The sequence below is a fragment of the Myotis nattereri genome (assembly GCF_964212035.1).
Source record: "Myotis nattereri genome assembly, chromosome: 8".
Classification (NCBI taxonomy): domain Eukaryota; kingdom Metazoa; phylum Chordata; class Mammalia; order Chiroptera; family Vespertilionidae; genus Myotis; species Myotis nattereri.
In genome coordinates this window covers 44,417,748-44,561,926 of record NC_138083.1, presented here as the reverse complement: position 1 = coordinate 44,561,926, position 144,179 = coordinate 44,417,748, and the positions used below count along the sequence as shown (strand labels likewise).

The 144,179-nt window shown below is 41.6% G+C and overlaps 1 protein-coding gene and 1 pseudogene across 3 annotated transcripts; one reads left to right on the top strand and one right to left on the bottom strand.

Moving 5' to 3' along the window:
* The first annotated feature begins 7,400 nt into the window (after positions 1 to 7,400).
* LOC308522930 (zona pellucida sperm-binding protein 3-like) lies at positions 7,401 to 8,122 on the top strand (annotated as a pseudogene). The gene has a single exon. The product of its transcript is annotated as a zona pellucida sperm-binding protein 3-like (transcript).
* A 39,856-nt stretch (positions 8,123 to 47,978) lies between these two features.
* On the bottom strand, positions 47,979 to 121,193 carry CDH20 (cadherin 20). 2 transcript variants are annotated; one of them, XM_081096650.1, is made up of 13 exons: positions 120,258 to 121,193; positions 105,302 to 105,351; positions 104,948 to 105,176; positions 91,656 to 91,950; positions 90,994 to 91,113; positions 87,232 to 87,399; positions 85,245 to 85,432; positions 76,141 to 76,394; positions 69,577 to 69,713; positions 64,506 to 64,627; positions 59,112 to 59,229; positions 54,784 to 55,035; positions 47,979 to 49,510 (listed from the first exon to the last, which is right to left on the bottom strand). In XM_081096650.1, the coding sequence occupies exons 3-13, from the start codon at positions 105,173 to 105,175 to the stop codon at positions 49,005 to 49,007; spliced, it is 2,388 nt and encodes a 795-aa protein (XP_080952776.1). In that variant the 5' UTR covers position 105,176; positions 105,302 to 105,351; positions 120,258 to 121,193; the 3' UTR covers positions 47,979 to 49,004. The 2 variants fall into 2 exon arrangements, with proteins under 2 accessions (XP_080952776.1, XP_080952777.1); XM_081096651.1 differs by lacking the exon at positions 120,258 to 121,193 and adding an exon at positions 107,074 to 107,566.
* Between the last annotated feature and the right edge of the window lie 22,986 nt (positions 121,194 to 144,179).

Genomic DNA, 144,179 nt, shown 5'->3' with positions numbered 1-144,179 from the left:
GCTTGATCTCTAGTAGGGGGTGTGCAGGAGGCAGCCAATCAATGATGTTCCTTTCTCATTGATATTTCTATTTCTCTATCCTTCTCCCTTCCTCTCTCTCTCTAAAAATCAATAAAAACATTTTTTTAAAAAAAGGAGAAGATTCCACCTGGGCAAGAGTGAGAACACCAGAAATTTGGGGCATTTATCGGAAATCAGCATGGCTGAGTGATCGCATGGAAGGAGAGCCTGAGCTGCATGTAGGAGGCCTTTGGGGGCCTCCGAGTACAAGGTTGATTTGTGTATTTTTTTATTGCTACTGGGAAAAGTTACTGCAAAATAGTGGCTTAAAACAACACACATTTAATGGAAAAAATAATAAAGGGAAAAAATAAATGAGACTTGGTGGGAATGTGGCATGCTAAGCATTCAGAGCTCAAGGAATTATCTAAGTGAATTCTAGATTAAGTTAGCGCTAGCAGAGGCAAGGCAATGAGGTGCAGGCTTTGAGCAGATGGTAACAGGTCTGCATGGCTCTTCATTGTCTTTATTTGTCTAACTGTAGGGACTACTGATGGAACATTGTGTCAGCATGTTTTAAAATGCCATTTTCCTAAAAATTGCATTTAGCACTTACAGATGGATCCATTTTCTGAACAAGCAGAGTGGAATAACAGAATATCAAAGATAGGAGTCTGCAGGCTGGCTGTGAATTTGAAAACTTAACACCCATTGAGGTCAGTTGCCGTGGTCATTATGACATGGAGGTTGGGGACTTTTAGAAGGATATTTTATTTCATTATCAAACATTCTCATTCTTGAATTTTAATTTTTAAAATGAAAATGAATGGAGAAAAGAAAAGTGGTTCTGATTCAAAACATAAGAGAAGAACAATATTGTGAATATCTAATAGTTTCTCCATGTGTATAACAATCACGGAAGATAGTGCCATGAAAAACAGAACAAAACACACATTTATTCCTTTACACTTCTTGAGGGCAGGAGTCTGAGCTGAATGGTATGGAACTAAAAGCAATGTGTTGGCGGGGCAGCTTCCTAGAGGCTCCAGGAGAGGCCTCGCTCCTTGCCTCTAGATGCTGCAGTCACTCCAGTCTCTGCTGTCATCTTAATCTCACCTTCTTCCTCATCTGTGGTCAAAGCTCCCTCTGCCTCCCACTTTTAAGGACACATTATATTCAGTGCCCATGTGGATAATCTAGATAATCTCCCCATCTCAAGATCCTAAACTTACTGGTAATCTCATCTGTGAAGACTTTTGCCATACAAGGCCACATTTACAGGGTCTAGGGATTAGGACCTGAACACGTTTGGGGGGTCATGATTCAGCCTGGCATTGTTTGGTGAACTCAGACATCTGATGAATCATCAAGTATAGTTGCTTTAAGATTGGAGGGTGGCCTTGGAGAATAATGTAGTAATATGCCCTTTCCCTTGAGGGGAAATATGATCAATGCTAGGATCGGCTCCTGAGCTTTTTCCTAGATTGATTGAACTCTATCTCTGGGGTTACCTGGGCCCACGGCAACCTTCTTTGATTATGGTCTGAAATGCAAATATGTTTCCAAAGTACTGTTGTGGAAGAAAAACTTTTCCTCTGCCTTCTTAGGTTTAGTGCTCAAGGGCCCGCAAATTAATCTGACAAAAGTGGTGGGGGTTGGGGGGGGGAAGGAATGGGGGGGGTTAATTACATATGTATGCATGGGAGTTCACAGAGTAATGTGACTCAAGGAAACTGTTAAAATTTGGAACTTCTATACCATCTTAGTAGGGAATGGGGAAAGGCAGGGGGCACTTTGGGAAGAACAAATGACTTCTTGGGTTGGGGCAGGGGAATAAAGAGCATGCATGGAAAAACAAATGACTAATTACAAAGATAAATGAGCCCTTAAGAGAATATATAGGAGATTGGATAGGTTTGGGACAATGTCTTTTTGGGTGTGGTGCCAACTTCTTCCTGAGAAGATTAAAATTGCTCTGGGGAGAGAATTTATAACAATTGTTTTCTTTTGGGAGACTCTGCTTTTAGGCAGGTAAGGACTTCAGGATCTCAAATGCCTTCAGCTCAAAATAATTTTTATGCCACAATGGCTCCTTTTTGAGCCCTTCAGTACCTAGAGATCTGCAGGGTTTTTTCCAGCTCATAACTCTTCACTTTTGAGTCTTCTGCATATACCATATATGTGTTCCTTGTTAAAGGACACATTTATGTTGCATGGAGAGAATAAACACATACTTTGGGGCCAATGTATCAGTAGGGCTGTTCTTTTAGAATAAGAAAGATGTATAACAAATTAGGTCACAGAGGAGGCAAACCAGGACAGAGGACAGACTTTCCAGGCACTGAATCTATAATCCACCTTCTGTACCATGCCCATGGGCACTGGCCCTGGCTTCCTTGCCTGGATTTGATTGCTGTCTAAATACTCAGGCTTGAGTGAGTCTGCAAGTGTGGCTTGCTTTACTTCTCTCTGGTCTGGGGCCTGGGTCACCTCCTAAGCCTCCCTGCTTGTTCGTACACATCTGATCAGCTCTTCCTGTATACTCTATAGGAATCTGGGGCTTAAATTGCTCTATTGTTTTAAAAAGTACATACCCTTAGTTGCATAGTTCTCATGTGTAAACCTTAATGATGCAATTTAATACTCTTAGGAAAACCATCTAAACTTCATTGGGAACACCAGAGCGATGAGTCACCAGAAAGCCTTTCAGGAAAAGGGAGGTGACTGGGTCCCTGGGCTCATCATTCACTGGCATATCCGTTATCTCTCCTCTGCAGATGAGCCATTGTCCTTCAGACAGGAAATAGGATGTTGGTGGGTGGCCCCCAAGAGTACACAGATTTTGAAGCAGGAAAATGACAGAGCAATGTGGGAGGGATCCAGGTAAGGGATCCTGTGGTCAGGGCCACAGTGGCATCATCCCGCCAGCCTATCCCACACCTTCACCAGCCACATTCTGAATGGCAGGCTATTCTTACTGCCTTTTACTTTCTGCTCACCTCTTTTAAAAATATATATATTTTTATTGTTTTCAGAGAAGAAAGGAGAGGGAGATAGAAATATTGGTGATGAGAGAGAATCACTGATCGGCTGCCTCCTGCATGCCCCACACTGGGGATGGAGCTGGGGATGAAGCCTGCAACCCGTGCACGTGCCCTGACCCGGAATTGAACAGTGACCTCCTAGTTCATAGGTCAATGCTCAACCACTGAGCCATGCTGGCCAGGCTCTGTTCACCTCTTGAAAGCTGACTTTCATCACCATCTACATTTATTAAAATTTTCACTCATTAGCTCTTAAAAACCACCCTCTTTCCGTCACAGCTTCCTCAAAAACATATAATAACAATCACTTTCTCCTCCTTGGAGATTGCTAATTGTTATGGGTTGAACTGTGTCCTCCCAAAAGGTAAGTGAGGTACTAACCCCCAATATCTGTGAATCTGACCTTATTTAGAAATCATGTCATTGTAGAAGTAATCAAATTAAGATGATACATTAATTTGGTTCTTAATCCAATATGACTGGTGTCCTTGTAAGAAAAGAGAGGGAAAAGGGGAATGGGGGCGGGGGATGTAGAAGAAGGTAAACTGAGAATAAATGGTGATGGAAAGAGACTTGACTTGGGGTGGTGAACACACAATGTAATATACAGATGATTTATTATAGAATTGTACACCTGAAACCTATACATTTTATTACCCAATATAACCCTAATAAATTTGATAAATTAAAAAAAGAGAGAGACACACACACACAAAGAAAGAAGATGGCCATGTGACAATGGGGGCAGGGTTGGTGTGATGTAGCTACAAGTCACATAGCTGGCAACCACCAGACAAGGAAGGATTCTCTCTTACAGGCCTCAGAGGAAGCATGGCCCTGCCAACACCTTGAGTTTGGACTTATAGTCCCTAGAATTTTGAAACAGTAAGTCTCTGTTGTTTCAGGTCATTTAATTTATGGCATTTTGTCATGGCAGCCCTAGGAAATTAATATACTAATCTTAAACATATTGTGATCTTGCAGGGCCTGGTTCTCTATCCTCCTCTCTAACAAGTTCTCTCTGACTCCTTTTCTGACTCCTCTTCCTCCTCCTGGTCTCCCGTGCTAAGCATTGACCAGGGTTTTGTACTTCAGTTTCAGGTCTCTATTTATAGAGTTGGTCCTCTTACTCATTTCAACACAAATGGAATGAATTTGAAATAACTTCTCCTGAGCGTGTCTAACATTTTTATTTATTTATTTATTTTTCTTTCTTTATTATTATTTTTTAACATTTTTATTTTCTGTAGAATATATTCAACCTGGATGTCCTACCAGTGTCTTGAATTAACTTTGTCTAAAACTAAACTAATCTGTGATGACCTCTTCCCTAGCCCCCTTCTCATTCACCTGACTTCCTCATCTGCCCACAGCTGTGACCCTGCTGGTCTAGTCATCCAGATAGGAAATCTTGTATAGTCTCATTTTTATTTTTTATTTTTCTTTCTTTCTCCTCATCCTTAACTGGTTGCCAGGTTCTATTGGTTCTACTTCTTGTCTCACATCCCTTCTAATTTCTGTCACCATTCTGAACACTCATGTGCCCACAGTTCATATTTTTCTGTCCTGTCTTGTTACTCACTACTCTTTCTTGTGCTGGGCTGCAGCAAATGCTGTAACCTTGTCTTAAGAGCACCTACAGGACAGGGGACTTTCCAGTCTCTTGGTCAGGGAGCCACCTTCAGTGACCAGGGACAAGATAGAGGCTTCAGCCTGCAAAGCTGCATGAGGTCTCAAGGGGTGAAAATAAAAGCCAAGGATGGAAGGGTACAGCTGGCTCTGGTTACTATTTCCAACTAGGTCTGAGCCCTTGGATTTGGTCTGATCCATGGACTCTGACCGCATTTCATCCTTTGCTTCCATGGTATCCCTACCATCCCCTATGTGTTTTTTCTTTTTAAAAAAATTGTGAGAGAGAGAGAGAGAGAGAGAGAGAGAGAGAGAGAGAGAGAGAGAGATTCATTGTTTGATTCTTGTATGAGCCCTGACTGGGGATGGAACCCACAACCTTGGTGTATTGGAACGATGCTCTAACTAGGTATCTGGCCAGGGCTCCACCCTCTATCTTGACCTGCAACTCCTATCCAGAGCATTGGGAACATTTCTAAAAACTAGTCAATAAAAAGACCCCTTTATACCAATATAGGATACAGACAGAACACGATTTATTTTTGAGTATGGGTATCAGATTGCATGCAGGCAAGCAATCTGTGAGAGATGACTAAATATGCACAGAATTTCACACAAATTTATATAGTAAAGTAGAAGAAGAAACATGTGAAACTTCTTCTATCTCCTCCAGAGACAAATGAATGGGCCTTGTCTTAGTCTCTTGTACTCCTCCAGAGAGACTCCTCAGGTCATTTCAGAGGGATGTGTTTGCAGTTCCAAGAGTCAGAAGGCTTGTGACCTTGCAGTGTAAAATCGAAAGGTCAGGCCTATTATTGGAACTATTATGTCTTCAAGGAGACACCTCAAGGAGAGGGCTGGGGAGCAACTGCCTACTCCATTTTACTAACCAAAGAAAATTTCATTTACCCTTGCAGCATGAATTCCTGTCTCTTCAGTACACGCTATGCAACAGAGCTGCAACATTTAACAGCAGACCTACTGCTTGACTCAGCCCATGTAAGGGAGAATGCTTAAAGCTCAGTGAGGGTGCCCTATCCTGTCCTAGGGTGACCCTGATGCCAGAGTTGCCCTAGAGCTGGCTGTGTATTAGACCATCTTGGGAGTTAAAAAAAAAAAAGAAAAAAGACTGGGCCCCTCTCCCAGATACTCACGTTAGTTTGTCTTGGTTGGGTTGAACACATTTTTTTTTAAGTTCCTCAGAGGATCCTAATTTGCTGTCAGGTGGAGATCCGGGCTCTACCCAAAGGATTGGCACCACCAGAACCTGAGAAGTGCTTCCTGGTCTCCCTGTTGAGTAAATCTCTTTCTTTGGTTCAAATAAAAATGCTTCCTCTAGCTAAGTCCACCAGAGGACTCTGTTAAATTCAGACCTGTGGCCAATTTGAGGGTCACTCCGTGGAATCCAAGCTGGTAGTCTCTGGCCAATTCTTAAAGCCTTTTCAGGGCTGTTAACAGGCAGTTACAATCATGAACTAAGAGTGTTTGATGCCCTGAATCCATTTCAGGGGGAATTTCCCCCCTAAAGATAGTAGGAAGTCTGGGGCTGCAGAATCACGGCTCAGAAATTTATTTTATTTGCTTTGGTTCCATAGAGGAAGGAAAATTTTTATTTTCCTTTTATCTGATGAAATAAATTTCTAGACCTAAGATGAAGCCACGCCTGCTTGGAGTGCCACATCAGCAAAGTGAAACTTAGATAAATTCTCTGCTGGAACAGAAATGCAGTGTATTTACTCAGCCTGTTTAACTGGACTTCCTGTTCGTCTGACTCAGCTATCCTGACCCAAATAAGAAGACCACTAAGCAACCAATCAGCTGAAAAAAAAAACCACACACACAAATAACTTCCACGTTTACTCCATAAAAACCCTTAGTCTGCTAGCAACTTGGAGCTCATTGCTCCTGTAACCCTGTAAATTAAACATATTTAATTTAATTTCACCCCTTGAGACTTCATGCAGCTTTGCAGGCTGATGGGGTTGACCCCCTAGCCACTGATCTTCGATCCCCAGGAAACCTTGAGTTTCCTGGCTTGCAAGTTGAAAATCTTGCAATAAACTTATATTTCTGTTTTGTTTTACTCAGTGTGCAGTTATTTTTCTTTTTTAAAAAATTTAAATTTGAATTCATTGGGGTAACATTGGTTAATAAAATCATATAGGTTTCAAGTGTACAATTCTATAATAGATCATTGTATATTGTATGGTATGTTCACCACCCAAGGTCAAGTTTCCTTCAGTCACCATTCATCTTCCCTTTGCCTTCTCCTACCTGCCCCCAACCCCTTTCCCTCTGGTACTCATCATACTATTGTCTGTGTCTATTAGTTTGTGTGTGTGTGTGTGTGTGTGTGTGTCTTAATCTTTTCACCTTTTACCCAATCCCCCAATTTCCCTTCCTCAGATAGGTCAGTTTGGGTTTTGACATACCCTTGTAGGTTCTCAACTGAGGCTTTGTAACAAAAGAGAAGATTAACAAGATAAAAACAAGCAGAAATTTATCAACATGAACATTATACAAGTAACACATGGGACTCCACAGATGAGTGACTCTAAGGGTGGTTAGAACTTGTGTTTGTCAACGCAAGAATGTCCAAAGTTGTAGAAAATTTTTATGAGTTTATTTGAACCAAACAATGGATACACCTAGAAACAAAGATCTCAACAGACTGAGAAAACTGCCTTTCAGAATGACAGTTTGCTTTTATGCATTTAGAAATAACTGGTTTTGTCCCTGTACCTGATGGAGAACTGGAGCTCTAAGAAGAGGTCCCCCACCTTCCAGCTGGGAGATACAGCCCACCTCCAGGCTGAAGTTCACACTGGCAGCCATGTGCCCCTGCGACTGTTCATGGACCACTGTGTGGCTATACCAATGCCAAACCGGAATGCCTCCCCTTATCACACCAATGTGGACTTCCATGGTTGTCTCGTGGATGGCCTCTCCGATGCTTCATCCACTTTCAAAGCACCCAGACCGGGGCCAGAGACTCTCCAGTTCACAGTGGATGTGTTCCACTTCGCTAATGACTCCAGAAACATGATATATATCACCTGCCATCTGAAGGTCACTTCAGCTGACCAAGTCCCAGACCAACTAAACAAAGCCTGTTCCTTCAGCAAGTCCTCCAACAGCTGGTCCCCAGTAGAAGGCACTGCTGTAACAAGGGCAGCTGTGGCATTCCAACTCGTTCCAGGAGACTGGTGGGACAGGGGCAAGAGTCTGCTTCCCGCAGGTGCAGTCACGTGACAGAAGAGGCAGATGTCATGGTGGGGCCACTGATCTGCTTGGGAAAGACTGGTAACCCTGACGTGGAGGAGTCGACCTCTTCGCTCACCTCTTTGATGCTGGGGTTAGTCCTAGCAATGGTGGCATCCCTGACTCTGGCCAACATTGTTCTGGGTCTTGCCAAGTGGCGTCGGGCTGCTTTCCACCCTGGGAAGTGACCTGTGTATGCTCCCCAATAAAAGAAGTGTGAACAAAAAAACAAACAAAAAAAAAGAAATAAGGATGGAACATAAGGAAGATTAAATAAAAGTTGGAGAAAGCAAGGTGGGGATTGGATTACCAGATAGTTAATAATGTTATGTGCTCTTTTGAGGGTGGTTACACCTCAGAGGGGTCTGAAAAAGAGGATTACTCTGACGTTTCAAAGATGTGTTAACATAGATGCACAAGAACAGTGGACATGGCTTGCTTAAGGCAAAGATAAACCTCTTATTAAAAAGTTATATGCCATGACTAACCACCATGACCTGCCCAGTTAGGAATTTATGATCAGATCACTTTTGACATTGTTTTCCCTCACTTGACTTGTCAGTTTTATTACAGAACTCCCCCCACCCCTGCCTTTTGTTTTTTGTCCAAAGGTTAAAGAAAGTACCAGGAAAAGAAAAAGTGTTTGGAGGCTTCCAGGAGGAGAAGACAAGTTATGGAATATGACCAGGAAAGGGTGGTAAGTTTTGTTATACAGATTTAAAGTAGTGCCTTATCCATTGATGAGTCTTTTGTGATTTAAGAGTCATCCTTCTCTTCCTGACAAAAAGACAGAGACACAGTCTTACAAATGAATATTTTTAATTGAGTTTTTAAAAAATAAATGTAAATTTCTTTTGCAAAATGGAAACTTATGTTCTGTCTTTAGAACTTCTCTTGTGACTACTAAGTTTTAAATAATTGACTCAAAAGAATTCTTCATCCAGAGAGGCATATTTTGGAACGCAATGTCCTATAGTTAGTTCTTTTGTGCATGGGAACTGATTGACTGGTTCCACCAGACATCACCATGTTTTTGGTATTCAGATTAGAAGGACATCGACAGGCCTTTAAACCAAAGGGAATTCAATCTTTGAAATGAGCTTGAGTAACATTTGGGGGGAAATTTGCTACAATTTTCTCGTTTCCCTCTCTTTTGTGTAGGCTTAGGAGTGTCTGCTCATAATGTTTGGGGACTTTTCCGCCCTTAATCCACCAGGGTACCTCCACCACTTCTTTTTTTTTTAGCTTTTATAATTGAGAAATGTGGGGGAGGAAGAAACTTTTCTCCCTCAAGTTCTGTCAGCTGGTCTAATAATCAAATATACAGATTAACAAGAGAGCAATCACCAAATTGAATGACATACATACATATGGGAACTCCACATACATGAGATATTCAGAGACCCCACATATATGAGAGGTTCAAAGACAGAAAAGGAAAATGAGGTATATATGACATTCTGAGCTAAGGATGAGGTAAGATGCCTTGGGAGCTTCAAAGGGTCTTTATAGGATGATAAGAAGAGCAGATGTTTAGTAATTTAGATGTTTGTCCTGCCCTATATATAGGTCAAAATAGATTATCTGTGATAATCTCTTATTATGAGCAAAGCTCCTAATTCAAATTCTTCTTGGTAGTTAAGGGAGGGTTAGAAGTTTCTCTTGAGCCTTCGGCTAAAGTTGCCTTTAGCTCAAAACTACATATTATAGAGACACATACTATAGCACATACTACAGAGACACATACTACAGAGGCAAATCTTGATAACTTGTTCTGAACCCTTACTGATACATACTTTATTTTTTGGAAACTAATTGCTAACTGTCCAGTCCTTCAGGCTTTAAAACATTTCTTTTCTTCCTCGAATATTTGTTTTCAGGCAAAACAAATTAACAGATACCAGAATATGCCATTCCAAAATATCTCCTTGGCAAATACACTATTTTGAATGAAAGGCCATTAAGAACCATAGTTGCAGGGAAAGCTCTAAAAACAGGGCATACATTATCCTTTTGTAAAGGCAATTTACATTTATGAAGACATTTCATTTGTAAAAATGTCTCCCCTTCTGGTACAGGAGGATTCTGAACAACTCTCAGAGAAGGAACCCATTTAAATCTGCATAACAAACTTGACTAAACAGCCCTTGTTTCCCACATTTTTACTTGTCACCTTCTCATACCTTGCCTTCCCCACCTAGGAGCCTCCAACCCCCCTTTCCTTTGTTTAGCCCATGATGGCATATAAAGTACAATCATCTGGATGCCTTCTTAAGTCTCCTTTCTTTGTGAAACTCCTATGGATACACATCTAATTAAATTTGTTTTTTTTCCCTCTCTTGTTAAGATATATTTTATCATTTGATTCTGTTACCATTATAATTAACTAGTTATTAATATTAATAATAGAAAGAGAGCAAAGAGGAGGCCAGACAGTATAAGCATGGTTATCTGGGCAGCTTCGCACTCTAGGGAACCACCAGTCTACTCCCTGCGGATCACTGGGGGGAAGGGCTCAAACAAACGGGGAGATGGGCTTGATACGGATTTTTGGACTTGAACACACTGTGTTCCTCTGGGCAGGATGGCTTCCCTGGATTCTTTGTCCATCGGAGTTGAAGAATGAAACCATGGACGGAAGATGATATAGCAAAGGTGGAAATTTATTGAAGAACAAGTACAGACTCCCATGTGGGGAGGGGGAAAGAGTCCCACCAAGTTCCTTTTTCCCTGGTTTATAAAGGCTGCAGTTTTTGTGCCTCGATATCCCTTTGATTTGGTCACTATAGCAACTCCTGAGCTCAAAGGTCAAACCTCACATGGGACATGTGAGGCCCTCCTTTATTTTGTAAATATAGACCTTTGGCTACTCCCAGATCCCTTATCTTATGGAAATGTAACTTTTGTAGCTCTGTAGCGCTGTGTTTCTTCCATGGACCTCTTTAATTTAAAAAATTCCCTAAACCTGCCTATTTCACCCCTAAAAGTTCCCATTTCAGTCTCAGGGGCAGTGAAGTTGGGGTAATGTAGGGAAGGTGCTAGCCTGTCAGTCTAGACTGGGAAAAAGATCAGTGGCTAGGGGGTCAACCCCATCAGAAGCACTCTAAATCTTGAAGAGTTCATTGGTTAAAGAAACTCCTGGTTAAAATCCCTAGACAAAGCGTTCCCTCTTGTGTGCTTGTTCGCACTTCTTCTCTTGCTTGCTCTGTGACCTCCGCTTGCCCATGAGTTCGCCTGTTCTCTCTCCATAGCCACGTGGCCTTAAGCAGCCACATGGGCCATGGACTGCAGCTGGGAACACAAGCTACACTAGCCAGGTGCTGGACTGGACTGGACTTTAATCTGAAGCAGAACTATGGGCAGTGGCCTTTATTCTGGCCCTGCTGAAGACAAGATTGGACTTCTTCCATGGTGAGATGAACAAAGATGGGAACTTGGAGGGGAACCCCCTTAATTTTACATCATCAATAAAGATCTCCATGAAGCTCCATCTTCCCATGGGGGTCTCTGCTGGGGTTCTTGTCCCAGCATCAAGAAGTGTTCAGGAATCTGGAGAAGGCTGTGCGTAGATTTTAAATAAGAGTTCAGAGATGAAATATAATTTTGAAAGGCATTTGGGGGTCAGAGGAGCTTAGCTAAAGGAGCTAAGTTCTAAGATCTCAGGTCTTAGGTTCTCCTCGTCCCCAAGACCCCATGCTTTTTATTAACACAATTTGTCCTGAGGCAAGGCAGAGATATACACTTCAAAGGGTCAGGGTTTGGTACAGACTCCATTGTCAGAATGGGGGAATTAGCCTACAGCTGTTCAGGTGTTTGGCCAGTAGGAGGCAATAACATGTAGATTAAGATGCCCTGAGCTCTCTGGCATCCAAGCAATCATTCCTTTTCAGGTTTGGGGAAATGCCTTCAGCCATTCCCAACAGGTGACTATTGAGTCCCCAAGTCTCATCAACATTTTGATGAAACTCCAGAAATTATGACATGCTGGAATCGGTCTCTGGCAGGTCTCAGGAATTTTTTTTTTCCTCGTGGCACCCCAAGAACTCCACTTCCACTGATAATTCAAGAGCCCCAGCCAATTATGAAGCTAAGATAGGTAGAGGGGTGGGAAAAATCACTCTTTTGTCTCCCGGCATAGCCTCCAAAAGCCTCTTGGTTCCCCAATCTCTCCATCTCTCCCCTCTGTTTTGCACACCAGACTGCCAGCAAATGAACTGGAAGGTGAAGAGCAGCTGTGATTTTCCAGTTAAAAAGTTGCTCAGCGTGAGAAGGGGATATGAGAAGGCAGGGAGGAAATCGCTCCCCTCAGGAGGCACGGAGCTCTCTCACCCGGACTTCCTGGGAAATGAAGGAGAAATAATAGGCAGCTCACATTTGCAGCCCACCGGCCTAGGTGGTATTCCTTGAAGGGAAGCGCTCATAAACCCCTCCTGGGGCCGGAGCAGGTCTGACAAGCTGGAGGAACTGGGTGGCCTGTCTGCTCTTTGGGGGCAACCTGGGGAAGCTGAAGAAAACAAATCAAGGCCTCAGGCGCTTTGCAGAGTTGCTTGTTCATGACTTTGGGAGTATACACTCAGTTGCTGATTTAAAAATCTGATTATATGTGACATTAAAAATCCACTAACCTGTTTGGCTCAGTGGCTAGAGCGTCAGCCTGCCAACTGAAAGGTCCCAGGTTCAATTCCGGTCAAGGGCATGTACCTTGGTTGTGGGCACATCCCCAGTGGGGGGTGTGCAGGAGGCAGCTGATCGATGTTTCTCTCTCATCGATGTTTCTAGCTCTCTATCCCACTCCCTTCCTCTCTGTAAAAAAAATCAATAAAATATATATTTTTAAAAAATGTCACAATTATCTTCCTTTCATAGTGACTTCACTTGGGGTGACTCATATCAGCCTGTGACAGAGTTGACAGGAAGGCTCATTACCCTTGTTTTTGAAATAAAAATGGGTATAATCTAAGTGAACCACCTGCTCATTTCTTAGGGCAGTCTAATGGATTATTATTTTTTTAATGTAAAATGGATATGTTGGTAATAAGAACCACCCACTTAGCTATGTTCTTTGCTAAGGTAATTAAATGCCGTATTGCCATTGCTTTCTTTGTTTTTGTCGGAATGTTTCAGATTTGGAGTTCTCACCTGAGGGGAAGAGGGATGTGTGCACAGGTACATTTGGCAAAATTGTTTTGCAAATTTAGATGGAGTGTCTCTGCACACAGTAAGGTTTGCTATGTTTTAATTTTGCTATGGACTAGGATGACTATGTTTTCTAGCCTGGGAATAACCCCCACTTTGCAGCAAAAACAAAAATAGGCAAACAAACACTTTTATTAAAAAGGTTAAAAATAGCCCTTACCGGTTTGACTCAGTGGATAGAGCTTTTGTCTGCAGACTGAAGGGTCCCAGGTTTGATTCTTGTCAAGGGCATGTACCTTGGTTGCAGGCACATCCCCAGTGGGGGGGCATGCAGGAGGCAGCTGATCAATATTTCTCTCTCATCGATGTTTCTAACTCTCTATCCCTCTCCCTTCCTCTCTGTAAAAAAAATCAATAAAATGTTTTGTTTTTTTTAAAAAAAAAAATAGGTTAAAAATAGTAGGAAGGCCAGAAGCAATCTAATTTCAGTAATATTTTAAATAAATTAATGACCTGTGTTTGTGGCAGCAGACGCTTGGAAAAGATAGAACTAACAGATGGCCACAAATAAAGCAACAGGAAAACTGGGAAGGATGATAAATATTACCTGCAGGCCGTTTTTATGCCCCTTGTTAATTAGTCACCCTGCTCTTCATACAGCAGATAGGCTTATTTTTCCTTTTTACTCTGAAGTTCTTTCATGTCATATTGTTTTCTTCCAGACTTTCTCATAGACCCCCCCCCCTGTGTTTTTTCTATCCCAAATCAGCTTCGATTTTCCATCCCACGTTCTCTCCTGCTTTTCCTGCAGTGACGCTTTTGTAGGGGAGAAAGCAAGGACATTTCCTTTACCTCTTGTCAGCTTCCTAACAATTTTCTTGCTATTAATGACTAACAACCTTCTTGCCCCAGGGAATACAAATTCCTTTCCTTTCCTATAAATGGTTGTGTCTGCTCCCGCTGCCCATCACTAAAAATATAACATGGCATTATTGATCGTCCCCTGCCCCCTTCTTTTTTCTCCCCCTTAGAAGAGTTTTTACAAATGAATTGGTTGTGTCCTGTATCTTTTAATGATTTATATTTTCTGATGTCCAGTTTGGCAGCCTGGCAGGGTCATTTAGTTGAAAGAACATGGGTTTTGGAAATAGCCAGTCCTTGGTTCATATTCTGGTTTTGTCTTTTATAAACTAAATGACCTTGGGTAAATTTTTTAATCCTCTGAGCCAGTGCCAATCAATCCAAGAATGATTCCTGCCATCCTAGTTTGCTAATGGGTCTCAGGGAAATGTGGTACATACATCATCCGCACCTCCTTTCACCTCTGATAGCAGAATGCCAGAAGGATATGGCCAGGTAAGGTGGCTTTGGGTCAATCATGACTTTACCTTCTGCAGAGTTTACTACCTTCTTTTTCTGCCACAGAGAAAGCATAGTCGCTGAATCAAATGAAACCTTCCTGTTTTCAACAAGCTTAAACTGGGGCCCACAAAAAAGCTCTTGTCTGGCCAGAGGAGACTGGGTTTGTGATCACATGGTTCATCAGGCATATAGTATACCTCCCCTGGTATTCTTTTTTTACTTAAAATTTTTTTCTATTTATTGATTTTAGAGAGAGGAAAGGAGAGAAATATTGAGAGAGAGAGAGAGAGAGAGAGAGAGAGAGAGAGAGAGAGAGAGAAATATATACAGAGATATTTATTGTTTCACTTATTTATACAATCATTGGTTGATTCTTATATGTGCCCTGAGCAGGGATCAAACCTGTAACCTTGATGTATTGGGATGACACTCTAACCAACTGAGTGATCCAGCAAGGGCTTCCCTGGTGTTTTCTCTCTCTCCTTTTACTTACAGTTCTCAGGGGGTTTTGGAAAAGGCAAGAAGCAAAACAGGGGATGATGCTGAAATTCCGGGTTTTTTTTGTTTGTTTTTTTGTGTTTTTTTTTTTTTTGTGCAGCAGCCCAGGAGTGGTGGAAGGTCAAAGAGCTATAATGAAACTTACTGAGTATTTGTCTAATTTTACTAATTCCAATCTCAGCCCTTTATCAGAGAAATCTTCCCCAACCATATGATCAAAAGTAATTCCTCCAGTCACTCCCTAATCATTGAAGGGGGAATGAGCCTCCTCAAAATGTGCCACTTGTGCATGAAGACTATTTTGACTTGAAGGCAACTAAAACCTGGCAGACTAATCAATCAGTCAATCAATCAAACAAACAAACAAAAAACACACCCAAAACTTTTACCCCTCCTTGAATTACCTAAAGAAGTTAGATAGGTGGCCTGACCCAGAAAGAGAGATAATTTTTTTACTTGAATGACTATCTGTATAGAAGGACAAATATCTAACTACTAGACATCTGATCTTCTTCTAGTTCTATGAATCACCCTCCTCCCCCTTTGAAGACCCAGGCCCTTATCCTATTCCTTGGCTCAGAATAGCATAGAAGCCTCAACTTGCCCTTGAATCTCTCTGTCTTTATGGAATCTCTACACATAAATAATTAAGTCGGGTTTTCTCCTGTTCATTTGTCTTATGTTAACTTAATTATTAGACCAGTCAGAAGAACCTAGAAGAGTGCAGGAAAATTTTTTACTCCCCAACATCATCCTTCTGCTATATCATCACAACACTATCTGAAACTTACTAATTTATGATGACTCATTTATGTTTTCTGTTATGTTTCTACCACTGAACTAGAAACTCTATGACAGCTGGAAACTTGTTTTATTTTCTGTTATAGCTTCATTGCTTAGAGCAGTGTAAAACAAAACTAGGTCCTCAATAAATGCTTGCTACATAAATAATTAGGCTTCAGACCTTGCTAATGTTGGAAGTTACCCTGGCATCTATCAGTGAGTGAATGCAACAAAGTACCTAGCTTAGGCTGGGCTCAGATAACCTTGACTAGTTCATTAATGTGTCTGCAGGTAAAGTGGGCATGGCAGGTCAGGTTTCTTTATTAGATTCCAGCTGCGTCCCAGTTTAGCACAGTAATGTAACCAACAGTGACATGACTCCTCAAGAAGGACCAGGCAGCCGGTACAAACAGTTTTAGTTAGTTGATGGAGCAGTAATTGACACAACTGTTTGCTCATGACTTTTAAAACACTTTTTAGCCTGTCTTCTAGAATATTATTCTCTCTTAACTCTTCACCTACCAGCACTCCATTTCAGTATTCACCATTCCAATCTCTTTCTACCTTCATTTTCTAGGTGATTCATCTAGTCGCATAGCCTCAAAAACTTATCTATCATGACAAACCTCAAGTTTATATCTTCAGCCCAGACCTCTGAATTTCATACATGCCTTTCCAATGGCCCATGTGATATTTCCACTTGGACTTTTACATTTTGTCTCCCTGGAGAGGCAAAGTCCATTCGTCCTGCCACCACTGCTGAATCTGAGCTTAGCCATCTCACCTGCTTACCAATAGGATGAGGCAGAATTCATAGTGTGCAAGTTCCAAGCCTACTTCTCAAGGATGTGTGTTTGTTTCCACTTACTGTCTCATGGTTTTGTCACTTCTTGAGAAGTACAAGGCCAGGCTAGCCCTCTGGTCTCAGGAGGAGGATAAGAGACTTAGACCAGTTTTTCTGGTAAGGGGCCTCAGGAAAGCCAGACTAGAGCAGATTATCTGTAAACTAGACCAGTTTACCTGTAGACATGTGATGAGTTGAGTGCAGCCTACAGCAGCTGATCCTCATTAACCCCCAGCACTATAATAAATAATTATTGCTGTAAGCCATTGAGATTTTTAAAAAAATACATTTTTATTGATTTCAGAGAGGAAGGAAGAGGGAGAGAGAGACAGAAACATCAATGATGAGAGAGAATCATTGATTGGCTGCCTTCTGCACGCCCCCACTGGGGATCGAGCCTGCAACCCAGGCATGTGCCCTTGGTCAGAATTGAACCTGAGACCCTTCAGTCCGCAGGCCGACACTCCATCCACTGAGCCAAACTGGCTAGGGCAGCCATTGAGATTTTATTTAAAATTTTTAATAGTTAATTTGTGTAGTATATGTTTCATATTTAAAGAGTATAATTTAACTGTGTATACACTGGAGATCTAAAAACACTTGGCAATGTCAATCTTGTTAATTTTAGCTATTCTGAGAGGTAGGTGGGGGTATCTCATTGTGCTTTTAATTTCATTTCCCTGATGACTAATGATGTTGGATATCTTTTCATGTGCTTTTTGGCCATTTGTGTATCTTCTTTTGTGACTATTAAGTTATTTGCCCTGTTCAAAATTGTGTAATTTGTCTTCATATCTTTGAGTTGTAAGAGTTCCTTGTATATTCTAGATATGTTATTTGTTAGATACATGTGTTGTAAATATTTTTCTCCTATGGCACATTTTGGTTTCTAAACAGCAAAATTTTTTAATTTTCATAAAGTTCAATTTATCAGGTTTTAAAAAATGGGTTGTGCTTTTTGTGTCCTACAAGCTATTGAATTTTGAGGTGTGTTGTGTGACTCAGCACTACCCACTACAATTGAAGCCTAAGAGGTATCTCAAAACGAATGTGTGTCCAAAACTGGACTCCTGATCCTTACCCTCTCACCTCCTCTCAAACCTGCTCCTCAAACAATTGTCTTCATCTCGAAAAATGCAATCCTTTATTCCAGTTTTCAGACACACACACAAATTTTTTTACTCTCCCACTCTATATACCACCATCAGCAAATCCTATTGGAATTCTCTTCAACATATATTCAGAATATAACCATTTCTTGCCATCTCTACCTTTACCACACTGGTCCAAGCTGCCATGATTTCTGCCCTGGATTTTTTGTGATATCTTTTAATTGGCATCTCTGCTCCTGCCTTGTCTCATTATGATCTATTCTCAACACAGAAGCCAGAGGGATATTTTTAAAAATTTAAGTCCTAATTTTGTCTGTCATCTGCTCAAAATCTTTACAAGGCTTCCCTAACATTCAGAGTAAATCTCAAAATCATTATTACTCAAAACATCCTATACAATCTTATCCCCCACCTCTACATTCTCTCCGATATTATCCATTACACTCTCTCTAGCTGTAATATTGCTCCTGCAATTTCTGGCCTTCCTGTTATTCTTTCAATATTTTATGCAACCACCTGCCTCAGGGTCTTTGCATCTGCTATTCTCTATATCTGTAATACTTTCCTTCAGTATATTTGTGCCCACAAATTCCTTCATTTTCCTCAGGTCTCTACTCAAATGTCTTTTTGGCACCTGGCATTATGTGCCTTACTATTATTTTTTGCATAGCACTTCTCACCACTTGATTTTTATACATTTGCTGCATATTTATTCTTCTTCATTTTTCCCCCCCTCTACTCTGCCAAACCTTTAAAATGTATGTTTCATAAAGGCAGGGATGTCATTTTGTTACTGTTGGACCTTTAGGGTCTGAAAATTGTAGGCAATTCAAGAATATAGTGATACTATTCACCCAAACTAATATAATATTGTATGTCAACTGTAATTGCGAACAATTAAAAATATAAAAGAGTATAGTGATAAAATATTAACCAACTACTTAATTTTAAAATTAATATTATTTTTTTATAAATAAAATCATTTTAAATGTTCTCTATACTTGGAGAATAATATCTTTTTAATATATTTTATTGATTTTTTACAGAAAGGAAGGCAGAGGGATAGAGAGTTAGAAACATTGATGGGAGAGAAACATTGATCAGCTGCCTCCTGCACACTCCCTACTGGGGATGTGCTTGCAACCAAGGCACATGCACTTGACCGGAATCCAACCTGGGACCCTTCAGTCTGCAGGCCAACGCTCTATCCACTGAGCCAAACCAGTTGGGGCGAGAATATCTTTTTAAAAATATGTTTTTATTGATTTTAGAGAGAGAGGAAAGGAGAGGGAGAGAAAGATAGAATCATCAATGAGAGAGAAAAACTGATTGGCTACCTCCTGCAGCCCCCCACTGGGGATTGAGCATGCAACCCCTGACTGAGAATTGAACCAGGGATCTCTTGGTGCATGGGGCAACACTCAACCAACTGAGCCACATGGGCTGGGCAAGAATAATGTCTTTATATGTTGATTTTCTGGAACAGTCTAAATGTTCAGCATTAGAGGACAACAGCTAACACTGGGTTAGAAAGTAGCCATTCTAACTGCTTTTTACAATGATATGGTATAATGATATGAAAATGCTCCAGGATAAGTGTTTTAAAAGTAGAATAAAAAATGATATATGTCATATTAGTAATGAAAAAATAAAGGCACAGGTAAGAGAAGGAGGAAAAAAGTACATCATAATTTTAGAAAGCTGATTTCTTAGTAATGGAAAAATGAATTATTTGCCTTTTTCTCCATGCTCTTTAGAATTTTTAACACATCCTATACATTTATTTTAAAATCAGCTAGTACCTTTCCAGTTCTAGTGCAAACTCCATCTTTGTTCTTCCATTTAAGAAAGAATTTAATCTTTATTTCCCCAAACTACAGGAGTCTCCTAATACCTACCTAGATAGGTATTCATCCCACTATTGAGAATGGCTGTCATTAGTTCATTTGAATTTACAACCACCCAAGGAGAGGAGCCTGGTGGAGGTTAGCAGCATCTCTCACAGATACTAAAGCTTGGGCTCAGAGGGAGGGACAAAACCCCCTCAGTTGGACAGTAGTGACCAAGGCAGGACTAGAACACTGACCAGTTTCTCCACCTAAATCCATGCCCTTCTCAGAGTGTGGGAGGACAAAGGTGCTGGGGTGAACGTGGATTTTTAAAAAATCTTTATTGTTGAAAGTATTACATATGTCCCCTTTTTTTCTCCCATTGACCCTTACAGCCCACCCTTTCCCACCCAGGCCTTCACCACCCTATTATCTGTGTCCATGGGGTGAACTTTTATATGCTTACAAGTTCTTTGGTTGATCTCTTCCCACCCACCTTCCCTCCCACCTCTTCCCTCTCAGATTCAACAGTCTGTGAATGTGGATTTTGAGTCATTTTTATTTTCTGGAGAATGTGAGCCCTGCAATTCCTCCCTGATAGACATGATATGAGAGAAAATCTCCTTCCTAGATGATAGTGGGTCTCTTCCATCTTCTGAATTTGTCTGTCCATTGGCCACCATAGCTTTAGTCTGTACACATAAAAATGTCAATATAAAAATACCAACAAAATTTATCTATCTATCTATCTATCTATCTATCTATCTATCTATCTATCTATCTATCTATCAGCCTAAGCAACCATTATAACCGGTCAACCAAATGACTATTCAACCTGTCGCTATGACGTGCACTGAGCACCAGGGGGGCAGACGTTCAATGCAGGAGCTGTCCTCTGGTGGTCAGTGCACTCCCACAGCCAACCTCCTGCTGCTGGACAATCTCCTGTGGTCCCTCCCCGCATCCAGCCAGTTTCTCCCTTATCTGGACTGGGAGAGAAGGCCCCGGTCAGCCCTGATTGCCGGCCAGGCTGAGGGACCCCCACCCATGCAAGAATTCGTGCACTGGGCTTCTAGTTCAAAGATAAAAATGTTAATCACACCAAAATGTAATCCCACCAAAATTTTTAACAGATTGTAAAAAATCACATAATTTCAAAATGGCTGGGCAGAATGAGTATTGCAAACGTTGTTTATACTTTTATACTATGACTTGTCATTAAGCTGGGAAAAGAAATACCACCTGGCTTTGCGTGATCCTCTAAACCATACTATTGTTTATGTGCAGGAAACTCTTAAAAATACATCTTTAAAAAACGGTTGTACTATTATTTTAGCATTCACTGTTATTATGTAAAATATTTTTACAACCCAGTAACAATGTTATTCGAGTACAGTAGTCCTTCCTTATCCATGGTTTCACTTTTTTTGTCACATGGTTGCAGTTTCAGTTATCCACAGTCAACCAAGGTCTGAAAATATTAAATGGAAAATTCAAAAATTAACAACTTATAAGTTTTATTTTTAAAATATTTTTATTGATTTTTAGAGAGTGAGGAAAGGAAAGGGAGAGAGAAAGAGAAACATTGATGTGAGAGTGGGACATCCATCAGTTGCCCCCTGCACGTCCCTACCTGGGATCGGGCCTGCAACCCAGGCATGTGTCCTGATTGAGAATGGAACAAACAGCCTTTTGGTGCACAGGACAATGCCCACCCAACTTATGAGTTTCAAATTGTGTGCCATTCTGCGTAACATGATGAAATCTCACGCTGTCATGCTCTATCCTGCCCAGGGCATAAACCAACCCTGTGTCCAGCATCTCCATGTGGTTGAGACTCCTGCCTATAAGTCACTTAGTAGCCATCTGGGTTATCAGATTGACTGTCAGGGATCGCAACGCTTGTATTCAAGTCACCCTTATTTTACTTAATAATGGCAAGTGTAGCCATGCTGGAAATTTGGAAATGACAAAGAGAAGCCTTAAAATGTATGAGTTGTAAAGAAAACGTTTGGTACTACCTGTGGCTGCAGGCAACCACTGGGGGTCTTAGAACATAAAGCCCCACAGATAGGGAGGGGACTACTGTATTCATAAAATAGCAATGCTTATCCTGAACAAATGTGCCCCCAAGTCAATAGCTTTTGACAGGAAGTTATATGTGATAAGATGCCAAGGAGGGCACACAACTGTGATGAGACACGGAGCCGTTAACATGGGAGTCGACACTTTGTGAAATATTAGATGTAATGCCAGGGACAGGAAAAGTGCCTTTAAAGCAAAAATGTATTACAATTTATAAGTGTGCTCTAAGAATACACCTGTCTTATTGTATATTTATTCCCTGGAGATAATCATTCTTGATATATGCAAGTTCTACTTACACAAGGTCTTGTGAGATACAGCCTTTGTATGAAATAAGATCTCCCCACATTTTTATCACCAAAAATGATCCAACTTTTAAAAAAAGAAGTCAGTGCTGCTTGGCACTTAACTAAACAAGTTCCAGGTTGTCTTGTTAATAGGAAAACTGCATTTTTAGATTATAACCCATCAGTTTGAATTGCTTGAAAGTGCTTAGCAAAGCCCTGTGTGCAAATAGGTGTAAAGAAAATGTTTTTTTTGGTGTGTTTTTTTGTGTGATAAGAATCCAGTAATCAATGTTTCTGAAGCAGTTTGCTCAGACATGTGAAGAGCTAAATTAATTTCCGTGAGATGTGTAGGAGAATGCACAGTTATTAATCTAATTCAGCTTCTTATTAGTGAAAAACTCACTGGAATGTTACAGTGGAATGGTCAGCTGTCGAGATGATTTATACCATTTATTATTTTTAAAAGGAGGGATGTTTTGCATTTTTTTTATTTCCATGTGATAACCTCAGCAGAATGAAATCCCATTTCTAGTGCAATAAAAACAGGTTTGGCTTTTCAAGTTCAGCCGTGTGATTTGTGTGTGTAGTTTCAATTTGTGATGTGTCAAGCAATGAACAGCTGATTTAATAACAGTTAAGAACCTCTGCTACACAGCAATGACTGAGGTGATATTTCTGCAGATCAACAGTATTGCCTGCTTTTACCAAGGCTATAAATTATTTTGTCACATGGTTGCCAAAATGTGAGGGGGTTTTTGGATCAATGACACAAACCTATATTGTCTTTGGAGAGAATGACTATTTGATCTTAGTCCATCAATCAAATCAGTCTTCATTAAATCTAATTTAATGGACTACTGCCTAATAAAAAGAACACTTAAAAGAAAGTCACAGTGCCCTGGCCAGTGTGGCTCAGTTGGTTGAGCTTTGTCCTGTGCACCTAAAGGTTTCGGGTTTGATTCCTGGTCAGAGCACATGCCCGGGTTGCAGGCTCAATCCCCAAAAGGGGCGTGCAAAAGGCAGCCGATTGATGTTTCCCTCTCACATCTATGTTTCTCTCTCTCTCTCCTTCTCCCTTCCTCTCGCTCTTAAATCAATAAAAATATTTTTTTAAGGGGAAAGTCATAGTTGAAGTGCATAGAGCCCTTTTCCCACCAGTGGCTGACCCACTGAAAAGGAGACATCTGGGTGGAGCTCCCTGCAGCTGGATTTTTGAGCGTAGCTTCCTTTCTGATCTTCAAGCTCAGTTCTTCCCTTTTTAATGTAAAAAAAAAAAAAAGAAAGAAAGCTGCAGGCTATAGTCAGGAACCCAATTGATGTTTAATTAGATTTTCCATGTTTAAAAATAGAGATCATTAAGAAACTTCTTTCCTATACCCTTTCATACAACTACATATATATTTTTAAGATGTGGTAAAATATATCAAGAACGTATAAAACTTGCCATTGTAGACATTTTAAAGTATACAATATAATGGCATTAATTGCATTCAGAGTTCATGCAACCATGAACACTAGCTATTTTCAAAACTTTTCATCATCCCAAACAGAAACTCTGTGCCCATTAAATAATAACTCCTTATTCTCTCTTCCCTCAGGCCCTGGTAACCTCGAATTCACTTTCTGTCTCTATGAATTTGCCTATTCTAGATATTTCATGTAAGTGAAATCATGGATTACAGGGGTGGACAAAAGGAAGCTTATAGTTGTAATACAAATCAATAATATAATAATTAATAAATAATAACACAAAATAAACCCTGTTTTGTGTACTCACAACTGTAAACCTACTTTTGCCTTCCCCTTTTGCCAGCCCCTGTAACTGTCCTCTGTGTCTGGCTAATTTCACTCAGCATAATCTTTTCAGGGTTCATCTCTTTAGTAGCATAAGTCATGATTTCCTTCCTTTTTTGGCTCAATAATATTCCATCATATGTATAGACCACACTTTGTTTATCCATTCATCTGCTGATGGACACTTGGGCTCTTTGCAGCTTTTGGCTGTTCACACAGTCATATCTGACAGTTATTTCCCCTTGGTCTGGAATGCACATCCTTCCCCTGTCATCTGTGCATCCTTGGCTTTAATGCTGCCACTTAGAAGAAGCCTTGTACCACTCCAGGGAAAGTTAGGCCCTGCCTTTCTATGTCTTTGCAGGCCCTTTTTACACCTCCATTTCGGCGTGTGTTACACTGCCTTATAATTGTGTTTAAAAGTTCATCTTCCCCATTGGAGGAAGAGCTCATCAAAGCACTGGGTGTCCTTTCCGTTGCGGTCTCACTACCAGCTCTACAGAGTGGACTCACAATCAGGGCGTGTGAATCAAGCTCATCTGGAGCTCTGTGTCTCTTCTGAGGGACCCTCTCTCCCTGCCCCAATGACTGACTGATATAGACCAGTGGCCTTTTCTGCTCCTTATCCTCATCATCTCCAGGGCTGGTCACACTATGAGGCCTTTAGGGGACTCACTGTGACAGATTCCTGGGTTTTCCAGAACTCAGAAGTACAATTTATAAGTGTAATTTGCAGAAAGGGAAGAAGAAGGGAAGACATTGATAACATCCTCAAATATGGTGGTGAGAGGGTGAATCCTTAAGATTCAAAGATCCTAGAAGGACTAGTGTCAGAACAGGACATGCCCACGGGCTGAGCAGGGTTGGGTAGGTGGAGTGGGGAAGTTGGGGGACTAGAACAGGCTAAAGCTGCTGGTGACAGTCTGGTCAGGTATAAAAGGAATGTGGCAGAGGCAGCCAGCTGTCCAGCAAAGAGTGCTGTTCCTCCATAGAGTCGAATTGGTGGGAGTTGGCTGCCCAGCCAGAGTCTGTGTTGCCCAGCTGTCCTTGTTTCCAGGTGGGACCATAAGGCTAGTTCTCACAAATGGAATATGAGTGGAAGTGATGTGTTTCTTCACCACCCACTCTCTTTCCCTGTTTACTTGCTCAAAATAAGAACTTTAAGGTCTAGAGCAGCGGTTCTCAACCTTCTGGCCCTTTACATACAGTTCCTCATGTTGTGACCCAACCATAAAATTATTTTCGTTGCTACTTCATAACTGTAATGTTGCTACTGTTATGAATCGTAATGTAAATATCTGATATGCAGGATGGTCTTAGGCGACCCCTGTGAAAGGGTTGTTTGACCTCCAAAGGGGTCGTGACCCACAGGTTGAGAACCACTGGTCTAGAGGATGGCAGGTCCATAAAATTGAAGAGCCTTTGTTTCTGAGTGATTATATGTGGAAGATTTGGGAAGCATGGGGTCAAAGGGCTCAGTCCACTTTTGGAATCTGGAAAGATGAAGGGCTTGGTCAAGTTCAAGTGTGGTGCAGGGGGAGAGTGATGAGAAGACTGGAGGGCCAGTTCAGACTGGAAAGGTCCTGTACCTGGTCCTAATGATGAGTATCTACTTATTCAAGTTTCCCTAAGACTATTACTTAGCTAGAGTTGCTGTAAAAAAGTAACATAGATGAGGTGGCTTAAACAATAAAATTTATATTTTTACAATTCTGGAGGCAAGAAGTCTAAGATTAAGGTGTGGGCAGTATTCATTTCTTCTGAGGCCTCTCTCCTTGGTTTGTAGATGGGCGTCTTCTCCCTGTGTTTTCACATGGTCTTTCCTCTCTGGGTGCCTGTGTCCTCATTTCTTCTTCTTATAAGGACACCAGTCATATTGGATTAAGGACCATCCAAATAAGCTTATTTTTATTTAATTTCCACTTTAAAGATTATCTCCAAACATAGTCACTTAGGTACTGGGAGTTAGTTCTTTAATATATGAATTGTGGGGTACATAATTCAGCCCACAACACCAGGAGGTAGACCTTTAGATTGTTGCAATCATGAGAATGCAAAGCATGCTGTTCTTTGATAAATTTGATATATACTAGTATTTCAGGACAATTTATATGCTCAACTGACAATATATTATCAACTCACGCCTAAGGTTGAGCAGAGCATCAAACTGGTAGAGAGCTGTCAGGAGGTTAGCATTAGGGGGCAGCATAATGGGTAAGTGATGCTGGGAAAAGGCCAATTATGAAACCCTCCATTTCCACCAGCTTTGGTGTCAGCTATTAACCCAGGTGAGTAGTGAGCATCAGGTCTGTTCTCCACCCATCTTCTCTTTCCCAACACACTCGGTAGAGCCTTCCCCTATATTCCTCAGTAGAAATGCCCATCACAGCCCCCAAACATTGATAGAACATGTTTCTTTTAGAAAATGCGAACTTTGGAAAACATCCAAAGAAGTGTGTAATTTTGTAAAGTTACAGGTTCAAGGGAAACCCAGCCCACAAACGTACACATTTTATTATGACAATGAAAACAAGTTTTATACAAAAATATAACAAATGGCCAGGCCTCTGTTTTTGCTCTGACTGTGTCTCTGGAAATTAGGCTATAAAGCAGATTATTGCAGAAGGCAGGACCAATCTTAAGTGATTTGCAGGTGACAATCTTGTTTCAGAGGAATTATGGACAGGACTAAGAATATGCAATTCATATGAAATCACTACATCTACAAAACCTTTATAATCGTATAAATGGTAAAATTATGTCCAAGGTCATAAAATACACTTGATTTTAGCCAAAAGGGCGAGAAGCGATAAGGTCATAAAATTGACATAAACGTACTGTGCGTGTTGACTATAAAATAGGCACTAATGTATTACAGAATATGACTATCTTACATTAAAATATAGCATTACCATATCACAAATTTGACTAATTTCTAATATGCTAGCTGTACTAAACGTGTACTTAGCATTACAGTTGTTTGACTTATAATTCTGAGGTGCCTTTGTGGTGTGCTTTGGATAACCCACTTCTCAAAATCTCCCAATAACACTGTAAAGGCCAGGCGGAACTGACATGTTTGGGTTTTCCATGGAGGTATCTCATGTAGTTAGCCAAGGAGATATTATTCCTCATGGTTTCTCTGAAAGTTAGAGTCGTTGTTTTCATCACAGCAGCTGTACATATTTAAAGACAGGTGCTGTATGAATTGTGTGGATGCTGAGATGAGCTGTCTGTTGAGTTTGTTCCTTTGTTTTCTGTCTGTCTCACTTCCAACATCAACTGTAATGCAACTGTCATTTTTGCCTGCCCCAACCACACTCACTTCCTGTTTCCAGAGCCTCCTCCCCACACTGCACCTTGTGGATGCTGGGGCTGAGAGGCAGGTCCTCCTCCCGCCACAAACCTGACGGCCAGCCTGCGGGACAGGACTCAGCCTCTGCCAGGCTGACCCTCCAAGCCTGGGACTGAGTCTCCAGGGGGTTATGCAAAGATGCAGGGTCAGCTGATAAGCAATGTCCCTGGTGTTCACCATCTGCATCCCCTTGGCCTGGAGTGTCCGTGCCAGCAGCCCTGTCCTGGAGCCATTCTTCCTGCTGCCCATCCTTCCTGGGTTTCAACCATCGTCCAAGCCCGGTTGCTCAGACATCCTGTGGAGCTTGTGTGCTGCCTGGCATCCTTTTGCTTAGGTTAGCCGAGCCGGTTTCAGTGGCTCGCAGCTGTCTGTTGAGCATTAGATGGCGAAGCCTGGTACGGTAGCAACATACATTTGCATGGGGAGTGGAGCAGTTGAATGATGCTGAGATGCTGACATGATTCTCAAGTGTTTCCTGTTCACACAGGGCTGCCATTCTTCCAGCAGTAACTTTGGGCTTTTTTTTTTTTTTTTTTTTTTTTTTTTTATGGGAGCATCCTCATGTTCAGCTTTGTCAGGGGACCTGAGATCCAAGGTTATTAGTGATGAGCTCTTTCAGGCCAATCTCTCCCTCCTCTCTCTGCCCCTCTCTCCCTCCCTCTCCCCGCCCTGCCACTGACTCCTCATTACTGTGATGCTCTGTCTGCTGGTTCAATATGTGTATTGGCACCATCAGACATGTGGACCCTGCCTTTGCATTGGAACTATTAGGCCTGGATGTTTGGATCCAGGCTATGTCTCTAGAATGGTCTCCTTCCCTTCATTTGTTGAACTTCTCATCCTGAACCCGTTTTTCCTGCCCTCGGGCATCTGACCTCAGCTGAGAACCCTGAATACAAAACACCAGTTGGAACCTTAACCAGAAGGGGTGGAGGTCTCCATTCTTTCCTCCCAAGAGCCCTGTGCTCCTTGGGCAAACCTTCCACCCTCAGCCTAACTAAAGAGGGGGTAACAGATTTACACTTAAGTCACTAAAGGGCCACTGTAGGGACTTCTTTAGAGTAAAGACGTCAGCCCCTAAGCTCCCGAAGCGAAGCTCCACCAATGACGCCAAGTAGCAGTTTCTGTGAGACAAGGAAAGGAATCTAACTGAGGACCTTGAACATGAGCATTAACTCAGTCTTGGGGCTTTGGTCTCACCGGCTTCACTGTGCGTTGTGGGTGGCCTCCTGTGGAAAATGGCAGGTCCTATTCATCCTTAGAAGTCCTAACCCTAGCACAGAGCATCTGCTTACCCACATCTTTGGGGGCAATGAAAGGATTTTCTTTCCATGGTCTATTACCAGGAAATGAATTCCCCTAGTTATCAAATCTAGAAAGGTGTAGAATATTGAGGTGTAACCAGGGGGTTCAAAGATATGAATTCCAGCAACATGTCCATCTGTTCATGGGGTTATTTCAGATTTGGGTCTTGGTTCTGTCACACTTGCAAAATTCATCAGAGTTGGAATTCTATAAAACAGAATATATGTATTAATGTATAATGTGTCATTACCTGGTGCGCTGTCTGCAATCTTTCTGGGCATTTCCCAGGTAGCAAAATGCAGCTGAGAACACATGGGCCAATATGTAATTAGACTCCAAAGACAGCTGTATGTCCCTAAGGGGCATTGCTAACAAGCTCTGGAAGCTTAACAGAAATTCCTTCCTTCCTTCCTTCCTTCCTTCCTTCCTTCCTTCCTTCCTTCCTTCCTTCCTTCCTTCCTTCTTCCTGCGTTAGAAGACAGCCAGAAAAGGCACTTTAGGGTTGGAATGCATGGAGAAGCCGAATGCCTATCAAACTCCTCTTTTAAATGTTATAGGTAAATTTGATTTCCTCTCTTTAATTCAAGATGCTTTTTTTCTACTGCCCTTATTTAGACAGAAAGGGAAATGAGAACAAATGTACCAAATCATTGTTTTATATCAGATCATTAATTATAATTTATCCCAAACATAAGGACTTTAATTTAGCTTCAAAATTACAGTCATTGTAGCAAATCAGGAAATGTATTTATAATAATTACTCCCCCCTGAGTTTATTAATTTTTAAATAACTGCTATAGATTCATATGTTAAATATATATATATATATATATATATATATATATATATGTATCCAGTGAAAAGTAAACCTCTCCAGCCTTGTGTTCTAGTTCCTGTTTCAATCCCTAGAAATAAGCACAGTATAACCAGGTTTCGTGTGTAGTCTCCTAGTTCATTTCCATATAAATGTATATTTAATGATTCTTTTTAAAAATTATAAATGGTAGCACATAATACTCATTATTCTTCATCTTGCTCTCAGCCCAGTCTTACAGATGAGAACACTGTTCCATTTATGCTGATTCAGATTAATCCGTAGTGTTAGATTGTGGGGAGGAGACTGGGGGTTTTCTTTCATATCTGCAGTCCATGGCCCAGCAAGTGTGCCGAACAATAGAACCCAGATGCAGCAAATAAAAGGAAAAATTAGGCTTAGAAATTTTTAATGATGGGCTATATCTGAGCCAGCATCTGGCTGATAAACTGATGATGATGATGATGATGAAGATGATAATGATAATGCATTCATTTGACAGAGCCTATGAATATATACAGTACATTGTGGGTGTGAAGCTGGACAAATACTATAGAGCAAGTTATGGGATCTTAGCTCAAGAATCTCTCAGATAATTTAAGATCTATTTTGGGTGTTAGTGTGTAATTATTAGACTGTTTAAAAAATCTTTCTCATCATCTGAGATTCCTTTTCCTTTATGAGAAGGGGATAATTTTAGCTTACTGTAATTTTGGTTTCTACATGCTGTGATAGTTCTTGTTCATCTCAAAGTTTAAGAAGGCTCTTTTTACCCAAAAAGATGCTTCAATCCAGGGGGTAACCCCAAACCATGGACTTAATTACTCACAGGAGGCAAAAACAAACAGGCAAACCAACAAGATAGTCTTCCATTAATTCTGAGGGGGACTTTTGAGGGCAAGTGTCCTGATTGGCTGTCAGTGTTTCATCCCGCCTTATCATAAAACCTTCTTTCTAATTCATTGGGGGCAAATGATACAAGGTGATGGTGGGTGGATATGCTCACACAAGGGTGTGGAGAGAACAAAGGGACTTTGGGGAAACAGCCCAGTTAGTACAATTTAGGAATTCTTGTCTGGTGCAGAGCCAGCCAGAAGAGTTTATTTCCTTCAGGTATTTTAACAAGTAATTGTTAAAACAAAAATAGATAAAAGGCGACTGCTTTTCTTCTCTGTCGTGTCTCAGATCTGGAAGTCCCTTTCTTCCCCCTTATTGGGCTCCCTTAGCACCACACTGCTGTCCCTGAGAAGGGGCAGTGTCCTGCTATGTCAATTGGTTACCACTCTACTTTAAACCTGGGACCCGGGAGACCTCCCAGCCAGGGCCAGAGAACCGATTTCCACCTCCTAATGAATCTGAGCTGCTTTTTCTTTGATAGCCACTCTTCCAATAGTTCCCTGGGAATTTTGTATGCGTTATTGTCCTTGTGGTGTACCTGTTGATGGGAGAGTAATTGTTTTGGAACATCTACCCTGGCTCGTTTAACAAAGATAAAACGTGGGGAGCTGGGCGTGCCTGTGATCACGTCTTGCAGGTGTTCCAGCTGCCAGGGCATTGCTTCCAGGATGCGGGTGTTGGAGGCACACCGCCCCGCAGCCAGATGCAGCTGGAGGCGGGGCGGCACTGGCTGCAGCGGAGGAGGACAGGCGCCCTCCTGCGGCCGAAAGTAAGATTGCCGCAGAGAGAAACGCGCTGGGGTGCGCAGAGGAACTGTTTTTGCCGCAAATATCCTTGCTCACAGAGGTAAACAAAGCCAACCCAACCTCCAGCCCTCTGCTGCTCTATCACCTTGACTTCACTTTGCTCAGAGGGGAGAATGGTGGACTCTGGGAAGGAAAGGAAGAGCTGAGGATTTTCCTGTTTCAGCTTTTATCCACTGTCCCCCGGTGCCCATTTGCCTCCCCTCTCTCCCTCTCCCCCTAGCCCACTGGCTAACCCAAACCTCCTTTGGATGCTCCTCCCCCAACCCCTTTTCTATTATTAGTCTGATTTCACTATGCCTCTCAGTGAAATACATGGTTCATTTGTCTACCTTATCCACCAGGCTGTATTTCCTAGAGGACACGGGTCACATCCTAGTTATGTCTGCATCCTGCGTGCGTAGCATATTCCATACAGTGTATGCTGAAAATAGGCTCATAGCACACTGAATAGCAGAAAGGAACTTCATGGGCATCTGGGAAGAGTCCTGTATAATTGATTGTAGTTTAGGATTGTCGTGTGAGCCAAGAGCAGCAGGCTGATTTTTAATGTAGGTTCTACCATCTCCCTCCGTTGACTTAGACTTTATGAAATGTGCGAGTTCACCTGGTTTCATTGGAAACATCCCTTTTGTCTTTGAATCAGCCCATTCCTTTTTTAAAAAATGTCAAAACACGTACATATTAATGACAGGTGCTTTGGAGATTGAGCTCAGACTCATTCATTCATTCAGCACACTTCTGCTTTCTGGGTATTCCTCAGCAGTTCTGGAGGCTGGAAGTCCAAGATCAAGGTCCCAGCAGATTCAGTGTCTGTGAGGACTCTCTTCCAGGTTTATAAACGGCATTTCCTTGCTATGACCTCACATGGTGGGAACGTAGATACTATTATTCTTATTTTTTTAAATCAGGAATGTGTGCAGAAATTACAAGTGACTTGCCTAAGGTGCCTGGACAGGGAGTCACTGTTCTCAGTCTGTTCTTCTTGCCTCTTTGCTCAGAGCTCTGACATCCTCCCATGAAGTCACCTTTCAGGGCTCATGCCATCTGGGTAAGTAAATGACCTCCACATACTTGCCCAGGGTCTCCTGTGAGTGAGATAGCTATTTTCACCCATCAATTTTGGTCCCATCCCCAGCTGGCTGGTGACTCACTGAGCAAATGACATTGAGCAAGTCATTAACCTGTACCTCCACCTCAGTTCCTTCATCCTGAAAATGAAGATGACAATAGATGCTGGCTGCCTCGAAAGGTGTTGTGAAGATTAATGAGATGGTGTAAGGAATTGCCCTGAGCTCCTGCGATGAAAGACCTGGCAGAAGCACAAAGTCTAATTATAATTTCTTAACAGTTTCAAAGAAGCCTCTGGGAAGGCTGGCTCCTGCTTCTAAATTTAGAGAGGATGCCTGTGCGGGATGGAGGCTTTTCTCTCTACAGGCAGTCCCAGCTGTCTCCTGCTTATGCTGGTCTTGATGGCTCTGCTCTGACCCAGCAGCGCTTGGTCTACCCTCAGATCTCATCAACAATACAAGTAGAACCCTCCACAGGCACAGCCCCATCTTCCACCCTCATAGGAAGGAGCAGGGGTAACCCATTTTGGACCGGCATCAGCTGGGGATCTATTATTTTAGGGAATGTGGGCATAGTCCCTAGTTTAAGGGCAGGAATGTGCTATAGATCAGCAGGAATGTAAGAAGTCTGCCGGGACCTTCCAGGGAAGGTTTTTCCTCCCCGGTAAGAGGGAGGTCCAGAAGAGAACCCATCCTGGCCATGTCCCCGGCTTCCTGCCTTTGAGCGCAGTGCGAGAGCTGCTCCCTGGAGGCGAAGTTGCCATCTCATAACCTGAGAATTGCAACAACGTTGGCTTGACACCATCGAGTCACTTGAGGCAACACAGGAGAACTCTTGTTTGTGAGAAAAACAAATCTTTGCATAGGCCACTGTGAGTACCCTTTTGTATAACCCAGACAGATACTCCTAACTGATATGTGGACAAGTCCACCACGGTGTGGGTCAGGTGCAGGCAGCAGTCGGGATCTCTGGCCTGGAAGTACACTACTATAGAGGTTTTGGAACCCTGGACTTTATGCAGAAAACCTGTGGCTTTGCTCACTTTCTGCCCTGCTTTTGAATTCCTTCTTGTCACTTCCCCAGCTACTCGCCAATCACTCTTTCCAGCAATAAAATCAGCGCCAGCTCCAACTCCCAACTGTGAGGTGAGCCTGGTCTCTCTGTTTCTCATTTCGCAGGTTCCTCATGTCCCTCCATGTCCCTGACTCTCTCCCCTGCCTCTCACCCCGCTCCATGCCTCCTGGGCCAGGCATGCTTCCCTCATGCAAACCCCTCCCTTTCATCTCCTACTTCTTCAGAACCCTGATAGGTGGTGGCTTCATGTGGTGTCTTCACAGGTGGCTCTGGCATTTCCAGTTAGTGGAGACAATGCTAAGCACAACTGTGAAGGAGCTGGCTACATTACTGGCATCCTCCCACTGACATTTCTTTTCTCTTCTGTCCTCTACTCATACACATTTTCAGCCTTCTGGCTGTTTAACAAGATACCATTCTTGATTCTAAAGGACTCAGCTGTCTTCTTTCTCAAAGCCTTTTTCATCCTGGCTCTACAAAAATTGCCCCGATCAACGCTGCAATGGATAAAAGTGTCTCAATGAAGATAATTTACCTCCTTTTGGCTATTTGCATTTTCAGAGTTGATCTGTGGGGGAAATGCTGAGAAATATAAGACCCTTTCTGGGACCCAAGGTGGACAGTTGGTTACTCTGCTTTTGTGACCAGTCCATTCCTGAAATGAGCACAGAAACATTCGTGGTCTAGTTTTTAGCTGACTTTCTTTTGTTTCATGTTTACTATGAGTATGGAATTCAGCATTACCAGGGCCTTCAAATTTAACAGTTAGTGGTGGAAAGGGCATAAGAAGATGAACTGCTTGTCTCAGAAAGCCACAGAACTTTGAAGCATATGTAGATTTCCTAGCCACCCCTGGGAAGGGTGCCTTCTTCCTGACACCTGTAGAAAGCCAGCAGATACTTTGAGATACTTAAAGGCATGATCAAGCAGCTGAGCTAATTAAAACATGCAAATATTAATGGTGAAAGCGATGTTTCAATGACCATTTGTTTGCCTTTAAAGGATATGATTTCAAATGATAAAGTGGACTGTAGAACCTTGTAGGCATTAAAAAGTTTGAGAGAAGACCTTAAATTGGCTTTTTCTGCATGTGAGACTGAAAACTGTGTGTTGGATGCATTTCAATTCAGAGAATTAATCCTCACAAGATTGAAATGTGCTGGTCCTCAGCTCATTAGGACTCCTTCCCAGCCACAATGAGAAATTGGCTTTGCCTTACGCTTGGAAAGAAAGTCAAGTGTATATGGAAGCCAACAGATAGCGTATCTGTGAGACAACTCATTAAGACAAATAACAAATGAATAAACATAAGTTCTGTTGAGGGATGTGGTACATGTACACAATCATGGATGACATGGCTATTTGCACACGGTGTCTCACTTTTTCAGATTAACTTTTAAGACTTAAGCCTCTTAAGTCTAAGGTTTCTTGGTGTGCCCTCAATGATTGATGATGTTCTGTTAGTTCAAACACTCCAAGCCTGGCTCTGGTGATTGGCTGTTCCTTTGCTTGCCCTGATGTAATCATGGATGGAAATGGCATTAATAGACCATGAAATAGCTGGCACCCATCTATGGGATGGACTGATTTAGATTGGCTGCCAGAGGAACCCAGTTTATCATTTGGTAATTGGCCATGAAAGGAGCCAACACCAACAGACTTACTAATTCTGTTGTCCCAAATCACTGTTTAGTATGAGATGAGAGGTACAGAAAGAAAAAGAATAATAGCCACTGTTTGTTCTATAGTTTTCTTAGCAAATATTTTAGAGGCCTCCCTGTGAGCCAGGCGTTGTGCTAGTTCTGAGAACGAGGGAGTAAAAGACAAACAAGACATTGCTTTTGATCTTCATGAGGTTTATTTGCTGAAAGAAGAGGTTAGGCCAGCCGTGGGCAAACTATGGCCCACGGGCCGGATCCGGCCCGTTTGAAATGAATAAAACTAAAAAATGAAAAGACCGTACCCTTTTATGTAATGATGTTTACTTTGAATTTATATTAGTTCACACAAACACTCCATCCATGCTTTTGTTCCGGCCCTCCGGTCCAGTTTAAGAACCCATTGTGGCCCTCGAGTCAAAAAGTTTGCCCACCCCTAGGTTAGGCCCATACCTTAGTTTACTAAACTCAGAAAGAGGCCTGGAAATCTTTAAGGTTTGAAGTGCAGGGATGTGCAGGACCAACAGGTCAAGACTTATTGTGTAAGACTCATTGCAAAAATGCCAAGCAGGCAGAGGAGTGGGAGAAAATGGAGTTAAAAGTCACTGTATTCATTTCCTAGTGCTGCTATAACAAAGTGCCCAACACTGAGTGGGAAAAAATTCAAGAATTTATTCTTATAGAGTTCTGGAGGCCAGAAGTCCAAAATCAAAGTGTCAGTAGGATTGGTTCCACATTGGGGGCTCGGAGGGAGTATCTGTTCGTGCTTCTCTCCCAGCTTCTGGTGGTTGCCAGTTTCCTTGGTGCTCCTTGACTTGCAGCTGCATGACTCCAAAATTGTCACATGGCCATATTTTCTGTGTGCCTGTCTATCTCTGGGTCCAGTGTCACTTTATGTCTCTAATCTTGGAATTGCATGCTGTTAATTTTGAGGAGAAATGGAAGAAAGTGAATTGAAATGGTCGATGAAATCCGTTCTTGCTCATGGAAAAACAACTGGGGAACATACGTTTTTGATGAGGCATCAGTAGTCATCATTTCATTCATATCAGTTGGTTAGTTTCTTTTCTTAAGAGAAGTTAATTTTTGTTGTTGAATTAATCAGACTAAATTATACTGCAGTATTAAGCAACTGAAATCTCATTGGCTATCTACACTAATAAAAGAGAAAAATGGTAATTGGCGTACGACGATACCCTTTTCATTGGCTAATCAGGGCTATATGCAAATTAACTGCCAACTATGATTGACAGTTAACTGCCAACTAAGATTGGCAGTTAACTGCCAACTAAGATTGGCAGTTAACTGCCAACAAGATGGTGGCTAATTTGCATATGTAGGCACAATGCAGGGAGGCGAAAGGGAAAGCAGGAAGAAGCCCCCTGCCACTGACAGTGATCGGAAACTCAGGGGGGAGCTAAGAGCCGCCTTTGCCCTGCCCCCCAGCCATGATCGGAGAATCAGGCACCTTTGCCACCCTGGCCAGTGATAGCAGGAAGTAGGGGTGGAGCCAGCGATGGGAGCTGGGCAAGGTCGAAGCTGGCAGTCCCAGGAACTAGGGGTCCCTTGCCAGGGCCTAAAGCGAAGCCCACGATCACGGGGCCGCTGCAGCTGCTGGTCCCCGCTGCCCGGGCTGGACGCCTAGGCCAGAGGCGTTAGGCCTGGGCAGGGGTGGAGCCTGCAACCGCGGGGAGCTGGGGGTCCCCTGCCCAGGCCTGACACCTCTGCCGGAGGCCTCAGGCCTGGTCAAGGGGTCGATCCGGTGATTGGTGATTGGAGGGTGATGAGGGTCAACTCCTCTGGCCGAGGCATCAGGCCTGGGTGGGGGGCAGAGCCGGGGATTGGGGGGATATGATGGTCCCCTTGCCCAGGCCTGAAGCCTGGGTCAGAGGCGTCAGGCTTGGGCAGGGGGTGGAGCAAGTGATCAGAGGGAGATGGGGTCCCCTGCCCAGGCATGATTCCTGGGCCAGAGGCCTCAGGCCTGGGCAGGGGCCAGAGCCAGTGATCGGGGGGAGATGGGGGTCCCCTGTCCAAGCCTGACACCTCTGGCGGAGGCGTCAGGCCTTGGCAAGGGGCCGATCAGGCGATCGGAGGGTGATGGGGGTCTACGCCTCTGGCTGAGGCATCAGGCCTGGGTAAGGGGCAGAGCCAGCAATCGGAGGGGTCTGGGGGTCCCCTGCCCAGGCCTGACGCCTGGGCCAGAGACATCAGGCCTGGGCTGGGGGCAGAACCAGTGATGGGGGGAAATGAGGGTCCCCTGCCCAGGCCTGACATCTCTGGCGGAGGCGTCAGGCCTGGGCAAGGGGCCGATCCTGCGATTGGAGGGTGATGGGGGTCAACGCCTGAGGGCTCCCAGTATGTGAGAGGGGGCAGGCTGGGCTGAGGGACACTCCCCCCGCACACACACCCAGTGCACGAATTTCATGCACTGGGCCCCTAGTATATATATAATTTTATTGATTTTTACAGAGAGGAAGGGAGAGGGATATAGAGTTAGAAACATCAGCTGCCTCCTGCACACCCCCTACTGGTGATGTGCCCGCAACCAAGGTACATGCCCTTGACTGGAATTGAACCTGGGACCTTTTAGTTTGCAGGCGAGACTCTATCCATTGAGCCAAACCGGCTAAGGCTAAAATCTCATTGGCTTTAATGCTACCAAGATTGGTGTCTCTATTGTGTGTTAGTTCTCCTCTCTATCTCAGGCTGCAAACCAGCAGGAATTGCCTACGTAATAGTCACTCTGAGACCTAAGAGGACAGGGGCTCCATCCTGGCACCGACATCAAAGATCCCAGCAACAGGGGGCAGGGGATGTGGCAAATTCTGCATTGGCTGTAAAGGCCCCTGCTCATGTTTTATTGGCTCCAGGCAGTCACATGGCCAAGTCTCACTATAGCAGGGTGGAGAAGAGCAGTCCTACTGTGTACCTGTCCTACTATGCACCTGGGAGGGGGAGAATTGGCACATTGGTGAACAGCCCTAATGTTTACCACATTGATGTGGATTTTTTCAGCTCCAGAGTTGCCGGGGTTCTTGTCCCAGCATCAAGAAGGGTTCAGGAAATCTGGAGAAGGCTGTGTGTAGATTAAAGAGTCCAGGGACTAATAAAGAGTCTGGAGACGAAATATAATTTTGAAAGGCATTGGGGGTCAGAGGAGCTTAGCTAAAGGAGCTAAGATCTAAGGTCTTAAGTCTAAGGTCTTAGGTTCTCTCGTCGTCGTCCCCAGGACCCCATGCTTTTTATTAACACAGCTTGTCGTGAGGCGAGGCAGAGATATACACTTCAATGGTACAGAGTCCATTGTCAGAATGGGGGAATTAGCCTACGGCTGTTCAGGTGTTTGGCCAGTAGGAGGCAATAACATGTAGATTAAGATGCCCTTTAACTGTCTGGCAGCCACAATCAATTTAATGTATCCTATTCAGGTTTGGGGAAATGCCTTTAGCCATTCCCAGATGCAGGTGACTACATGTGTGACTCAACCCTGTTGAGTCCCCAAGTCTCATCAACCTGTCGATGAAACTCTTGAAATTATGACATGCTGGAATTGGTCTCCAGCACAGAGTGACTGCACATGGACCTCACCATTCTTTTCAGTTTGGACAGAGAGTTCTGTCCTGCAGAATGGAACTTTGGCCAAACAGCTGAATACTGTACTATGCTGAGCCAACTCTTAGAACACGGGCATGTGTAATCATGCCATTTACAAGCAAAGACTTAGAAAGAAAAAGGATATGTGGTCATCCCTTGAACAGTCTTATGATTAGTATTCAATAATTTAGGCTCTCAAGTGTCCTAGTTGATATAGAGAATATAAAAATAATCTATCTACTTTAGCTTGCTTTTTATCTAGTTTATTAATTTGGGCCTTATTGGAAAACTGTGCCAAGGATGGTTAAGCAACACAGCTGACGTGACCCTCATTTAGATGGTCGCATTTCCCCTGTATTGACATTTTTAAGTTTAATGTATCTTTGGTTAGAATGAGCCTATAGAGCAGTGGTTCTCAACCTTCCTAATACCGCGACCCTTTAATACAGCTCCTCATGTTGTGGTGACCCCCAATTTCATTGTTACAAATTGAACATAATTAAAGCATAGTGATTAATCACAAAAACAATATGTAATTATATATGTGTTTTAGGTGCATGGTCTTAGGTGACCCCTGTGAAAGGGTCGTTCGACCCCCAAAGGGGTCGTGACCCACAGTCTGAGAACCACTGCTATAGAGACTTCTGTGCTGTGAGTTCCTATTTCTGTACCCTCAAGTGTCTTTTTTTTTTTTTCTCTTTGAGATAAAATGGGAGGGTCCCATAATTTCCTTTCCTTCATAGTAGAGTATTTAGTCAGGAGGGAAACAATCCAACCATAGTTGATCACAACCAATTTATATTGTAATGGAACCTTAATATTTATCAGTGAACTTCACAATGAGGAAATCATTGAGAGGAAAAGGGAGAGATTAGCCTTCCATTTCAAGAACCCAAAAGAACACCTCCCCCCCAAAACAAAACAAAACAAAACAAAACAAAACAACCTCATCATTTTTCTTTAAAAGAAAGGGATTGCAGGACAGCGATTTCTGCTTGTGCTATTATTATACATCTGTAACAACAGAACAACTTTGAGTAATGAACAGTCAACCTTCACAGTAGGAAACTATACTACGGAGAGGCCCTCAATAATGGTGTACTTAAAAATTAGAAATATGAGCAGGAATTGACCTTCCAAGTTGGATATACGATTATTCACTTTACTGCTCACTGTCACAGTGGGTGCTGTCACACAGACTGTGACTAAACACCCTGACGAAGACTTCTCTGCCAAGTCCCATAAATAATCAGGTTGCCCAGTGTGCCTGCGGTGTACATGGCATATGCTTAGATCCATGTGGGAGTCTGGATGTGGTAAGTGGCCTTGAGTTTACAGAGAATTTGTACCGGGTTTGGGGGAAGGGACACACTGTAAATCTGGCAGCATGCCATTGTCCTCCGGAAATAGCCTCTTGATCCTTTGAGAGGAGATGAACCTAGGCCCCTGATAATGAAGTCCTATCCAATACACCCATTTTTACAAAAATCCTTACATATATAGTGAAATTAGGATTTTTAGAAAGAATGTTAGACTGGAACTTTGAAAGCATGATCACTTACTGTTTCTCAGATGACTCATGTCAGCTGTCCTCACCTGGTTACACTGTCCTCTGTGAAGGCCACATTCACTCCTCCAGGACGTACATGTAGAAGGGATATTAACAATCGGTGGTTCAGAATGAGTTCAGAGCTCATTATATGTTCTAATATCCAGAGGAGCCAAGGGCATCAACATCACACATGGCACCACCTCCTTTTCTGGTTTTAGGTCTCTGCTTTGCTTGTTTCAATGTGTGTAAAATAACTTGAGTGAAAGTGCCTAGCACTGTGTCTGCATACAGTAAGTGCTCAATAGTCAGCAGTTTCCTTCTCCCCTCCCTGCTCTGTAGCTCAGCAGTAGTGATGTCAGCCTGGAGCATGCTGATGAAGCCCTGTGTCGCCTCTTGGGGGTAATTAATATTCATCCTCAGGTAATGCCCCTCATTTGAGAATCTCATCTTGCACCATCATATAATCCAACAGTCGAAGTCCCAAGAAGCCACTGGCAAATATAAAAATGTGAGGTTGATAAAGCTAATCCTCGAGGTAAATGCCAGGTCAGACAGTTACTGCCCCTCGGTCGGCCAGGGAAGAATAGCAATTAGGATGAGTGAATTTCACTGCATATGGGCCTGGGAGGGAAACACAGAGAATTGCATGGGTTCCTGGGGCAGCTGGGGAATGTCAAGTACAAGAGATAGAGGAAGTCATGCATCCCGCTCTTTGAAGGTTAATTCTTCCATTTTGCAGTTCAGCATTGCACCCACAGAAAGGGGGAATTCACTGACAAGGCACGTGCATTGTACGCTGTCCTTCCGTTGTGGTGCCTGAGGACCAATGGCACTCAGTGCATTCTCTCTGCACTGCCCACATCAATGGGGTCCTGGGAATGGATGGGTCTCTGCTCAGCCATCTGGTCACCCGTTCCTCCCTACCCCCTGCCTGGAGCCTGAGAGCTGCTCACAGGCTGCCAAATCAGCTGGAGAGGACTGTTGTTGCCTGCGACCTGCTAGACAACAGGGCATCTTCTGAGGCCTCCACACACTCAAAATGTGAAATAGCTGAGTTGAAATAAAAAAACCCACAATCACACAAAATGAACACCAAAATTAGTTAATTAATTAATACACATGAGTGTATGTTATAGATCCAGCCAAATTGATGAGCATACAGGATTCATACTTATTTTTTTAATGTAAAATATATCTTTGTAAATGTAATATACAAGGCTTGTTCCCAAGGGCTGCCATAGGAAATCACCACCAACTGGGAGGTTTAAAACAACAGAAATGTAGTCTCTCACAGTTCAGGACATCTGAAATCCAGGTGTGGCCAGGGTTCCTTCTGAAGGCTCTGAGGGAGAATTCATTCCACGCCTCTTTCCCAGCTTCTGGCAGTTGCTGGCCACCCTGGTTCTCCTTGGATGATAGATGCATTACTCCAATCTCTGGCTCATTTTCACATAACATTCTCCTCTCTGTGTCTCTGTTTTTGTGTTCAAATTTCCCTTTTCTTATAAAGGCACCAGGCATTGTATTAAGGCCCATCCTAACCAGTATGACCTCATCTCAACTTCAGTACATCTACAAAGACCTTATAGACAAATAAGGTCATATTCACAGGTATTGGGGGTTAGGACTTGAAAATATATTTTTGTCAGACATGGTTTAACTCACAACAAGGCTCAAAGGTGATGTAGTTAAAAAAAAAAAGCCTTTTTCAACAAATGGTACAAGAATAATAAATCCATATGCCAATAAAAGAAAAAGAAAAGAAAAAGAATGTCAATTCATATCTAACAATGTACAAAAATAAACCCAAAATGGATTATAGATCTAAATGTAAAACCTAAGATTATAAAAGTTTTAGAAGAAAACCTGGAAGAAAGTCTCTGTGACCTTGAGTTGGCAAAGGTTTCTTAGAAATGACACAGTCTATGAGAGAACAAATTGATGAATTGGACTTCATAAAAAATTTTAAAAAAAGCCTCCTGCCCTTCAAAAGACATTGTTAAGAAGAAGAAAAGATAAGCCACAGTCTGGGAAAAACATCTTTGCAAAGCATATACCTAATAAAGGACTTGTATCTAGAAATAAAAATAAAACTCAAACAACTCAATTAAAACTGGGCAAATACATTTGGATCCACCACCAAATAAGATATATGGGTAGCAAATAAGTACATGAAAAGATGCTCAACCTGATTAGTCATTAAGATATTACAAACTAAAACCACAGTGAAATATTATAACACTCCTGTGGTAATGACTAAAATGAAAAAAACTGAGAATACCAAGGGTCAGTGAGGAAATAGAATTCTCACACACTGCTAGTGGGAACATACGATGGTAAAAAAGACTTCAGAAAACAGTTTAGTCATTTAAAAAACAAACGACCATACAAAAAAAACCAACAAATGCATATACCGACCATATGATTCCAGCTATCCCATTCCTAAATATTTACCCAAGACGAAAGAAAATATATGTCTATATAAGACCATACACAAATGTTACTAGCAGCTTACCTTGTAATAGCCAAAAGCTGCAAAAAACCCAAATGTCCATCAACATATTAATTGCTATGGACTGAATTGTGTGTCCTCCAAATTCATATGTTGAAGCCCTAATCTTTAGTATCTAGAGTAAGAAAATAATTAAAGTTAAATGGGGTCATAGGGGTGGGGACCCTAATCTGATAGGATTAGTGCCTTTAGAAGAAGAGATAGCAGAGAACTCACTTGTACTCTCCACCATGTGAGGACCCAATGGGAAAAAGCCATTTGTAAACCGGGAAGAGAGTCCTCAGCAGAATCTGACCCTGCTGGCACCTGATCATGAACTTACAGCTTCCAGAACTGTGAGAAAATAAATTTCTGTTGTTCAAAACACTCAGTCTATGGCATTTTGTTATGGCAGCCTGAGCAGACCAATAGGTGAATGAATAAACAAATAGCATTATATCAATACTAGAGGGCCAACACACAACTTTGTGCACCAGTGGGGTCCCTCGGCCTGGCCTGTGGGATCAGGCCAAAACCGGCTCTCTGACATCCCTCAAGGGGTCCTGGATTGCAAGAGGGCACAGGCCAGGCCAAGGGACCCCACTGGTGCATGATTGGGGGGCCGGGGAGGGACGTGCGTGGTTGGCCAGCTGGCAAGGGACCATGGGAGGGCTCCAGGGCATGTCTGGCCCATTTTGCTCAGTCCTGATCAGCCGGATTCCAGCAACAAGCTAACCTACTGGTTGGAGATCTATCCCCTGGTGGTCAGTGCATGTCATAGCGACTGGTTGACCGGTCAACTGTCTGCCCCCCAGTGGTCAGTGCATGTCATAGCAAGCGGTTGAGCAGCCTTAGCATATCATTAGCATATTATACTTTGATTGGTTGAATGGCCAACCAGTCAACCGGACACTTAGCATATTAGGCTTTTATTATGTAGGGTAATAGAATGCTACTGCTCAATAAAAAGCAATGAACTATTGATGTATGCAATGACATGAGTGAATCTCAAAATAATGCTGAGTGAAAGAAGCCAGATCTTCTCCATCTTCACAAAAAGTACACACTGTTTGACTCCATATATATAAAACTTTAGAGAATGCAAACCAATTTGTAGAAACCACATTAGTAGTTGTATGGAGTTGGGAATGGATAAGCAGGGATGGGAGGGAAGTATTAAAAAGGGGTACAAGAAAAATTTTGGGGTGAACATATAGTCACTATCTTGATTGTGGTGATGGCTTCATGAGTGTATACATATGTCAAAACATTAAAGTGTATACTTTAATATATACAGTTTATTGCATGTTGATTGCACCTGAATAAAAATATTACATGCCTGTTATATGTCAGATATTTTGCTAGTTGTTTTAGTGAAATAGTAACTTACTTCTGAAAGTACTGTGTGGTAGGGATAAAACTGAATTTCAGAGAAGAGTAATATATCTATAAAATAAGAACATGTTTTATAAAGAGGAGGAGGAGTGGAAGAGAGAAAGGAAATGGGAAATGGTGAGTAGAACCAAAAGTGATTCCTGGAACAGAGGGAGGAGGCAGGGTAGAAGAAAGCCTTTTATTATATAGGACAATAGATTATGTGGCTGATTATATTTTCCAACATTATTTCTTCTTAACAATATAGCTCTGACATTTTTCCCATCAAGAGGTAGAGTCTGTTTTTCTTCATCTTCATTATAGGAAAGCTGTGATCACTGTGGAAGTAGTGCTATGTGATGTCTGAAGTCATTAAAGGTGATTCAGCTTCTGCCTGGTTTTCTTCTGATGTTTACTCTTGGAACTCAGCCCCCATGATGTGAGGAAGCTCAAGCAGCCATGAAGAGGTTTTATTGACAGCTCCATCTGACCTCTTACTTGTAACCAGTATTGACCAGCCTTTGGGTAAGTCACTTCTAGCCTTTGAGTCACCCCAGCTAAGGTCCTGACTTTATGAAGCAGAGAGGAGGTCATTGATGTATCCTTCATGAATTCCTGACCCACAGAATCTGTGAGCACAAACAGTTGTCCTTTTACAGCACTAAGTTTGAAATGTCTTTTTATGCAGCAATAGTAACAAAACAGGTGATAGGGAGGAAGGAGGAGAAATGGAAATAATAAAAGAAAAGGTAGGATCCAGTCCTTCTGAAAAATTAGAAAAGATTTATGAGTAGTTTTAGTGGATTTTGAGAGTTAATACTCCCAGAGAAGTGGCCTAAGGCTTTCTGGGATGGTCAGTAGCTCTTGTCATCATGGGTACCAGGAAGGTGACCACAGTAGCTGAAGTATTAAAGTGGAAGAAACTCCCTCATCATCAGCCATCTGAAAGTCCTTACAAAACCAAGAGTATAGCCAACACATGGGGCAGGATTTGCCAGTTTCCTGACTCAGGAAGAAATGTTTAAGAAAAATTGCTTCGGGTTGTTATAGTTAACTAGAGGCCTGGTGCACGAAATTCATGAGCTTGGGGGGCTCCCTCAGTCAGGCCTGTGCCCTCTTGCAGTCCGGGAGCCTTCAGGGGATGTCTGACTGATGTTTTAGGCCCGCTCCCTGCAGGGAGCGGATCTAAGCTGGCAGTTGGACATCCTTAGCACTGCCGCAAAGGTGGGAGAGGCTCCCGCCACCGCCACTGTGCTTGCCAGCCATGAGCCTAGCTTCTGGCTCAGCTGCCCCCCCCCCACCCCCGCCCCGTGAAAGTGCACTGACTACCAGGGGGCAACTCCTGTATTGAGTGTCTGCCCCCTGGTGATCAGTGTGCATCATAGTGACTGGTCGTTTTGCAGTTCAGTCCATTTGCATATCAGCCTTTTATTATATAAGACTACATATACTATAAATTAAGTGCTCATGGTTTTGGCACAACATAAATCTCCAGAGACAGAAGAAAAAGGATTTCTTGATCTAATTTTGTCCACTCCATATGGCAGAACCTTGATCTTTAGACTCAAGCAGAAGCCTCCCAAATTCAGATATTTATACATAAAAATATCTTGAAAGTTCTTTATTATGGAGATGGCAAATAAATGCGAGAATGAGTCCATCTGAAAAAAAGAACTACTTCTAAAGTGTATATGTTCATGTAGTCCCAGAACTATAAAGGACATACTGTGAATTCTGATCTCAGGGTCTGGTTCTGGGTCACTAGTGAAGTAGTAACAACCCTTAGCAATGTGCTTGCACTGATTTGGGTTTGTTTGAGTTTTGTTTTCAGGATTTATAGATTTGTTCTTGTGTGAGCCACTCTAATTGCTAGATGCCATGTTGGGATAGTCTACTTTTTTGATTCAGAAAGTTCGTTGCTAATTTTTATCTTTGCTTGTGTTCTTGTTCAGAATACAGTTTTAGGTAGAGTCTTAATTGATTTCTACAGATTCTGCTGTTTCCCTCAAACAGGTATATTATGGGCTAGCTGCTTTGCCTGTTAACAGAGGAATGGCTGAGTAATTTCACAGCTCTCTTGCCTAACTTGAACCTGATCACACACTCTGCATTTTGTCTGGTGGGGATGGTGCTTGCTTTGCAGAGGGACTAGTGTTTGTGGTAAACCATGGCAGTGGAAAGGGAATTTAAAAACTCATTTGGAGGGAAGAGTCTTTTTCAGCTGAATGTGAGCTGAAATGGACCTCCTATTCTGTGTTTCTCTCACACTTCCTATATGATACCATTAAACATCCTCCAGGGGACTGGAAGCTCCAGGAAGTTCAGTTTAATCACTTCATGCCCAGTATCATGGGTACCGCACTTGCAAGATGTGGGGCATGATACCCCCTGTGGTTAGGATAACAGCTGTTCCCAGTTTTTAACACATGTAATGCTGGGGCTGGCCAGCAGACCTAAGCAATGGATGAATGGATTACTCCGACACAATGTTTGCTGTGAAAGGGAGGTCCTGCTATAGCAACCAGGCAGCCTGGATAGCCTGCCTCGTTAGCCTTTTATGGTAACAGCAGTTTGAGATAAAGTTTATCTTTAGATACCATCAGTAGGGTGAATAATCTTGGGAGGACACAGGTGTTTATTACTACATTGTCCTCTAGGCAAGGGTGTCCAGGGATTAAGCATAAGGATTCCAGTAAACACCCGGGGGTCTGCACATGCACAGACTAGTTTGGAAAGGTCAAGGAATAACTAGGGGTGCCACCTTGGACACTCCCCTAAATCTCCCCTACGTCGGAATTCGGATAAACAGGGCAGGCAGCCTTCCACACACTTCCCTTTTATCAGAATGTCCTCCTTACAAACTTTCCAACCAAGTCTCATGTGCTCCCCAACGATCCAACACAAAGTGAAATAGTCACAACATTATCCTCAGGGCTAGTGACAGAAAGGGAGAATGTTATAGGGGTTAATTTGCCCACATTCAAATAACTTATTTTTTAGAGCCTAGTTTGGACTCCAGTTCATGGTTTTGCTTTTCTAAGTTTATTTTTACATCACATCTTACCTTTGAAGAGGATGTAAGAGAACTCCATTTCATGGGAGGGAAAGGTTAGTATGTTAAACTTGAAGATAAGAATTGGCCTGGCTGTTAGTGAACCACGTAAAAAGCAGAAAGCATATCCTTCTGGTTCCCAGACCCACATCAGCCTTCTCACACATTTCGGCCAAACTGTCTTTTGTACTTGTAAAGAGATTCACAACACCACTGGATGGGTGGGGTGGGCCCCAGTGCAAATGGGCTGATAATCTAGTTTTGGAATGTGTGTGTGTGTGTGTGTGTGTGTGTGTGTGTGTGTGTGTGTGAGAGAGAGAGAGAGAGAGAGAGAGAGAGAGAGAGAGAGAGAGAGAGAGGCTATACACCAGAGTTGTCAAAGTGGGGTAAGGCCCAACAAGATATTGTTTAAGAAGTGTTCCTAGGGGTTCTAACACACATGAAAACTGAGAACCACTACTATAACCACGACATGCAGAAAACTACTTTATTCACGATTTGTCCTCAATTGCAAGGAAAATTGTGTAAAATATCTTTTAGTAATAGGATGTCAAAGAAAGAAACACCCTATTATCATGTACCCATAATGCACTTGTTAAGCACTTACTGTATGCAAAGGACCATGTTAGCTATTGTGGGGAAAGGGAAGATGAGTAATATATGGTCCCAGCCTTCTTTGAGCTCATCCAGTGTTGATAAACTGTGAATATTTGGTATATATTTGTACATATTTGTTTGTGCATATTTGATTTGCCAATAGAACAGAAATATAAGCAGAGTGGCTTGTCTCATTGGTGGTTATGTATAAACCCTACTCACAAAATGAAAAATATGGAACCTGTGGACACAGACAATGGGGTAGTGAGGGCCTGGGGGGAGGTGGGAGCTGACTGGAAGAGGTCAATGGGGGAACTTATGTAATACTTTCAGCAATAAGATAAAAAAGAAGAAAAGAAAAATATGGGCGAAATTCACCACTGTATTGTGGATGTTCTCAAACCAGCTTTTGCTCATCTCAGGGATGGGGGAATAGTGTTCATGAAAGGCTTAATAGTTTGAATCATAGCTGTTCATCTGTTCAGTGACTGAGCTAGAATGCACAGCCTCACACTTCTTCCCTGTTGCTTTGCCTTATGAATCAGTCCCAGCCCCAAGAACCTGAGGCCAGGACAGGATCACCAAGGCATCTTCCACCTGCTCAGCAATTAAACAAATTAGCGATAGACTCTCCCTTCTATTTAACTTTTATTAAAAGAAGTGCTAAGGTACCGAGATGCAGTACATCATATTTATTACCAAAATTATTAACAAATATACAAAACTTATACATGTAATTTTCTTACATCCATTTATTCTCTATAATACTGATTTTTGTTCAAGTAGGTTATCTACAGTATGTAAACATCCCTTGGATTGACCTCACACAGATTAGGAAAGCCCTCTAACCCATGCTTTTATCAGATACTTCTTTTTATTTGGCTTTCATTTGTAGCATCTAATCTTCACATTTGGCACATGGAAGAGACATCTACAGTGCAAAAGAGGCAGGTTTTCCGGTTTCATTCTGAACAATTTTACAGGTGCACAGTGAAAGTGCTGAGAGAACAAGAGCACTCCAGCTTGATGGAGTTCGATTGGTTGTAATGCCAACAACTCCTGGTTCAGCCATTAAACTGACGTGCAAGGTCAATGCCTCTTCCTTCTCACGCCCCCCGCCCCCACCCCCCATGCAAGGCTGATCTGCCTTCCCCTTGTCTCAAAAGGGTTAAAAGAAATTCCATCCATCTCAGGACAAGTAGGTTAATTCCACCGGGTAACATTATTTTTTTCAGTGTTCTTTTGTGTGGGTTGTTTTGTGCGGTTTGATGAGTCAGCAAAACTCTTAATTGGAAAATACAATAAAATAAAAAAGAACGTGAGAGTAGAGCTTTCTGTCTGCTTTCAACTGCCACCCTAAGATCAGAGCTTCTTTGTGGGGGAAAAGTGACAAAGGCCTTCGTGAAAGGCAAAGAAAAGCCAAGCTTGCCGCACTTAACCTCGGACTCCAAGCCTTTGAAGACAGTGTCCCAAAAGTTAAAAAAGAAAAAAAAAAAGATAATTGGAGATTCTGCCCCCTTCTTCTTGTGTTTCCTTGTGTTTCTTTAATCTAACCAAGTAGTAAAGCTGATCCAGAAAGGATTCCGTTCCCCTGCTCACCCCCTTCTCATTCTCCAGCACAGTATTGCTAGCGTGGGTTGGTTGCACCTAGTCCGCGAAGCCTGCGCCTCAAACGCCAGGGTTTTGTTGGGCACGGGCTTCCGTCACCACAGGGAGGCTGGCCCCTCCGACGCTCCGTAGAGCTCGGCCAACTTCCGGAAGCGGGGCCCCCAGTCTGTGAGAAAGTCGAAGTTCTGCTCCGAGTCTGACGTGGCTGACTGCAGGGAGCTCAGCGACCCCGCCACCGAGCCGTCCCCCTCGAACATGTAGGTCTGGAGGGAGTCAAAGGGAGGTGCCCACAGGTCCATGTCGGCCTCGTAGAGCTTGGCCAGCACGTAGCTGTGGACAGTGCTGCTCACGGAGCACGTCTGAGGCACGTGGCGGGAGAGGCTCTCAATCTCGGGCAGCATGTCCTGCCGCGACTTGGGGGCGCCGCCCACCTGCGCCTCCCGCGGGTTCCACAGGGCCGCGATGTCAAAGGCCTCCGTGTCCTCCTCGCCGCCGCCCTCGTCATCGTAGCGGACGATGTTCTCGTGGATGTTCTCGTCGTCGTCGATGATGTAGGGCTGTTTCCGGTGCCGCCTCATGGACAGGATCAGCAGCACCAGCACTGCCGGGGAAAGAGACAGGAAGTTAACCCGAGACGGTCTGGATTCGCCGCAGGGAGGTCCAGCTTCTCAGCGGGGAGCCCGGAGACAGCATTGGTAGGTTTTAAACCACGGGGGCCACCTCGCTCTCACCCTTTCTGCGTGTTGGCTTGAGAGTGCGGGCAAATGAAGCCGTGTTTTCCCCAAGGGGTTCAACTAGAAGCTGCATGTAAAGCCTCTCTGCATCAGCTTGCCGCCTTGATGTTGTGTGTGGGTGCGCATCCCCAGCTATCGCGTATAAAATCCCGTCAACGAAGCACAGCACTGTGGTCTGCCGTGGAGTGTACGCTAAAGATCAGATCCTGTCTTCCACCCTGTAAGGCTGGCTGTAAATTGTCTTATTTATTAGGTAGAAACCTTATTATGTAAGTGGCACCCTGCTTTCTTACATTAGCAGCTCAGTGGGATTCAGTATGTAAATATCACATGTGAATGCATTTGCATATAGGCTTATATGCTAAGTGTCAGCCAAAACCTTCACCTTTTTATACCTCCTCCAGAAAAGACAGCACCTGACCACTGTTTTCCAATAAACTCAGTTTTTCAGAAAAGCCTTTCGCTAGTTGGAGAGTTGGTTTTGCCTTTCTGGAGCCAATGATATTGGTGGAAGGGAGGGAATGAACATGGCATTTTATATAATTCATCATGTTATCAAAGAAGCACCGCAGTTACATGTGTGGTTGAAGGTTTAGATAAAATTTTATCCCAACAAATATATATATTTTTCCAGGATCTGTTCACTGAGGTTTAAAGGAGAGAGAGATAATCCCATTGAACTGTTTATCTCTGAAAATGTTTTCCAGGAAGTGTGTTGTTTTAGCTGTAGAACTACTATTGATTATTTTTCTGGTGTGCGTTGTTACAGCTAGTGAACAGGGACAGCTTGACAACACTGCAAACCCCTGTTTATCCCAGGGGGGAAAAGAAGAGTATATGCCCAGTGAGATAATGGATGGACTTAAAAACTAATAATAATGCTTTTTAAAATTTGTAGAATGTGCTTTTTATAAATTGCAATTAATGATGTTAATACTTAATGTTTTCCCAAAGAGCTTGCGGGCCAAAAGTACACACAGGAAACAATTAGATACTCTTGTATATGTGCAGAAATATAGATCATGACTATAAGTGTGGGATTTCAGAGCGATGGACTAACACAGTGGTTCTCAACCTTCTGGCCCTTTAAATACAGTTCCTCATGTTGTGACCCAACCATAAAATTATTTTCGTTGCTACATCATAACTGTAATGTTACTACTGTTATGAATCGTAATGTAAATATCTGATATGCAGGATGGTCTTAGGCGACCCTTGTGAAAGGGTCATTCGACCACCAAAGGGGTTGCGACCCACAGTTTGAGAACCGCTGGACTAACAGGACTCCAAGGAAGTGGAGGCTTGAACTGGGCATTGGAGGCTGGGGTGTGACTTGGATGGATGCAGATGGAAGAAATGGGATTCCAAGTGAACATGCTGTTTGTGGGATTCAGTAAATAGTTGCTAAACTTAAATATTTGTTAAGCACTGTGCAACGTAGAATATGATTACTGCTCTTATAAACGTGACTCTAAGGCAGGGGTGGGCAAACTTTTTGACTCGAGGGCCACAATGGGTTCTTAAACTGGACCGGAGGGCCGGAACAAAAGCATGGATGGAGTGTTTGTGTGAACTAATATGTAACAGTAAAAAAGAAGGCTCTCTTACCCTTTGAGACAGCATGGAGGGACCTGGAGAGTAGTACACTAAGCAAAATAAGCCAGTCAAAGAAAGACAAATATCACATGATCGCACTCATATGGAATCTAATGAATAAAATCAACTGATGAACAAAATAGATCCAGAGACAGAGAAGCATGGAACAGACTGTCGAATCTCAGAGGGAAGGTAGGGGTGGATGGGTGGGTGGGAAGAGATCAACCAAAGAACTTGTATGCATATATGCATAACCCATGGTCCCAGACAAATAGGGTGCTGAAGGCTTGGGACAGGGGCCCGGGGTGGGCTAGAAAGGGTCAATGGGGGAAAAAAGGGACATTTGTAATACTTTCAACAATAAAGATTAAAAAATAATAAAAATAAATAAATAAGAGAAAGTGATAATAATAATAAAAAAGAAATCACTAGGAAGGAAAATTAGAAAAGTCTTTGAGTATCTGCTGGAAAGAATTCTGATGGTGATGAAGAATTAGGTAGTTCATGGAACTGGTCCATATCTTGAAAATTAAAGATTCCTACATACTTATTTTTTAAGTAATCTGGTTTAAACAACAAGTATTACAAAATCACATTTTGGTGAAAATGGTTCTATTTAGATAAAAAGGCTTCCTTAACAGAAGATAATCGGTTCTAAGGATGTTTATTCTTTGGGTTCTATATAGGCAAAGCACATAGGGCCTATGAGAGTTTTCTAGGAACTAGATACATACTTGAGATGTGAAATAAAAAATCTTGCAAAATTAAAATTATTTTGTTTATTTAATTGTCCACAAAATGCAGTATTTGTTTTGACAAATCAACTGTAATTTAATCTTACTCATTTTTATGAATTATTAGTGTCCCAGTGCACAGATTCGTGCACATTGAAAGGAAATTAATTAGAAGGAATATTTTAATATCACTATTCTCCCTTTCTCTATAATAGAAGTGTCAACCAAATTCATAATTGACAATGACAGATAGAAACACATGTGTGTGATTGGTGCCAGCGAGAGCTTTATATATATATAGATAAACATGCTTAATTTCTGATTTAGCTAAACTTTTTCCAGCCCAGTGAAGCACCCCAACTCCTCTTTCAGGTAATTTTCAGCAACAAGCAGCAAATATCAACACAAAGCAAATTATTATTATAGATCATGCAGGGAGAACAAAGGGTAAAATATTTAACTGCAGCAGTGTTTGACTATATTCTGCGCAGTGAGAAAACCTGAAGTTCTTTTCAAGGTTCACCATTTCTTCTTTTCAGTTGGGTCAAGTTTCTAAACTTTCTAAATCTCCATTTACCGGCTCATGAAAAGAAAATAGGCTTCTACCAAGTCTCCTATCTACCTACTCCAGGACTTCTGTGAGGATCAAATGAGGTGAGGCACGTGAAAACGCTTCACAAACATTTGGTTAAAGTGTAAAATGTTTGCACCTGGCTATAAAGCAAGTCATGTTCCTGGGCTGAAGAAACTCTAAGGAGGCTAGTTGCTGGGGAGAGGAAGCTGGGTGTTGACATCATTGCCCTGTGCCCACAGCAACCATTTCTGGGCTGTGCTGAACTGTGGGCCACATTTTGTGCCATGGGGTTTTGGCCAGCATTGGCTCTGATTTGGTTGGGTATTGCTCCGGGGTGGCAGTGGGGCCTGTGTCCCACTTGGAGGAAGCCGAGTGTTGCTTTGTTGGCACCAAGTCCATGGTGCTGTTTCTTTGTAAATGAAACAGTCGGACAGACACTTAGCTTTTTTATATATATATATTTAATGTAGATATTTAATGAGAGATGTGCATTCATAGCAATAAGAGTGCCTAAAACTATGAGGATTTTATGACAGCTCAGCTCAGTTTAGCACCGGACAGTACATTTATTCTGTATAATTCAAAGACAAGACATAATGGATTTGGGAGGCACAATAAATTGTGCCTCGCACACCACTTTTAATTTGAGAGCCTCTCCACATCAGCCTCTTCAAATCAGTCTTTCTTTAATGATGGCACCTCTGTCTTTGTGGGCCAGTGTGAACTTAAAATGTGGACATTTTCCAAAGATAGAACTAAGGACAGCCTGGAAATTTCTCCTGAGCCAGTTTCATGAAAGGCCTCTTGTAGGTATGTTCTTATGCACTCCAGGACTCCCAGTGCCACCTTATGGACACTTGGGGAATTGAAGGAAAGTTTTATTTGTCAATACCAACAAGTACCAGAAACATGACAATTCTCAGGGCTCCAAGGGCTTAAAAAGGTTACTTATTTATAGACTTCTCACTTCATGTAGTACTGAACTGAAACAAAATTAAACCGCATGTTGTATTTTAAAATGCTTTTTTTTTTTTTTTTTTTTGAGAAGCATATTCCACAGACCTACCTAAAATTCAATCAAGTGTTAATATTTTACTGTTAGGCCCTTCTTTCTTTGGTCTGACTGAGTCTCTTGGTGTCAAGGTAAACCTGGGTTCAAGGGGGTATGTGGGTATCTGCATATCTAGTCTAATTTAAATCCCCAGGGCTTTATTGAAGTTTCTCTCACAGAATGCTAGGAATTCTTTCATAGTGGATAATATTACTATCTAATAAGTCTGCTTTTCTTTAAGCAAAATATGTATGCTATGAACTCAGTCAGAAGAGTTGGGGTATATGTGTAGATATTTTCTTGGTTTCAATAATTGGTTTGGGTGTTTCATTTCTTGTGTTTGAGTGTGGAGTTAAAAAACAATTAATGAATGGCCTTATGTACAGGGGAGCTGGCTATTTGCCTTGCAGTATGCCTTGAGATGAGTAAGAAAGGATCCCGTACCCCAACAGTGCTCACCCACTGGCCTGTCAACACATCTTTTTATTTCACCAGCAGTCACTGTTCCTTATTAGATGACCTCAGTGCCTAGGAAGCTTATTTTCCCAGATATCCATGTGGTTTCACTCTTATTTTTTTTTCAGATCTCTGTTCAAAGGTCTCCTTAATGGTAGGCCTTCCCTCATCATCCCGTCTCCTATTCCCTCAGGACACCCTGTCCCTCTACCCTTCTCTGTAACACTTACCATTTCCAGAATCTGAGATGAACATCTAGGAGAAGATGCATAGTGTAAGTCCTGCCTGAGTTTCAGTCCTGGCTCTGTGATAGTTGGCCTTGGGCCTATCACTACCAATTTATGATTTAGCTAGTACTTATACAAAATGAAAGGGTTAGAAGAGGTGATCATCATATCCTGCCCAAAATAGTCATTTTGGTTCTGTGATGTCAGAATGAACTGCTTTGTTCTGAAGTAAACTCTGTGAAGGCTGGGACATATCTGTCTTATTAATTCCAGCACTTAGAATAGTGCCCTGGCCTATAGTAGACGCTTAGTAAATAAGTCCCTGGCCCCTAGGAAAGGGTTGTTTTCAATTTCTTTACTTTTTCTCAGCCTTACTCTGCCACCTTTTCAGTAAGCATGGTCCGGAAAACCAGTTCTGAATAGCTGTGCTAGGACAATAACTGAGTGATATCTAAGTGAGCATTTGCAGGACCCACGCAATGGAAGGGAGCCACTTACTCACCTAAGAGGACAAAGATGCAGCCCAGAATGGCGATGAGGGCACCCCTGCTCAGAGTGACTGGGAGCAGGTAGGCCTCGGGGCTGCAGGACAGGACATGGCCATTGTCATCACAGCTGCACACCTGGATAGTCAGTGTGCCCGTGCTGCTGAGCATAGGCTGCCCGTTGTCCGATATCAGGATCGGCAGGTAAAAGATGCTCTGTTCCTGCTGCCGGAAGCCAGATCTCCTGGTTAGGATGCGGGCAGTGTTATCTGAGGAAGACAGGGATTCCAGGATTAGAAGAGAGGGAAATGAGGGAAGAAGAAAGGGGAAGAACCAAGAAGTGGATTAGTCTCTTGGATTGAGGAAAGTGAAGGGAAGGAACAGGTGTGGGAAGGAAAGGTTGGTCAGACATTCCCTGCAGGCTGTCTGCTATCTGGATCAGCATTGGGATGCAGAAACCAAGATTTTTGCTTGTTTCTAGGCAAAACCCCAAGGCCTAGGAGAGAAAAAACCCTTTTTGAGATTATGTCTTACCCTTTGTGACATAAAATGCCCAGGGTGAACTTTCAGGCTTCAGATCTAACTGAAATGTCCTTGAGAAAGCTTGACAGAAATGAACAGTCACTAGTGACTCCTGCTCCTCACCACCTCTCCAAGGCCTGGTGCTGCTTTGAGCCGCCAGGAAAAGAATGCTGAGGAGCCTACATGGCTGGGGGCAGATTGATTATTTTTGCTACTTTGGCTGGAATTTATGTCTTTTGCTGTTTTCTTTTATGCCTCTGAAATGCAGTCACCAACTTCTCCTGTGCTTTCTGAAGAACGTATTCATTTAGAAAAGCTTTTTTTGAGATCCCCTAATCATATGATACACACTGTTATTTCCCCCTACTTGGTGGTCTAAGTTTAAATAGTTAATGTGATCATTCCTGATCAAGCAATACTAGGTTTTCTCTCCCTCCAGTTTTAAAAGGGATTAGCAGAATTACTTGTGTTTCCACAAAGCTGGTGTGTGTGTGTGTGTGTGTGTTTATTATATTTGCCTAATGTGATGTGTATTGGGTTGTGATCTTTTGTTTTTTTAAATCTGTGTTTTCAAGTTTCCCCGAGTGGGTTTGAATTGTAAGTCAGATATATTTTTGCAAAGCTCAGATAATTTTCAGTAGAGGAAATGATTGAGTGATGGGTATGACATAACAAGCAATGATTCTCAAAGCTAATATCAACATGGTAGGTCCTCTAGATGTGTTTCATACTTACAGGAAAGAGTCAAGAACTTCACAAAAAATTCTGAGAGTCTACCCAAAGTAAACATTATTAATATCAATACCAATATTTTTGGTTCTTCTTCCCTTCTTGGACATAATAAAAGGTTATAGTTTTCTATCCTTTTGAATTTGAGCATATTTAGATGATGAAAAAAATGAGTAAAAAGTCATTCATGTCCCTTCCAGGCAGAAACGTGTAACAGCTGGTATGTGTTTCTCTGTGCTTTGCCTTGCTGTGGCCTTATGAAATAATGTTTGAGATGGAGATCCAGGCAGCCTGGGACACTGAGCTGCCCATGGACAGCCATTCTTGGTCATTGAGACCCTTAGTCATCTCCATGTGAGCAAGAAATTAACTCTAGTTATGTTAAGTCATAGAAATTTTGGTGTCATTTGTTCCTACAGCATAACCTAGCCTATACTGACTAATATGTTCCCTCTTGATAGACTTTTCCACTTTTTCCTCCCCTTGCTTTTTCAAGTAGCAGCTATTGTTCATGGAGTGCTTATGTGTCAGGTAGTTTGACTTTACATGAAGCATCTCATTTAATCTTCACAACAAGTTGGTGATAATTTCACCCTTTTACAGTGAAAGAGTTAAGGCTTAGAGATAATTTGATCAATGTCACTAACTTAGTAGCAGAGGTGAAATTTGAACTCTGTTCTCTCTTACTCCAAATTTACACCCCTTCAACTGTGCCGTGTAAAAGCTTATTTAGTTCAGTGACATTAGCTGAAAATCCTTCAGTTAATTGAAATCTCTTCCTGTGTTGGTACAGGCCTTTCCTCTTATTTCCAGGCAAAGATAGCAACTGATTGCCAATCTGAGGATTATATTCTTATTTCCACATATCACATAACCCATCCCCTTTTCTGTTTTTCTGATTTAATTGTTAAATACTGTTAAGTTGTTTCACAGCTTTAATTTTTATTTTTCAGTTTAATTGAGTCTGGGTCATAAGAAAGCCTGACCAGAGCTGAATTTTTTTAAAGTGTTATAGCATACTTACTAGACATCATGTGTTTATTGATCTCAGAATAAGTTAAGATTAAAAAAAAATCAGATCATCACATTGTTGAGTCTAGTTCTGGAAGGGGTCTGGGACATAACGGCCACTTGTAGAATTTTTGTTGAATATGATAACTAGGGCTTTAGTAACCCATTTGGGAAAAGTATTTGTTTCCAAGATGACACAAATCTTTGTGTGTATGTGTGGCTAAAACAGGTCCCAGCTTTCAGTCCCAATCTTAATATTTTGGGACATTTGGTTTCTTTCCTTATATACCAAATGAGATAGTGAGAATCACGATTAGGAACTTCCTTCAAACCTTGCAGGATTATTATGAATATCAAATAAAGCAGAGTATGGGAAATGCATTTGAGATGGCAAAGTGCTATATACACACAATACTTTCCATAATGTTTTGGGAATTAAAAAAAGTAAGGCTTTATTTGAGATAGTGTTCTATCTCAAAAAAGGCATATCATGTTTTGGGCAGGGGTGTTGGGGGCTTACCAATAGCTCTACCATGTCAGATGTTGGTCAGTTTTTTAATGAGCCTCAGTAAAGGATACTCGGGTAAATTGTCATGAGGATATTAAAAGTTTATTCTTTCTATTGAAGATGTGCTTTCACTTTGGAAAACCTTTCAAGAGATGAGTAATTTCTTTTTATAGTCATCGTGTTCTTGTGGGCTATCTTTTTAAGGTATTGGCTCCATTAATTGGTATTTAAAAAATATGCAGCATTTTGCTGCACATTGTGTCTATATTGATTCTGACAAATACCAGAGTGAAAGAACAGAGTAACACAGTGGAAAATTTGAAGAAACAGTATAATGTGTTATTCCCTCCCTAGAGTTTCCACTGTGAAACCAATCCTGAAGGAGCTGAACCGCTTTCCGCAGGAAGGGTTTCCCTATAAATCACATAAATGAATAGTTCAAAATTTGACCCAGTGAAAATATCAGGATATTTAATTGTACTAGCTCTGTTGTTACAATTTATATGATCTTTCCTTGTAGAATTAGCATAGTGATTTTATGATAACATGTAGAAGGTTAAAGGGATGACTTGGAAGGATGCTTTCCATTAGAAGAATACAGGTTTGATGTTCTCAACTTTAATAACAGAATATCACATGGCGTGGAATTAATACTTTAAGTCTCAAATAATTGATGTTTGAGAATAAGACCAGGCATGCCTAATCATTTGTTACCTTTGTTTAGATTGTTATAAAGTGCCAATTTATATTTTAGGATTGGAATGAAAATGAGGTGACTGCAGACCTCCCTTCTCAAGGTCAGACAACTAGTTGGTAGCAGAGTTAGTAACAGAAGGGGTTCACTTGGCAGATTTAAATTATGTTTTCATTTTCTCTGCCTTTCTTTGAAAATTATCTGGCTAAAGAACAGAAGTCCCTCATTTTCTCATCTGTGCCCAGTGCAGAGTGTGCTGGGACTCTAAACCCCTTAGCTCATCTGATGCTTATTGTAGAAGAGTGTCTGGAATTCTATTCCCACAAAGCTGTAGTGGGGAGTGTTTTCTGGAAAAGGGAAGCCTTGGCTGTGTCTCCCTAAAGTAATAAAGTTGTTTTAATGCCAGAACTACTCTGTGACCTCATGTTTGCCCTTTGCTATCTCTGTTACTTAGCCTTTGCCTCCCTTTTATACTGGGAGCTTTTTACTGTTTCTCCCTTTGATCCTTGCTTAGAAATGTTCCCTCAGGTTTTTCTCTTTATCTTATTCAGTTTCTATCATCTTTTTCAGATTCTCCCCATAGTCACAGGACATATAAACACAGCTGTTATATGTGGGGATGAAGGAAGGCTGTGTGTCTTGCACAGTGTCTGGGACTGAGCCAGCACTCAAGTGTTTGTAAACTGACTGAATGAAAGTTTCAGATTCTTTGTCTTTTATGTTCTGAAAACAAAACAAAAAAACCTTGAAAGACATTACACTTTAGCATTACTATCTTCCCTGATATGAAAGAGCAGGGAGATTTGACACTGTTTTTATGGTAACCCAAGTGTCCAGCCCAAGCTGTAGGAAGCATTGGTAGCCATCTATCCACCAATTACCTTGGTTGTCCCTTACGGTGAAGTTGGGGTTGTTAGCAGCCTCAGGAGCCAAGCTGTAGTAGAAGTGCTGGCCAGTGTGTGGGTCATCATGGTCCACTGCACTCACTGTCTGGATCAGCTGAGGGAGGGACATGAACTCAGGTGAGTTGGAGCCAAAGAAAAAGCTTCAGTGCCCAGTGATATCTCAAACCCTGAAATCCAACAGCAGATTATTTTACCTAATGAGAAGGATATTCTAAAACTTACCTGGAAAATCTTCAAAACTCAGGATTTATTGTTGGGCCTGAGTACATTACCATCTCAGGGTGAATGTTACCTCAGTACCTCAGATGTTAGACATCGACATAACATATTCTCATACCAAGGCCAGCCATTTTTAGGCAGTCTAAATAGAAGATGTTGAGTAAATGAACTCTGGAATGCTACAAGGTTCTGCTTGTCTCCCAGTTTTTCATCCTCTCACCCCACTGACTTAACCCCATTTTGGGGTTAATATTTCAGGGTCAAGTTGTTATCTTTGAGAGATTCTTATTTAAAAGTGACCAATACCTAGAAGGGAAGTAAACATAAACATAAACATTGGCTATGTCAGATTAATGTGTCATAGGGCAGTCACTCTTTGGTGGTAGGAAGGGGAGCTGACAAGGTTTAGACCTCCAGTGTGGGATATATATACATAGAATAGATTAGACTCAGAAGCAAATCTTGGGGCTGAGAAGAGGAAGAGGTGGAGTGGCTTCCTTTGGAGTTCTTTGGTCAAAACTTTGTCTTTTCACAATGCTTTTCAAAGTAGTAAGTTGCCTTATGAAGACCATGATGAAAAAGCTACTAAGAAAGCAGTGTGAAATGCAGTTGAACCATTGGCGGGCTGACTTGGGGGGATATAGGAAGGGTGTTGAATGGATGGTCTCCTTCCTATGTGTTTGCTTCTCTATCATCCAATAGTAAAGACTCCTCCCACCCTACATGGGCCTGATCCTGTAGACATGATGTTCCTGCTGTTAAAAGCCAGCAGTGTTTCTGCCAGGGTAGAAACCAGAACAGCAAAGGCCAGCCAGGGCCAGGCGGGCTTGCTTAGTCTTCATTTCTTCAGCTCTAAGTTAAGGGAGCAAATGCTACCCTCATGGTAGGCTGAAGTTTAAATAACAGGGAAGCTCCAGCAAGGGGACTTTTTGTGGACAGTGTGCTGCTCAGATTTCCTTTCAGTGAAGGACTTGGTGCCCCAGCCTTCACCTGTCTGTCTCTTTGGGGACTCTCTCAGTTCCTGAGAGCCACCTATCCCTGATCACCACAATCTTCTAGGGCAGTAGTCGGCAAAACGCAGCTCGTGAGCCACATGTGGCTCTTTGGCCCCTTGAGTGTGGCTCTTCCACAAAATACCGGCTCTTCCACAAAATACCGACTTCTGCGCATGGGCCACGAAATTTCAATCGCACTGTACGTGCGCGCCCCCACGTGATATTTTGTGGAAGAGCCACACTGAAGGGGCCAAAGAGCCGCATGTAGCTCGCGAGCTGCGGTTTACCGACCATGGTTAGGGGAATCCACATCCAGTGACTGATGCAATAGTAGAAAGGCCTGACCAACCCATCTCAACTCGGGAAAACTCTAGAGCTAAAGCAACATGACGTCATTCAAGGCTGTCAGTGGGTCTGCATTGCAACTGGACCTCTCCTTTTGCCGAGTCCTGCCAAAGACCTTCCCTTCCACAGGCTTTGGCTCGGGTATTCCTTAAAAGCATTTTATACTAAAACACAGTCTCAGTATATGCCTCCTGGTGAATCCAACTGGTAACTGGCCTCCGTTGAATCTAAAAATTGGGGGAATGTTGTTGCAATAAAGGAGAGGGGTCAGGAGAGTACTAAAGATAAACTTGCCCCACAGTCTAGCCTGGTATCAGTGCTGCTCACATACACAGGTCACCCTATTGCCCCATCCCTGCCCACACAAATCCTGTACATTCCATCTTGTCTATAGTGCCAAACATATAAAGACATATAACATTTGTCGATGCATGTTATAAATAGGTGATTATGTATAACTTTGTAAATGTAGTTGGAAAGTCATTTCAGAACATCTGATCTGTGAAGTCGTGAATATATATATATATTGATGAGATGGGGGCCTGAGGCATAGGACTGGTTGATTACAGGGCTTTAAAGAGTAAGTGAGCAAAGACACTGCCTCACTGAGTGTGAGGAGCATCATGGCCTTCTCTCCTGCTCTCTACTCTCCATCCAGTATTCTGCTCAGCAGGTTTCATTCTGCCCTCAGCCCTCACCAAGTATGTCATCTGATTTCTTCATGGGCTTCCTTCATGGCTGCTCACTAAGAGGAAAGCACATGTCCCAACTTGGCAGATGCAGACCTGATGACAGTGTCCAAGTCTAACTCAAGGAGGCTGATTCTTTATAAACCAGACATACCTCCTGGCCTGTGTGGTTTCAAAATTCTTCAAAATATGTCCCAGAGCCAAAATCAAAGGGTAGGATTTTCATTATTTTGGGCTAAAGATGACAGATACGACAGATTTGTGGCTCATCACCTGAATTTTAAGTCACAGATAAACTGTGCTTCAAAGGACTTTATAATAGACCATTAAAAGCTATGTTTAGAGTTGTAGAAAGGGATATGTGTTTGTGTGCTAAAATGAGAGAGGTGGTTAAAGTGCTATTAACCTGTCAGAATGCAGCTTCTATTCTGAAGCCCTTTAGGAAAGGAATGTTTCATTTTTGGAAGGAGAGGGGTTTAATTTACTATGCTATTTATCATTGTCTTTTATTATAGGCTAGAGGCCTGGTGCACAAAAATTTGTGCACTCGGGGGCGGGGGGGGGGGGTCCCTCAGCCCGGCCTGTGCCCTCTTGCAGTCTGGGACCTCTCGAGGGATGTCCACCTGCTGGCTTAGACGCGCTCCCCGTGGGATCGGGCCTAAGTGGGCAGTCAGACATCCCCCTGGCAGCCCGGGAGCCCTTGGGGGATGTCCACTTGCTAGTGGGGAGCAGGCCTAAGCTGCATTCGGACATCCTTAGCGCTGCTGAGGAGGTGGGAGAGGCTCCCGCCGTCATCGCTGTGCTGGCAGCCATCAGCCTGGCTTGTGGCTGAGCAGAGCTCCCCCTGTGGGAGCGCACTGATCACCAGGGGCCAGCTCCTGCATTGAGCATCTGCCCCCTGGTGGTCAGTGTGTGTCATAGTGACCAGTCATTCCCAGTAGTTCTGCTGTTAGGGTCAATTTGCATGTTACCCTATTATTATATAGGATTAAGAATTAGCCTCTTGAGCCCTAGCTGATTTTGCTCAGTGGATAGAGCATCGGCCTGTGGACTAAAAGGTCCCAGGTTCGATTCTGGCCAAGGGCACATGCCCAGGTTGCGGGCTCAATCCCCAGTAGGGGGTGTGCAGGAGGCAGCCCATCAATGATTCTCTCTCATCATTGATGTTTCTATCTGGCTCTCCCTCTCTCGTCCTCTCTGAAATCAATAAATTAAAAAAAAAAAAAGAATTAGCCTCTTGTCATATTGTAACTTAAAGTATTATACATTTGTCATATTATAGTATAATCTTACCATATAAGATTTTGTACATTATGTTTTTATAATAAATTATAAAACAAAACTTATTAACATAAAGACCCAGACCCCCTCACTCAAAACCCATCTGCACATAGTAACTATTGTTATTTTTGTATCTTTTTTTTTTAAAATTTATTTTATTGATTTTTTACAGAGAGGAAGGGAGAGAGATAGAGAGTCAGAAACATTGATGAGAGAGAAACATCGATCAGCTGCCTCCCGCACATCTCCCACTGGGGATGTGCCCGCAACCCAGGTACATGCCCTTGACTGGAATCGAACCCGGGACCCTTCAGTCCACAGGCCAACGCCCTATCCACTGAGCCAAACTGGTTTTGGCTATTTTTGTATCTTGTCTCTCAATATTTATTCATAACAGACATAATTTTACATAACTTCAAGGATGTATATGTAGTCTTTATACCTCCTTTCTTATAATAATAATGATCATTTGTTATGCTATAAAGTCTTCATTGTAACTTTTATTAGTCCCATAATATTTCTGGTCTTTTTAGACCAGAAAATCAATAGGTGTGGAAGTAGAATTATCCTAGACTTGTTGAAAAAATTTCAGAAGTGCTATAGACCATGGACACAGAATCAATGGATGAAATAATTTAGATCAAATTAACTATAGGACACATTTCCCCCCCTGGGGTATGGAAATCACTTTTTGCTCTTAGTAGAATGGTAGAAATGTGAGTCAGTCTTTGGTGAAGTTAGGAAGCTAATATAAACTTGGGTTGTACAGATATAGCATCTCTCTGCCAAAGGATGCTGGAGGTGATGATGCAGGAAAATGAGAGAAATGAAAACAAAAACTGCATTATAGTTGAAAGTCCTGAATTGCCAAAGTATGAATTCATCTTATAGACACGCATGTCACAAACTTTCATTCTGAAACTATCCTGACCCGTTTGCACCCCACCATCAGAATCCATAGGGCCACAGAATGTCCTCTACAGGGAAATAGGACTGTTAGGGAATCTGTCGGGTCATAGGTAGAGGAGGAAAGCATGTTACAAAGCAGGAGCAGAAGGGGGAGATGGCCTATGATCTGAGGTATGGAGGGATGGGGTCAGGTGGGCGACTCCCCTACACATAAATTAATACATGACCACTCTAAGCAGAGTTTCAGATGTTTCTCAGCTACACCACTTGGAGTTTGATCAACAAAATATTAATGTAGGTTTAAAAGCAGGTTTAAAAATACACAATTTTCCCCTAAAGTTATTTCAAATAAGTAGAAATTTTCCCATTCGGATTAATTTTATCTCAAAATTTACCCGACATGAACATTGCTAACAAAATGAGTGTTTTAATTGAGGGAGGAGAGGGAATAGATAATTCTAGGTCACAAAGCATTCTGAAAATCTGGCAGGCAACTCCAAAACAAAGGTACCTGTTGCTAGAAGTTAAATGGGGTGGGAGGATATAAAAAATACGATTTTCCTACTGTAAACATTTTTAGGGATTAGTGCTAACCCGTGGAAAAGAGAAGACTCTTCTTTCTTCTGATCTTCATCATCTCTCACTTCCAGGACCCAGAGCTCATGTTATTACAGTTGGTCTATACACTTCAGTTACAGCGTGGGTAGATAGCTTAACACAGGCTAGCCCATGAATCAAACCATCATCAAAGCAGTCTTTAGATCATAAAATGTAATGGAGACTCCAAATACAGTTGTCTTAACAAATCAAGTGCTGCAGCATGATATATAGAAGTTGGGGGATCTGGAGTCTAAACTTGACGGCCGGTTTGGTTATCTGTAAGTCATTTCTACATTGGGGAGTGAACCAAGGTGCCTCACAGGCTGCCTTACCTGCCCCGATTTGGCATTCTCACAGACAAAGGCTTCGTAGAATCTGGGGAACTCTGGAGCATTGTCATTCACATCTAAGACTTTGATTGTGACGGAAACACTTCCAACCTGGGAGGGATTGTCTAAAGAGAACACAAAGAAAACCAAAGGTAAATGTTAGTAGTGCAAGAAAGCGCTTGTTGCCAGTTAGGTATTTCCCTTCAGCCTGGTTTTTAAAGGAATGGATAAAGTACGTGGAAATGGTAGCACAAGCAGAGATTGCATGTGTTACCCAGTAAGAGTGTGGCTAGAACACAAGCATGGACAGAGAGAATGTATGTTTGAGAGAGTGTGTGGTATCAGTATGAGGGGAAGGGCCAGACTAGAGGGGAAGCAGGTACCACAAAATGAGTCTTTAAAGGGTTTTGAACCACTTACTTGGCTCAGATATCAGGTTATGGAATTAAAGGAGGTCTGTTCTGTGTCTTGTCTTGGAAGTAGCCCATTTCTAATTGGAGGTATACTACGTGGCTTGGCTTTATTCCTGTGAAATTATCTATTTTTTGAATTATATTTCAGAAGATTTCAAGTTATTCACAGGAATACAGATAACACTACATGTTTATTTCTGCTTAGAGTCTAGGGGGATATTACAGAATCAAATACACCCCAAATCCATATCTTTGGCTGGGGCAGAAGTTACTCATTGTCATTCATGGGAAATGTCTTTTTGGTCTGTCTTTTGCTTGGCATTGCCACACAACGACAATTTCATGGCCCCAGTAGTGCCCCTCTTGTCTTTTTTTGTTTTGTTCACCACGCCAAGAAGACAAAATAGAAATTATAAGACACATAAATTATTCTTAGTAAATAACTTTATTAAATCTCAGAATGCCTTATTTTTCTGGTTCATTTTTTCTTTCTTAAAAATACTTATGCTTTACTGTGTTCCCCCCCTAAATATTTCTATTGCTTGACCAAAACTGTGGACATATTTAAAATTTTTAAATTAAACTGTAGAACTTTTTTTATAATGAAAATTCCAGAGAAACACAAGGATAAATATGAACAACAGTCCTTATCAGACATATTCATTATTATGATACATGTAAAATTGCATATGTGTCCAAAAATGTGGACACAACACACACACATACATACAGTAGTCAAATGATATAAAAAAGTTGGGTTTAGAACTTTAGTATTTTAGGTTAAGATTATCTTGTGTCATTGAAATATGCTTTGAGCCCAGGTATTATATCTACATGATAGTTTTATTTACTCTTATTTTTCTGAGGACATACTTTCATTGACTTTAGAGAGGAAGGGGGAAAGAGAACGAAACAGAAAGAGAAACATTGATTGTCTCCTGTACGTGCTCTAACCAAGGATTGAACCCACAACTGAATATGTGCCCTGACCTGGGATTGAACCCGAAACCTTTGGTATACAGGACGATGCTCCAAATGACTTAGTGACTGAGCCACCTGGCCAGGGATAATTTCATTTTACTGTATGGTTGTACCATAATTTATTTAGTCAAACTATTATTAGATATTAAGATAATCCTAATTTTAAATAATAATGTAGTAGACATTTCAGTGTATAAATCTTTGTTGATATATATGATTATTCTCTTAAGATAATTATTAGAAGTAGAATTCTTGAGAAAAAGAGTACCAATTGCCTACCAGCATAGCTCAATGATTGAGCTTCGACCTATGAACCAGGAGGTCAGGGTTTGATTCCCGGTCAGGGAACATGCCCAGGTTGCAGGCTCGATCCCCAGTAAGGCGGCATGCAGGAGGCAGCCGATCAATGATTCTCTCTCATTATTGATGTCTCTACCTCTCTCTCCCTTTTCCTTCCTCTCTAAAATCAATAAAAATATACTAAAAAAAAAGTTCAAATATTTTAGATAATCTTAATTCAAAAGATGAATTGCCAGACTTCCTTCCTGAATGGTTGTACGTGCTTCTGCCAATGCATTAGGGCAGCCATGGGCAAACTACGGCCCGCGGGCCGGATCCGGCCCGTTTGAAATGAATTAAACTAAAAAAAAAAAGACCATACCCTTTTATGTAATGATGTTTACTTTGAATTTATATTAGTTCACACAAACACTCCATCCATGCTTTTGTTCCGGCCCTCTGGTCCAGTTTAAGAACGCATTGTGGCCCTCGAGTCAAAAAGTTTGCCCACCCCTGCATTAGGGTCTGCCATTTCCAAACCATCACTAGGTGCTATGAAAAAAAGTAAATGTAGTAGTAAATAATCTAGTTTTTGCTAAGTTTATAATAAACATGCTAATCTCAATTTTGTTTCTTTTCCATTCCATTTTTAAGTTTATGTTAATAAATCTGCATTTTATTTTTAACGCTAGTGGCCCAGTGCATGAAATTCGTGCACATTAAAAGGGATTTAATTAGAGGAAATATTTTAATATTGCTATTTGCCCTTTTTCTATAATAGAAGTGTCAGAGATGAAAGAAAATTAGTAAAACGTATATGAAAATCTTCCTCCTGTCAGAGTCTGGGGTGCGCCATGGGACCCAGAGTCAAATCCCCGCCCACCTGCACGCGCCTTGAAATTGTGCGAGACCCAGACCCAGCCGGCCCCACCCTCATCAAGCCCTGCCGGGCGGGGGGTGCACCCTCAGGTCCCCCAGCCTGGCCCTGGGGTGGGAGACGTGGCTTGATGTCTCCTGTCAAGCCCCGCCATGCCAGGGGTGGAGGGCCTGAGGTCCCCTGCCCTTGCCTGGTGCCACACAGCCTCAGGTCCCTGCTGATGGCTCGTTATGGCTCATTATGGGAACCCTGCCTCCACTGTGGGTGCAGCCATCTTGTGTTACGGCAGTGGGTCTCAACCTTGGCTGCACATTAGAATTACCTGGGAATCTTTTTAAAATCCTGATTTCTGGGCCTCATCCTCCGGAAATTCTGTTTCTTTGTTATGGGGTGGGGCCACAACATTAGTAACAGAAACAGGATTTCTGGAGGATGAGACCCAGAAATCAGGATTTTAAAAAGATTCCCAGGTGATTCTAATGTGCAGCCAAGGTTGAGAACCACTGTGTTATGGGACCCCCACCTCCGCTGTGGGCGCAGCCATCTTGTGACAGTGTGATGGTTAATTTGCATATTATCTCTTTATTATATGGGATGTCTGAAATTCTTGTATGCATGTATGTGTATAATAAGGTTCATATGTTATAAAGGCTTCCTTTCATTCAGTAATAATATTTTCTATTTTTTGTGCATTACCAATCTTGTCAAAGACTGAAAGACTCTTAGATTTTTCAGGAACTGTCCCTTTTCCTCATATGAATCTTGCTTCTCGGTTTAAGGATGCTGGTTTTTTTTTTTTACTGCTTTTACATGCTTTTTTAAAAAATGTATTTTTATTGATTTCAGAGAGGAAGGGAGAGGGAGAGAAAGAAAAAGAAACATCAGTGATGAGAGAGAATTATTGACCAGCTGACTCCTACATGCCCCCTACTGGGGATCAAGCATGCAACCCTGGCATGTGCCCTGATTGGGAATCGAACCATGACTTCCTGTCTCATAGGTCAGTGTACAACCACTGAGCAACACCAGTTGAGCTATGCCTTTAAAAATAACAAAAAAACTCTAGCCAGGACTAGCAATACAGCAGATGCTGAATAAGTATTTGAACTAATTACATTCACTCACTTGTATGAACTATGATGATTTTTGTTTCTTCCTATAAATACTAGGTGTACTGGTTAATAATGGCAGATTTTGTAATCAAAGAAAACACGATAATTTCAAGAGAAACATCAGAAGTGCTTTATTCAAAGTATTGTCCATCGCTAGCTACCTATTTTCCCCATCTTTCAGGTAATTTGTGAATACCTTCCCAATTGAACTTTTCTTGTTTTGAGGCAAACCATTCAGAGACCCAATTTTCCAATTCTTTGTATGTTTTGAAGTGCTGCTCAGAAAGTGTGTGTGCCATCGATCAGAACAAGGATCTGAAGGAGCATGGTCTGGTGAATGTGGCAGGTGGGTTAATACTTCCCAGGCAAGATCTTTTAACGTGTCTTTAACTGGTTTTGGAGTGTGTGATGGTGCGTTATCATGAAGCAAAATTACTTTGTCATGTCTTCTGGAACATTCTGGTCCTTTCACGATCAAAGCATGGTTCAAATTGATTATTTGTTGTTGGTAGTGATCAGTATTAATGGTTTTACCTGGTTTTAGAAGCTCATAATACACCACAACTTCCTGATCCCACCAAACGCAGAGCATTGTCTTCTTTCCTTGCAGTCGATGTTGATGGTTGACCTGGATCAACCATGATTTTGTGCGTTTGGGATTCTCAAAATAAATCCACTTTTCATCGCCAGTCACAATTCGACGCAAAAAAGACTTTTTTTCGTGCCATTGAAGCAACATTTTACTGATGACTTTTCGGTTTTCCATTTGTCTTTTGTTCAGTTGATGTGGCACCTATTTTCCTTCCTTTAAAATCTTTCCCATTGCTTGTAAACGATCGGAAATTGTTTACTGAGCAACGTTTAATCTTTCTGCGAGTTGTTTTTGAGTTTGACACGCATCTTCATCCAATAATGCTTGTAATTGTTGGTTTTCAAACTTTTTTGGTTGACCTGGACATTCTTTGTCTTTCACATAGAAATCATCACTTTTAAAGTGTTTAAACCAGCATTCACAAGTATCTTGAGATGGAGCATGTTTACCATAAGCTTCCCGAAGTATAAAATAACTTTCAGCAGTACTTTTCTTCAAAATAAAGTAATGAATTAAAACTTCCTGCAAATGCTCTTTTTTTTGGCACGAAATTCGACATTTTTAAGTGTAAAAATACCTTTGATGTTAACCCCTTCAGCAAATTTGACATACGAAGTTTTGAAGCTTGCTGTCAATACAACAAAATAGCATACATATCAAATCGCATATATATCAACATATGTGTAACTCCATCTATTGAAAAAAATCCGCATTATTAACTGGTACAATACAGTTCTTATTCCAACAGCTCTAGAAGCTTCCACATTCTATATTACTTATATTTGTCACTATATAGAGGCCGATTTATTGTGTTACTTACTCATTTCCATAGCAAGGATAGTGATATTATGCCAAGAAAACTCTTCCCGGTCAAGAGGTCTTGCGGTCATTAGGGCACCTGTTGTAATGTCGACATAGAAGAATCTTCCAGGGTCACTGTTTCTGTCAATGGAATATCTGCAAAAAACCCCCACAGATTAAACACATCATTGCATTTGGATAGATATACTACAGCATATTACATGAGCGAACTGAGTGAGTACTATGTGAAACATGAAGCCACTAGTTCTGAAGTGGAAGACACTTGGAAGACTGAATTTACTGTTTTATTATGTCCTGCCCTCCCCAACCCCTCCTCCCCCCCTCCCCCCCCAGTAAAAGAAGCACAACAAACTATTACTGCTTTAATTTCCTGATTCACAAAGTGAAATAGAACGGGGTGCTAAACCTTAGGGCAGCTGTAAGCTACTTAAAGATCAATTCAGCTATTTAAAGCTGAGAACTGCCCAAGGCTTTTTGGGACACTCTGAATAACAGCCCCTGTGTATATTTGTTCAAAATGAATTTTATTCAAATAAGTTCTGAAATGCTAAATTGGAGCTGGAAAACATATAGTTCAATGATTCGATTCCCTGTAATTAATATCAACTATTGAAAAGAAGAGATTTTCATCAGGTCCTTTATAAATGTGCTAATGACTGACCTGTTGGCAAACACAATAATGTATTTACTCACTGAAGAGTCTTTATCTGTGGAATGTTTTTAACAGGAAAGATCAGGTCTGTTTAGGTTGCTTATTGTAAGTAAGCCTGGAATTTATGAATTTATGGGGCACAGCTTGCTGGAAAATATCATGTGAGTTATGTAACTAATGGGATCTAAAAAACAGATGTTTCTTATCCAAGATGGCTCCTTCAGTTCAGGCAGTGCACTGAATAGCAACATCCATTGCTTATACCTTTCGTGTTCAGTGTGGACCAACATGTATCCTTACACTGGAAAAGAAGGATATTTATAGGCACTTGTTTCTGATGGTTTCAGACCTGCCCAAAAAAAGAATGCTTGGCTTGCATTTTGCTGTTGTCTTTATCCTTTGAATAATTATTTACCTTGCTACTGGGTAAGTTCTATAATTCCTGTTGAAAATGATTTGGCAGTCCAACTCCTTTTGTTATCTCACCTGCATCATCTTACTTGGTTCAAATCTTGGGAGATTCAGCAAGTGTGGAGGGAGTTTCAGGCATCTGTATGTTTAAAATCCTCATAAGAGATTGTGATATGTAGCCATGATTGAGATCCATCCTTGAGAACCTAATGTAGTCCTTGCTAATAGCTGCCATTATAATAGCTGCCATTATTGAAGACCAGGCATTTTATAGCTTCTTTTAAAATTCTTACATCTCTAGGAGGTAGGTATTATTTCACTTATTAGAGAAAACTAAGACTTTGAAAAGTTAAGTAATTTTTAGACAGTTACACAGTTGGTAATTTGTAGAAGTAAGACTTGAAAACACACACACAGACACACACACACACACACACACACACTAATGTATTGGGTTCAAAATTCTATTTAAAGTTGCCAGCAATAGGGTAACTGGGAAACTGAATTTTGATGGGAATAAGCAGTTTCTTTAGTGCATTGTTTTTCAGACTGCAGATTAGTTAAGTTAATATGGTGGATTATGACTCGTGTTGAAAGAAAATGAAATAAAATGTATGCATCCCATACTCTTACATGTAGTAAGAGTAAATGTTGATGGTCAGACTTTTGTCCCAAATATATGTAAATAAGTATATGGAATATGCATGTGTATGTATGATTTGGTAAAATGTTGTGGTTCAAATATGTATTTTTTCCTGCAGGATGGCTGTTCAGAGAATTATGAATTAAAGGGAAAGGTGTACACTAAGAGCTAGAGAAGTTGGAATCATTTCAGTTATAGCTGTCCAAGAATTGGGAGATTTAAGGAAGCAAATTAACATTTTTTTCTGCTTGTGACCCTATTTAATGAATGCTATTGTAGTAAGGCATTCACTCTATACACTTTACTTATATTGACTCATTTAATCCTTACAGTAACCCTATGAGGTAGGTACTGTTATCATCCCCATTTCACAGATGAGAAGACTGAGACATGGAGAGGTTAAGTCCCTTGTCCTAGGTCTCGCAGCTGGGAATCAAGAGTAGGCAGTTGAGTTTCAGGTTCCTGCTCCTAACTACCAGGTCATGCTGCCTTCCTGCACATGGAACTAATGATACTGTTTGAAGAAACAAAACCTGATCTCTTCTTGAGGATAGATTAAGCCATGATAGGAAACAGTTGACTTTTTAATAAAGAACAAACACATGCCTACAAAGTTCATTTAAAATTAACTGGAGCATTTTTTTCTAGGTATAATTAGTGATTTAGTTTTCAGGTTCACCAGTTTGCCAGGCTGGTGTTTTTCAGTGGTTGAGTGTCAACCAAGGGACCAAGAGGTCATTGGTTCAATTCCTGGTCAGGGCACATGCCCAGGTTGCAGGCTCAATCCCCAGTGGGGGCTGTGTAAGAGGCAGCCAATTGATGACTTCCTCTCTCATTGATGTTTCTATCTCTCTATCCCTTTCCCTTCCTGTCTCTCTGAAATTCAATAAATATATATTTAAAAAAATAAGGTTTACCAGCTATTTTAAGAGTTGAATTTGCCTTATGAAAAAAATATTGGTTGGCTCATGACAGTCTTTTCTTTCACTCCCCACACGTGAGTAAAGCAGCCATTTGGCTCACAGAGCCACAACCCTGATGGCAGCTCTCCAGGCTGTAGGCATGATGCCTAGGGAGAGCAGCCTCTGATGACCAGCTTTCTGCACTCAGACTTATGAAGCCCTGGCAAATGTCACAGATGGTGTGGGACATGGAGTGGCAGAAATAACTAACTGAAAGAGCCCATGGCAGTCCTGCTTCATGACACTCTGAGTGGAAGCTACCTCATCAAGGTAGTCCCTTCCCGACTTCCCCAACCCTGCCTGAATTGAGGCAGTGATGGCATGATGGCATCCATAACTCTGAACATAACACTGGGCTAAATTTCAGGAGACAGGAGAACAAACAAAAGGTGTAGATACAGATGGAAAATGAGGAAGTTGGGACACACCAGTGAATTATGCAGGTGGTTTTCCTTTGTCCAATCATAATATTCTCACCTATTATGGGAAGAATGAGCACCATATACATATACACAACTCTCTTGAGCAAACAATGACTGGTGTTCTTTGGGCTCCCTGTTTTCTTGCTTGGCTCAGGACATTCACTGGATTTGGAAGCAGTTTGGAGGCAGGGAATCATGGGCAGGCTCACTAATCCACACACACTCCAGGATAGCACCGGAGGGCTTGCTGTTCTCACACAGCAGAAGCCTATTTCTGTTGCAAAAGGTTCAATTTCCTGCTTGCCAGAAATTCCTTGAGCAATTACTGAAATCTCAGGAAATCCAAATATTATATTTTTAATGTACATTTAACTAAATGTGGAGTCTAGTTTGGGGGTTTATTAGTAAATAATGACCAGTTTATATGCCTGAACACACCACAAGCTTCTTCAAAAGGAGATTATAAAAGCCCTAATAATCTTTTTAAAAAGTTAAATAGCTATTTGTTCATAATATTTAAACCTTAGGTAATATGTTGGTTTTTGGGTAATTTAATATATATTTTCTTTTTAGGACTATAAATATAATCTATCCTATATAATAAAAGCCTAATATGCTAAGTGTCCAGTCATCCGTTCAACCAATCAAAGCATAATATGCTAATGATATGCTAAGGCTGCTCAACTGCTCGCTATGACATGCACTGACCACCAGGGGGCAGACGCTCCGACCAGTAGGTTAGCTTGCTGCTGGGGTCCAGCCGATCGGGACTGAGCGAGACAGGCCGGACACGCCCGGAGCCCTCCTGCGGTCCCTCCCCGGCAGGACAACATCCCGCATCCCTCCCCGGCCCTGATTGTGCACCAGTGGGGTCTCTCAGCCTGGCCTGTACCCTCTAGCAATCCGGGACCCCTCAGGGGATGTCAGAGGGCTGGTTTCGGCTCAATCCCGCAAGCCAGGCCGAGGGACCCCACTGGTGCACGAATTTGTGCACCAGGCCTCTAGTTTGTAATAAAAATGCAGAAGATGAATTAGATAGCCAAGCAGCAGATAACATATGCAAGTTATTTCAAAACAAGGTAACTTTTATAAGAAAAATAAGAATAAATGAACAATTTGGGGAAAGATAACATAGGAAAGTGATTCCAAAATGGTTTAATTAAATGATAGCCAGACATTAGACTTTTAGGTGCTTTTCCCTATGAGAGTCCAGGACCCTTGATTTTCTGCTTGGATCTATGACCATTCTTTATTCCTGGGAGATAGTACAAAGAGTCAGGGACCCTATATCTAGCAATATGAACTCTGCCCCTTCTTTGCAACTGGTTCTGATAAGTGGAATCTGCTTTGCTGCTGTGTCTGAAGCCTTGTCTATTAACCTCAAGCCTATGGCTGTTGCCTTGTTCTTGCCAGTTTCTCTCTCAAGACCTAGAGTCCCACCACAGAAGAAGCTCAGTGGACTCTGTTCTGTACTTCTAGCCTGGTGACTCTTGTATTTCTTCTGGTTGGGATCTGTTAGAATAGACAGGCATTTCATTATGGACTTCCATGATATTAACTGTGTGTGTGTCATGCTGGCCAACGGGTGGCTCTCAGTGGTCCATCATGTGAATCAGCACTCTGTTAGCCAGATAAGATTCCTTCATTTTGTACCTCATTTGCTCCATGCCAGTTAGTGGATCTAGGCCTGCTGTTTCTCTTTCCTTCCTAGATGTCTTGAGATAGCAACTTTAGTCCTGAAAAATGCACATTCACTCTAGGATTTGTGCATGTGTGTATTTCCTGACAGCATTTAGTCTCTTGTCATTTAGGAATGTGATTCCTAACAAAACCATATTTTCAGTGCTTGCCATGTAGGAGTCCAGAGTCAATCTGGAATGAACATGTGGAAATATCCACTGAGTAGTCTAGTTGACTCTTAGTAATGAGATCTGATTTTTTTCAAGCTTGTGTTTATTCCAGTCCCCTCCCCCAATAAAGTTTTATTCTCTAAAGTTTTCCCTATAGTATCTTCTTTGATATGAATAGACTAATTGATCAGAAGACATATATATGTATGTGTGTATATATATATGTATTTGGCTTGTGAAAATATGCATTTATAATAGAATCAGTTTCATTTATATTATGATTGTTTTGGGGATGACATGGTTTCACTAACTTCTTTCCATCCTGTTGTACATTTTAAAAGCTTTAGGTAGAAATATCACTCATATGAAGTTGTTATAACTCATAAATATTAGTTTACTTCTAAAAATCAAATACCATAATTCAAAAAAATTGTTTTAGCCATTTTAATGCCTAAAAATATAAATTGTTTACTAATTGGTTAGAGGAAGCAAATTTCCCCCAGTATAGTTATTCTCAGGGGAGAAACATCTTTGTTAAGCTGCAAAAGCACATTTTCTTTTCATACAAAATAGTACCAGGTGAGGGAAGTAGCTGACAGAAAAGGCATTCAATACTTTAGGGAGTGTTTAAAACGTGTTATCTGCACCTATAAAGCCTCAGATCCATTTGTGTGACTTCCAACATTTAACATGACAGGTGGCCTCAAATGGCTTTGGAATCCTGATCTTTTGTGTCACGCTTCAGAGGCTTGGCAGTTGCTCTGGAAGGTTGAGGTGTCAACCTGTCCACCAGCTGTTTGCACTTTGGCTACAGAGTTGTTGGGAAATGGCCATGACTGTAAGAGCAGCTCTCCTGTCCTGCCCCTTCTTGAGGGGGAAGCATCTTGGTTGCAGTTTTTAAGTTCAAACCACATTTTGGAGAGACAGATACGTGGGCTTGCAGTAGAAAGCCCTATCTGACCAGTCTACATGGCATTGAAACCAATGCCAACACTAATAGTTTCTATGTGTGTTTTTTTCTATTGTATATGGAAATATATATCGTATACGTTATTTTTTTCTCATTTTTTAAAGTAAAAAAGTCAAAGGTTCATCAAAGTCAAAAGAATATGCAATGATTATTACCTTTATATTCACCACTAAGATTCAGCAGTTTTTAATGTTTTGACACCTATGTATCTGTATGTGCTTTATCTGAATTAGTAATTCTCAACTTGGGGAAATTTTGTGCTCCACTCTCCTCAGGGACATTTGGCAATATCTGGGGACATTTTAAGTTGTTACAACTCAGGGTGCTACTGGCATTTGGTGGTGAGAGGCCAGAGATGCTGCTAAACATTGTACAATGCACAGGGCAGCCCCGTGACAAAGAATTATCCATCCCAAAATATCAATAGGGCTAGGATTGAGAACTAAGGGGTGTGTTGCTGAACCACTTGACACTAAGTTGTAGATATGATACTTCACTTCTAAATAACATGAAAAGACTATGTTATTTAAACAGAACAAATTTAAAGAATCAGGAGAGTCTCCAGAGATAGAAAAAGCAAAGGGGAAAAGTGTTAGAAAATTTGATGCTGGGGAAGGGAAGAGTCCATGAAAGGTATAATCTGTGGCAAAACCTTATTGAGTTGTTGGTCACATCTGGGTCCTTGGCAGAAATGATCTGTATGGTTGTTCCAATAGTCACATCTTCAGGTACCTCCACAAAATAAAAGCCAGGTTCAAATACAGGGGGCTCATCCACATCTTCCACACTGATGTGCACTGTGGTTGTGTCCTGAAAGGGGCCCAGGTTCAGAAACCGCATCTCTAGGTGAGGATTGGCTCCCTCCACTTTTAAGGTGTAGCTTTTCTTGCTTTCAAAACTCAGGGGCTGAAAAGTAATGGCAGGAAAATTGGTTAGCCAGCAGCGTATATATCAAGATTCCAAAAGATGACTGACATTGATGGCTGGTGAGTAGATTCCTCAATTCGTAAAATGGTAGAAAAGAGTTAAGGGGAAGAATAAGGGGGATTTTTCTTTTGTTCTGTAGTTCTTGGCCTTCATGTCAGTTCTAACAACTTGGGTAAAGAAGGTAAGAAGATGCTAGGTGCTTCAGAGATAGTGAAGGAAGTCAGTGTGCTGATTAAGAAAGCCACTGTACTTTGAGCAAGGCTGACTCTAAATATGTCTACGGTTTATCAGCATGGTCCCCTTGTCTTTAGGGATGTTTGTTCATTGAAAAGATGTCATGATAATTAAGAGAGGGTTCACGTTCTCTTTCATACTATACATACAACTGAAGTCTTAAGTTTTTTGTTTTCTTCTTTAAAAAGAAAATTCCCAAGTACAAAGGCAATAGTGATTTTTCCAAGAAACTATCATAAACAACCTTCAACAGGAGTTCTCAGGGCACTGTGTCAGATCAGTATTTGTGTATTTAGTTTATATCATAGACGATCTTTTTTTTTTTTAAATCCCCACTCGATATTTTTCCACTGATTTTTTTTAGAGAGAATGGAAGAGAGAGGGAAAGACAGAGAGAGAAATATTGATGTGAGATATTTCTCACACTTGGTTGCCTCCTGCACACACTCTGACCAGGGCCTGCAACCCAGGTACATGCCCTTGACCGGAATTGAACCCGGGACCCTTTGGTCCGCAGGCCAGTGTTCTATCCACTAAGTCAAACCGGCTAAGGCACAGATGATCTTTTAAAAAATCTCTTTCAAAAATTGAATCCAATGCCGCATTTTCCAGTTGAAGAAACAGACTAAGAGAATTCAAAGACTGAACTAAGCTAACATGGTCACATAGTGTCCGAGTAAAAGGCTGCTCTAGATTTTTAAATGCCTCATCCAGGGATCACCCACAAAATAAACTCCTAATAAAATCTAATTTTTTTGGTGGTTCCTTTTTTTGATCTAGCCCTACCTACCTTCAGAATGGCAGAATGTGAACTTGAATGCTTTATCTTAAGAATAATCTTTCCTTCCTCCCTTCCTTCCTTCCTTCCTTCCTTCCTTCCTTCCTTCTTCACTGACAATATTTAAATGTTTTAAGCAACAATTACCTCAAAATATTAATAAAATATCATGGAAAGTTAGTCCTATAAAATAATTACAGAGGATAGCAATGCAGTTAGTAAAGCTTAAAAGTCACATGTGCATTTGGTGATGATTTAAAATTTTGTAGCTAAATATTCATTCATGCTTTTTTTCATAGAATATTCTGAATTAAGCACATTTTTTGTTAGAAAGAGGCATGTGTTCATTTAAGCAACTGCTTTGCTTTTGAGAAATAGTAGTAGTTGCTTTAACTAAACTTATTTTCAAATTCTAACAAAATGTTTTTGTTTGTTTTGCTGATGTTATTAGGTTTCTATTTATTCTGTATTTTCTTAGCACCATACATTGTATACCCATAATGAAAACCTTACCTTTTGACAAAGAACTAGGAAGGCAGGTTGTTTGGTTCAAATAGGAATGTGAAGCAAATATGTCTGTGTCTGCAAGAGTTTTTTAAAAAACCATAAGCTAATGAATAAGAAAGCATTGCATCATTTAAATTGGCAAGAGTTTTTTTAAGTGATATATAAATAATAATGGGATTTACATTTTATGGAGATTTTAGGTTTGGTGAACTATAGGAGTTTTTCTCTTTGTGGCCTGCCTAAGGATAATGGACACAAAACTATTGCTTATTGTGTGCTGGAAGATGGAAGGCATGCTGAAGATGAGAGAGTGACATAACAGTATGCTCATAGAATAAAGAACATTCTGAAAAGTATATATTTCAAGTTATCTTTTAAGCTTTTAAGAGACTGAAAATCAATTGATTGACTACTTAAAAGCCAAAAGAGCCAAGATCCTGGGTAGTAATGAGAATGGTTTTATGGGATCCAATTCAATCAATTTAGCTTAATTTCTCTTTTTTATAAGTATGTGCTTTTTAGATGAAAGATAGGCCTTAGGGAAATGAATCAAAAGCAGAAATTTTGTTTCCATTTTATAAGACACTAGAGGTCTGTTGCATGAAATTTCATATGCGGGTAGGGTCCCTAGGCCTGGCGATCAGGGCGAATTGGGTTCCCAGTCTCCGGGCCTCCCCTCCTCCTCCTTCCCTCGCTCGCTCCCTCAGCACCCTGCGGCTGCCCCTGGTCACCCGCCATGTTCCATGCTGCCCCCTGGTGTTCAGTGCACGTCATAGCGAGCAATCGAACTCCTGGTCTCCCTGTTGAACTCCGGAGGGGACAGTTTGCATATTAGCCTTTTATTATATAGTACTAGGGGCCCGGTGCATGAAATTCGTGCACTGGGTGTGTGTGTGGGGGAAGTGTCCCTCAGCCCAGCCTGTCCCCTCTCACATACTGGGAGCCCTCAGGCGTTGACCCCCATCACCCTCCAATCGCAGGATCGGCCCCTTGCCCAGGCCTGGGCAGGGGACCCTCATTTCCCCCCATCACTGGTTCTGCCCCCAGCCCAGGCCTGATGCCTCTGGCCCAGGCATCAGGCCTGGGCAGGGGACCCCCAGACCCCTCCGATTGCTGGCTCTGCCCCTTGCCCAGGCCTGATGCCTCGGCCAGAGGCGTAGACCCCCATCACCCTCTGATCACCTGATCGGCCCCTTGCCCAGGCCTGACGCCTCCGCCAGAGGTGTCAGGCTTGGACAGGGGACCCCCATCTCCCCCCGATCACTGGCTCTGGCCCCCGCCCAGGCCTGAGGCCTTTGGCCCAGGAATCATGCCTGGGCAGGGGACCCCCATCTCCCTCTGATCGCTTGCTCTGCCCCCCGCCCAGGCCTGATGCCTCGGCCAGAGGAGTTGACCCTCATCACCCTCCGATCACCAATCACTGGATCGGCCCCTTGACCAGGCCTGAGGCCTCCGGCAGAGGTGTCAGGCCTGGGCAGGGGACCCCCAGCTCCCCGCGGTTGCAGGCTCCGCCCCTGCCCAGGCCTAACGCCTCTGGCTGAGGCGTCCGGCTCGGCCAGCGGAGACCTGCAGCTGCAGCAGCCCCGCGATCGTGGGCTTCGCTTTAGGCCCAGGCAAGGGACCCCTAGCTCCCGGGACTGCCAGCTTCGACCGTGCCCAGCTCCCATCGCTGGCTCCACCCCTGTTTCCCGCTATCACTGGCCAGGGCGGCAAAGGCGCCTTATTCTCCGATCATGGCTGTGGGGCAGGGCAAAGGCGGCCCCAGGGCTGCCTTTGCCCTGCCCCCCCAGCTCTGAGCTCCCCCCTGGGTTTCCGATCACTGTCAGTGGCAGGGGGCTTCTTCCTGCTTTCCCTTTCGCCTCCCTGCATTGTGCCTACATATGCAAATTAACCGCCATCTTGTTGGCAGTTAACTGCCAATCATAGTTGGCAGTTAATTTGCATATAGCCCTGATTAGCCAATGAAAAGGGTATCATTGTACGCCAATTACCATTTTTCTCTTTTATTAGTGTAGATTAGTAATAAACAAGTAGAAAGATGGGTGTGGATTAGGCATCTGAGTGAATTGTTCTAAACCAGGGGTCCTCAAACTTTTTAAACGGGGCCAGTTCACTGTCCCTCAGACCGTTGGAGGGCTGGACTATAGTTTAAAAAAAAACTATGAACAAATTCCTATGCACACTGCACATATCTTATTTTGAAGTAAAAAAACAAAATGGGAACAAATACAATATTTGTATTTGCATGTGGCCCGCAGGCCGTAGTTTGAGGACCCCTGTTTTAAACGAATGGCTTGAGCAGTCAGTAGTCTTTAAAATATCTACACTAATAAGAGACAAAAATGCTAATTGACTGTACCTTCACTATGCCCAAGCCACGCCCACCATCCAATCAGAGCGACTATATGCAAATTAACCCAACAAAGATGGTGGCCAGCAGCCACAGAGCTGGAGCAAGCAGGAGGCTTGGTTGCCCCGGCGGTGGAGGAAGCCAAGCTTCCCGCCTGCCCTGGCCAGCTGTGGCCTCCGCAAAAGGCAATAAAGTTTCAATTATAGAAGCTAAATAAATCCCAGATACCTGCTTCCAGCCAGCCTCCACTGGGAGCTTGGGTGGCTGGGGGCTGTGGCCAGCCTGCAAACAGCCATCAACCCCTCACCCAGGCTTGCCAGGCACCCCAGGGGGGACCCCATGAAGGGGGTGTGGCCAGCCTGCAAAAGACCCTCAGCCCCTCACACAGGCTGGCCAGGCACCCCAGGGGGGGCCCCCACCCTGAAGGGGCTGTGGCCAGCCTGAAAGGAGCCATCAGCCCCTCACCTCGGATGGCTATACCCTCATGGGGTGAGGGTCCCCACTGGGGGTCTTGGCCAGCCTGAAAACGGCCCTCTGCCCCTCACCCAGGCTGGCCAGGCACCCCAGTGGGGACCCCCACCCTTAAGGGGCTGTGGCCAACCTGAAAACAGCCATCAGCCCTTCACCCAGGCTGGCCAGGCAACCCAGCGGGGATCCCCACCCTGAAGGGACTGTGGCCAGCCTGCAAACAGCCATCAGCCCCTCACCCAAGCTGGCCAGGCACCCCAGCAGAACCCCCCTCCCTGAAGGGGGTGTGGCAAGCCTAACAGCGGAGCGACTGGGAATGACTGGTCACTATGACACACACTGACCACCAGGGGGCAGACGCTCAATGCAGGAGCTGCCCCCTGGTGATCAGTGTGCTCCCACAGGGAGAGCTCTGCTCAGCCACAAGCCAGGCTGATGGCTGCCAGTACAGCGGTGGTGGTGGGAGCCTCTCCTGCCTCCTTAGCAGTGCTAAGGATGTCCGACTGCAGCTTAGGCCTGCTCCCCTCTGGCAAGTGGACATCCCCCAAGGGCTCCCGGGCTGCCAGAGGGATGTCTGACTGCCAGCTTAGGCCCAATCCCCTGGAGAGCAGGCCTAAGCCAGCAGGTGGTCATTCCCTGAGGGGTCCAAGACTGCGAGAGGGCACGGGCCAGGCTGAGGGACCCTCCCAAGTGCACACATTTTTGTGCACCGGACCTCTAGTTTATTATATTTGACTTGTCCATCTACCCAACTTATTGACCTCTTTCTTAATTTCATTTTCTGTCACCTCATAAGTTCAAAAAAGAAATATGAATGACCTTGGCAAAACTAATATCTGTTTTGATTAAACATGTTTTAGTAATGACAATGAAAGATAGTGTTTTGTCTTATGAGGTTTAATCTTTTCTCTAGGTAAGGGAGCTGGAGAAATGACATTTTGGGGTTCCTTTCCGATATAAAATTGTAATAGTTAATATTTTTAAAAGAATATCTCATAATAAGATACAAGCTATCAATATATATAAAACCTTAATATGCAAATAGACCGAATGGTGGGACAACCTGTCACCATGACGTGTGCTGACCACCAGGGGGCATGTGTGGAGCATGGCGGGCGTCAGCCATGGCTGGATGGTGGAGCAGGTCAGCGGGGGCGCCGGACCAAGGCGGGGTGCCAGTTGCTGTCATCGGGGCGAGCCTCTGGTGGTTACTGAAAATTCTTTGCTCCTGTGTGCCACCAGGTGCTCGCACCTGCTGCTGGCACCAGCCCCGCTTACACCCACTGCTGGTGCCTGGTGCCAGCCTCAATTGCTTGGCACCATCCGTGGGTGCAAGCAGTGACTGCCAGCCCCAATCACTTCTCCACCTCCCCCTGCTCCTGAGGGGTGATTGGGGAAGCAGCTGCCACTCACACCTGCTGACAGCACTGGCCCCACTTGCACCACTGCTGGCACTCGCCCCAATTGCTTCGCGGTGTCAGCGGGTGCGAGCAGGGCTGACACTGAGAGCGCATGGGAGTGGTGGTGGCGGGAGTGGGGCTGTTGGCAGACAGGGCACCAGGGGTCATGGTGGGAGGGGCTGGGCGGGGGCTTGGGGGGTGGGCTGACACCCACCCCTGTGCCCACGACAGCCATGTGACCCACAGTTCCTTTTAAGGTGCACAAATTCATGCACTGGGCTGCTAGTATTATAATAAATTGATATAAATTAATATTGTTACATTGTTATTTAGAATTATCTTTTATATTATTTTAAAACATACAATTTGAAATATATTGAGAATTCCAAAAGCTCTTTTTCTGATTGCTTAGTTTTTAAAGGGAATTTTTGCATTAAAGGATCCACAGTTATTAAAAAATTTGAGCATTTATCTTGTTTACAGTTACCAGTCATGATAAGTGATGTATTATTAACTGTTAACTTGAGCCATATCATGTATTAGGGGATGTTCTGAATCCTATGTCATGCACTAAGTTGGTATTCTAGTCATCTTTTATAATTCTAGCATACGCTATGAATTCTCAAAGAATGAGAATAAAATAAACTATAAAAATTTAAATTACATCCAGATTTATTTGATGATTCCAGATTTATTTAATCTCAGCATTTTGCACTGTTCTGAGGTCATTGTGTGCTGGTTATAAAGATTTCTGGTTAGTGGAATGCTGGATGTATTTGTTCTTTTGCTTTATTTTATTGCATCTTAAATAAAACAGGACAAACATAAACTCTTCCCTTCTAAAGCAGCATTAATTCAACTCTATGGAACAACATAGAATAAAGTTACTAAACACATTAACTTGTGCTACATTGCAAGTTATAACTTTGCTACTTTTGTCAAGGTCCTCCATGTTCCTAATGTCTGTGGTCAGTTTTAGTGTTTTTATATGACCTGCAGAAGCATTTGTTGCAGGTGATTATTCCCTTCCCTTGGAAACAGTTTCTTGGTGCCTTCCAGGACACCACCCTCCCTTGATTTTCATCGTTCCTCTCTGGTCTCTCCTTCTCAGTCTCCCTGTTTGTCCTTGCTCTTCTCCTTGACCTCATCATGCTGTGGTGCTGCAGGGCTTATTTCACTGACTTCTCCATCTGTGCTCAGTCCCTTGGAATACCATCCTATATTATTTTCTTTAAAACCATCAATGTGCTTATAACTTTCACATTTAATATTTCCAGCCCAAGACTATTCTCCAAAATCCAGACTCCTATAACCAACAGCTATTACACATCTCCCCTTGGTGTCTAACAGGCATTGCAAATGTATCATGTCCAGAACTTAATCCAACATTTGCCACCCCCTGCCGCCTTCTCTACTTGTAGACTTCCCATCTCAGTTAATGGCAACTTTATTCTTGTTGCTCAATTGACTCTTCTCTTTCTTTCATATCCAATTTCAATCTGTTAGGAAATCCTGTTGGCTCTACCTTCAAAATATATCCAGATTCTGATTGCTTCTCAGCACCTCCATTCCTACTACCCGAGGCTAAGCCACCATCTTCTCCTATGTGTATTATTTCAGTAACCTTTCAGCTGGTCTCTCTGTTCCCATCCTTGCCCCTATGTTCTTTTCTCAACAGAACCTACAGAATAATTTTTTTGTAATGAAAGTTCAATCATGTCACACATTTGTTGAAGTCCCCTAGTTGTTTTCACTTTTCTCAGAGTAATACTCAATGTCCTTACATCGCTTATAAAGTCTTACACAACCTGGCCCTCTTGTTACTTGTCTGAATTTTTTCATTTTCCACTAGTCTTCTCCTCCACTCAGTCTTATCAAACTTCCTGTTCTTGAAACAAACCAAGCAAAATCCTGCCTTAGGGCCTTTGCATTTGTTGTCCCCTTTCCTCAATATCTTCATTCTCATTTCCTTATCTTCAGGCTGCCATGTGCAGTTCTTACCGAAAGTCATTTATAGGGCATCTCCCAGGGTTGTGTATTGTCAACCTGCCCAACTTGATGCTGTAACTCTTCCCCCGTAAGTAAGTCTTTGCATAAACATCACTTCTCGGGGGGGGGGGGGGGGCAATCCCAACCACCTGATTTAAATTTAAAGTCATTTTGGCTCTTCTGATACCACTTTTGTTCTATTCTACCCCTCCCCTTGGCACTTAACACTTTCTGATATATTAATTTATTGACTTGCTCTTTTGAGTATTTTCTTCCTCTTCCATGAGCGCAGAGATTTTTGGCTATTTTATTTACTCTCTACATTAAATGCCTGGCACATAGGTAGATAGATACTCAACAAATATGTGTTGAATGGATAATTTAAGATATCTTGGGTTTTTTTTATGTATTTAAAATAGAAGAGAAGGAAGGTTAAATCAGTGAGTTTTTGCATTAATGTATTTCCTTAGATATATATTTACTAAGATGTTAAAACTTTAATTTAAAAAAGTTTTATTTTTCATCTAAAGATATTCATTCACTCATATGTGCTTTATACCACACACACACAAAATTGATAGCTTATACTCAGAAAACTTGGTAACTTAACATGAAGCAAAGAAGTTTTAAGGGATAATCTCACTTAGCAGCTATGTTTGATAAAGCTTTCCCAGGTCTGATTAGTGTCTGTGGATCTTTAAATAGCAATTAAAAATCCCTACATGTTACTTCTTGATTCATAAATGCTTTGTTGTTATTTATGGCATACTGTGGTAAAAAATAAGTTATTCAAATACAAATATTAAGTCATTAACATTATTAGGGAATTAAGCTATAACAGTTTTTTAAGTGGCTAAGTAGTGAGCTAGGAGAAATGACATATTTATAATTTATTTTGATCACGACCTTATACCCTCTCTGTAAAATGATGACACAGCTAGTGTTTACATGTAAGCAAAAGGAATAAGGGTTTTTTGTTTTTTTTTTAATGGTAGAAAAGAGTGCTTATCATAGGATTTGAAGTAATACATATTAATAGTACAACGGCCCTTGCTAACATCTCATATACAGTTCAAAGACTCCATTAAAATGATTTGGATTACCTTCTTCACAGTTATGATGCCAACTTGGAAATTGGGATCTGTGTTAATGTCAAAGGCATCAGCACCATCTCCATCCACAATAGTGTACTTCATCTCTGCATTGATTCCTTCGTCCAAGTCCTTGGCAAACACTCTCCCCACAGTGGAGCTAACAGGAGCCGATTCCAATACACTCATCTGATAATGTTCTGTGAAGAAAGGTTAGAACCTGCAGTCTTGTAATCTGCCACTATAAAAAATGCCCCATCAGTATCCCAGCATATAAGGCATACTGTACTAAACATATTCCTCCTGGTTCAGCAACTAAAACTTGAGTTTTACAGATGAAAACTGAGATCCAAAGAGGCTAAGCAAATGGAATTAGGTCAGACTGTACTAGACATTTGGAAAGGAGGGGCCAAAGTAGCTTGACTGTACTCCTAAGAGTAGGCTAGGACAAAACCAAAATTATTTCTTCTTTTTTTAAAAAAAAATATTTTTATTGATTTCAGAGAAGAAGGGAGAGGGAGATAGAGATAGAAATATCACTGATTAGAGAGAATCATTGATCAGCTGCCTCCTGCACACCCACACCGGGGATCGAGCCCACAACCCAGGCATGTGCCCTGACAGAGAAGCAAACCATGACCTCCTGGTTCATAAGTCGAAGCTCAACCACTGAGCCATGCTGGCCAGGCCCAAAATTATTTCTTATCTCAGTGAATCTTCCTTTCAGAGTGGTAAGAAGTATCTTGCTTTTCAGTCTTTCAATTCTTCCTAATGAACTATTTCCCCAAATGCTAATTCCTTCTGAGAAAGATAGAAAAAACATTGGTGGTGGCCCACTTGGCTAGCCAAGAAATCAAGAAGCAGAAATCCATGTTTTCTTACTTGTCTCAGTTCTCTCCTTCTGCCTTTTCGTTAAGTCCTTACTGCTTCACATCTGGATCGCTCTCAAAGCCTTCTAATGGACTCTCCTGCTTCTAGTTTCTAGCCCTGCCAACCTATGCATGGCTCTGTAACTAGGCTTTCTTTTGTGTCTATCCTTGCTCAAAAACTTGTCAGTGACTTCCATTGGACATAGAACACATTTGAAACACAAAAGACAGGTCTTCATTTCATTAAACAAAAATTATACTTGCAACTTTATTTCCAAGTCTTTATATACATTTCTATCCTTATAATCAGATTTCTATTTGAATGAGCTCTAGGAGAGCAGAGATTTCATTTCTTTTATGTATTGTTCAATATCCCATACGAAGAAGAGTGCCTAAACCAAATAATTTTTGAATGAATGGCTTCTCCCTTTTGGAATGTTCTCCTTTCTGCCTGTTTACATGCTTTATATTCTTCAGCCCCCTGTTGAGGTCTCATCCTCTTATGAAGTCTTTATTCATCTTAGTTAATTGTGAAGGCTTCATTCTGCCCTAACCAAGTGGTACAGCAAATGCTGCTTCTTGGTTAACTTTTGACGAGTGTAGAAACCCAGGCCTGGGTTTCAAGTATCTTGTGCCCCTCATGCCCAATGCTCTTACACAGCAGGTACTTCATACCTGCTTGTGAATTGATTGGTTAGGTGGTGAGGTGGGTTACTACTTTGGTTTAGTTTCCTGTGTGCATTCTAAGCCGGGAGTATCACCCCCTAGGGGACAGAAATTGGTTCTTGTTGAGGGAGAGTTGAAAAAACCTTAGATAATACAATGGCTCACAATTACCCAATAAAACTTAATTCCTTCATATTTAATTTTATGAAGGGGCAGGGCATGACAATTAGGAAAAAAAAGTATAAAAGAGCTCCTAGGGAGGTGATAGTGAAAAAAGTAAGAAACACTGGTTTAGTGCTATGGGACAGAGAAGGGAAATGGTTATGTGAGAACTGCATGAGAAGTGTAGGGCAGGAACCATGAATACTTAAACTTAAAGAGGAACCCAGGTCTTTCTCTTTCATCTCTGTAACAAGTGACTCCTCTAGCCTGAGAACCTGTACTCTCATTGGTTAGATACTCACTCTGGGGAAAGCGGGGTGGGTTGTCATTGACATCTGAGAGGGTGATGTTGACCGTTGTGGTCCCAGATAATCCTCCAAGCTGCCCTCCCATGTCCTTAGCTTGAATAATCACTTCATAGTACTCTTTGGCTTCTCGGTCCATGTTCGTGAGTGCCGTCCTAATTACACCTGTAGGACAGAAATTTTCTGATTTTGTTTGGTTTTTAATTTTTTTTTTTGTTAATCCTCACCTGAGGATATTTTTTTGCTTTTCAGAGAGAATGGAAAGGAGGGAAGAAGGGAGGAAGGGAGGGAGGGAGAGAGAGAGACAGATATCGATGTGAGAGACACATCGACTGGTTGCTTCCCACACGTGCCTGGACTAGGGATGGTGAGGGAATCCACAACCATCTATGGGCCTTTGACTGGGAATCAAACCTGGGACCCTTTCGGGGGTGCAGGCTGATGCTGTAACCACTGAGAAACACCAGCTAGGGTGAAATGACTTCGTTTTTAAAAACAAAACCTCAAGTCCAGTTCTTAAGATTGGGTTTTAGGTTTCTCCCTTGTGCATTGTTAATATCTAGAGTCGAGATGCAAGTCACCTGTATTTTATTGAACTTTATGTCAGAATCCCATCTTCAAGAAAGTGCTGTTCTTACACAAATGATGAATAAATGCAGTTACAGTGGGAAGAGCAGAGGGCTGATTTCCTCTGTCTGCATTACTGAGATATAACAGGAGGTGGCAGCAACGGTTCTCTGACAGATTTGAGCTAGCAGTCATGGCACTGTCAGGAAGCTCCATCTCCCTAAAGCAGCGGTTCTCAACCTGTGGGTAGAGACCCTTTTGGCGGTTGAACGACCCTTTCACAGGGGTCACCTAAGACCATCCTGCATATCAGATATTTACATTATGATTCATAACAGTAGCAATATTACAATTATGAAGTAGCAACGAAAATAATTTTATGGTTGGGTCACAACATGAGGAACTGTATTTAAAGGGCTAGAAGGTTGAGAATTACTGCCCTAAAGGAAACGGGGCTTAGGGCCCAGAAAACAGAGCTATATGTGTCTGCAAATCTATGATTTTATTTAATTTATTTTAAAAAAATCTTTATTGTTGCAAGTATTACATAGGTCCTCCTTTTCCCCCTGTTAACCTCTCATTAACCTCTTCCAGCCCTCTCCCAACCACCCCTCCAAAACCCCCCACTCCCATCCTCATTACCCCATTGTCTGTGTCCAGGGGTTATGCATATATGCATACAAGTTCATTGGTTGATCTCTTCCACAAATCTGTGATTTTAGATCAATTCTTCTTCAGCCCCGAGAGCCCATGTAGAATGAAGGACTATTCTTTAGGGAACTCACTCCTAGTCTGCTTTTTCCTGCCTCCCCAATACCTGTAAGCAGGGTTGGAATTCTAATTTGATTTTCCTTTTGTTGTATATTCATTCTGTTTTGTTATATACTGCTAGCATCTGTGCTTCATTGAATTCCAGCTAGGACATGAAAGTTGCTCTGTGAGTTGTTTATATTCAACACGCATAAGAAATGAACTTCCCCAGACAGTAAGAAGCAGCATTGCACAGTGCTAATACTTTCATTAAGGGGGTCTAAATCAAACTCCAGTGAAATGTGTTTTGATCCTGCCAAGGATGTGTGGTCATATTTTATCTACCTTTTTTTAAGCCCTAGGCAAAGATTCAGGAATTGTTTATTGCAAGTTTACAACATGACCCTTGGCTAAATAGACCTTTACATGCTAAGGGAAGGGATTGGGACCATAAACCGGTCCGAAGTTTAACTCTTATAATGTATATATTGCATTTTAGTAACAACATTCTAAAGTGAAATATGCAGCTTTTTCTTTTTTTAAAATGCCCTATGGGCACAGCAATAACTATCTTTTCATGTATTTTTGACCTTAACACTAAAAATTCCCCCTGGGAGCTGTCAAAATAATGTAAGGCTCCTCTTAAGATACAAAGGACACATTACCCTCTTCTGTCTATACTTTCCCTCCCTATGGCACCCTTATACTCTTCCCCATGTTTAGAATTGTTAAAGTTACTGCTTTATAGAAGTCCTTAACTACAATCTTTTTTTCTTTCCTCCTACTCATTTACAGTCTTTCACTTTTTACTTTTATGATATGATTTTCTGAATGCCTGGTTCCCCTTAGGACTTCTGGGGAGAAAAAAAAAGTATCAGGTTGCTAGTAGAAATGCATTTTTTCTCTTTCTCATAAAGAGATGACTTTGAGCATGCACCATTGACTTTACCTCTGCAGCTATAAGTTTCTTTACTCAAGTTCCTTGTTATTTAGGGCCTCAATTTTCTCATATGTAAAATGGGAATAACAATACTTCCATATGTTTCACAAGTTCACAGGAATATCTAGAGACTCAGATATGGAAGTATTTTAAAAGGGAGAAAGTCTGGCACAAGTTCAAGATAATAAGGATATACTCATTATTCTGCCCAATTCAGAAGTATTAAAGGGGCTTCTTCACAGATGAAACAAATTCTGCATTGAAAACTCTCAGTTAAGCTGAAAACAAAACAAAACGAAACCAAGCTTCCATTGATTTGTCCTTTTTTGCCACATTGCTCCTTGCCCACCCAGTTCTCTGTGCTGTCCTTCCTATTAGAGCAGCGGTTCTCAACCTGTGGGTCGCGACCCCTGTGGGGGTCGAACGACCCTTTCACAGGGGTCGCCTAAGACCATTGGAAAACACATATATAATTACATATTGTTTTTGTGATTAATCACTATGCTTTGATTATGTTCAATTTGTAACAATGAAATTGGGGGTCACCACACATGAGGAGCTGTATTAAAGGGTCGTGGCATTAGGAAGGTTGAAAACCACTGTATTAGAGCTTCCTCTCAGCACATGGCTTTTTTTGGAGGGGAGGGGGAAGAAGGGGGTAACATCCTATGCTCTGCACCCTTTTCCCTTATTAAACCAGTATCCATTCATTCTGGCCTTTTTCTCTGCTTAGTACAGGGTGGTTCAGTCGAAAGAAATCAGACTACATGTCAGGGGACATGCCTACAACTAGAAGCACATTTTTAGGTCTTATTTTCCAATTTTCTTATCTAGTAAGTGAATGGTGATAGATTGGATGAATTCTCTACGGGTTCTTTCTAGTTTCAAAATCAATGATTCTGGTTCTATATTGAGCCAGGTTAATGTGTCAATCCTCTCAATTCTTAGCGTTATAAAAGACCTTAATCCCTGGGAATAAATACAACCATAGGCTTTTTTGAAGGCTAATGAGAAGGTAATTATGTGTAGGCAGGCCTTTTGGTCTCTCCAATCATGCTCTGTACACTGTCTATACATAGCACCGCACTGCTCTTACCCTCTTTTTTTTGTTGTTGTTGTCTTAATCCCAAAGTTTATAACAATCTTCTCTGGTTATTACACTCACTGGAGAGTCCTTGATAGGAGAGTTGGGTCTGTCATAGTAGCAGTTATAAATTATTAGGGAATAAAACAAACACCCCTGCCCTAACCGGTTTGGCTCGGTGGATAGAGCATCGGCCTGCAGACTGAAGGGTCCCGGGTTCGATTCTGGTCAAGGGCCTATACCTGGGTTGCGGGCTCATCCCTAGTAGGGGGTGTGCAGGAGGCAGCTGATCGATGTTTCTCTCTCATCGATGTTTCTAACTCTCTATCCCTCTCCCTTCCTCTCTGTAAAAAATCAATAAAATATATTTAAAAACAAACAAACAAAACACCCCTGACTTGACTGTTGCATCAAATACCTGTTTTGGAGTCCACAGAAAAGTATGGTTGGCCCTGGAGAATGCTGTACACTACCCGGGCACTGTTGCCGTAGGTTGGGTCATCAGCATCGGTGGCTGTCACTTGGATAACAGAGGTCCCTGAGGAAGAGAGAGAGTGGAAACCTGTTCACATTGAATTGCTAAAGACTGGACACATTCCCGAATGGGCAATCTTAAAGCATTTGCTAATGTTATGTTTGTTTCCTTGGATGGGTCCTTATCTAGGTCAAGCTTCCGTAACTCCTATCTTGTACCTCTTTGGAAATTAGGGATGGCAATTATGTTTTAAATTCTTAATAACCAGTAAGGACAACACAGGTTTTTGGTTCTTCATTACTCTTTTAATTATACCAAAATGCTTCGCTTTTATGAACCAAACATTATCTATCCATCCATCCACTCATCCATCCATCTTTGATTTTGAAGAACTAGAACTGGATAACAACACTAGCCTTGTTATTTTATATTTTACTATGGCTGTTTTCAGTGTTTAGGTAGTGTCCTGCCTAAGGACTTGATTGTCACTTTTGGTTCAGTTTCATAGTTTGTGGGCTATTCTGCACAATCTTCTTTTCTGTATTTAGATAGAAGGACCTTCTATAGAGGAATCACTCTATGAGAATCAGTGAATTGCATCTTACCCACTGGTGACATTTCTGGTACATTGGCAATATAAGGTCCGTCCAGAAACTTGGGCTCATTGTCATTGATGTCTTGGATTTTGATGATGAACTCTGACTCCGGCTCCATTGGCCTGCCTGTCCGCCTGTCTAGGGCTTGAGCCCTTAAAGTATACTGAGCCCTTTCCTCTCGGTCAAGCCTCTGAATGGCATGAATGTCCCCAGTGGTGTCGTCGATGGTAAACACGATGCCTGCACCTTCTCCGGAGAGGATGTATTTGATGGATCCATCGCCCCTGTCCATGTCTGAATGAAGCTAGGAGGGAAAAGCACCCAAATCTCATTATGGATAATGAACAGGTGTCAGAAATAAATTTTCAATTTAGTCCTAACATATGATCTCAAATAGAAAGAATTTTCAAATAGAAAGAATTTTTTTCATTCAAATGTTTACAGTGTCTGCCTACAAAGAACTAATATTCACTGAACATGATTGTATCAAAGAGCAAATATAGGTTGATGAATAAGTAACGTTTTTCTACTTCGCATTTAGTATCCTAAACTTACTGCTGTTTTTTAAAGTTTCTTGCCCTGAGAAATATAGAAAATAGGAATGAACTCTGTAAAGTGTAGGTCCCCAACATGAGAATAGGAACAAGTTGAGTAAAGAGGAACCCAGACTTTCCACTAAAATTTTTTAAAGCCCAGCTGGTATTGCTCAGTTGTTGAGCATCAACCCATGAACCAAGAGGTTACCAGTTCAGTTCCCAGTCAGGGCACATCTCCGGGTTTTGTGCTTGATTTTGCTGCCTGGAGGAATTCAGCTGTGTCTTATCTAGGGAAGGGAAATAAGAGAACAAAATTGACTGGAAAAAATAGCTGGGGAGTGCAGGAAGAAGCCAATTGATGTTTCTCTTTCATCGATGTTTCTCTCTCTCTCTCTCCCTTCCTCTTTCAAATCCATGAAAACATATTTTAAAAAAATGGAGATGCCTAAGCATTTTAAAATAAGAAAGTGTTGATATAAATTAAGTTTTGGAGTTTCAGCAACTTTATGACAATTTTAAGTTTGCTGAAAAGTTGATGTAATGATTGATAAGTTGGCCATGCATGGTTACTGCACTGGAAATGCTATAGGACTTTGGGGGCTCTTGTAACACTTTGGTTGTGGTCTCCGTTGTGTAGTTTCACTCATGGGACTGTGCTCACTTACATTTCAGGTGTTAGAATGGACTGTAACTGTTGGTTATTTTTCTTGCATCAGTGCACCTCTCTTTTCGGGGGGATTAGTTCCTAGCCTCATAACTGGATCACTCAAATCTGTAAGTAGATGGTTGCATTTGGGACATGCTTTTATCTGCTCATCCAACTGTATTTCCTCCCAAATTACTTTGTGATAACTCTTGAAAGGAGTGCAGGGACACTATTTTCATATTAAGCCTAGAAATAAATTTCTGCATCTCTAATTTTAGACATTGTATACAGGTGGCAAGAACCCTGGAATTTTGTGCTATGTATAATTAACAGTCTCTCTCTAAGGGAGAGAGGGCAACAAAAATGAGTTACATTTAGTCAGCCACCACTCATTCTGTTGTTGTTGGGATCATTAGCACTTTGAATAGTTCAGTGATGAAGTTCATGAGATTTAATTTATCAGACAACCAGTGTTAGGCTTAGGCCAGAGAGGCAGACATATCTGGCCTGAACCCAGTGTCAGTTATAAACTGAGTACCCTTGACAAATTATTGTTTATAACTCTCAAATTTCTTGTATAAATGTAGAGAACAATATGAATATATACTTGAAAAGGTTGTTAGGGCTCATTAGAAATTAATGTATGTAAAGCACCTAGCACAGCGTTTCCCGTAATAATGCTATAAATGGCGCTGATTAGGATGATATACACACATAAAGAAAAGGGTGTTAGTATGTCCAGCTCTTCTCTGCTCCCTTCAAACCTTCAGGCATGTAGCAGAGATGGCAGAAACCTGTTGGCTTTTTAAAATGCGTAGTCCAGTGGTAAAGCTGCAGAAGGCTGCCTGAAGCACTGCTGGGACAGTGTTACTCTGAGGATTAAATGGCATAGACGCCAAGAAGACACCTGAAAATGTATGCACAACATCCTCAGACAAGGATGAATTTGGAGGTTGTGGCTGGTTTTGAGCTGATCTCAGGTTGACTCGCGGCCAAACCAGGCAGGCAGTGATTTTGCTGCCTAGAGGAATTCAGCTGTGTCTTATCTAGGGGAGGGAAATAAGAGAACAAAATTGACTGAAAAAATAGCTGGGGATTTTTTCAACTGAAAGAATTCTATTTAGAATATGAAGTGCTCACATTCCCTCATTCCATATACAGTATTATTATTTTTCGCAATCCAAATCTTCTATTCATTCAGTTTAAAAAGCAGAGGTGCCCAGTTCTTATTGTATAGAATGGAAAGCCATTTATTCAAACCTGGCCACAAAGAAATGAAAATCCATTCCATGTGGAACTCTGTTCTTAGGCAGCGGAATGGAATTGGGAGGAGGGCAAGGATCTCAGGATTTTTTTAAAATTAAAAAATATATATGTATGCATGTGATTACATATGTATGTAAATATACATATAAATATACATGTAGATATATAATATACATCATTTCAAGGTATGTGGCATAGGACTTTCACTTAGAATGAAGCAGGTTAATTCAAGGTTTGGCAGATTATTTAGGGGAAAAGAAAGAATAGAAGCTGATTGTTTTGAGATGTTGTATTTGTCATCTAAATGGTTGTGTTCAATAACCGTAACAAAGCTAAGCAAAGTTGTGATCATCATTGGCCAAGCTTAAGTTCTCTGCCCATGGAGAGAGCTTAATAAGTAACTGAAGGCTAAACATCGTTGCTGCTGTGGAGGATGTTCTGGCTCCTCAGAGCCATCTGGCTGGCTGATGCCAGTAGTCTGGGCTGAATCTCAGATCTGTTATCTTTGTTTTAATCTAATATGGATGAGCTGGAAGAATTTAAAGAACTCTCTAGACTCTGAGGTCCTTGAAATCAGGAACCATGTGGCTTTCATCTTAGCGTGGGTTCTCACATGTAGTAAATGCTCAGTAAAATTTTGTTGAAAAAATGGTGTGAGATGTACAATTACAGTTAAAGCTATTTGTGAAACCACTTCACCTGTGTTTAAAGGGCTATCAAGCATCTTTCAAGTAGTTTCTGAGTGTGTGTTTGCTGTTGCATCTGTAAGAGCAAGGGAACGAAGAGTGGAGGGAGGGATTGGAGCAAATCAGGGGGTAGCTCTTATGAATAGGAAGAGTACCAGCTATGAAAGGGGCCAGGATCTGCTTACAGAGAATTGGTTCCTGGGGAATATAATTGTTTCAGTTCAGGATCCAATCTGGAAACAAACATACACTAGTTATTTTAGCAAAGAATTTAACATGAAAGGCAAAAAGGGAACCCTGAGGTTTGGAAGGGATAATAACACCAGGACACAGCTGGGGGAGCATAGGGCAGAGGTTGGGACTCCTAGAATCTTGATGTTGGGAGGAGGCTGGGCCTCAGACCTCTGAGATGTAGTGCTGTCCACTGGGGCTGAGGATTCTGGAGCTTAGAGGGGGTGTGCCCAGCAGCCAACTTCTGCAGAACTGAGCTTTCTGAGAAGCGGATGTCGCCCACTGGTGCTGATATTTGTCAGGGGTAGTGATGAGGCTGGTGCTGTGAGTGTGGAAAGAACTCAGAAACTGGAATCAGTTGCTGGCTGGGTAAAAGTACAAAGTCCCTTCTCCCTGCTCCTGCCTCAGTGATTCTCCATTCAGGGCATTCTACTCTCAGAACCCACCAGGGAACTGGTTGGAAAAGGAGAAATGGTGGCTTGCAGAGTTCCAGCACCAGTGTCACAAAGTGGAGTATGGAAAGGTGCATATAGAGCAGAGAGACACCAGCCTAATGACCAGCATAGTAATGTGCATTCAGCATTAGGGTTTGCCAGCCATGGATACATATTTGGTTGGGAAAATTGCAAAGAGGCATTAACAGCTTTTCTAAGTCACTCAGCAAATTCGCACGCTAACAAAATGTTTTATATACATATACATATTAAATTCAGCCAACACCGACTGAGCACCACCTCTTTAGAGGAAGGTAGGAACTTCTAGAGTGGAGTTGGCAGCACACAGTTATGTATATCTTGGGAAAACATTTTCTTCCCCAAATCTCCTAGCCCGTGGTCGGCAAACGGCGGCTTGCGAGCCACATGCAGCTCTTTGGCCCCTTGAGTGTGGCTCTTCCACAAAATACCACGTGGGGGCGCACACGTACAGTGCGATTGAAACTTCGTGGCCCATGTGCAGAAGTCGGTATTTTGTGGAAGAGCCACACTCAAGGGGCCATAGAGCCGCATGTGGCTCGCGAGCTACGGTTTGCCGAGCCGCAGTTTGCCGACCACTGTCCTAGACAGAACGAGATGGGTAGATAGTCTACTTAACCTAATAATTCTTTAGTCTGTAAGATCTTCAGCCAAAGGAGTAGTGAATGATGGGAACACACTGATTATGAACAATCTTACTTGATTTAGGATCTTAAAAAACAAGGGTGAGTTTCAGTCCTTTTGCCATCTTTCATAGTGCCTCACATAGTCCAGGAGTGCAGTAAGTGCTTTCAATTTGTGGTTAGACAGCTTCCGTGTAGTTGTTAACCTCAGTACGATTTGGAACCATAGATTTTTGCACAAACAGGAGCTCTCTGCATCTCTCTCTTTGCATATGCCAGTATAACCTAGCTTTTCCACGACACTGCCTGTCCCTGGAAAGCCCAGTGTGGATTTTGTGAGGCCACACCAATTACAGCTGATAAGTGTTGCAATACTCCTTTCTGAAATAAGCAAATACTCAGGCAGCCTCTCTAAATAGACATCTTCCAGAGCACAAAGTGACAAGCTCATGCCCCTGGAGTGTAAAGGGATGAGAGGTAGATAAATTCTCTTTGAAAAGAAAGTAAGGGGGTAAAGTGCCTGGGTAAGTGAATAGATAATTGTCTTCTTCATGTGGGGGTAGTACACACAGAACAGCATGAAAACACTACCACTGGTTGCTGATGTGTTGGCTGGCCAATGACTTCAGGGTTTCATGGGGTGTCCTGTGTCCTGGGTTGGGGTAATTAGAAAAGGGTAAGCGGTAATCATGAGTACTAGACAGTGCTACACAGCCAAGTATTTCCAGCATCAGGAGACAGTCAGGCTTGGTTGGATTTCTGGCCCTACCCTAATACCATTGACTCTTCAGTGTATCTTTCAGGGCTGAGTCTAAAGTCAGAGCCATATGTATGCAGGGCAATATAAAGGAAAGCCAATTGCTTCAGTGTCAGATTTTGGTGTATATTTTATCTGGGCTTTTACTGTTACCTTTTGTGTAACTCTGAGCAATGAAAATGACCTCTGTAAGCCAAGTTTTCTGGGCTAATTACCTAAAAGTGATGAACTGTACTTACATCAAAGCATTGTTATGGTAATTAGATGATCTCTGTGTGAATGTGACTGACTGACACATAGTACTGTAGTAGCCCAGTGAAATGTTAGGTACCCTTGTCTTTCTGCAATGCTCTGCTGGGTTTTCAGTGTTGGGAAGGTGTAGGGAAGGCTTGGAGTGACATTTCAGTTTCTCCCCTTGGGAGAAGAGAAGAGGGCTCTAAATTGTCCATTCATACAAAGCAGTTACTGAATAGACATGTTTTTTTCTTAAAGTAATTTTACCAGTAGCCATGTATATCTAGTTGGAAGAAACATTTTACAGATATTGAGTAATTGGAAGTCTTTGGAATTCTGAGTAGATAGAAGGTGTGTTCATGCTGGAAATGGCTTTTAAACTGGGACTAAGGAATTTGAGTGTAATTGAACAGAGAGTAGGTGACTGCATGTCTTGTGCAGGGCAGTAGTATGGGCATACTTCTGGGTTAGGGACAAATGTGATATGTGTCAGGGCCAGTAAGGAGACCCAGCTCAGTTGGGATCAGGGCTAGATTTGAGAAATTGTAGGGAGAGCTGGTTAAGGGAGGAGTCATTTTCTGAAAGTCCTTAAACTATATGCTAAGAGTTCTCCAGTGCTTTCTTAATCAGAGGAGCAATGTGATGGAAAGGGTGCTTTAAGGAGATAAATGTTCTGAGTCCTGGGGCGAGGGATGGATGAGTCTCTCCACAGGGAGGCAGGCAGTGCCTACTTAGTGAATCTAATCATGAAGAACAGAAGGACCGCAGTAATGACAGAACTTGGAGAGGATGAGATGAATCTGAGAAAAACTGGCAAGGAATGTGGACAGGATGTGGTGACTGGCTGTGCATGAAGAAAGAAGACAAGGAAAGGGAGAAGTCAGGGAAAACTACTACCACTATTAGCACTATAACTGTTACTACCACCACCTGTTAACTACTGCAGGGTAACAATTAAGATTTTCCTCTGAACTAGGTACTGTGCTAACGGTTTTCCATGTGTCAGCTTATTTAATTCTTAGCTACATATATTTTTTTAGCATCTTCTATGTAATAGCTGCTACTTGGGATTTGAGGATAAAATGGGCGCAATATCCTTATCCTCACTGATTATATAGTCTAGTCTGGGACTTCAGACAATGTACATGTAAGTAAACAGATAAGTTGTAGGTTGTGATTAGAACTGTGAAAAAAAATAAATAAGGGTAGAGAGAAAGTCTAACAAAAGGGCCTACTTTAGAGAATGCTATAGAAAGACCCAGCACTACCCTAATCCCAAAACCAGATAAAGACAGTAAAAAGAAAGAGAATTACAGGCCAATATCCCTCATGAAAAAGATGCTAAAATCCTCAACAAAATTTAGCAAATCGGATCCAGTATTACATTAGATCATACACCGTGACCAAGTGGGATTTATTTTGGGGATGCAAACCTGGTGTAATATCTGCAAATCAATAAATGTGATATATCACATAACAAATTGAGAGACAAAATCACATGATCAAAAATCAATTGATGCAGAAAAAACACTTGACAAAATCCAACACCCTTTCCTGATAAAAACTCTCAGCAAAGTGGGACTAGAGGGATCATACCTCAAAAAGCCTTATATGGCAATGGGCAACAACTAAAACCATTTCCCCTAAGAACAGGAATAAGACAGAAATGCCCACTTTCACCACTCTTATTCGACATAGTACTAGAAGTGCTAGCCATAGCGATCAGACAAGAAGAAGAGATAAAAGGCATCCAAATGAGAAAAGAAGAAGTAAAACTGTCATATTCAAAGATGACATGATAATGATAATGTACATAGAAAACCCTAAAGCCTCCATCAAAAAACTACTAGACTTAATGATTTTAGCAATGTAATAGGATACAAAATTAATACCCAGAAATCTGTGGCTTTTTTATACACCAACTAGAGGCCCGGTGCACGAAATTCATGCACAGGTAGCGTCCCTAGGCCTGGCCAGTGATCAGTGCCAATTGGGGCCATCTGGCTTCCGGCTGGGGCCTTCCTTTGTTCCTGGTGGTCAGCGCACGTCATAGCGAGTGATCGAGCTCCCAGTCTCCTGGCCGAACTCTTGAGGGGACACTTTGCATATTAGTCTTTTATATATATATAGATTAATTACTGTATTACTTTCCATATAAACAATTGTAAGCCTGCTTTTGCCCCACCCTTTATTTGTCTGGAGGCTTATACTGTGTTTGCATGTTCTGTCTTCATTGCTGAGACAGACATAAAAGCCAACCAAGAGGTTAAATGAGCACTTTGCTAATAGGCAGCATGCTCAGTCCCTAGTATTTGGGCTCTGGAATCTACTCAGCTTGTTTAGGTGAAACATTAAAAAAATTTGTGTTCCTCCAGTAACTGAATTTACAAAACAGAGCGGACAATTACCACCTTAATTTGTAGAAATAAACAGGGTATAAAAAGGAAGTGGGGAAGGTTTCAACCAAAAATTCTACCTCAAAGATCATGGTGGCATTACTTCTTGACCAACAACCTTAACTTACTCAGCTTTCATATACTAAAAACTTGGGGGCGGGGGGGTAAAGGTTTAGGGGTTTGGAAAAGGACCAAGGAGGCCTTTAAAATCAAAGCAATTTTAGGATAAAAGACAGCAATTACTAAGATTCAGCCTCTGAGTTTTCAAAGGTTTGCCATAGGGCCAAATTACAACGGTAAGTTCTTTGGGTAAAATGCACATTTACCAAGTTGAACATTTATGACCACTGCCATTTGAAGTTTTGAACCTCCATTCATTTGAAACTTGCCTAATACTATATGACCTCTTGTATTTATCTTGTACTGTTTTTAACTCTTGGAATACTGAACTTTTTAATACTGTATGTCTTATTCCCTCCAACTAAGACTATAAGCCCTTGGAGAGAAATGCCTGTATTATGCCCCTCACCCCCATTCCTTACCAAGAGAGTCAACCTTGAACTGAACCTTGAACTCTCTCATTTTTTTCGAACGCCCTTGGGATATGCATTCTGAAAATGGACACAACATGTTTTTAGTGAAAATCTAATGTCAACACATTCTTTCTATGTCTTCACTTTAATGACAGAAGATTGTTTAGATTTAGAGAAGAAAAAAAGTGGATTTATTTTACAGTGTGTTAAAGTATTGGAAACGAAGCCACTGAGAGTTCTTTGGATTTTATGTGGTATCATGGTGCAAAGCCCAGGACTCCCTGTTATCCTCAAAGCTGAAAACAGATTCCAGGTAATAGAGCTCCCCTGACACCCACGCTCACCGCATAGGCACTTGAAGCTGACAGTTGTTTTGCATCAGGGTCCACATCACCAGGCTATAAACCAAATGCAAACTCAGGGCTTTTCAGTGGACAGGCCCACAATGAGAGGAGTGGAGCCTCACGCAGAGGAGCAACCCCAGAAAGCAGTCAGATGCCGCCTTTCCAGCATTTTGCCTCTGAAGATAACATGAAGTAACAGAAGCGCATTTGTACAAAGACTGAACTGTAAGCCCGAGAGACAGATGGGCACATATGGACTGGGGACATTCAGAGCAAGAGAGCGAGGACACAGACCATGCAGGGTGATGAGAGTCCACCTGCGGCCAGGGCATTGTGTGCTTGTGAGTATGTGGGCGTGTGAAATCTGCTTCAGAACCAGTGGCCGCACAGTCGGGCCTGGCATGGCTTCCAGGTTGAAGAGAAACAGGTGGCTTTGTTCCCGGAATGTGAATGAGGGAGCAGAGCCTGAACTTAGAGAAGACAATGTTCCCTGGTGGGAACTTGTAGTCTATGCTAAGGCTTGGAAAGAGCATGAAACTCACTATCCAGCTTCCTGGCCCAAGCTTCGGACTGAGCCAGAAGCCCGCAGTGGGGACAGCCTTGATGGCCAGCAAACAGCACCCTCAGGAAGCCGTGGTTTGGGCCCTGCTGCGTCCCCCAGCTAGACCAGCGGCTTCTGCGCAGCCAGCACTACATTCCCTTTAAAAATAACACCCATGTACAGTACACCGGTAAACAACTGCAGGCGGCTTTGCCTGAGCCGGCCACAGCCGCAGGTGCCTGGGATTGCAGGCGGCTTCGCCCGGCCAGGCCTTGTCAGAAAGGACGTCTGGAAGGTCGTCAGGAAGACCTCCGGTGAAGTCTAATTAGCATATTACCCTTTTATTAGTATAGATAATGAACTCACAGGAAGAGAAACAAAAATAATCCCATTTACCATTACACCAAAAAAATTAAGATACCTAGGAATATACTTAACTAAGGAGTTAAAAGACCTATACTTGGAAAACTACAGGACATTAAAAAAAGAGATAGAGGAAGACATAAACAAATGGAAGAATATACCGTGTTCATGGATAGGTGGAATCAACATAATTAAATGTCCATACTATCCAAAGTGATCTATTGATTCAATGCAACCCCCATTAAGATACCAACGGCATATTTCACAGACTTAGACAAACTCTCCAAAAATTCATCCTATCTAATAAAGAGGGAATATGCTAATTGACCCTCACACCGTCGCAAAGATGGTGGTACCCACAGCCACAAGATGGCGGCGCCCAGTCCCCTCAGCCCTGCTGTGTTGGCAGGCATGTGGCAAAGCCGGGCCCACCTGCCTCCGGAGTCCCCCAGTCCCTTCAAGCCCCCCAGCTGCCCAAGGCTGGCCCGAGGCTCAGGAAACCAGGGCTGGATGAGGCTTGCACTGCCAGCAGTGGCAGCAGCAGAGATGTGATGGGAGCATCACCTTCCCCTGATGGCTGGGTCACCTCCCACCCCTGAGGGTTCCTGGAATGTGAGAGGGGGCAGGCCGGGCTGAGGGACCCTCCCCCCCCTCCAGTGCATGAATTTTCATGCACCGGGCCTCTAGTATTGAATAAAAAAGGACCCCGAATAGCCACAGCAATCTTGAGAAAGAAGAACGAAGTTGGAGAAATTATAATGCCAGATATCAAACTATATTACAAAACCACTATTCTCAAAATGTGCCTGGTACTGGCACAAGAACAGACATATAGACAGATGGGACAGAACAGAGAACCCAGAAATCGACCCAAGCCATTATGCTCAATTAATATTTGACAAAAGAGGCAAGAGCATACAATGGAGTCAAATAGTCTTTTCAGTAAATGGTGTTGGGAAAATTGGACAGATACATGCAAAATAATGAAGCTAGACCACCAGCTTACACCATACACAAAAATAAACTCAAAATGAATAAAGGACTTAAATGTATGATGGGAAACTATAAAAATCTTAGAATCCATAGGCAGCAAAATATCAGACATATGTCTTAGCAATATCTTTACCAATACAGCTCCTAGGATAATGGAAACTAAGGAGAAAACAAACAAATGGGACTACATCAAAATAAAAAGCTACTGCACAGCAAAAGATACCATCAACAACACAAGAGAGCTCACTGCATGGGAGAACACATTTGCCAGTGTTTTATCCGATAAGAGTTTAATCTCCAAAATTTGTAGGGAACTCATACAATTTAACAAAAGGAAGATAATCCAATCAAAAAATGGGCAGTGGACCTAAATAGACACTTTTTGAAAGAGAATATACAGTAGGCCAAGAGACATATGAAAACATGCTCAAAGTCACTAGTCATCCAAGAGATATAAATCAAAATGATAATGAGGTACTATCTCACACCGGTCAGATGGCTGCCATCAACAAATCAACAAACAACAAGTGCTGGCAAGGATGTGAGGAAAAAGGAACCCTCTTGCACTGCTGGTGGGAATACAGACTGGTGCAGCCACTGTGGAAGACAGTATGGAGTTTCCTCAAAAAATTAAAAATGGAACTCCTATTTGACCCAGTAATCCCACTTCTAGGGATATAACCCAAGAAATCAGAAACACCAATCAGAAAGGATATATGTACCCCTATATTCCTAGCAGCACAATTTACAATAGCTAAGATTTTGGAAACAGCCTACGTGCCCATCAGCAGATGAGTGGATTAGAAAATGGTGGTATACCTACACAATGGAATACTATGCTACTTTACAAAAGAAAGAATTCTTTCAATTTGTAACGGCATGGATGGGCCTGGAGACCATTATGCTAAGTGAAATAAGCCAGTTGGAGAAAAATAAATATCACGTGATCTCACTCATTTGTGGAATATAAAGAACAACATAAACTGATGAACAAAAATAGATCCAGAGACAGAGAAGCATTGAGTTGACCACCAAACCTCAGAGGGAAGGCAGAGAGGGGTAAGAGATCAACCAAAGAACTTATATGCATTTATATAAGCATAAACAATAGACACAGACAATAGGGGGTGAGGTCATGTACTAGAGGTGGAAGTGGCCGGGGAGAGTCCAATGTGGGAAAAAGGAGACATACTTAATATTTTAAACAATATTGAATTTAAAAAAAAATCACAAGGTGGTGAATCCTCCCAGGGAATGAGTTTGGGTAGCAAAGAGGCCCAGGGCAGAGCTTATAAGACCTCCAGTAATTGGGGTCAGGGAGAGGACCAGCAAAGAGGCTGAGAGGATTGTGAAGGTTGTGAAGCCAAAAAGGATCATGAGTCAAGGAGGAGGAGCTGACCAGCAGTGTCATTCAATAAAATGAAACCATTGGCTTTGGTAGTGGGGAGGTCCTTAGGAGCACGGGGAAACAGCTTTAGTGCAGTGGTGGGGTTAGAAGTCAGGTAATTGGTTTAAGAAGTGAGTGGGAGAGCCCAGCCAGTGTTGCTCAGTGGTTGAGCATCAACCCATGAACCTGGTGGTCATGGTTTGATTCCAGGTCAGGGCATATACCCGGGTTGTGGGCTCAATCCCCAGTGGGAGGGGGGCATGCAGGAGGGATCTAATTAATGATTCCTCTCATCATTGATGTTTCTATCTTCCTCTTTCCCTTCCTCTCTGAAATCAATAAAAATATGTATTTTTTAAAAAGTGGGTGGGAGGAAAGCGTTTATATAGACAGCTCTTGAAAAGTTGTAGTTCTCTTATTAGCCCCATTAGACATTTGAAGAAACAAATGCTAATGGGGCTTAGTGAACCTGTGCAAAGTCACTCTGGAAGCCTTTGTCAGAGCAGGTCTGGAACCCACATGTGTCTCTGAAACCCATATTCTTAGCGTTTGTGCTAAACAAGTGTTTAAGTTATTATTTAAATGAATTATTTATTTTTTAATTAGTTCCTTGTTTCCCATTTTCTCTAAACTTGGTTGCTTTCATAACACGGTCTCTGATTAACAACCAAATAATGTAAACATAGGAGAAAGCTTGGATTAAAAATAAAATGATAGATATATCAAGGGAATTTGAGTATAAAGTTTGTGAATATATTCATTGATTGTCTCCAGCTATCCTTTAGGATAGAGCACATGCTAAGATTTTCTGAAATGAAGAATGTTGTATTCTCTTCCCTCCCCCTTAAATTTGGGCCTTAGGCTATACCTGTGGAAATGCTTTGAAGAAAAAAGCAAAGCAAAGCAAAGCAAAAAAAAAAAAAATGCTTCCCCCTTTGCATTCCCTAGTTTCTTTCTTCCCTATCCTGTCATTCCCAAGACTGTTGCTTCTGCTTTTGGGACTTGAATGGCTCTTGCAGGGGCCCAGGCTTTCCCTCCAAATCCGACTCACACCTCCCCTCTCCACTCAGAACAGTTGCATGAACAAGGAGACAAGGAGAGAAATCTTTTCCTTTCTGACTGGTTATCTGACAAAGTAAAAATTAAATTCAGCTAACTGTCAAGTAACATACCACTCATTAAAATTGTTCCTAGGCTTCAGACACAGGCTAGGTGAGCTTTCATATTCAATTCACACTCAATTTCAGCATTCAATATCCTGATCATTTATCTTTCTCTTTGGCAGTTCTTACCTTCCCGACATACAAAGGGTCAGTTCCAGTGTACTCTTCCAGAACAAAAAACTGGTTCCAAACCCAGCTCCTCTTTGTCCTTGAGTGTAACTGTGGCTTGTCTGACAGGAGCGCTTTTAATTTGCCTGGTGGTGTTGGTGTGCTCGAGAGAACGGTGGTCGTAAGGTCCATCAATCCCCAGAAGTACAAGGACAAGCCAAGTCCAAGCCAGCTCTTTGCATTGCTCATTCTACCAGAAGTCCACGTGGGAATGCCAAGTTTTCAGAAAGTAAAGTACAGGATGGTAAGCCACTGGAACTTGAGTATTTTGCAAGTAAAAAAAAAAAATAATAACACAGTTTATTGGATACTTACGCTTCCTAAATGAGATCCCAGTTCAAGTCAATCTGCTTGAAGTTGACTTCCTGTCAAGTTAAGGAAAACACATTGTAATGATGTCAATTCTTTCCTGTGGGATTGTAGCAAGTTTTCAAGAAATGTCACTATTCAGTTTTCTACTCAACAAATTAAAGAGTCATACATGTTATTGCTTGGGAAATGTTTGACTAATAAATAATACTTTGATAAAAGAACAATTTTTCTTGCTATAATCAATCCCAAACCTTTGGATATGAATTTCAGTGGGAATAAAAGTAATGCATAAATTTCTTCTCATTGGTAGTGTTGCTGGAGGGTTATGCTGTATTATTGATTGGCTTGAATTAATAGTGTGCACTTTGAAATATTTATGATCAGCCAGCCTTCTAAACTCTTAAAAATCGTATCTATTTCCAAAATTTATAGCTAATAACTAATATTTTCATTAATTCAACTGCTTTTCTTGGCTCATTAAAAAAACTAAAAGCAAAATTTAACTATTTTTTTTTTTGCCACCTACAATTATCTTGTGCAGCTCCATGTTACTGGTAATATTAGGAATCTTGGATTTCGTTTCTCAGCAGCCATGGATCACTTCTGACTTTAATCATTCTCTTAGCTCATAGTGGAATTCGAGTTTCACACTCTACTGCTTCGTCTCTGATGCACTGATAGGAACTGCTAATGTGACCTTTCTAGGATTTGAATGGTCAGCTAGTCATTGCATCATTCACATGAGACTTTAAAATGCTGTTAGTCCCATGTTACTGTGGGCATGCTAAGAGTCTAGCCTTCACTTTTTCCCCCACTGAAAGGATGTGGATGGCAAAAGGATACTGACTTCTACTCTGGGGACATCTTTTCATCGGTTAAATTTCTTTTGTTCTGTGAAGTCAGATTAGCTTGTGACTTCACTCCTCTGCTGTGACCTCATCAATCTTTTCGTGAGCTGGGCTTACTGAGATGGTATAGCATTCATTCAAGCCACTCATGCCAAAAACAACCAAGATGTCACTGTTAATGTGGAGAGCTGCAGTTATCTTCTCAGAACAAATGTGTGTATTTGGGATTTCAGACCTTTGCAATGAAATAATGCTCCATTTCTCCAGGTGGTTTAAAATGAATACATTGATGCTAGCTCAGTTACCACCTTCCACCTATCATCGTCAGAACTCATTTTAGCTTTCCTCCCAAATACGAGCTTATTAACACGAACAAAGGAATTAAAAAAGATCTTATAATTATTTCATACAATAGGCCATTTCATTTCTGTACAGGAAATCACTTCAGTGAGGACTGAGAAAGAGGGAAAAGCCGAGGAGGATTATAGAGTTTTTGAAACAGAATGGGAGGCTGTGCCTCATAAGTTCTAGCTCTAAAGGTGGATTGATTGTTCAGTAAAAGCAAGCCAAGTGTGCTTTATTTAGGGTGATGTGTTTGTTAATAAAGAACAATGGCATGCCAAAAGGTGAGTTACCAAGTATTAGTGGTCCCCTCTCTTTGGACCAATAGTTAGAAACCCAGCTCATGTTTCTCTGATTCCTAAGGGGAAATGTTCTGGAAGAAGGAACCTTAACCCAGGATATGAATTAATGACAAAGATTGGTGAGAAATAGCTAATAGAAGATAGACTAAAGGATATTGCCAAAATAAAAAGGAAATGTTGCCAGAATACTATGATTGGTAACCGTAAAGGGAATATTCCATTTGTTGTGAGATTGAAACTTAAGAGTCAGTCACTTTTAGCTCTTCTGTTCTATCTTCATTACCTCTGACTTGTTTACTTCGATGCATTTTTGTTCCTCATCTGTTAAGCAGGGACAATATTGCTTCTCCCACCTGCCTCAAGGACTACCACAGGGATCTGTTGGGATAATGCAGGTGAAAGCACTCTTAAAATGACTAAGGGGCCCACTGGCATTTGAGCAGTCACATAGGAGAAATGACCTAGGTCATGTATGAAACTGATGAAGCTAAACCTGAAACTTATTTCCTGGATATTTTTTTGGACCAAAATTCTGAAAGGGCATAATGTATTTATACATTATTTCATGGACTTCTATATCTGTGGTAAGTTCTACTGTTTAGTGAGTTCTAGACCAGTCTAATTCTGTAATAACCAAACATTGCTTTTCTATATGAGGAAAATTAATGAACTGGCTATTGGAAAACTCTCTAGAATAGAGAAAATTATTATTTTTGGATGGCATTCAATAATGATAGAACTCAGGTTATATACTCTAATATATTTCCTTTAATGTCTGTGTTTCATAAGTGTACATTTTGCCTAAGAATTATTTTCACTTGTTTATTTTTTTCTGGCTAGTTTTAGCACATTGCTTCGGATTCAAAGTGCACAGGTGCACATATATGGGTGGAGTGTGCAGATGTCCCCTTTCTTGCTTCCACTGGCTAAATTTATGAACAGAATGAGATTTGAGAAAATTTTGAGGGATTTTAAGTACTTTTCCTTATATTCTCCTATCTCTTACAAAATGGACATGCATGCTTGCCAATTAAAACTCCCTTCTTTACCTAGAGGTGTCATCTGCAGACATCAAGGGAGAAAACAGCGATCTTTGGAATCTTTGTGTTGAGTGTTTTGTAGGTCGATCAGTCCCCTCAGCTTTCATCTGTCTCCTGTCCACTTTGGCCTCCTACCCTCCAGTTCAAAGTCCTCATGTTCTTCTCACTGAGCATTGTCAGCTTTGGCCTCCTATACTACAGTGCAAAGCTTTGGAGTGTTCTTCCCTCTCACTGAGCATGTGCAAAAGTGGCCTCTGATTAGGGCTGGAGCTCTTGGCCATCCTGTGAAAGCTCTGATGGCCTGTGTGCCCCTCTCATGTCTCCTTTTACAAACTTGAACCATCAAAGCCCACAGTTTCCATAAACATTTTCTATGTTCAATAACTTGATAGCTACAGTTGATGCAGAACACTTTATTCCTCTTTATTCCTTCTTTTTCATGGTGGAGTGCAATGAAAAATACTTCCTGCCTAACTTTTTTTTAAAATTATCTTCTTTTTATCATTATTGTTGAGGTTATTACAGATGTCTCTCTTTTTTCCCCCATAGCTCCCCTCCACCCGGTTCCCATCCCACCCCAGGTCATCGCCACCCTATTGTCTGTGTCCATAGGTACTGCATACATGCATGTAAGATCTTTGTCCAATCTCTTCCTGCACCACCCCACCCCCTCTTCCCTCTGAGAATCGTCGGTCTTTCCATTTCCATGCCCCTGATTCTATTCCATTTACCAGTTTACTCTGTTCATCAGATTTTTATTCATTTTATTTTTAGATTCACTTGTTGATGGATATGTATTTGTCATTTTGTTGTTCATAATTTTTTATCTTTACCTTTATCTTCTTCTTCCTCTTCTTAAAGAATACCGTTCAGCATTTCATATAATACTGGTGGCGATGAACTCCTTTAGCTTTTTCTTGTCTGTGAAGCTCTTTATCTGACCTTCAATTCTAAATGATAGCTTTGCTGGGTAGAGTAATCTTGGTTGTAGGTCCTTAGTATTCATCACTTTGAATTTTTCTTGCCACTCCCTTCTGGCTTACATAGTTTCTCTTGAGATATCAGCTGACAGTCCTATGGTACTCCTTTGTAGGTAACTAACTGTTTTTCTTTTGCTGCTTTTAACACATTGTTTGCAGGTAGTTTTTATTGCGTGCTAACAGGTGGCGCGGGCCATTTTTGCTAATTTTTTGCACAAATGGCAATGTTCAGTAAAATTATGATAACTTTAGTTTATGTATTTATACGTTACCCGCATTCTACCACTAGTCTATAAAAAACGTATTAATACGTGTCCCGCGCTGTCCTACACTGGTAGAACGTATAAATACGTAAAATGTGTAAACACGTTTCCTGCATACAGTGTGTTAATATTCTTTCTTTGTCTTTTGCCCTTGGCATTTTAATGATGATGTGTCTTGGTGTGGTTCTCTTTGGATTCCTCTTGTTTGGGGTTCTTTGCGCTTCCTGGACTTGTAAGTCTATTTATTTCACCAGGTAGGGGAAGTTTTCTGTCATTATTTCTTCAAATAGGTTTTTAATATCTTTCTCTCTCTCTTCTTCTGGCACCCCCATAATTCGGATGTTGGTCCACTTGAAGTTGTCCCAGAGGCTTTTTACATTATCTTCATATTTTTGGATTCTTTTTTCTTTTTGCTCTTCTGGTTGGGTGTTTTTTGCTTCTTCATATTTCATATCACTTACTTGATTCTCAGGATACTCTAGTCTACTGTTGAATCCCTGTATATTATTCTTTATTTCAGTCAGTGTATGCTTAATTTCTGACTGGTTCTTTTCCATTTTTTTGGCATTCTCACTAAGATCCTTGAAGGTCTCATTAAGTTCCTTGGAGGTTTCTAGAAGATTCTTGAGTAACCTTATAATGGTGGTTTTGAACTCTATATCCAGTAGTTTGCTTTCTTCAATTTCTTTCATTTGTGACATGTTTCCTTGTCTCCACATTTTGGCTGCTTCCCTGTGTTTGTTTCAGTGCATTGGGTAGAGCTGCTAAGTCTCCTTGAGTTGATAGAGTGGCCCTGTGTAGTAGGTGTCCAGTATGGCCCAATGGCTCAGCATCCCCAGTCACCTGAGGTAGACACTCTTAGTGCACCCCTTTGTGGGCTGTGAGCACAGTCTTGTTGTAGTTGAGCTTTGATTGCTGTTGGTGTCACTGGAGGAATTGACCTCCAGGCCAATGGGCTATGGGGACCAGTTACAACTACAGTGGAAGAGCTGCTGTGCAGGAGACACCCTTATGGAGCAGGACTTGCTTCAGTGGGGCTTAGGTGCTCACTGAGTATGCCCCTTGAGTGTGTCTCTTATGGATGTGAAGAGTTGTAATCTGGTATGGTCTCACACTGACCACTGGGTACACTGGGTCTTGGGTCTCCAGGGAGGTGCAAAGTCAGCCACTGCCTGAGGCCACCCAGCAGGAGCTACAGAGAAGTCTGCAGATTCCTCCTTTTTGTCTCGGGTTTGGAAGTGTCCATGCAAGGCCCAGCTGTGAAGCAAGGTAGGTCGGTGCTGGTGCTGGTGTTGGTGCTGGTGCTGGCGCCAGCCTTGGGCCTTTTATTGATAAGTTTGGGGCTCCCTTACCCAGCTGCAGCTTGTCTTACAGGTTTTAGGCTGAGAAAGGACAGGCCATTCATATGCAAAAGCTTCTGCACACAGCTTGGGTGGGATAGGGTCTCAGATAATCACCAGGGTGGAACAAACAGAAATGGCTGTCAGTTAGCCCTGCACCAGGGAGGTCCCAGCATGGGAACAATGACCACTGTGAGCACCTCCATCTGGAAGAAAGCTGCCCCAAGTTCCTGCCCTGATGCCAGACAGTCCAGTTTCTCCCTATATGTGTCTGGGTCCCCTAAAGCCTCGCCTAGCACTGGAGCTCAGAGGAAGTGGGAGTTTGTAAATTCAGTTTGTGGTGCCAGCCTTTTAAAAGGAGCAGCTGGGTCTCCAGCAGCCTGTGTGTCACTCAGCCCCAATTCACATTGGTTTTTATAGTCTGTAGTTCTTATGACCCATAGGGAATTCTTTCCCCAGCTCTGGAACTCTGGGCTGGGAGGTCTGGTGTGGGGCTTGGACCCCTCGCTCCTCCAGGCAGCCTCCACAGAGGCGATCTCCTTCCTGGCACACCCATTCTGCACCTCCGCACCTCCTACCAGTCTCTATGTACTTTCTTCTTTCCCTCTCTAGTTGTAGTACTTCCACTCAGTCAGCGTTCCCGTGGTTTTGGATGATAGTTGTTCTGTATTTTAGTTGTAATTTTTATGTGGTTGTGGCAGGCAGCAAGTGCAGGCATTTACCTATGCTGCCATCTTGGTTCCTTCCCTGCCTAACTTTTTAGAAAGTAAAATCTGGGTTATACAATGGCTATATTATTCTTTCACACTTAGAACTGTTTTTATACAAGTGAAGGGGAAATCATTCCTATCAGAAATACCAGTTTGCAATTATTGTAAATAATATGGTTCTCATATTCATGTTTTTCCCTGCAGGATAAGAATAGTGATTATGTTTGAAGGTGAGCTAATTTCTGCTGTTCTTATAAAAAAGAGGCTAATGTATGTATATTTGTGTATATAGATCTGCTTTAGAGGACCACATATTCCACACGAAGACTACATTAGTGGAAATTGACTTCTGTGTTAAATGAGTCTTTTAAAAGTTTCCCCCATACTGCCTGAAGAAAGCAAATAGCTTAGTAATGAACACAGTAGGAAGAAATTAAAGTTGTACATAAAGCGTGCTCTTGGTGAATTGTTTATTTTGTTGCTTGAATTCGTTGTGATATTTAAAGTTGGGGGAAGGGATGGTTACTGCTTTCTTATTGAAATGCACTGGGCTTTTATGGTTTCCCTCTGATTTCTTTCTTCATTATTCCAGTTTTCCCGAGCTTTTCATGGTTAATGGAAGTACTACTCAGTAAACTCAAATGACATCTCCAGAGTAGCAGAAAATCAGTTGCTTCTGCTAGTGACTCCCTATGAAGGGAGTGGGTGTTAATTTACTGATATGGCCTTATGCCTTTTTTTACAAGTAAATACAGACAGTGTATCATGGTTTTAGTCAGCTAGACTTCTTAAGCTACCACTTTTACTTATAGTAAGAGCCTCAAAAATGCGCTTAAAAAGAAAAGAAACTTGTGAAGATTCTAGATATGCAGGAGACCATGAGGTGCATCATCATTAAATCAGAGCACAACTCAGTGCCACGTTACCCTGCTTCTCCATCAAGGTTCTCTCTTGAGAAATACAAACTAACATATTTACTTAGAAGCCAAAATACTTCAGTATAGAATATAGAACCCACAGAGAACAAAACAGGTGGTATGGGTATGGAGTGGAATGAAAAATTCATATGGTGATGATATCTTTGAACATGTACAATTCATAGGCAACAAGATTTTCTTATGCAATTCCATAAAGAAAATATTTTCAGTGCTTTTGAAAACAAACATCCAACACCTCTGAATCTGGATGTGTATGTCTGTACTACTGACCAAAGCCTACCACTGAGGGTCTGCTTTGGAAAGAGTGTATATAGTATGGTTTTGTAGGCTGAGAAATGAGACAGTTCTCTGACTTACAATCTGTTTCATTTATTGCAGACTTTCCATGTCATGAGTAGATGCTTCATCCCTCTTTTGTGGTCATCAACTCACCAGCCTACTCAAAGCTGACTACAACCAACTCTCAACTGAGCCAGAAGAGGTTGTCCAGGTACTTGATTTCCTGCATTTTCCTGCATTTGGGTTATATTCTCACTTCTACACTCTTCCTCCACATCTCATTTGCTTCATAACTTTGCCCCCCGTTCCCAAAGTTAACATTTCTGAAATGGAATATACCTTAAAATCAGTGTTCACATTTAATGGGGTTATATTTTCTTCCCCAACTCATTAAAGAAGCTGTAAACAAATTGATGGTGTGACTGGATTTGAGGAATTATGTATGGTATTACCTTCTTTTATAATTGAACAGAAAAACAAAGCATACTGAATATCAATGGGAATTTCTTAGATAAGGTGGCCATCACTCTTACTTATTCTAATTTTGATTACTTGTATTTCCATGAATTCTAAGTTTCTCAAAATCTGTGGAATCCTGAGCCTAAAGGTTCAGCTCTTGCAGTGTTCACTGAAGCTATTCTCCTTCTTTTGTCTCCTGTTCCTCCCACAACCAAACTAGTTTATGAGAGGGAGTGCTTTTTTGAAATCCAAAAATGGAACTGTGGGGTTGATGTGGTTGAGAGGGATGTATAAGAATGGTTTAGTTGAAGAGTTTGGGAACAGTATCTGGTTTTATATAAGCGTAGATGTATGTGTGTGTCCATGTGTGGGTGAGAGGAGTAGAACAAAAAAATGGAAAAAAGCTTGAATTATGTAATTAAAAGCTGGCTTTAAAACACCTGTTCAGTCCCTTATAAAACCTGCTTTGTATGTCCCTAGCTCAGGTCACAAATAAAGGAATTTCCACTTTAGAAATCCTTTCTCTTGAGTTCATGGCTAATTTGTCTTTGCTTTTCATTCTCATTATAATCAGTTTTTCCCATTGAGGGATGCCCTATCTTTCTTTCCATATCATCCAAGGATGGGAAATAGGTTCTTACTGATCCTTTCACACACATTTAGTATCTAGGAAATGTTTCAACCCCAAAGGAATCAGGAAGTTTTTGACCTACTTTACCCTTCTTTCTGTTTCACTTTTAATCAAAGCTAATGAAATTGCAGTTCAGTCCATGGGCAATTTCTATGACTACAGTTAGACAGGAATGATCAATTTTTAATTTTCAGAGTTGTCTCACATGTTCACTAATTTTTAGTCTTATGTGACATTTATAATTGCATTAAATTTGTACTTGTTCATTTCAAAAAAGCATGTTTTTTAAATGTAAATCATTGGCTAAAGATTTTTGATAAGAACTTCCAAATAATTACTCAGTGTTTTCTCTTAGAACTTTGCCTTTTTATAGAACTTTAGGAAGGCAGGACATTTCTGTAGCCTTCCCTGTGCCATAAAGATTAATCCATAGGAAGAAGAATTTGGGGTAAATGTTTGCTATCTACATGTTCCCTTTCCCTCCTTCAAGGTATTTACAGTTTAGAGGGGCTGATACTATCATTCATACTAGTAGCAGAAATAGAAGTAGTCGTAGGCATAGGCATAATACCATTACTTGCAGTGATGATAGTGTTGTAGCAGCAGCTAGAGTAGCAGAACTATAGCATGGAGTGTTTATTCTATGCCACGCTGTGTTAAGAAATTTACATTTACTTTATCATTTAATTTTTGTAAGAATTTCATGAAAAGGTATTTATTTCCCATTTTACAAAGAAACAAACTAAGAGTAGTATGCAGCATTGCTCCTCCCAGCTTATTGAGAACTGATTTGCACATTCTCCCCAATTCCTTGAAATCATCAGTGGTATGAGTATTTACACCACAGCTATGGCAAATGCTACATAACAATGAAGTGGATGAACTGGGATTCTTCTTCACTGCTTCTGCAGCATGTACTTCACTTATGACTGACTGTAACATGGATTTGTTTGTTAATGGCCACAAGACCCCTACGTCAGGTCCGAAGAGGGAGAAATGATGTCTATTAGGGAGGAAAAGGTTCAAGGTAGCATATAAACTAGACCTTGAAGAACAGGGAGGAATGCATTTCAAGTGAAAGAAATGCAAGTGCAAAGGTGCAGATATAGGATGTAAAGGGCCTGTCTGGGATAAAGGGGTCCATTCAGGAGAGTAATGAGAGATGCAGGCCAAAACCATTAGGAGCTTTGAATATTGCTGGACTGAAGTGTTTTAATATATTTAGTTGTGCATAGTGAGCAATTAAAAGCTTTTGAGAATGCAAACATAACTGATTGAATCTCTTTTTAGTTGTGTTGCTGGAGAGGAGAGAGGTGGTGGCAGAATCGGTTGAGAGTCCAGGGAAAAATGTTATGGAGAACTTCAAACAGGGATCCCAGGTTTGGAAAAGATTGGTGAGCTGTTTGAACTCAAGGCAGAGTCTCCAACATTTGCATATAATAGATTTGAAAGTAGGTGTGTGTGTGTGTGTGTGTGTGTGTGTGTGTGTGTGTGTGTTGAAACAATGGTTTTAGACTTAGGAGTAAAAAATTCTTCTTTGGCTAATTATTAAAAGAGGTGAGACAAGAACTTTCATTCTCATTTTAGTCCAAAACTTCAAAGCATATTTGGGCATAAAGAATGGGAGCTCCTTCCTCTCTCTTAGAGCTGTTCTCCTTGCTCCTGAGTATACACACTGAGGAGGCTCACTGATGCTGGCTGACCTGGGACCTACTGGGTAAAATTGATCTAGAACGTCACTCAGCTAGAAACTGTTTGACCTCACATATTGTTCCTTTTACTTATTGTTCCTTTAACCGCAATCTCACATTGGGGTCGTGGGCATTTTATTAACTTTTAAAAAATATTCTGTAAAATTGTTAATATTACAGATAGAAAACTGAAAAGAGACAGAACATTACATGCCCAAGATCATGACATAGCTCTTCTTTGTGCCCTGTCAAGATGTGAGAGCCCATCTTTTTTTTTTTTTTTTACTCATTTTCATATCCTGCAATTGGAGAAATAGAATTTAGTCACTTCACAGTTATCGGAAAGTGGAAAATCTACTCTAACACTATGCCAGAATGAACTAATAGAGTGAGCTGTGTTATGTTAGAATTAGCTTATCCTAGACCAGTGGTTGGCAAACTGCAGCTCGCGAGCCACATGCGGCTCTTTGGCCCCTTGAGTATGGCTCTTCCACAAAATACCGACTTCTGTGCATGGGCCATGAAGTTTCAATCGCACTGTGCGTGTGCGCCCGCATGTGGTATTTTGTGGAAAAGCCACACTCAAGGGGCCAAAGAGCTGCATGTGGCTTGCGAGCCGCAGTTTGCCAGCCAAGGTCCTAGACTGATATTATGTATCTACAGATTCCATTACCTTTGTAGGAGGTAATTGTAGAAGACATTGTCTATAAGTCCGAGATTCAATATTCTCTTCTTGATACACCATCTCTTGATCTACCCAACAGAGCATGCCCAGCTGTACGCATGTGACAAGAGTGGGATTTTTTATCTATAGAGTATAGCAGTAACCTATTTCCAATCCTATATAATAAAGAGCTAATATGCTAATTAGTTCAAACAGCAGAATGACCATCCGGATGACCTTCCAGACAAAGCCGGGGCTGCGAGGGGCTGAGGGCCAGCTGAGACTGCAAAGGCAGAGTCCCTTGCACAAATTTCATGCATCGGGCCTCTAGTATAATCTAATAAGAGAAACATGCAAATTGACCGCACCTCTGCCACACCCCAAGCCATGCCCTCCATCCAGAGTGACTATATGCAAATTAACCCAACCAAGATGGCGGCCGGCAGCCACGGAGCTGGAGCAAGCAGGAGGCTTGGTTGCCCCAGCGATGGAGGAAGCCAAGCTTCCGCCTGCCCTGGCCAGGTGTGGACTCCACTCAAAGCAACAAAGTTTCAATTATAGAAGAAAAATAAATCCCAGATACCTGCTTCCAGCCAGCCTCCACTAGGAGCTTGGGTGGCTGGGGGCCATGGCCAGCCTGCAAACAGCTACCAAACCCTCACCCAGGATGGCCACACCCTCATGGGGTGAGGGTCCCTGCTGGGGGTCTTGGCCAGCCTGCAAACAGCCATCAGCCCCTCACCCAGGCTGGCCAGGCACCCCTGCAGGGACCCCCACCCTGAAGGGGCTGTGGCCAGCCTGCAAACAGCCCTCAGCCCCTCACCCAGGCTGGCCAGGCACCCCAGCGGGACTCCCACCCTGATGCGGGACACCCTTCAGGGCAAACCAGCCAGCCCCCGCCCATGCACCAGGCCTCTATCCTATATAATAAAAGGGTAATATGCAAATTGACCCTAACAGCAGAACGACTGGGAATGACTGGCCACTATGACACACACTGACCACCAGGGGGCAGATGCTCAATGCAGGAGCTTCCCTCTGGTGGTTAGTGCGCTCTCACAGGGGGAGCTCTGTTCAGCCACAAGCCAGGCTGATGGCTGCCAGTATAGCGGTGGTGGTGGGAGCCTCTCCTGCCTGCTCAGCAGCACTAAGGATGTCTGACTGCAGCTTAGGCCTGCACCCCGCTGGCAAGTGGACATCCCCTGAGGACTCCCAGGCTGCCAGAGGAATGTCTGACTGTCAGCTTAGGCCCAATCCCCTGGGGAGTGTGCCTAAGCCAGCAGGTGGTCATCTCCCGAGGGGTTCCAGACTGCGAGAGGGTACAGGCGGGGCTGAGGGACCCCCCTGAGTGCACAAATTTTTGTGCACCGGACCTCTAGTTATATATAATAGTAATATAATCATGGGGCAGAGATTGGTTAAATGTCCTCATTTTTCTGGACCATTTTTATTCCCTGATATTTCTTCAATAGTGTTCTCTAGCTCAGTAACTGGAGCCACCTTTCAAGCAAAAGTGTGAGGTGGTCTTAATTTGGACCCTGAACAGAGCCCTCCTGCTCCTCCCCTTAAAGTCTAGTTCAATTAGCTTCTGATAGAATCATTGGAGGATCATAGTGGACATCACTTCCAGTTTGATTCCTGATTTCTTTCTTTGTTGGGTCTCTTGGTTTGCTTCCTCTAGCCCAGAAATGAATGGCACTTCTAGTCATCAAAGTAGAGATTCAGACATCAGTGTACCATGACTCCTTCCATCCCCCAACCCCACCATATCTGGTTACTTAAACCTCAGAGTCTACCAATTACACCTTCTAAGTCTCCCTCAAATCCATCTTTCCTCTTCATTCCTTCTGCCATTGCTGTAGTTCCAGTTTTGTAAATGTCCTACATTCACCACCGCAACAGCTTTTAGCTGCTGTCCCTGTTTTACCCTGTTTTCCTCTTATCAGCCACTCACCTGCTAAAAGGTCTTTAATGGCTCCTTATTTCATAACTGATAAAATCTAAACTCCTTGACAAGGCACTTAAGGCCCTAAAGTGTCTGTATCCTACTTACCATTCTAGCCTCATCTGTCCCTGTTTCCCTCACATTTTTTTTGTTTTGTTTCGTTGGTTTTTGGGTTTTTTTTGTCCATCAATATAAACAACAGATGCTATGTTTTAATACATTCATGCTTCTGCTCAAACTTGAATGCATTTCTCAGGCTCTACTTTGTTTAGCCAACTCTTTTCCAGGAAGTACTTGTTGGTTACCAGGCCTGACTTCTGTGCCCCCTGCCACCCTGTCCTTTAGGCCAGCATAGCCCCTGTGGTCTGCTTCCCCCACTATCCTGTGAATTCTCTAAGGGCAGTGACTGTCGTCTCTGTATCTTCAGAATTAGCACAGTGTTGGCACCAAGCAGGAATTTAGTAAAGATTGGAATAGAATCAAATTAGTAAAAGTATACAATGATTTAGCAATATAATTTTCTAATTTCCAGAGAATATGGCACTTGTATAGCAGTATTAACAGATAGGAACCTGAAGAACCACCATGTGTGACTAGGATCCTCACTAGAACTTTGTTAGTTTCTAGGGATGAGGATGGAAGTTTGGAGCAGGTACAGAGGAGGTCACAGCACCCTAAAGATGAAACCTACAGTGGCCAAGGAAAGGAATCTTTAAGGCTACTGGGAAAAAAGTCAAGGTGCAGTTTAATTAACATCCAAATTTTTAAAATTCCTCTTCCCTCCAGATGGGCATCTCCTAGGAGTCAGGAGCAGGGAACATGGCCTTAATCAGCAGCAGGAGAGATTTAAACAGGGGCGGATGTTCTGACAGTGAAGTTTATAAACTGGGACAGGTTGCTTATGGAGATTAAGAAGTCTCCTGCCCTGATTTGGGCAAGGGATGAAGCTAGAGCAGGAGACTAACTGCGGGGGAGGAACTTCCCTGCTGACTTCAGTGTAGGTCTGTCAAAGGTGGGCATGGAACCAGAAGGCTTCAGGTCTTTCAGAAATCCTGTAAATCAATAACATTTTCAGATGCTGACTTTTACATCATAATATGCATTTACAGCATTGTGCTCATTTTTGCTTAGGAAAAACGTTGAATTTACAGGCATACAGTGAAAAGACTTAGCAGTCTCACTCTAAAGTGCAGTCAGTTGATGATGATGCTTGGTTCTAGTTATTTCTACTTTTACTCGCTGCAAAATATCAGTAAAAAAGGAAAAATTTAAATGATGCATTGATTGATCTCAAGTAACACGTGTGGCAAGATAGGATTGTTAGCTCTGCTGTGTGGAAAAATTGTGTACCCCTCTTGCTTTCTTGCTGGCACCTCCCCCCCCCCCCTTGGTATTTAAATGCCATATAGCAGTGCCACGAAGACGTTCAAATGTTACTAGTGGAAATGCATTTGCAGTTAAAATTCCTCTTGATTTCTTTTCTATGTCAGTAAAGGAATTGGGTTTCTTTGGAATAGAAAATTTATCTTTTGCAAAATTTAATTTATTATTTCTTTCTCTTATAATCCCTTTCCTCTTTCTTATACACTAAAGTTGCATTAAAAGAAACTCATATACCAGTAAACTCTGCAACTTTTTGTTCTTGTACTGTAAAGTTATGAAGAGTTTAACAGGAATCAGTCTACATACTTTAATCTATATTAAGGAAAAAGATTTTGCTAATGTTTGTCTTCAAAGCACTAAAAGTAAATGAAGGTTAAAGAAGGAGGCTAAAAAGAAAACCTTATTAATGGGAAATACATTCTGATAAATCAAACTGATTCTGATCTTAACAATCAATTTAAATAACGGAATTGGTTAATAGCACTAAATTAGAATTAAAGAAAGGGATAAAATCTATTTCCACAAGTTGTTTCAAAACAAGACATTCACTGGCTGATGCCATATTATATCAATCTGATTATACTGCACATAATAAAGCATGCCCCACCATAAAATCCTGCTGGGAGATGTGTTTAATCAGATGCCTTTGATGTTATTTGAGCGAAAACTACTTTGGATTCAAAAGAATCAAAGAGAAAAATCTTTAGCTCCTGAAATCAATCTTAATCCACTGTGGATGCTAGTGCTCTCCACACACACCATCCTAATCTACTTCCAAATACAAGCACAAGCTGACTGTTGGGATTTCAGATTTGTCTTTTCAAAAGCCATGAACAGAAATTTGTTTTGTTTAATAACCATGTTCCACACTGACTGTTCATTTCTAAGCTTACCATAAATCAAGGCAAGATAAAGATTTTCTGTTGGCAGGAATTTTAATGGACACTGGTGACTACAATTAACAATCACCCAATAATAATTTAAAATTACTATCTTAGCTAGCTTTGTTTGGCTCCCACAGGAACTAAGTCGGCACAACCATTTCCCAAGACAATCTTTTCTATGTCACTGACCAATTTTAAACTAAATTTTGTGAATATATGTCATAGAAATAACAGATGGCATGAAAAGTTTTATAACTTACTTTTCTCCTTCTTCCAGGGAGTGCACTATGTTTGCATCTTCCTGCGCTCTTCACTTTAGTTGTGGAGTTCACTTCATGCTGCCCGCTCCCACTATATGTCAGAACAACCTAAGTGGCCCTGCCTTTGCCAGTTTGAAACTGGGCTTTGAATGACAGTCGGCTCTAAAGGAGGTCATTGGATGTTGGGAATTTAACTTTGACGGGGAGAAGTCTGCACTCATCTAAGTCTTTTCTTCACTCTGCCCATGCCATAGGGTCAGAATGCGGGGGGGGGGGGGGGGGGCGGGGAGGAAATGGAAGGGGGATAAGACCCAGCCAGTCACCAAATTGCTGACAACCCAAAGCTTCTTGGGAAGGGAGTGAGAACAAAAGGCATCACTTATGTTAGGTGATTAGTGGTAAATGATGTATGGGGGTGGGAGGGAGCCTGGTGTATACAAGGAAGGGGGGCTGGCAGTTGCCCTTGTCTAGAGGGGGAAAGGACAGAGAATGCTGTCCCTGAACATTTGAGGCCCTAGGGGGATTTCTTAACAGAATCAAACAGCAAGGGACTATTAGCATCATTGTATAGTAAGAGCTGAACTTCTTTGGACATGTTGTCCTTACAGACAGCTGAAAATATCTAGTGGCAAATACATACCATCTACTTATGTATTTCAGAAACAAAATAAACATGGGAAGGCTAACAAATTGCATGTCTTTTTCACTTACCATTGCTTAGTGTTTCCAGTAAGTATGCTGTAACTCAGCTGAGCTGCCCTTTCACATTATTGTTAATTAAATAATACTCCCTAATAAATCTGTCATTAATGCAGCCAGGAGTGGGTTTGTTGAGTTTGCCTGAGGCTGTTAATGCTCCTACAAATGGGCTCTTAATTGCCATAAGAGGTAATTTCATTGGGGATTGTAGTCAATTTTCCCAACAATTTTATAGTATATTTTATGTTTCAAACTTCCGTTTGTTTCTATGTCTGGAGTTTGATAAGACTATAGAGATCATTCTCTGATGATTCGTCTATTGAATTAACCATTCTCTGTAATGGAAAAAATGCATGTTGTTATTGAATTTGCAATCCCCCCCCCATTTCCATTATGACTAAAAAGAAGCAAGTAATAACAGAATTTAAAATTAACTTAATTTCCCCCTATTTATTTCATTACTTATCTTGTGAAATAAGTGACTTTTGCTGGGAGAAACGTTTCTGGCATGTCTTGGACATGACTCTGACATTACTTCATAGTCACCTGTTTTCTGAGTAGACAGAAATGTTGGACAGGCAGACCAGTTATCATTAGATAGAGCTGAAAGAGAAGAAGATGAGGGCATTCAGCCTCAGAGAGGAGCCAGTGCCACGGTCTAGAATTTAAAGTGACCTTTTCTTCAAACATTTCCTTCTGTTCGTGAACAGAGAATAAGGACAAATATTAAGAAAAAGTCACCTTTTCTTTCAGTGCTATAATAGCCTTCATATGCCATTTCAAAAAGAAGTGTTATTTCAGCCTTTTCTTAAATGACCTCTTTTTCATCATAATGTAATATTTTTTCACCTTTTGACTAGTACTCTGATTTTTAATAAAGTTACATACTTATTTTAGAGGAATTACACTTTAGAATGCATCTTGGTGGTATTTCATCCTAATAGTTTCATTTGGTTGAATTAATATGCAGCTCTACCTTAGTGAAGAGTGGGGGGGGGGGGGAGAGAGAGAGAGAGAGAGAGAGAGAGAGAGAGAGAGAGAGAGAGGAGATAGAAGAGAGAAGGAAGACTCATATAATCCTATCTTCTAGCATAACTTTCTTCACTTGCACATTTCAGTGTCATAGTAACCTTTATCTGTAATAAAAGCATAATTTAGCTGAATGCTACTAAAACATATATTCACATTATGTCAGTGATTTACTGTTCTGTGGTCAAAATAGTTTCCTTTCTTCTTCTTTACCAAGTTCAGGTGTTGTTACTGCTGTCAGTTGAGAATCCTTCATTCTCCTCTTTTCTTCCTCCCGCCCCAGGTTCTTGTCTCTCTCTTTTTTCCATTAAGATGTGAATGGGCAGGCATCTCAGCCAATATGTCTGTACATGGCTGAATACACTTGAAGAAAAGCGGGTCTCCTTTTGTCTAGACCCTGGATGGCTGCATGTCATTCTGCACCAGTGAGCAGGATCTCCCTCACAGTAGGAACTTTGCAATAATTGCCAGAACAAATTGAGCTCAGGCTTATTGGTTCCTTTCTTTTTTCAGTTGGAAAAGGAGGGAATGGGAGAACAAGGCCATATTTGACCAATGACAATATGACATAGAAATAGATTGGATACAGCCAGTGCCCACTCATGTTTCAGACAAGTCATGGGGTATATTGTGTACAGGCATGATAAGATGTGATCCCACAATCATCAGGCTAACCAAACCTTGTTCTCCCCATACCTCCTGGGCATTCCAGTATTAATGATTGATAAGCATACACAACAGTCAGCAGAGGTGAGCACAGTTGGATGAGACTGGTTGGTGCTTGTTTGTGTGTATGTGTGGTGAAGACCAGCAGAAGCAACACTGACATTGTTTTCACCAGGGAGCAATGAGAAAAATGGTCTTTAACAAGAAAGCTGAATACTGGGGAAAGAAACTCATTTAAAAATTAATTACATGTTTTAATTACATAATTTTTTTGTATCAGAATCTCTCTGAATCATTGATATACTTTATGTAGGATATCTGCAGTGTATCTAGATCTCTTTCTGTGTTTGGTGTGTGTGTGTGTGTGTGTGTGTGTGTGACTACATGTTTTTATTCATTAATTCCACATATATGTAGATAGCTAAAAACTATAATGTACATATGTAAATGTAGAAGCAGAGGTAATTTTCATACACACACACACACACACACACAATCACAAACACACGGGTTGATTTTAAATCTACAAAATACCACAGGTTACTTCCAGAGATCCTTCCACCTTAATGAGGGCTGTGTTGGGCTCGACGGTTACATGTACAACCAAGGCTGTATACTGTGTTCTCACTACAGGAAAGTTGGGAGGCAGGGCCCTCAACAAACTGAGCAGCCAGCCTGGTCTATCATACCACCTGTCCCTGTGAGAGCCAAACCTATATTTTTTTAATAATGCTATTTAAATAAACATTTGTGTGTGTTTGTGTGTGTATGTGTGTGTGAATTTTCACTTAACAGGGGTTCAGCTTTGCTCAGTTGCTTCCAACGTGACTGGAGGTAGACAGACAAGTCTCTACAGCCAACTGAATGGCTTTGCATCTGCCCTCTGTTTTGCCTGGAAATAATCAGCCAGTCCAACGGTTTTTGCTTTTTGTTTGGCTTCTTCTTTTTTTTTTTTTCATCTGAAGCAGAGGCAGACATGAAACAAACATGGCATTTCCTATTGCAAATTGGATTCTGAAATTGGCTTCATCTTTCCAGAAGCAGTTCTATTGCAGTTCTTTCCCAGTTTTGTGAATATAATAAACAGTTTGCATACAAAGCTCCAAATCTGTAGGCAGTTACCACATTAGGTTTTTGCGATTGGGGGCGGGGATGTTTATTTGTTTTTTGCTGGTCATGAAGGGATATGTTGTAGTGGGATGAATGGAAATGGTTTTCGTTGAACAGAGAGGGATGAAGAAAATGGGGGAACAAATTAATAATAAAGAACACATTTGCCAGTGTTTTATTAGCTATTTTAAAAGAGACACAGCAAAATGTGAAGTCATGTGAAATGTGGCTTCTTGAACTTCATTGGCATCACCCACAAGCTATCTTTAAAAATAAAAGTGTAATATAATATGCTAATTAGGCTGGACAGCCAAATGACCTTCCAGATGAAGCTGCTGCAGCAGGGACTGAGGCAGAGGCACTTAGGGGCAATCAGGCTGGCAGGCAAGCAGTTAGGGGTGATCAGGAAGGCAGGCAAGCGGTTAGGGGTGATCAGGCAGACTGGTTAGGGGCAATGAGGCACGCAGGCAGAGTGGTTAGGATTGTTGAGGCAGGCAGGCAGAGTGGTTAGGGACAATCAGGCAGGCAGGTGAGTGGTTAGGGGCAATGAGGCAGGCAGGTAGAGTGGTTAGGGATGGTCAGGCAGGCAGGCCAGTGGTTAGGAGCCAGCGGTCCCAGATTGCGAGAGGGATGTCCGACTGCCGGTTTAGGCCTGATTGGCGGGATTGGGCCTAAACTGGCAGTCATACATCCCCTGAGGGGTCCTGGATTCCAAGAGGGTGCAAGTCAAGCTGAGGGGAGCTCCCCTGTGCACAAATTTTGTGCACTGGGACTCTAGTAGTTTACGATAAATGGCCACTGGGGCTCCCCATAGGTCACGGCTATGGCCAACTCACTGCAACTGAAGTGATGCTTACTCTAAGGTAAGTCCAACCTTCCCTGGACACATTGTATAAGATATGGGTTATAGTGCATTAAGCCAGTGGCACTGTAGTGATTGGAAGACTTTTAATGTAGCAACCAGAGAGAAAAAAATGTACTAGAGGAATATAGTCTAGCACAGTGGTTCTCAACCTTCCTAATGCCGTGACCCTCATGTTGTGGTAACCCCCAACCATAAAATTATTTTCATTGCTACTTCATAACTGTAATTTTGCTACTGTTATGAATCGTAATGTAAATATCTGATATGCAGGATGTATTTTCATTGTTACAAATTGAACATAATTAAAACATAGTGATTAATCACAAAAACAATATGTAATTATATATGTGTTTTCCTATGGTCTTAGGGGACCCCTGTGAAAGGGTTGTTTGACCCCCAAATGGGGTCGCGACCCACAGGTTGAGAACCGCTGGTCTAGCAGATACAGACAAAATTTGCTTGTTCTTAAAATGAGAGGTAAGGAAAAGAACATTCTCAGAAGAGTTATCAGTGTTCTTGAGTACTGTGCCCCCCTGCTTCTAAAACACACACACACACACACACACACACACACACACACACCTGCACATAGAAATGAAAAGAGATTTCCCTCATTCATAACATCCTTAGCCTATCTGCATCTCTTGAATCCTTAGAAGATGTAAGGAAAAAGAGCTCTTTTAGGGTGAAATAAGGACTTGTGAATGCTGGCTACCAAGACTGTCACTTTTCCTCTGTACACATGAAGTGAAAAGGCGAGTTGTACAATTTTAACTCAGTTTCTCTTTGAACTTGTGACAGAGTTGACTCAATAGTGAGAGCTATCATGAAGAAGGGCTGTGCACCACCCACAGAATCAAGTTCTCCAGTGGAGGCAACCTTATGTGCCATGTAGCTGGATTGCCTGGGTCCTAATCTCTGCTCCACCATCTACAGGCTGTGTGAACTTGGGAAAGTATTTAAGCTCATTATGCTTTCCTTTTCACATCTGTAGAAGGAGCTGGTAGCAGCTAGTTCATAAATCTATTGCCTACGTCAGTATATGTGAAGCACTAATAACTGGGCCTTAGTGCATGGCCAGTATCCTGTAAATACTAGCTATTGGTGCTAGTGAAAGAAACACGTGGTCTGTGGGATAAAGTAGAATCAGGTTTAGATTCTACTTCTAGGTTTTTTGTTTTTGGCAAATTATTTAAAAATTTTTTTAAACCCTCACCTGAGGACACGTTTTTATTGATTTTAGAGAGAGAGAAATAGTGATGTGAGAAAGAAACAATGATTAGTTGACCCCCATACATCCCCTGACTGGGGATCGAACCTGCAACCTAAGTATGTGCCCAGAGCAGAAATCTAACCCACAATCTTTTGGTGTATGGGATGATGCTCCTCCCCCAGGCCAAACTTGGCCAGGGCAGATTATTTAATCTTTTTGAGGTTCAGAGAGTTTTTCCAATTCTCAGAGTTGCAGAGTTACTCTAAGGATTAACTCATCTCATGTATGCAACATGCAAAGCATAGTGTGTGGAACATAATAGATGCTAAAAAAAATGTTTAACTCTTTACAAAAGTAGAGAGACAACTGTCCTATGGTGCAAACTATAATGTTCACCTTTTCTCATTATTGTTTGGATCTTTTCCTTCATTTTTGTGGGGGTAATAGTTCTTTTCAACCTGGGATTTCACATAAGTTATTGGCCAGCTGTGGTAATTTCCCTAAAGCTATTGAAGTTACAAGCCCATATTTGCTGGATAGTAGGAAATAGAAACTTATTAGTAATGGGAAGTAAAATTCTACCTGGACACTATTTTTGACATACTTTAGGGGAAAAACAGACTGAAACTTGCTTGCTAATTTTGAGTTTATGGGAACTGTCAGATTCTCAAGAGGAGGGGAAGGAAAATCATGCCACATAGGTCTGTCTCTCTAAATATAGAAGGAATATGAAGTGTTTTTCCTAATAAAATAATTTGCACATAATTCTGATGATAGAATCTAACAGGACTTCTTAGCAGTATGCCTCCCTGATGGCAGACTCACCATTATGTATGATCCTCCTACTAGAAACTGTCCCACATACCTTTTGGGGTGCCTGTGCAGCTTATTCTGCCCATATAAGAATTGCTGCCTCCCCCCCAAAGAATGGGTCTCTCCAGGCTTGTTTGTAACAAAGGACTCTGCTCCTCCCCAAAGCCAAACTATTTGGAACAGGGATGGACATTTGAGTTAAGCTGTGTGGGCCAAGCAGGTTTTATCTCCTGGGAATGTGCCTCTGCCTCCTGCAGAGGCAGCCCAGAGAAAGTCTGACAAAGAAGAGAGAGAGACACAGGAGGGCAGGGGAAGAGAGAAGGCTATTCTTTCCAGTTCCATCCTTTGGGAAGCTGAGCTGAACCTTCACTCTGGGACTCTGTGTGCTGCGTCTGTAACTGTGTACCCATCTCCCCTTTGTCCTTAAAACAAGCCCGAGGGAAGTTTCGTTCCCTGAGACCAAAAATTTACTGGCAGGAGTTCTATCTCATGGAAAACTGGTCTCAAGCTGTAGATCCAGAGAAAAAGTTTCAAGTTTTTTATTGAGTTATCTTGTCTCCTGACCTCTGCATTGTTTCAAACACCTTTATTAAGCAGGTGAACTGCAGAAGGTGGAGTCATAATAAGAACGGCCCTGGAAAAAATGGCAGTGACATCATGAGCTATAATTATGCATGACTAGAACATCATGCCATGGAAAGATTTATGAACATTGATTCTTAAGAAGATGCACTGTAATACAGCATTTAAGTGAAGTAGTAACTTTCTGTTGTAAATGTTAGAAAATAAGTTTGAACACTTGTGAAATAACCAAGGTAGGATTCTTTCTTTTTTTGTAAAAAAGTGGGTAGAGAATCACTCTCAAAATTATTATCTAATAGAGGCCCACTGCCCGAAATTTGTGCACTCGGGTGGGGGCGGGGGGTGGTCCCTCAGCCTGACCTGCGCCCTCTCTCAGTCTGGGAGTCCTCAGTGGATATCCGACTGACAGTTTAGGCCTGCTCCCCCAGTGGGAGTGCACTGACCACCACGAGGGTGGCTCCTGCGTTGAGTGTCTGCCCCCTGCTGGTCAGTGTGTGACATAGCAACTGGTAGTTCCACTGTTTGGACAATTTGCATATTAGCCTTTTATTATATAGGATTGTAAATCTTATATTTGTATTTGTTTTAAAAAAATAATGGGTTGTTTCAAAGAGTGAAAAAAACTTGTTTGCTCCTAAGGGCTATACCTTCATTCAGCTTGATATTGTTTAGTTATGAGTATACTTGCTTCCCAGGGCAGATCCCCATATCTGGGTGGGTTAGGATTAGGGTTAGTGTTAGGGGTTAGATAGAATAAGGATAGTTTTTATTGACTGCACTCACAAATATCCTCTCCCTTCTATTTTTTGGATGTTTTGATACACTATTCTGTTCAACCTTCATGTTTCATTTCAATGTTAATATTTCAAATGAGCTATTAAAACTCACCCAGTTTGATAACAAAATTCTAGACCAGGGGTCCTCAAACTTTTTAAACGGGGCCAGTTCACTGTCCCTCAGACTGTTGGAGGGCCGGACTATAGTTTAAAAAAAAACTATGAACAAATTCCTATGCACTCTGCACATATCTTATTTTGAAGTAAAAAAACAAAATGGGAACAAATACAATATTTGTATTTGCATGTGGCCCGCGGGCCGTAGTTTGAGGACCCCTGTTCTAGACCATTACTCTTTTCTGAAAATTAAGAATATTTTTATTTCAAATATATGAAATTTTGAAAGTATTTTGAAGAACAAATATCAATTCATTCTTGCAAACCTGGTAACTCTAACCAACTCCTGGATTCTTATTGCCATTTCAGCTTTATTTTCTTTATTGTGATGGGAAATATGTATGTTACTAGCAAAAGGTTCTTACAGTTAGAATATGGGAATGGTGTCATACTTTATAAGAAATGGGAGTTGTAATAATAAGATGCAAAGCTATGGTTGAGAGAGGCCAGTGGGGCTGGAGGATGATTAGAGTTAATAGATTTTGTGTTGTTATTTGCTTTTTATACCTTGCCTTTTAGTAGTTGTAGGAATACGCATGCATGCCAGTGCCTGTTTTTGCTTTTAGTTAAAAAAATATCAAGAGAGGCTGGCCATGGCTCAGTGGTTGAGCATGGACTCATGAACCAAGAGGTCAGAGTTTGGTTCCCAGTCAGGGCGCATGCCTGAGTTGCAAGCTCGATCCCCAGTGTGGGGCATACAGGAGGCAGCCAATCAATGATTCTGTCTTATCGTTGATGTTTCTATCCCTTTCTCCCTTCCTCTCTCTGAAATCAACAAAAACATATATATTTTTAAAAAATCTACTTAAAAAATATATCAAGGGATGTTCTTGGGCAACCAGGCCAAGTTGTTTATTTCTGGTAAGGTCTTTAATGAGCATGTTTAAAATACTCTGTAGGATTTATTTGGGGGTTGAAGTTGTTCGCTGTCGCAAGGCATTTTGAAATCATTGATACCATTTGTGAATGCTGTCATTTCCTACAGATAGATACTGTTGAGAATTTTTAAAAATATGATGAATTGCTTCATAGATTACTTTGGTAAGAATAATTCATATGTAGACCATGATGGAGGGTTCTAACTCAACCTCAACTTTGAGCTCTGTGCTTGGTTCATTAATGTCTGCTTTCAAGTTTGAGAGATCTGGCTATTTTTTTTTCTGATGCTCATGTTTCTTCCTAGTCTCCAATATTGATAAATTGGTGTGGTTGCCTTCAGCTTTCTTGTGGCATCAAGTCATAGCCCATATTCACTCCCAACTAGTGTTTAGGGATTCTGTAGTGAGGAGAAGTCTCGACAGGCAGCTGCCAGCTCCCATAGAATGCTCTACCTTGGCTGTAGTTCCCAGACTGTTAGGGTTGAACAGCATATTAATTGAAGCTTCCAGAAGCACATGGAAGGGGATATTCCTAAAGATTCCCTGCTTTTCCAGCAGTGTCAGAGGACAGTGGGAAGGTGTGTTGTGTGGATGGTGAAAGGAGGCAGGTGGGGGGAACACCAGAGTTGAGGGGTGCAACTTGGTTAGGACAGGAGGAACAGTGAGGAAAGTGAGATTCCACAGCTGCAGGAAGAGGTTGAACTTCTTTTTTAATTTTTTTTTTTTTTTTTACCTTGTTAACCCACTAAAATGTTCTTCCCTTAGATGTTCCCTTGCATTTTTTCTAAAAGTTAGGAACAGATGACCAGGCTACATAAGCAGAAAAGCTTGGAGCTTACATAAAGTGTATAATGCTGTTATCAATAAAATTTTAAAAGCAAAATTACCATAGTGGTACATATTTAATTACGCACGCACTTCTTACTGTGCTCTATGGTAATAATAGCAAGCAAATCACATAAACAGCGTAGCTGGCGTTACTTTTAATAGGGAAGGGAACTAATATTTATTGAATCCCTAATATCTGCTGGGCTCCATGCTGGGTCCTTAACATATGTGATCTCATTTAATGTTTAGCTAAACAAGGCGTTTCTAGGGCCAGGGTGGGTGAAGGAGTGAGAAGTTACAGCTCTAGGCTCATCAGAAGACATAGGATTCCTTTTTCTTTGGCAGGAGCACCCATTTTTGCCGTAGTGTGGGGGCCCTTGCCCTCTCCCTGGTTTGGGAGTTTGGATGTCCTGGGCCCCGGAACCTTAGCCACAGATGGACACAATGAGGACACAGCTTTTCCCTCCATATCTGATTTTACCTTCAGGTTTCTTAAGGGCTGGGAGTTGAGCTTGCAGCCTGCACTCCACCCTTCAGATGGGAATTCTGTTTGAATACAAGGAAGCAGAACCCTAAGCAGCTTCTCCTTGGAGTTTGAGGGAATGTGAGTAGGAAACCAGCCCCCAGCTCTGCTGTCTCCCCCTCCCGAGGAGCAGCCTCCTAAAGGGAAAGGAGGAAGCCAAGTGGTGAGCTTCAGGAGGAGGCTCCTGCACCCCTACTCCTCACCCTTTCCTACGTGGTTACTGACATTTTGCTATTCAGAGTATGACTTTTTATCTTTTGGGATTAGGGAATTCTTTGAAAGTTTCCTAACAATCTTGACTCCACCCTCCAGAAAAATGTACCAATATTTACACTTCAAGTGAAGGTTACTTGATTTAGAGATTCACACAAACTGCCATTGAAAACCTCTGGGAGAAAGGGGAGGGTAGGTAAGGAGAGTGTATGAGTCACTTATTCTTTAGTAGGATCATCTTATTCATTTGCTCACCTGAGATGTGCTTAAGGCAGCAGGAGCTCAGGAGAGGAGGCTGGTAGAGGTGGTAAGAGATCATTTTGCAGTATGAGATCTTTTGGGGAAAGGCAGGCCCAACTAGGGAAATAGTAGGGCAGTCAGGTTGTATAGTCTTTCCACCCAGAGTGGCCCATGGACAGTGGCATGGGGATCAACCAGGAGCTTGTTGGAAATGCAGGATGGCAGACCACCCTCTTGCCCCCCAAGACATGGTGAATCAGAATCTGCACTTTTTTTTTTAAATATATTTTATTGATTTTTTACAGAGAGGAAGGGAGAGGGATAGAGAGTTAGAAACATCGATGAGAGAGAAACATCGATCAACTGCCTCCTGCACATCTCCTACTGGGGATGTGCCTGCAACCCAGGTACATGCCCTTGACCGGAATCGAACCCGGGACCTTTCAGTCCGCAGGCCGACGCTCTATCCACTGAGCCAGACCGGTTTCGGCCAGAATCTGCACTTTGACAAAGTCCTATGTTCAGGTTTGAGAGGCATGGATGTGTATTGAGGACACTGAGATAGGAGCGGGGACCTGGGGTTGAGATAGAGGAAGTCAGCAACTGGAAGAGTGCTGCTGAGAGGTGCCTGTGAGGGTGTCCACGAGCCTCCGAAGAAGAGAGAGGGAGCCCAGAGAGGAGGATGGCAAAGAGACAGTGGAGAGGGCCTTGAAGTGATACTCAGGGGGAAGTTGGGAACATTGTAAGTCTGGGAAGAAAGTGACATTTAAAATCAGGCAACAACAAAAAGAAGTTTACTACAATATGTTAAATCATGAATGATATATAACTTACTAGTGTGAATTATGTTTCAACTGGTATCAAAGAATTATCATGTGAAATTATTTATGATAAGGAGTAAATGACTTTAGACCAGCCGTGGGCAAACTACGGCCCGCGGGCCGGATTCGGCCCGTTTGAAATGAATAAAACTAAAAAAAAAAAGACCTTACCCTTTTATGTAATGATGTTTACTTTGAATTTATATTAGTTCACACAAACACTCCATCCATGCTTTTGTTCCGGCCCTCCGGTCCAGTTTAAGAACCCACTGTGGCCCTCAGGTCAAAAAGTTTGCCCACCCCTGCTTTAGACAGACTTCTGTCTCTGCCCTTGATGAATCTTTTGAACGTATAACTTTGTTTTCTTAAACCCTGTGCCTTACTTGAAAATCTAAAGGATCTTACGTTATTAGCTCCTGTTATTGGTGCAGACGTCACTGACTCGCCCTAGATAAACTTTATCAAATACTTGTTTGATACATTATGTTAGCAATGTTGCTTGATTTCTAGCAATTTGTTTGTTTTGGGAAGGAAAATGAAAATAAATGATAATTTTTGGAGCAGAGAGAAAAATTAATTCTCCTATTTTGGTGAAGTTATAGGCTATACTGTGTCACTGATAAAATTCTAGGCCTGTGTTACAGGTTGTGTCTTCCCACCAAAAGATATGCTGAATCCTAACTCCTGGTATATATGAATGTGGCCTTACTTGGAAAGAATCTTTGCAGATATTATAAAGCTAATATCATGCCACAAGGGTGGGCCCTTAATTCAGTAAAACCAATGTCCTTATAAGAAGAGAAGACAGAGACACGGAGGGATGGTGGTCATGAGAAGGTGGAGGTTGGAGTGATGCTGACTCTCAGAAGCTTGAAGAGGCAAGGAAGGATCCTCCCCTGGTGGCTTGGAGGGAGCAAGGCCCTGTAAAAGCCTTGGTTTTGAACTTCTAGCTTCCAGAACTGTGAGGCAATAAATTTTTGTTGTTTTAAGCAACCCAATTTATGGTACTGTGTTATGACAGCTCAGGAAATGAATATAGCGTGCTTAACTATTTTTCTGTAGTTAGTAATCATTTTGGCCCAATTTTTAATGAATTCATTAGTTTTATATACTCCTGTTTGAGATGGGATCATAGTCAATATAGTCATGAAAGAAACTAAAACATTTTCCCAAAACTAAATAGGCCACTTGCATAATTTTTATGTAATCTATATATGCTGTGGTTCAAATTTACCTTTCTATGAAATGCCAAAGTTTCTATTTTTCTTTTAAAATTAAAGCACTCATTTGTATTATCTTAGTGAAAAAATATAACAATGTCAAACAGTTGTTTAGAACTATCACCTGAGATATTATAAATAAGATTCTGACTAAAAAATATTGAAAGATGTATTTATTCCTGAATCAATAAATTATTTGAAAAGCAAATGAAAAAAGTAGTTAAATATTCTCTGATATTAGCAGTTGTAACTGTGTCTAGGATAATTACTTATTGGGGAAAAAAGGCAAAACGTTGTGGAAAATACATATGGCTAAGGAAACTGCAAAGTAGCTTATGCAATAAATACACCATATGGCCAAGCATGTCAAAAATCTCAAATTTATTTTGAGACCAGAGTCAGTCTGACCCTGCAAATTACCTTCAGGAAAGGACGATGGAGCTGCCCACATCACACCCATGGGTGTCTGTCATGAGTGGGAGGTGTAGGACTGTGTTAAACTGCCAAGAGGGCAGCTGGTTCTGAGACTCCATTACCTGGGTAAGCACAGCCTTTGCAGTGGTGATTGCCCATTTAAGTTATGGCCTCCTTGTATTGCATGCCATTTCTGTGACTGGCTTATCCACTTAAATTAGATGTGTTTTGGATCCTACTACACCTCCCACTTTTTGTCATTTGCTTGAGTGAAATCTAGCAGATTTTGCACGGCAAAGGAAACGATCAATGAAGTGAAAAGACAACCCACTGAATGGGAGAACATATTTGCCAATGATACATCTGATAAGGGGGTCATATACAAAATTTATAAAGAACTCAAACAATTAATAATATTGTAATAATTATGTATGGTACCAGTTGGGTAATGGAAATAACAGGGAGAAAACTTTGTAAATAAAGTATATGATTGTCTAACCACTATGCTGCACACCTGAAACTAATACAAAATAATATTGAACATAAACCTTAACTGAAAAATTAAAAATTGAAATTTAGCATAAAGTATATTGTTTTGAACAAATTCCAGGGAGACTAGTTACAGAGGAACCCAGAGGAGCTTATTTTCATATGGTTCTGAGATATGAATATCATTGCCGAGTAACATCAAGGTCACTTGTATTTATTTTCTTCTAAACAGTTTTTGACTTTAAAATGCCTTTGTACTTTCCAGCTCAAAATTCTAATCGCTTTCAGTGAGCTCAGTCTCTATGCAAAACTTGCTTTCCACCTGCCAAATTGAAAATGTCTGGATGGAATACTGAATTTAGGTCAGTTTTTAAAAATGTGTCCTTCTCTAGAAGAAAAGAAATCAAATCCAGTAACATCATACAGAGAGAAAGGTAAAATCATTCCAACAAGAGCTTTTTGTTGCAACAGTTGGTCAGAATTGAGTGTGTGACTCTTTTCCTCTTCCCTGTCTCTATGACTGAATTGAATTTTTAAAGAGTTACAGCTTTTTTTCTTTTCATTATGTCTATTGCACCATCTCTGCCAAGAGGAACAACTAGTATTCCTGGTTAGTTCCTGAGATTAATCAAGGTGGACTTTCTCATCTTCCCAGTGAAGGCTCTGGGCCAGGGATAGACAGGGCTTCTCAGACTGGGAAGTGCGTAGAACCCCTCTGAGGGTCTTGTTAATGTGCACATTTTATCAGGTTTGCCTGGGATGGGGCCTGAGCTTTTGCATTTCTAAAAATCTCGTTGGTGGTATAAACAGCTGCTATTTGGTGAACCATGTCTAGAGTACAGTTGGCCCACTTTGGGTGTATCTAGCTTCAGACTCATTTTCTTGGGCCAGTCTCTCCTAACATCTGACCATTTCTGGACTAGTGTTGAGTGTATTTTGGATTTAGCTTTGAGCTCCCTTATCTCCCACACATGGTATAGTTCCACAGTTAACCCCTTCTTCATTCTCATTCTCTCCCACTAAGTGCACTAACTGAAAGTTCAGAAACTCAGTGCACACAGATACTTGCCTTATAGAGGAAACATTTTTAACTGTGTAGAGTGAAGGAACATAAAGAAAGATGTAACTCTACATTGAACTCATATTCATTGAAGAATTCAGAATATAATTTTACCAGAGGTAATAGTTTCACTAGTATTTGCTTAGTACTAAGGTAAGCAGTAGTTGGAATGATAGTTGACTGAGGCATATTTGAATTTTAGCTTTCCAAGTGCTCTAAATAAAATAAATTATAAAAATGTGACTCAAGCTATTATATCCATAGCATCACTTAAGAGTAATAGATATAATGTTCCACTTAGGAGCTATCATAGTACATTTAACTTAATGGTATTTAAAAAGTTTCTTAAAACACTTAAAGTTGTAAAGCTATTCAGAAATAGATCTATGTTTCTTAAGTAACAAATACAAGGACTGGAGTTATTTTAGTGGATAATAACGGAAATCAACAAGCCCAATTCTAGCTCCCTGTGGATGAGATTTAAGGCAACAAATCTATGCTACATTATGCAGTTAACATAAAATATACTTAAATTTAGAAGATTTACTCTGCCATCACCTTGCCATATGACAAACACAAATCCTGGACTAACATGCTTTTATCAATTCACAAACTGTTGTAGGGCGACTTTTGTTCCCAAATGCTTATGCACAGTCTCCTCTCAAATTAGGTTACTGCATGAGGGCCCTTTAGCTTCTGTTCAGATCCTGATGGGATCATAGGTTCCACACATCATGAGCCTGTCAGCCTGATTCCCCAACCCAGCAGGCTTCTCTGTTGATGGATATAGAATCAAAGAGGTTTGTGGAGAACAATTTCTTGCCTGTGTCTTGCAGAGCACAGATCCAGCTGCTTTGCTTTGGAAAGGAGGGGACTATGGTGGGCCTCACGTGGGAAGAGATATTTTCCAAGTTGTCTCTTTGATAGGCTACTTTCCAGACTTCCTTTTCCCTGAATATTGCAGGAATAAAACTAATAAATTATGAGTAAGGGCTAAATAAATCATTTACAACTTCAGGTGTTTTGGAGTTCTTTTTGGAAATGGGTATTTAGAATACTCCACTAGTTCTTAACTAGGCAAAAACCTATTTTGAGAGAGTAAATACCCAGCTTGGAAAAAATTACCCAGCTTGGAAGGGTAAGTATAATTACTATTCATAGGGCTGAACATGGAGTGCTCTGCCACTATGATATTTTGGGCAAATATTTTAACCTTTCTGTGCCTCAATTTCCTTATTTGTAAAATGGAAAGATTATAAGAGTACCTGACTTTCAAAGCATTAAATGAGATAGTACAACAGACACTGAGAACAGTGTCTGGCAAAACTCTTAAGTGCTGAATAAAGGCTGGCTATTCATTATTATTTTTTAACCCTCATCTGAGGGTATGATTTTTTTTTAATTGATTTTAGAGACAGAGAAACATTGATGTAAGAAACATTGATCCCTTGCTTCTGTAATATCCCACTGGGGATCGAACTCGCAATCTTTTTTTGGTGTATGGGAGGGACAGTGCTCCAGCCAGTTGAGCCACCTGACCAGGTAAGGCTAGTTTTATTGTGATTATTAATGAAGACTCAGCCATTCAGATCTCTCGTGTTTTGGATTCATAGCCTCAGGCCATATCAGTAAACTGTGGTTAGGCAACCACTGCAGCATCAGTGATTAACCAGAGGTCTCAGATTCTGGGGATGCGTCAAAGGCAAGACTGCTGCTCTACAGTGGAAGAAAGAACAATTTCAGGCAAAACAAGGGTCAGTTTAGAATTTCTGATTGGAAGATCTACTGGAAATGACTTTATTGATCAAAGAGGTTTTTTTTTGTTTTGTTTTGTTTTTAGATAATCTGTTTCTGGAAGAGTACAGAAAAAGCTAGAGTGGATTTCATTGAAAGGGGGGGAAAAAAGACTAAATGGAATGAGCATTCTCTGGAGCTCAGAGAGGTCTCCATTATTCAGTGTGATCCTTTCTTTTCTGTGTTCCTCCTTCATGTTGACCCCAAACCAACACGCTGATGGAGTGGGGTGTTCTGAAAGAGGAAAAGAATTGGGTGGCATATGGTGTGACACTCTGGAGAATTATGAAACAGGTTCTGCATCTTACTGAGTTTCTCTACTAATCCATAATCACTGGCTGAGAAGTCATAGGGATGCCTTTCCCTCTTGAGAGAAAAGAACAAAGTAATTAGCCATTAGAAGATAATAGGTTTTATAAGATTCTCAAGGAACTCAGTCACAGAGGTCAAGTGAAGAATGTTTATCAGTGTTCTCTTTCCCAAACTCACTCCAAAACCCGTGCTACTTTCCTTTACCAACCAACACAATAAAGATCAAATACACTTCTAAATTGTGAAATGGATAAATTATCTGTGTCCATTGAAAAACGTCTCCCTTGCCCTAATCGGTTTGGCTCAGTGGATAGAGCATCTGTCTGTGGACTGAAGGGTCCCGGGTTTGATTCCGGTCAAGGGCATGTACCTTGGTTGTGTGCAAGAGGCAGCTGATTGATGTTTCTCTCTCATTGATGTTTCTAACTCCCTATCCCTCTCCCTTCCTCTCTGTAAAAAATCAGTAAAATACATTTAAAAAAAAAAGAAAAATGTCTCCCATGCAAATCTAGGTTCATGTGGCTGAAATGCTAAATGGCATATGCATAATGACCCTTTAATTTTATCTCAAATTAATACTTACTACATAAATTGCAAAGTTAACATCTCTCAAGACCTCTCCTTCCAAACTTTGTTTTTTAAATAGTTATGTAGTTATATAGGTCTTTTTAACCATGAATAGCTTTTATTTTTTTCATCATAAAAGCAGCTTTATTACAGTAGATTAGAAATCTTTGAGCGTTGGAAAAGATTTGGTCCGAGTATTCACTACCAAACCTGAGGAGTATGCCATCTAGTGGTATTACCCATGAACAACAAATAGCCAAGTACAGGTCTGGCAGAACTTCAGAGAGGTATGTACCAAATTCTGTGCAGAGCACAGAACACCAGGTCACGTTGTGTATTTGATAACTTGAAAGGAGGAAAGAAAAAAAAATGAACCGAATACTAGCAAATGTATTAAAATTTATTATCTGATAGCCAGTTGGATTCAACATCTACTTGGAGCAAATCAGAGGAATGGGGCCACCCAGATTATGGGATAGAGGATTGAGTTTAGCAACTTACTGTTGAATAAATAATTTAAGATATCTTGGATTTTTAAATGTATTTAAAAATGAAGAGGTTAAATCAATGAGTTTTTGCATTAATGCTTTTCCTCAGATATCTATTTACTCAGATGTTAAAATTTTAAAAAAGTTTTATTTTTCATCTAAAGATATTCATTCGTATGTGCTTTATACCACACACACAAAACACTGATACTTTATATGTACAAAATTTGGTAACTTAATATGAAGCAAAGGACTTTCAAGGGATAATCTCACTTTGCAGCTATGTTTTGATAAAGCTTTTCCAGGTCTAATTAGTATCTATGGATCTTTAAGTAGCAATTTAAAAATCTCTACATATTATTTATTGATTTATAAAAACTATTATAGCCATTTCACTTTCATTCATTAAACAAATTTATTGAGAACCTATTCTGTGCCAGGAACTTCTAAGAATTGATTTTACAAGCATATAAAGTTGTATAAGGTGGGAGATCTGCCACAATATTTTTATGGAAACAAATTGAAAAAACAAATATTCATCAACAAGGAATTAGTTAAGTAAATGATGGTTCATTGATATAATGGAATACAATGTGAACATCAAGAATGAAGCTATAGATCAATATACTGCAATGGAAATATATCCATGGTACATATAAAGAACAAAATCAGCAGGTTTTAAAGGTGTATATAATAGTATGATTACGTTTTGTAAAAAACAATGTATCATGTGCCCACCCATCTATGGAGAAAGTCTGGAAGGATATGCACAATAGAAGCAAACCTTTCTATTGTGAATGAATGGTTGTATAATAAACGTGCATTACCTCTAAAATTAGAAATAACAAAGTTCTTTCAATTAAAAATTGCTGGAGTAATTTTTTTATTTCATAAGTGAAACATGTTCTAGAAAAAGGGCTTTAGACTGGGAACTGAAAGTCTTGTTTTGAGTTCATACCATTCTCTCTACTTGGGTATCTATTTTGAACATTTCTATAATAAAATGTAAACATTAAAAAGGGGGGGGGGTTGGAGGTTAACGCCAGAGATTGCTGCCTCGAACAACCACTTCAAAAAACAACTAAAAGACAGAACGGACATCATCCAGAACCACAGGAAGGCTGGCTGAGTGGAAATTCTACAACTAGGAGGAAAGAGAATATCATACCCAGACTCAGAGGAGGCGCAGTGCTGAAGTGAAATACTCAGGTGCGGAGTGCGCGCGGAGCAGGCTGGCAGCGGAGGGCGCGGTTGTTGTTTTCAATCGGGAGGGAGTTTCAGACTCTGAGCTCCAGATCCGGGCGAGTCTCTAGGGACCCAGACTCAAACGGGAGAAGCGGGACTGTCTGGCTTCGGTCGGAACTCGAAGGCAGCTTTCTCTCTTAGGTTTGCAGCGGTTGCTGGGACTCTGTGAGGCAGAGCCCCTAGGGACGGAACTGAGAGCAGCCATAACTGCTCGCTCTGGCCCGCCCTGTAGATCACCTGGGACCCGCCCCGCCCAAGCCCTGCACAGAGCCATTTGCCGGATAGCCTCAGGCAAACGCTAGATTAGCACCGCCCTAGAGATGCAGCACAGAAGCTCTCCCACTGCAGACACAGCAGACTCTCATAGCCAGTTAGCCTGGAGGTCAAATCACCCCCAGTATTGCCGACAACAATCAAGGCTTAACTACAAGACTGCGCACAAAGACCACTAGGGGGTGCACCAAGAAAGCATAAAAAATGCAGAGACAAAGAAACAGGACAAAACTGTCAATGGAGGATATTGAGTTCAGAACCACACTTTTAAGGTCTCTTAAGAACTGTCTAGAAGCCGTCGATAAATGTAGTGAGATCCTCAAGAAATCTAACGAGACCCTCGATGTTATGATAAAGAACCAACTAGAAATTAAGCATACACGGACTGAAATAATGAATACTGTACAGACTCCCAACAGCAGACCAGAGGAGTGCAAGAATCAAGGCAAAGATTTGAAATGCGAAGCAAAAAACACCCAACCAGAAAAGCAAAATGAAAAAAGAATCCGAAAATACGAAGATAGTGTAAGGAGCCTCTGGGACAGGTTCTAGCGTACCAACATCCGAATTATAGGGGTGCCAGAAGATGAGAGAGAGCAAGATATTGAAAACCTATTTGAAGAAATAATGACAAAAAACTTCCCCTGCCTGCTGAAAGAAATAGACTTACAAGTCCAGGAAGCGCAGAGAACCCCAAACAAAAGGAATCCAAAGAGGACCACACCAAGACACATCATAATTAAAATGCTAAGAGCAAATGACAAAGAGAGAATCTTAAAAGCAGCAAGAAAAAGAAACTCAGTTACCTACAAGGGAATACCCATACGACTGTCAGCTGATTTCTCAACAGAAACTTTGCAGGCCAGAAGGGAATGGCAAGAAATATTCAAAGTGATGAATACCAAGAACCTACAACCAAGATTACTTTATCCAGCAAAGCTATCATTCAGAACTGAAGGTCAGATAAAGAGCTTCACAGATAAGGAAAAGCTAAAGGAGTTCATCACCACCAAACCAGTATTATATGAAATGCTGAAAGGTATCCTTTAAGAAGAGGAAGAAGAAGAAAAAGGTAAAGATACAAATTATGAACAACAAACATCCATCTATCAACAAGTGAATCTAAGAATCAAGTGAATAAATAATCTGATGATCATAATAGAATCAGGGACATAGAAAGGGAGTGGACTGACTATTCTTGGGGGGGAAAGGGGTGTGGGAGATGCGGGAAGAGACTGGACAAAAATCGTGCACCTATGGATGAGGACAGTGGGTGGGGAGTGAGGGCGGAGGGTGGGGCAGGAACTGGGAGGAGGGCAATTATGGGGGGAAAAAAGAGGAACAAATGTAATAATCTGAACAATAAAGATTTAATTTAAAAAAAGGGGAGGGGGTTGCATTTTATCCCCATTTCTCTCTCTCTGACCTAGACTGAGATAGTTTTCCACTCTGAGCCTTATTTTCCTTATCTGATTGGCAGGATAGACTTTCCACTTACTGGTGACTTTGAACCAACTATGTAAATGTTCTGTTGTTCAGTTTACCTATGTCAGGAATGATGGTAATAATGGCATTGATAGTGATAGTAGTAACTGCCTGATAGAGGTGTAGTAAATGAATTAAATACATCACTGGTATTTAACAAGTTTTGATTATAATTCTTGTCTGCATAATGGGATGCTGGTGATGATGATAATGCTGATGATGAGGATGACGATGATGAGAAGGAGGAGGATGCTAAAATAAGTCTTGAAGGTTTGTTGTGGGGATTAAATTAAATACTTGACACCTAGTAAGTATTTACCAAATGATAGTTGATCACTGGGAGTAATACAACAAAAAACTCAGTTGGAGGAAGTTATCTTTGAGAGAATAGCCAACATTTATCTTAGGTCACATCTTGAAAATGGATAACAGTAGATTGAATGCAAGACTTTTGATTTTGATTCAGCCCTAACCGGTTTGGCTCAGTGGATAGAGCGTCGGCCTGCGGACTGAAAGGTCCCAGGTTCGATTCCGGCCAAGGGCATGTACATTGGTTGCAGGCACATCCCCAGTTGGGGGTGTGCAGGAGGCAGCTGATAGATGTTTCTCTCTCAATGTTTCTAGCTGTCTATCCCTCTCCCTTCCTCTCTGTGAAAAATCAGTAAAATATATATTTAAAAAAATCAATCAATAAATAAAAATTTTAAACAAAAGACTTTTGATTTTGATTCATTGAGTAAAACACCCCTTCTCTGTTAAATTATTCAATATATATGTCCCTATTTTAAAACCTGGACTTGCATATTAAACAGCAGAAATCTACACTAATAAAAGAGAAAAATGGTAATTGGCGTACGGCGATACCGTTTTCATTGGCTAATCAGGGCTATATGCAAATTAACTGCCAACTAAGATTGGCAGTTAACTGCCAACTAAGATTGGCAGTTAACTGCCAACAAGATGGCGGCTAATTTGCATATGTAGGCACAATGCAAGGAGGCGAAAGGGAAAGCAGGAGGAAGCCCCCTGCCACTGACAGTGATCTGAAACCCAGGGGGGAGCTAAGAGCTGGGGGGCAGGGCAAAGGCGGCCCTGGGGCCGCCTTTGCCCTGCCCCCCAGCCATGATCGGAGAATCAGGCGCCTTTTCTGCCCTGGCCAGTGATAGTAGGAAGTAGGGGTGGAGCCAGCGATGGGAGTTGGGCACGGTCGAAGCTGGCAGTCCCAGGAGCTAGGGGTCCCTTGCCTGGGCCTAAAGTGAAGCCCACGATCGCGGCGCCCCCCGCTGCCACTGCAGGTCCCCGCTGCCTGGGCGGGACGCCTAGGCCAGAGGCGTTAGGCCTGGGCAGGGGCGGAGCCTGCAACCGCGGGGAGCTGGGGGTCCCCTGCCCAGGCCTGACACCTCTGCCGGAGGCCTTAGGCCTGGTCAAGGGGCCGATCCGTTGATTGGTGATCGGAGGGTGATGAGGGTCAACTCCTCTGGCAGAGGTGTCAGGCCTGGGCAAGGGGCCGATCAGGCGATTGGAGGGTGATGGGGGTCAATGCCTGAGGGCTCCCAGTATGTGAGAGGGGGCAGGCTGGGCTGAGGGACACTCTCCCCCCGACACACACACCCAGTGCACGAATTTCGTGCACCGGGCCCCTAGTATTTCTATATTTTATTTCCAGAAATCTCTATTGGTTCATTTTAATTCTTTATGATTCCATTACCTCAAAACGGTTTGCACTACCTTGCTTGAGATTCTCTTTAAAGGGAGACTGTACAATTATGTTATTTTAAATAATTTAGAGTGCCGTGTTTCTTACCACCTATTCATTTGTATAGTGTATTCTGTGTGCATGGCTATTGGATGCCAACACACTGCCTGGTCTTTTCATACAGAGCCATTGAAAATGTGAGGATCAGAAATGATGTCTATGTTAATGATATATATTAATTTAACACATCAGCAAGGGAAGGTTGAGTGATAGATCATGTTTAGTTACAAATAAGGGAAGAACTCACTGCTTAGGAGTGTTCAAGTCACAGGTGAGTAGCAAAAGGTTTTTATTCCTTCCCTGACAGAATAAATTTATCTCCTTAAAAGTCACCTTTATGCTTTCTACTTGTCATTAGGAAGGCTGCATTCTGTATTTCAATTTTATGTGGACAAGACATTAATTTTAAAAGAAAGACATTGTTCTGCGCTGGAATTAAATGAGGTTATTATTGGTTTGAGTGGTATAGGTTGGGGGAAGGGGTGGTTCAGCTCATGTTTGGTTTTAATGAGAAAAGTGCTAAGTGAATATGGCCCTCTTGACTTTTTTGGCATTGAAAGCAAAATATAAATGGGGCAGTGGACTTGAAAGCCATTAGTAGCCTCTCTAAGTACTAGGAATCAGGGTGTACAGCTGATATAATCAGCTAGGGCATGTGGTATAAGATTATATAGTCCTTTCTCAGTGGAGAGATTGATATGACCACTTGGAATTGATTTTGGATAGAGGAACCCAAAGAGCATTAACTTCTGCTGTTGTGAAGGAGACCTCAGAGGTCACCTAGTTTAAAGCAAGTTTAATCCTTTCAGCAATAATGTCTATCTGTTTCTTAAATATCTCCAGAAAGAGATATTTAGCCACTCCTCCTGATACATAAATGTCATCAAATTGGCAGGAAGGAGAGAAAGCTGGTCATTAGAACAGGATGAATATTTAAAACAACCTTACCTCTTTTCAAATTTGAGAGAAAATAAATGAGGTTTTGCTCAAATAAGACCAAAAAGACCAATTTTGCTCTATTCAGGGAAAGTTCATGGGATTGTAGAGGAGCACCAGTTAATTATAATTAAACTAGTGGCCTGGTGCACGAAATATCATGCACGGAGTGGGGAGTTCCCTCAGCCTGGCCTGCACCCTCTCCAATTAGGGACCCCTTGAGGGATGTCCAACTGCCGGTTTCAACTGGCAGTTGGACATCCCTCTCACAATCTGGGACCGCAGGCTCCCAACCACTCACCTGCCTGCCTGCCTGATTACCCCTAACTGCCCTCCCTTGCCAGCCTGATTGCCCCTAACTGCCTCTGCCTGCCTGATCACCCCTAAGTGCCCTCCCCTTCTGGTCTGATCTTGCCCCCAGTTGCTCTCCCCTGTTGGTCTGATCTTGCC

Coding starts and splice junctions, on each gene's coding strand:
- CDH20 (XM_081096650.1), bottom strand. CDS start 105,175: ATGAGCAATGCAAAGAGCTGGCTTGGACTTGGCTTGTCCTTGTACTTC. Junction 87,400..90,993: donor TTCTGTGGACTCCAAAACAG/GTATTTGATGCA, acceptor TCTGTCCTACAG/GTGTAATTAGGACGGCACTC. Junction 49,511..54,783: donor CTGCATCTTTGTCCTCTTAG/GTGAGTAAGTGG, acceptor TTTCCCCGGCAG/TGCTGGTGCTGCTGATCCTG.